This window comes from Colossoma macropomum, unplaced genomic scaffold (genome assembly GCF_904425465.1).
Source record: "Colossoma macropomum unplaced genomic scaffold, Colossoma_macropomum, whole genome shotgun sequence".
Classification (NCBI taxonomy): Eukaryota; Metazoa; Chordata; class Actinopteri; order Characiformes; family Serrasalmidae; genus Colossoma; species Colossoma macropomum.
Window position 1 is genome coordinate 5218411 of NW_023494804.1, and position 144179 is coordinate 5362589.

The 144179-nt window shown below is 41.2% G+C and overlaps 1 protein-coding gene across 2 annotated transcripts; it reads right to left on the reverse strand.

Moving 5' to 3' along the window:
* Positions 1 to 2946: 2946 nt before the first annotated feature.
* On the reverse strand, positions 2947 to 91182 carry LOC118824816 (CXADR-like membrane protein). 2 transcript variants are annotated; one of them, XM_036595237.1, is made up of 7 exons: positions 90801 to 91182; positions 21043 to 21197; positions 16595 to 16793; positions 12078 to 12245; positions 8938 to 9060; positions 6372 to 6513; positions 2947 to 3304 (listed from the first exon to the last, which is right to left on the reverse strand). In XM_036595237.1, exons 1-7 carry the CDS (start codon positions 90859 to 90861, stop codon positions 2947 to 2949), a joined length of 1206 nt encoding a protein of 401 aa, XP_036451130.1. In that variant the 5' UTR covers positions 90862 to 91182. The 2 variants fall into 2 exon arrangements, with proteins under 2 accessions (XP_036451130.1, XP_036451129.1); XM_036595236.1 differs by having other exon boundaries at positions 21043 to 21200.
* Positions 91183 to 144179: the final 52997 nt, after the last annotated feature.

The window sequence follows — 144179 nt, forward strand, 5'->3', positions numbered from 1 at the left end:
GATAAAATCCCAACACATGTAGGTCATGGTTAAAGATCGAATAACTTCATATGAAAGCAGCACAGGCTCCGTCTTCATCTGGCTCCACGCACACACTCTCCTTCCTCCCATTTACAGCATCTCAAGAGCAACCAGGCATGTATATGAAACTACGCTAATACTATCAAAACAGCATTTGACCTGATTCAAACTGTTAGGAAGTCTAAATAACTAGAATAACAGAAAGAACGAGTCTTGAAAAATCATTAAAGGACATCCAACTTACTTATAAGAGCTCTAACTTATTGCTGCTTACAGTAATAACCTTCTTTATGAAAAAGTACAAAGAAATAAACAACTGTAGGCAAACAAATAGACTAAAATGGTTAAAAAAAAAAGGAAAAAAGTGCCAATTTATGTACGCACCATCGTCACATTCATAAGCTTGTTCATTCATTTCAAATTTATCGTTAAAACAGAACATGACGTCTAGATCCATCAGGTGAAATGAGCTACGGCGGCCGCTCACGGGCTCGTCGTCATAACTCAGCGAAATGAATCCACGAACTGAAATCAGTTAAACCCTGAAGATAGACGCATTATTCAGGGCGTGAGACACGGACGTTCATAACTCTCAAAGTCAAAGTTGAGATGACAGATGAAGATACATATGAGAGGATGTTCATGTACACTTCGTCTATATGATCTATCGTAATGTTATTCGATGCAGTATAAACCACTTCTACAGGATTTTCACCACTTATTCAGCATAAATTCACACTGTACACGTCAGGTGTGTGTGGCTTCTTTGATTTCGTGTCCTGGACTTCACGGTCAGGGCTGCTGGGGCACTCTCAGAAATGATGCATTAATAAACAATCACTATTTTAACCCATTTTCTGTCTAAAAGAACACATCAGATCTCTCACATACTGTCTTGTTTGTTGACAGTATTAAATAGGGGTGTGACGATACACAAGGTTCACATACAATATGTATTGTGTTTTTTGTAGCACAATACAATTTGAATACAGACAGGGACGCAGGAAGTGGGGGGTGCTGATGGGGTTGCGGCCTTCCCCGGTTTCAGAACTGCAACTGTTAACTCTCTTGTTATCTTTAAATGTACTAATATCTTTTAGACTTAAAGCTGATTTGACCCCAGCAATTTAAACCTCAGGAAAATTAGTATAATTAAAATTATTACTAAAGTTTGTTGTCAGTCATTTACTTAGAGATGTTAAACACTAAATGGGGTCAAATTGACCCCAGATATGATAGGGGGGGGTTAATAATAGTGATAAAAATAAAGGTGTTCTGAAATTTATAATAACTTGAATGTAGTGAAGAAGACCCACGTGTGGCCATGTTGCTAAAACACATGCAGGTTGGTCAGTTCTGACTCCCAAAGCAGCCTAATAGTACTTTTTAACCTAAAATAAATATTTATCATAATAATTTATATCTCTCACTCTGTGTGTTTCAGTGTTAAATCTCATTGTACACTCTTAAGAAAAAGGGTTATAGTACCAAAACAAGGTTCTTTGGCTTTTTTGGCACTATATAGAACCCTTTTCAAAAAGGCTCTATATAGAACCATCTACATTCTCCATCAATCTGAAGTACACTTTTACAATGCGAAGAACCATTCAATCATGCAAAGGGTTCTTTGAGTGTTCATGGTTCTATACAGAACCATATTCTTTATTAAAGAACCCTTGAACCATCATTGTTTAAGAGTGTACGACTGTCAACGTGACACAATCAGTTACCACACCACATATCAACTATCTGATTGGTCACCACTCAGCTCATTTGCATCTTAAAACAAGAATTATTATAAGAATTTAAAAAAAAAGTTTATTTAATGACTGAAAGTTCTGAAAGTTTGAAAATATTTGTCAAATGTTAGAGTATTTTGCCGTATTGTATGTTATCGCCATTGTATAATGCAATAAGCCACACCCATATAGGGAAAATACATGTAATTTTTATGTTTACATTTTAAATACATTGTTTCATTCCAAAAACACACTACAGTATATTAAGCAAAACAAAAAAGCCACTTTCTTACATTTTCAGATGTATTTGATAAATACAGTTTCATATATTTGTTTTCCAGATGGCAAAGCTGTGTGTTTAAAGTGATTTTACTCTGATTCATGCCTAACAACACCTCTGACCTGTGGTAAAATCACTGTAACACACAGTCTCCCGTGGCTTATTGCTTTAGTAGAATAAATGAGTCATTTTCTTAGAAGATAAATGCTTTTAATATATACACAACTCCAATTCCAATTAATGTCAGTCTGATATCACAGAACTTTGTGATTATTATGTCATCATAACCAGCCGTACTAAAATAAAATCAATAGAAATATGCGTGTATCGTCACACCCCTAGTTAAAAGTAACACGAATCATGATGAGTTAAAACAGCGCCTGTTTTTTTAACCCTTCAGTTTTGAGAGTGAGGGCTGTAGGGTGGATCGGCAGGAGAGCAGCAGGTGTTTAGAACAAGTCCTTCACTTTTTCCATTTACTTATTTATTTATTTCCGCTTCCGGAAGCTGTCCGCTCTAAGGTGGCATAGCGTGGACAGCCCGTCTCTCCGGCTAAAGGTGGGAGGGTGAAAAAAATAAAGTAAGTGGAGTGGACAGGGGGCACCATTCCGCCTGGCTGTGCTGCCCTCGACGTCCCAAGAGAAGAAAAGAAAAGCAGAAAATGGAGTGCGGAAGGAGGAGACATCGCGTCCCTTTATTGTCCACATCGGGGGGCCGATCACTTCTTATTTCCCACTTGTAGTGTTTCCAGCGACACGGCAATTAGGGAGGCTTCAAGTAAACTGGGCTTTTATTTCTCTTGATGGCGCGTGGCGGTCCGAGTCTGTTTGGATTGGGGGTGGGGGGGCCGGGGGATGGGGGGGTGGTAGGCTCACTGCAGCGTGTATATGCATGTTTGTAGTAACTCTAGACAGTCTGGAAGGCCTTGGTTTGGGCCGGGATCATCACCGGGGTGGCCCCCATTCTGGCCAGGTTGGCTGGGCTGAGTTTGGATGGGCTCGGTTTGGGGCTGTTTTGGGTCGGGTTGGGTTTGGGGGGATTTACCTGGGTGTAAGCAGGAGGGGCTTGGGGGAAAGTGGCCGGCTGCCCGTTCTCCTTCAGGGTGGCTGAGATGGGGGGCGGGGGACGAGGCTTGGGCCCCCGGGGGACGCTGCTGTGCACCATAGACTGAGTAGAGGAGGCTCCGGAGCGGGAGCTGCCCGAGCGAGATGAGGAGAGAGAGTTGGGCTTCACCAGCTTTGCTTTAGGAGCCTCTGCGTCCTCCCTGGAACACAGACAGAGGATTATTATCATTGTTATTATAATTATTATTATTATTATGAACTATATAGAGAGAAGAGGGGTAGAGACAGTTAAATAAAGACATTAAATAGTTTGGACAGTTGAGATTAAAGAAATGCTGTGGCTGTTTCAATCATTTTCATTAGCATCATTATTAGCATTATCTTTATAGCCTTATCTTTACAGCCCTGCGCTCAACTGATTTAAGCACACTGAAGACTGAGAGAGAGAGAGAGAGAGAGAGAGAGGAGAGAGAGAGAGAGAGAGAGAGAGAGAGAGAGAGAAGGAGGGGGAGGAGAAGAAGAGAGGGGGAGAAAAGGAGGGGAGAAAAGGAGAAAGAATGGCAAGGAGAGAGAGAGAAGGAGAGAAAGAGAAAGGGAAAGGGGATGGAAAGGGAAAGGCAGAAGGGGAGAAAAAAATTGAGAACCAAAAAAATGTGGAGAAAGAAAGAAAGAAAGAAAAAAAAGAAAGAAAGAAAGAAAGAAAGAAAGTGGGTCAAAAGAGAGTGAAACAGAAAGAAAGAGAGTAGTGAATGAGAGAGAGAGAGAGGGAGTAAGTGAATGAGAAAGAGAGAGAGAGAGTGAGTAAGTGAATGAGAAAGAGAGAGAGAGAGTGAGTAAGTGAATGAGAGAGAGAGAGAGAGTAAGTGAATGAGAGAGAGAAAGGGAGAGATCGAGAGAGAGAAAGAGGGAGAGAGAGAGAGAGAGAGAGAAAGAGGGAGAGAGAGAAAGAGGGAGAGAGAGAGAGAGAGAGAGAGAGAGAGAGAGAGAGAGAGAGAGAGAGAATGGTGAGGGCTGCCAGTTCGCTACCAAACTCCTGCACTGAGGAACCGTCTCGTGGTCGAGTGGCTGTCTGGACATTGCACGGTCAGCACTTCTCTGTATTGCTATAAATCACCCAATATCTGTAAAGCCCTGCGGTCCAGAGCTCTGGTGGGACACCGGCTCCTCCAGCACATGCAGGAGTAAATCCCCCTTGGCCCTGCTGCGCTCCATCATCGTTTCAGTGGCCTCGTGTGTGAACAGGGCGGACTGGGCGTTCTGCTCTCTCTCTCTCTCTCTCTCTTCTCTCTCTCTCTCTCTCTCTCTCTCCGCCTGCATTTTTGATGCTCGGACATCCTCAGAAGCTGCATAATTCATCCAGACACTTGCAAATAAACCCAGACGGAGACGCTTCACCAGAGAAAAACTGAATCGCCAGCCAGAGCATCAACAGTGCATCAGCGGCAAAAAAGGTCATAATTTGGCTTGGAGACTGAGGTCATCATGTTACAGAGACCTGCTGTACACTGACCAGTACAGCAATACAGTATGGTTTACTTAAACATTCTACACTGTTAGAAATAAAGGTTCTCTGCAGGTACTATTTATTTATCAAGGTACAAACAATGTAAATGTTCCCTCAAAGGTACAACAGTGGTTTTAAGGTCTGATTGTGAACCTTAAATAAGTTTTCCCAGGTGAAAAGTTCGTATTTGTACTTTTTCCGAATGTTTTAAAACAGAACAGTAAAATAAAAGCCTGGAGACGAGACGGGGTGTGTGGAGTCAGTACAGCTTAGAACATATCATTTCAATGGATTATGGTTCAGTTATGTTCCCTGACTAAAGGTACTGAGATGTACCCTTGAGGGTTCCAGTGACAAGAGTTAAGTACATTCTGAGAGTGTAAAAATGTACATAATGCAACAAGCAGTTATTGATGTAAGCAAATGTCTATGGTAAAACTGGTGACTACTATAAGTTACATTTAGAAAAAAAAAAAAATATCTGCTAGACCTGAGCAATAGGGCAGTTGATTAGCTAGTAACCCAATGACGATGCTTTAAAGACAAAAACGAGAATTGATAAAGATCTATAGAGGACTCATTTCAAATTTAAACAGCTTGTTAAATAACATTAAATAATATGTGTTATTTCCTTACATTACAGCCGTGGATTATTAGGGAGCATTAATAAGCCTGTCTCTGCTGTAGGTTCCTCAGAGTGTGACATACCATCTGAGGAAATTTCTAAGCATTTTCTGGTCAGCTTAGTCCCAGTGGCACGGATCTGGAGTTGTAAAATTATGAAAGTTGATGATACTTTTTGGTTTCCCACTGACATCTTCAAGTGCGCCACCACTATAATGATGGAAAACATCTGTTTTGTTGACCTTCTAGGTGAAAATAAGTTAATACATCCTTTACCAAGAACATACCCAAATATGACATTTGTCTGCCAATTTTAGTGAAGAATATCTGCTTATTTGCTGAATTTAACATGACAAAAACCACAAAAATTTGCCATAACTGAATGTTAAATTTAGCAAATAAACAGTAATTGTCTCTCAGGTCGACAACGTAGTATGAAACATTGGATGTAAAAGAAAAAACATCCTGGGTACACTGAATGCTACAGACTTACTTTTATTTTTTCCCAGAAGGGTAGCGTTTGCCATTTCAACGAGGGCTCCGGTTCAATCGTATCCTTTTCAGAAGCTTTGTAATCCAGCCTTGAACTGCACAGTCTCTTTAGATATTTTATACAATGAATCCATAATGGCAAATACAACGCTGAATGTCTTCTGTGATTATTTATCCTTTTCTCTGTGTTGAAAAGAGCTATTGTTGTTATTAACATGGCTGTCAACTGTCCACTGATGCCTTAGGTCAAGTCTGGTGACCAGTCAGAGGCTGTATTCCTGACCGGAGCAATGCTACCCTTTTAGGCAAAATGAAAGTACATCTCTAGCATGCAGCGTTCACGAAATATTTATTCTCTTATCTACGATGTCCTTTGATGTTGCCTACGACATCACCTAAAAAAGTGCTTATTTTCACTTAGCAAATCAACAAAATGTTTATTTGATCAGGACGCCCAAACACAAAGACGTAGTGTTGGAACTCACTCACTCGTGCATGTTTAGCAGTCTGAAGTTTCTCCATAAGGAGACACAAGCACTATTAATCAGAATGCCATGAGCTCACGAATGCAAATGTTTGCAATCACGATTTTAAAAATAACAGCTGAAGTTGTTTGTTACTCAGCTATTCAGAACTACATTGTTTACCGGATTTCGTTGGGCGTCTCCTCCTCTTCGTACTTCTTCTTCTCCTTCTTGCGGAAGACCAGCCACACTATGAGGATGATGAGCAGGACTCCAAAGGACACGCCCACCACAGCACCGGCCACCACACCCATCCCCCGCACATCTGGAGAGGAAGAAGGAGCATGGTGACATCGTCTCTCTCTCTATTAGCCATTCCAATACCTCCCACACATACAGTCAAATTTGCTTCTTTAGCCTTACACTGGAGCTACAAGGCTAATGTAGCTAACAAGCACTGTAAGTTTGTGTCCACCAGTTAGCATTGTATAAACTGCGATTGTTCAGCAATTTACACCATTTTTCCACTTATCCCAGAAGTAGATAATCAGTCGAGACTTGTTTGGTGTCCAAATTTTGCTTCGTTAGTTTAGAACTGGAGCTACGAGGCTAATGTAGCAACATTAGACTCAGGAAAACGTCCTTCACATGTTCTTATTAAAGAAGGCTGAGAGGAAGACGTCGTGTTCTGAGACACATAAGCTGGACGTCCGTCCCACCGCCGTCTTTTAAAGCTCAGAGCATAAACTTCGTCTCATCCTCAGACCAGTCTCTATGGCTATGACCTGACGAACATGCAGAACGTACTTAAACGTTCCGATAGGGAATGAAATCAGATACAGGAGTTTGCATGGATATTAGTCTTGTATTTAACGGATTATTTACAGAATTACCCACCAAACTGTATTCCGAATGGCCTCAATCAGACTAATCTATTCCGATTGAGGTGTATACATGGATGTATTCTATTCCGATTGAGCTATTAGTCTGATTATTAATGGATTATCAGGCTGTATGTAAACGTGGCTAACTGACTACACTTGCACTAAGGGAGAAAACTCTAAACTGTACCTTTAATACACATAACAGACACAAACAGCATCCTCCAGTCACACAGAACACACATGAACATACAGTTAAAACCATCCAGAGAGGGATAAAGTACAGTGGGAGCAAGAAGCAGTAATTTATGCTCAAATATCCGAACGAGCCCCCATGCACTGCATTGCAGATACTGTACCTAAAGCAATACATCTCCCAGCACCAGGAGAATTCTTCAGCAAACACAACAAGCCATTAATCACGCCACTGTTGCCACGATTTTCTTTGAACAAAGTGCCGTATTTCTTTGCATGAGTAAGTTTCTTTCTCGTTCCCCCCAATTAATGTTTTCTCGTTAATTCCATCTCCCATAAGTGTAATTATGCAGGGAAAAAGCTTTGGACTTCACTGGTGGATAAACATGAATCAACGAACAAAACAAGAAAACAAGCCGATTAATTTTTTCTTTGGATTTTAAAAGTATGCTGATGAATCATCCTGCTTAACAGAGCACACATACGCGGAAACTTGCTCCCAGAAGGACGAGCGCTTCACAAACGTGTTCAAACCAAAACCTTGCTCTTAATGCGGCACCACGTTGGCCTTCTTTTGTCTCGCTGTAATGAGGCGGTGCGAAGAACTCAAAACAGACGCATGTGGAGAAAAATCCAGCACCGAGTTCTTTTAATCAGTTTGTGATCATCAATCAGTTTGTGATCATCAATCAGTTTGTGATCATCAAATCACAGAAGGCATTTGTTTGTGATCAGAGGAAGGAAAACCACGTACAGGTTTGTGTCTCCTTGTATATGAACACCTTTGTGGGCGATATTAGGGACGCACAATGATATCGGATTCATATTGGTATCAGCAGATAAATGTTCAAAAAAATTAAATAATAGACTTTGAGAATAAAGTCGTAATATTTCAAGAATAAAGTTGTATTTTTTAGAATAAAATCGTAATATTTTGAGGACAAAGTTGTAACATTTTAAGAATAAAGTCATATTTTTTACAATTCAATTGTAATTTTTTGAGAAAGAAGCCGTAATATTTTAAGAATAAAGTCATATTTTGTAGAAGAAAATCTGAATATTTTGAGAGTAAAGTCATATTTTTTAGAATAAAATTGTAATACTTTGAGAAAAAAAGTTGTATTATTTTGAGAATAAAGTCATAATATTTTGATAATAAAGAGAAGCTGGTAAATATCTGACTCAGTTTCATACCACTGAAGAATTAGGGGTGGGTGATAATAAATAATTGCCCCCCCTCCTCTTTGACAGCATATGATTCCCTAAATGTAACTAAAGCCCAGCAGTGAGGAGCTGAACTTTACCCTCCTCTGCTGTCACTGCAGACTGGCAGGGTCGCCTACAGAGCAGCGCTAGTAGCTGTTAATGAAGTGATGCTCTTTTTATTTGAGGGTCCCATTTCATAGGGAAGATTTCAACCACTACCCCTTGTAACTCAGTTCCAAGATGACGCTTGAAAACAAGGGATAGGGGTAGAAATAAGAAATCGGATTGGGCCTTTGACCCCAGCAACCAAAAGCTAATCTTTTTGAAATAAGAGCTTCATTTTTGAAAAAAAATACATTTTTCTGTAGGGCACTGGGTCTCCAGAAAACCAAAATATTTATATTTTCATCATCCTGGGGACATTCAACCCCCAAAAGAGCTAAATACATGGTCAAAGATACACTCACAGTGGATTTTGACCTCCACGGTGCAGCTCTCCTCCCCCACGTCGTTGCTTGCTGTGCATTTGTAGACTCCGGCACTTTCTCTGGTGAGGTTCCTCAGCGTCACAATTTCCGGATTCTTCAGATCTAAACAGCAACACAATTAATGTTTACTCAGAACATAGAAGCATCATCTGTTACAAGAGCTGCTGAAGTGCCAGTTATCACAGGCAATAATAAAACCAAAAACTCCAGATTCTAAATGGATTTCAATCCACACCACTTTATTGGTTGAATACTGTTTACATTTGATGGTTATTATTGTGTGTACTGTTTTGTTTTGAGAAAAGAAAGGCAGATTTTTGGCATATTTTGGATATTAAAACTGAAAAAAGTGAGATTCAAAACCGTTAACATCATACAGAATGCAAATCAAATGTAAAATCAACTCATTATGTAATAACTATGTAATTAATCATGTAATAATTAAGTAATAAGTATTGTAAGATGGATTTCTATAGGTTAGACTCTAGTGAAATATGTAAGTAATTACACCACTCAGGCAAATGTAATTATGCAATGACATTTAAGTAGTATTTGCAAAATAACGAAAGCTCTAGATTCACTGTTGAAGTGTATTCCCTCCTGAGTGCTGTATGGAAGTTGCACATTAGTTCCACATACGGAGCAACTCACACCGGAGCTACTAAAAGAGGCTAATTGAGGAGCGGCAGAGCATGGGGCGGTGGGGGACGGGAAGGGGGGCTAATGCAGCTGATGTAAATTAAATTTGAGGCCGCTTGTTGTGCTAAATAGACCCCGTGGAATCATCATCCACAATCTTCGTCCTCCAGAGACGAGTTGCGTAGCTGGATTGCAGCGAGTTGTTGGGAGATTTCCCTTTACGCATTTGAGTCTGACCCGAGTGGAAGCAGGAGCAGGATTAAGGTTTTAGATGCGATTGCATCATGTTGCCGCCAAAACGTCAGCATAAATTTATGAAATTAGACTTTTCAATTTGAGAAGAGGAGGAAATGTGGGCTAACATCTCAGTGCATTCAGTGGCAATTTAAAGTGATGGTTCAGCCAAACATGCACAGTTTCCTGCTTAGCTCACACACAGTGGACTAACCAAGACATCAAGATGTACGAAGTTTGTTTCTTTAGCGTTCCACTGGAACTACAAGGCTAAAAAGTCATGGGAGCTTGTAACTCTCCATTAATGCTAACGTTTTATTTGAGGTCTACCAGAATGGGCACTTCATAATAAATGCATAAGCATCGAACAATATATTTAAAAAGCAATATTTAAGCATACAGCTGATGTCAGTAGACGCAAGAAGATCTAATGTTACATGGAGTAAATAAGATTGTATTGACACAAGGACCCTTACCCTGCATTCACACCGGCAGCGATGCGACATGACAAGGCGGCCGGAGGTTATTCATTTTCAATGGGGCTGGCAATTTCTGGTGACAGAAGGTGGTGTGAATATTGCCAATTACCAATAGGAATTGAGCATTGAGCAGCGTAGTATGCGCTTTATCTCCGCCACTGTGAAACGATATGCTCCTTTTTTGGTTCCTACTACAGGTGGAATAACGGTGGTGCTGCCGATACCATTTTCCACACAAACTGACTGCACAGACACAGGGATTTCTAGCGGGAACACATCTGATTTGTGTTTGGCATCAGTGAAACCATGGCAACCACCAGTCCGCTCGAGTTCAGAAATGCCCACAGGCAATGAGTGACCGGCGATTTGGGCGACAAGAGGCGAAAAGTCGCTGCCGGTGTGAACGCAGGGTTAATGTAAAGTGACAGACATTTCATTTATAACACTGTTATGAAGCATCATTCTCAGGTGATGGAACCAGATGCCTCGTTAAGGGCATCATGTTTTAGATCTTTTCCGATCCTCTTGAATTTGAGTGACAGTTTTCATACATATTTTCTCATACGCATGAATATCGTCACTGTCCAAAGAAAAACATCTCCAAGATAGTAACTTTACAAGAGAAGACAGAAATGTTGGTAACTTTAATGCAAGTCATTGGATAGAGACTTTATTCAAAGTCATTCTGGTGCGTTTCTATTGGTCCAATCGTCATGAAATTTTTATACAATGAAAAGAACACATGCCGTGTTGAAATAGTGTGGAAAAATACAAAACGACAAACTTGGAGATACATGTTTTTCTTTGGACAGGGATGATATACATGTTCCTGTACTTGAGTAAAGGTAGAAATGCCTTTGGTAAAATATTACTTCGCTCAAAGTTCCATCTTTGAGTACAAAAGTAGAAAATTAAGCTTTTTAATATACTTAAATATCAAAATTACAAGCACTGTGACAGTTATTATACTTGTAATTATATATATATGTTATATTATTTTGATGAACAGTTTCTATTAAGGTGGCCTGTGTGGCTGCAGGCTTGAGTCTCCTTTAAAGGAATTGTTCTGTTATACTTTAACTCAAGCATATCATCGCCTTTGGGTTTTTACCTTTTTTACATAATTTAAAAATGTCAGTTGGCCTTCATGTTAAAATTTCATGATGAACAGATAAAAACGACTCAAAATTACTTGGAAAAAGTTTTATTCCATCGACCTCAAAAGAAAGTTTTTGTCTTTCCAATGTAAAGTTATGATTTTTGAGGTTTTATCGTGATCGTGACTGACATATAGCATGATAACTTGAAATGTACCTTTATGACATTGTTATAAACTGAACAAATGTCCTAATTTACAGCTTCTTATATCAATATAGTATCAGTTCACTTCATAAAGCATGTCCTTTTGCGATTACTGACACAAGCTTTTTCTAAATATTCAAGTATTGCTTTATAAATATGTTATTAAATGTCTATGCATGTGTTATAAAGTCTCTATGTAAGTAATGAAGTCTATTTAAGATTACTAAAGAACTCAACATGGTTTGAGTAAAGTCTGTGATGATTCACGCATGCCGTTTACACAATGCTAATTGGTGTATATGAGCTTCCATTAGTTGTTAGCTACATTAGCTTTGGCGCTCCACTGCTAAGCAGACACTGAACATGTCTTGGCTGATTGACTTCATTTGGGGTTATGCGGGGGGAGTTGGGGTAAAAGATTGCCTTAAAATGTCCACTGAACTACTGGAGGCTGGAAGAGCTTACCCAGGAGAGCGAGAGGGGGCAGTTTCCCCACGTATTTGCCCTTGTCCAGCACCCTCTCCCATTTGTAGTGAATGGGATCAGAACCGTCTGCAGATTTACAGCTCATCTTCACATCACTGCCTTCCAACAGCCGGCCCTCCATCCAACAGCGAGGCTTCGACGGTTTTACTGTGCAGAAAAAAACGAAAGAAGGCCTATTCAGCAAAGTCATGCTGTACATCAGTGGTCACCAGGCCTCCTCCTACAGAGTTTAGTTCTGCATCTAACACGCTTAACCAGCACTAAGACATCTGATCCAGCCAATTAAGGACTTCTGGCAGACTGAGGCTGCAACTAGACTCCGCTGGAAGGATCTCTAGGAGCAGGAATGGTGACCACTGGAGGACATAATCATGTTTAAAACAGTAAACAGAGAATGAAAACAACTTAACACACACATCATGTAATCTCTTTCTGCAGGCCTACAGTGGCCATATGGAGCCCTGCTGGTGACATCCCCTATAAATAAAAATGACGCGTGGCCACAAGTTAGTAAGGTGTGGGAACAAAATAAAGAACTTGTGGCCGAGACTTAGTAAGGTGTGGGAGGAGTCATGGCCACCACTTAGCAAGGGGCCATGGGAACAAAATAATGAAGTCATGGTCACGACTTAGTAAGATGTGGGGATGGGATTCTAACGCGTGGCCATGACTTAGTAAGGAATGGCAACTATATAATAAAGCCATGGTCACGACTTAGTAAGGCATGGGAACTAAATAATGAAGTTGTGACCACGACTTAGTTAGCAGTGGGAACTAAATAATGAAGCCAAGGCCACGACTTAGTAAGATGTGGGGATGGGATTCTAACATGTGGCAATGACTTGAAATGAGATCTTAATGCATGGCCACGACTTAGTAAGGCATGGGAACTAAATAATGAAGTCGTGGCCATGACTTAGGAAGGTGTGGGAACGAAGTACTGCAGTCATAGCCATGACTTAGTAAGGCGCGGGGATGAGATCCTAATGTGTGGTCACGGCTTAGTAAGGTGTGGGAACTAAATAATTAAGTCATGGCCACGACTTAGTAAGTGTGGGAACTAAATAATGAAGTTGTGGCAATGACCTAGTAAGATGTGGGGATGGGATCCTAACATGTGGCCATGACATAGGAAGACATGGGAACGAAGTAATGAAGTTGTGTCCATGACCCTAGGAAGGTGTGGGAACTAAATAATGAAGCCGTGGCCACAACTTGGTAAGGCGCAGGGATGAGATCCTAATGCGTGGCCACGACTTAGTAAGGCGTGGGAACTAAATAATGAAGTCAAAGATCAAAGAATCTTGTGCGATTAACACAACAAAAATTAGCATTTAAACACATTAAAATATCTGTTATTAATGTCTTCTTTTTCATTCCCTGTACCCTTTCTAACTTCTAGACATGATGGTAGTCCTGGAGGGCCTGCAGGTGTGGCCTCCAGACCACCTGGACACCTCTACCTTGAGTTTTAGGTTCTAACAGCACATAATTCACTCAAAACATGCACACAGTCAGCTAGAGCAGACTCCCTTCAGCCACGTCCTGTCTGCTCCGGGAACACCTGTGTGTCCAGGACTGCTTTCCTCAGAGGCGCCATTTAATGCTTGCCTGGTTCCGCAGTGGCCATTCGATATGAACGTAAAAGGACCCCCACTTCGCCATTAGCCCGTGCTGCATCACCAATCACCTCCCACCCCACCGCCCCACCCTCCACCACCTACCCGCAAAGCCCTTCCACCACAGCCATCAACATCTGCTCCGGCTGCCGTTTTCTGCTGAGTGCGGAGAACGGAGCGTGGCGCTTCCAGGCGCTCACTGCAGGATGCAATTAAAGGAATGGAGCAGGCCTGGGGGGGTGGGGGGTGGGGGTGCCTTTACATCTCGTCCCGCTGTCAGGATCACTTACGGCGCTCGGAGGAGGCGCCCGGGCCGGGGCCTCCGCCAAAGCCATTATCTCTGTGTTGAACAAGACAAATGCTAATGTTTGTCCCGCCGAATCGAAAGTGTCGTCGCGAAGCTGCGGGCAATTTGTACAAATGCATGCGTAAATTTGCAGCGCGCTCTTTTAAAACGTCTTTATAGAGAGCGCAGGGGAGCCAGCGTCCTGCAGCGGCAGCATCTAAAGACGTCCTGCTGAAGTTTATTTGGTCCACAAATCGGTGCTGCCATAAGAAAACCTCAGATCGCTGAAACGGTAACTTTATACAACTTAAAAAAAAGTGGTTCTGTGAGGTTTTCAAGTACAAGCAATGGTTATATATAGAGCCATGACAACTTAAAGAACCATTTGAATGCACAAATAGTTCTTTTTGTGGTTATACGGTTCTCCCTGATGGTAAGCCAGATGCATATGGTTCTTAACAGGGCCCTTATCCTACATAACGTAATAGTCATAATTCATTCTTACAGTATATGATCATTTTCCAACCTCTCTTTATCCCATAGAATTAAACAGGCTCTTTTTGTTACTATGCCTTTAAGACTGATATACTTAAATGGCCTGTTCTGATTGGCTGGCCTGTATTGTGCCTCATTCAAAAAGCTGTCTGAGCTGAGACACTCCTTATAACTTCAGTGTGCATGGGCGGGGCTAAACTGCTGTAGGCAGTAAAGGTAGGTATATTCAAATGTACTGATTCTTCAAGACATTACAAAAACAATTCAAAACAGGCTGTTTCTGTAAGCTGTTTGTCTGGACTGAGGTGTGAATGGTACGTTCTGAAACTTATATCATATAGTATCATATCATATTTTTAAAAACTTGTTCTATACACCATAAAAAAATAACGTTTAAGAAAACTAAAGTAGATTTTTTGTTGTGTTAATTTATTATTAGAGGTTCCATTAACTCAAAACTTTAAAGCAGCCTGGTTACTTATGTTAAGTTCTTTTTTACAGAACCATAAAATGATCACACTGGTAAGCGTTTAGAAAAAGGAACTTTGTTCTACCATCTGCTAAGGTAGCCTGGAAAAAAAAAAAAGATTTTTAATTTGTTTTATTTGTCAAAAGATTAAAAAACCCAAATATTAATGAGGTTTTCTTATCTTTAGATGAGAGAACCTAAAATGATGTGCACACTGCAAAAAATATGGCAGGTGAAAATATCTTAAATCTAGTCAATATATTAATATTTCTCAAATAGGATTGTTGTAAGATTATTATTATTTTTATTCTAGACATTTTACTTGTTTTAAGTCATTTTATCTATTAGAAGTATTTTTACAATTGGCATTTTTTTTAGAAATAATAATTTTCCTTAACTCAAGAAATAATACTTGAAACAGGCATCATTATCTATTAATACACAACAGAGACAATTTCTTAATAAAATTACTTGCCTCAGATAAAAATGTCTAGAATTAGACTTTTTAATAAAATTGTAATCAACTCTTATTAATTATTAAACAGTCTCATAATGAGAAATATAAGACTGACTGGATTTAAAGTGGCACTGCAGCCAAACTGTAGTATTTAACCATTACTACTTTCGTTGCAAACATGCCTATTTGCCCCCTACAGCAGTGCCACTTTAGCCTCTAGAGTGAGATTTTACAGGTTAAAGACTAAAATAACCCCTTCTGATGATGCAGCGTGAAGGTAAGAGGAACTCCTGAAAAACTACAAGAACTTTGGGGTGGATCCATGAGGGCAGGAGGTTTTTTTCTCCTAACTAGTGTTACGACTAATGTAGAGGAAGGTTAATGTTGCTAAAGTTACTGCTAGGAAGCTAAACATCAAGTCTGTATCTATTAGCCTCTGTGCTAGCAGTGAAAATTTCTTTATTACAGCAAGGGGGGTTCCCAGAGATTATATATGTAAGCATAGTGCATGCTGGGTATTGTAGTGAGATAAAATATGGACACAATATAGGCTAGTTTTAGCCAAGATTGCCCATTTGCAATGTTTTGACTTGTGAAGATATCATTTTTTACATTGCCAGTCAAAAGTTTGGACACACTGAAATGGTTTGTCATCTTCAGTCTTGAACGGTTGAGCTTTGTTTGAACTTTAACAAAAATTTGTTTGTTTTAAATGCCGTCCTTACAAGTAGTTTTCCAACAAGAACAAATCTGTATCGTCTTCAAGCCTGTTGGAAAAGCACCCGAGAAGGCTCCTCCTTGAGAGAAAATGCTTTGTTGGTCACCACATAATATCACGTTTCACTGTTTTGATTGACATCTTCGGTAATGTGGAAAATTGTAAAAATAAGAAAAAGCCATTCTGAGTAATTGTGTCCAAACTTTTGCCTGGTGCGACTCTAATGCTGTTACATCAAAGCACGAGTATCATTAAAACCTCTCTCTTTTTGCTAGCCATAAGCTGAGTGACATTCCACTGCACAACAGCTTCATGATGCCAAGGGACAATATCCCTGTGCTATTTTTGGCCCCACGACTGGGTGACACAGGCATCTGTCACGTCCTTCTCCGTCCACGGGGCCTGGAAGAGGACTTCATTAGAGGCGGAGTGCGATGGGCCTGCGGACTCACCGAGCACGATGAGGTTGACCGTGTTCCAGTGGTACTTTCCCCCATTCTTGACCTTGCAGCTGTATTCTCCTGAGTCGCTGAGCGAGAGGTCGCTGATCATCAGTGAGGCGTCCCCTTTGAGATAGTCGCCCGCCAGCGACAGCCGGCCCGAGTCGCCCTCGTTGGGGTCGTAGGTGCGGCCCGCAAAGTACGTGATCACCTGGTGGGAGAGAGGAGGATGTTTGGTCTTTCCAGACACCAGCGCTCTGTCTCAAAACAAGTACTTGCATAATGTATAGGGATATGCAATGGATACAGTTCTTGACTTGACATAGCTTGAATTAAGTCTGAATATTTATAATGCAGAAATTTTTTAAAAACATAATGTACACAAAGTTTGTGAATAATTGCTGTAAGTTTCACTTTAGAACCTGAGTTTCTTTTTTTGTTGCTGTTAGCTGTATAACCTTTAGTTTACTAACTATCAAGCAAGCTTTTCTTTTTGGATTTTTTCCAATGTTCTCCCCAATTTAGTGCCACCGCATCTTTTTGAGCTGCCGCTAATGCAACATCATTGGACAGCTGAACGCACTTGGAGAAAAGCGTCAACTGCCATTTCTGTTATGTCAGCTAATAGTGCCGCCTGCACTGGCTAGTATCATGCTGAGTCATGGGGGATATGGAGGGCCATCCAACCCACCCAGAGAGAGCAAGGCCAATTTGGACCCCCAGCCACTGCTGTAGCATCACCGGTCACCGGGGATCAAACTTGTGATCTCCTGATGATGGGGCCAACGCTTAGACGGTTGTGCCACTCTGGAGCCCCCAAAACAAGTTGTGCCACCATGGATAACAGATGCCAGCTTAGGTAGGTAGAAATTTAAAATTTAAACATTCAAAGCAGTTTAGAAATAAAAAGTTTATGGTGAACATTGATTTTTTAAAGTACTTTCTTTGTATGGAGGATATTTGGGCATGATTCAGTAATGTGAGGTACTGCATGGTAGACAGTGGGTTAAGCTAGTGAGTCATAGTAGAGGTCTACTACCTGACCCATAACTAAATTTTGCGCACTCTCACATATTTTCTGTCTTCCTCTCACTCTCTGGCAACATCACAGTCTATAGCTGATTTCAGAATAACTCCGGAGTTTGAGAAGTGGGTGAACATTCTTCTGAATGAAACTATCTCACTCACACTTAGGTTTCCCCAAAGTACTTTTACAGTAGCAGCAGTAGCGTGAGGAACTTTAGCCCAGTGGGCCTAACAGTTGATCAGATGAGAGTGGATGCTGTTCTTTGTTGGTATGATCAACAATTCCACACAAATACACTGATAATAAATACTGTTAGTGTATTACAGATGTTTGTCCCGGCATGATATATTTTGTCGTTCAACACAAGAGCTTAGTAACAAAGCAAAGCTATGTAAATTGTGTCTGGGATAATTCGTCTTGGTTGGTGCATGCGAGCAGGTTCGGAGTGGGTTTCAATTTAGCAGCACCAGTCGGTCCTGGTTGGGTCACGGGTACAGGTCAGGTTTGGGCTTCAATTTCATACCCTTACAGTATTCTAGTTCATAATTTGGAGCTGACAAACAGGTTAAAACCCACAAAATCTCAACTGCAGGGTCCAGGATCTACTACTTGAACATTTTCAGCTATTCCCTGCACCAGTACATCTGATCCTGGTCAACAGATAATTATCAAACCCTTCAAGAGCTGGATCAAATGTGTTGGGGTAAGCAATACTCAAACCAGTGCAAGTGTTGAACCAACTGCCCAGAGCAACTCTTGAGTACCCTCCACATTTTAGTATTTTCCTGCTATAATGGGGATTTCCCACCAGGCAGTGCAATATGGAATAGTATGGTTACTCAGAACTATCCGTATACCTGTTTGCGGTGTTCTGGTTTCCATCGCATAACAGTACTGCAAAAGCAGGTTCTCTTTAGCTTGTGTGGTCACATTGTTTCTTTTCAAATGGTGGTCATCTGACTTCAGCAACGACTGCGTTTGAACAATCGTGGCTTGCACCATTTCTAGCTCCACTTACACTTTCCAGTTTGGCATGCTTTGTACCCTTCGAACAAGAAGGCTAACCAAATTCAGCACAGGTACTCAGGTACGATATGGATCATTTGGCAGTGGAAATGATGACAAAATGCCTGACCACAGATTTGTAGCTGTGCTACACCGTGTTGGATTCCCGGTGGAAAAATGCCATAAGACACCCACTCAGAAAGGCCTTGCCAATCATCGATTAGTTGGATCAGGTGCATTTGAGCAGGAAAAACAGGGCTAGGTTTGAGAACCATAGGCCTAGAAGATGTCAGAGTGCACTGGAAGAGGCAGTGAGTGTGACGCTCCTAGTGGACAGACAGGGGGCATGTGCGAGTCACACGGAAGGCCTGCAGTGGGTGTGCATTAAGTGCTGATGCCACGGTGAATCATCGTTCCCCGCGCCGGGTTATGTTTGACTTTTGGTGTCCCTGGCACGCGCTACCTACAGTTCAAGCGCCGAAAATACTGCAGCACAGCTATTCCGCACATGCTGACCTTTTCACTGATAAGCACTTTGGATTTTTTAGCCCTTTATCACCCCAAAAACCACAGCTCCTAACTGCGAGGGAATGGGCGCTCATTGTGAATCTGCTTGCGAATGCAAGGCACAGGATCCTAAAATATGTCAAAAATTCACAGCCCTACTACATAAGATGTGAGATATAGCTTCCAGAAACATGGCTTTGACTGTCTGGAAAAAATTACACTCTGCCATGCAGAGCAGAGCACGACAGGGGCTTCGCTTGAGCTAAAGGCGGAGGCTGGACTTTTCCTGCCTGCTGCAGTGTGTCAGATTGGCCCTGGGGGAATGACTTGGACACGGGCCAGATTCAAATGAAAAACTTGGTACCTCTGCCAATCCTACATCGTAAAATCAGAAAAGTAATGCGAGGAAAAAGCAGCACTGGGCTAAAAATGAACAAAGCTGCTAGTGGTGGGCGGATTTCACAGTTCCGCAATATGACATGTGGACCTGAATCAGTTTAGGCAGAGATTGTCTGTCATTAGGGACGTCCTGAGTCGGAATATTTTAAATTATTCCAATCATTTGTTAAGGCTGTTTTAACCCATTGTCCTCTATTTATACCACTGTTGTAGAAGTGACAGCAGCAGTGAGGTATGTTTTCAGAAATTAAGAGCATCCGAAATAGCCAGAGCATTCAAATGGTCATGATCTGATTACAGCCATTATCAGATTTCAAGAAAACAGCATTTTTCAAGAAATCCAATAAACACACCTGGATTTTAGATGTGAACTCAGGTTATTCAGCGAATGTATATCGTAAACAGAGCCAGATAGAGAACAATCGAAAAAATTGAACACCTCGACTTAAAGGAATTAAGCAGAATAATCACTGTATGCAAATGAGAACAGTGTTTTGCATGGTGGTGGCCAATCAGAAAGTTGAAGTGTATCTCTTGATAAAGAACAAAGTTTGCTCCCAGCAATTTCTTTGTTTAGAACCAAAGTATGTTGAGTCTGGAGTATCAATTACAAGCAAAACACACTGCAACACTGGAGGATGATAAATCAATGAGCAGCAAACTAACAGAAGCAACAGCAAAGTGGAGCTCCAGTTCCCCTCGACACAAGACATAACGAAGCGAGAGGCTACAATTACGGAGGAGTTGGAACCTGCGGTGAGAGTTTCTTTCTAGACCTCAGGGATGGAAATTAGAAACGTTCACCCTATTTTCATGTTCAGGTTCATGTAGAATTATTAAAGGTAATAAATACACTATGCTGAAGCTTGTTTAGCTGTAACAAAATACACTGCTTTTAAAATGACAATCTTTAGGGTTAAATTTGAGCAAAAAGGACAACTGTTTAACAATTAATCATAATTAACTATGCAAACTGAATGCAATTAATCACTTTTTGTGTTTTTTAGATTTAGATAGCTATTAAGTTTGTATACTGCAAGTTTTTCAAAAAAAATATAGTACACAAATTGGTCAGCCTGCTACCACCACCATGTTTCGGCGCTGCTTATATTCGAGTACAGGCTAAAGGCTAATGCTATACATATTATATAAACACTTATGTCAGCTAATGCTTTGATTAATATTTTACAGAATTTAAAAATATCAGCTGCCTTTTACAACGTTTTTACAGTTTACAGGGAATTCAGGAATAGAAATTCAATTCATTCAAAATTAAGAAAGTTTTTTCCTTCTCCAGCAAAGTTGGAGATGCAAGGTTGTGTCATGACAATGTTGACACAAGTAGGCTAATGAATGTTTTTCAGGTGGTGCTACTGGAGGTTCTGAACATTTTTCTGGGGGTGCCAGGACCCCCCCATCACCACCTGTGATCTGCATTATTGGCAAAATAAGATTTTTTATTGCTTTTATCAGGTTTAGACATGTGAACATACTCAGTGTTTCACATGCAAAGTGTTCTCACCACTTTCTGCTTGGCGTTGGGCTTGACCAGAAGCCACTCGATGTCCAGCAGTGAGGTGTCGCCCTGCCATAGCTGATGGTGGCAGGGCAGCGTGGCGTTGTCACCCACCACTCGCTTCATCTCCGTCTGCCCACTCACATGTAGCACACCCAACACTGCTGAGAGAGAGATATAGAGAGAGAGAAAACAAAAAGAGGTTGAGTGCATTGGTGCAGAGTCAGGCCTCAGAGAGCAGGGACAATAACTGCTGGTCTGAGCAGGACAGGAACACTAAAGGGCTTTGGCTGGTTTTAGTGCCGGATGGTGGGCAATGCTGCTGGATTGGCCGCATTAGAGAGAGGCGTCTGAGGGATTTGCAGTGGCGGGGTCTCGGCGGAGGGCTGATACCGTACCGCAGGCCTGAGCTCAAAGGCCCGGGCACAGCATCATTTTAATGCTCTGATCTTCTAGAATTGGAAGCAGATGATTGCGGCTGAGGGACCAGGCTGGGTTCAGAAGTCCAACAGCAGCCACGCAAAACTATCCATCTATTCCTCTGCCATAAACTCCTACAGGAAAAAGCATTTTTACAAATGGCTGTAATCATTCCGCACTGAAGAGTAAATCACCCCAAAACCACAAGCAATAAATACGCTATCAGAGAGTTTGAGAGTCATGGAGTTCATTGTGGCTGCTGATGTTTTTCCTTCGCCCTTAAAGCCCAAGAGAACCTTCATTTGCAGCTACTTTCTATTTAGGTTAACGATGGTGATGATGTGAGCATTCCAAGTTTGATTAATTTTCCCCAAAGTCATTCCCACTTGAACAGTATTACTCTCTTTACGTCTGATCAATTAATTAAACCAAGGTTACAGACAAATACAAACTAGCAAGCAAAAAGGAAACTAGAGAGCAAAAGCAAATTAGCAAGTGAAATCAAACTAGCAAACTAGTGACGCTACTAGAAAAACAGGCATTGTTGTGCGCTGGATGCTGGTATCCAGGTTAGCAGCAATGGAAGTTGTTATGCTGAACACCAAAACTAGCATAACCATGCTGGATAACCAGCTAAACCAGCACCAGACCAGCACCTGTTCAGCATAAACAAGTATAAACCATTCTAGACCAGCAAGGAATTTTTCAGCAGGGGAGTGAAAACAAATTAGCAAGTTAGCAAGTTAACTAGCAAGTGAAGGCAAACTAGCAAGCAAAAGCTAAGTGAAAGCTAAAAAGTAAGTAAAAGCTAATTAGCAAGCAAAAGTTAACTAGTGAGTGAAAGTAAACTAGCAAGTAAATACAAACTAAAGGGTAAAAGCTAACTAGCAAACAAAGGCAAACTAGCAAGCAAAAGCTAAGTGAAAGCTAATTAGGGAGTGAAAAGTGAGTAAAAGCTAATTAGCAGGCAAAAGTTAACTAGTGAATGAAAGCAAACTAGCAAGTAAATGCAAACTAGAAGGTGAAAGCTAAGTGAAAGCTAATTAGGGAGTGAAAAAGACTAACTAGAAAGCAAAAACGAACTAGCGAGCGAAAGCTAATTCACAAGCCACAGAAATAGCTTAGCAGCGTAGCTTGTTTCTTCAGTCAAACTTTAACTCCCCCAGTCACATGATACCACAAGCATTAGGAGGGCGAAAGCAAACACTCCTTCGAGTGCAGCGCCACCTCATGGACCTGGATTTCCTGCTGAAAAAAAAAAAATCGAAAAACCATTAAAAGTTTCTGGTGGTGTCCAATAGCCACTAACGGTATTTTGAATGTTCCTGATGGGTTGATATCACAATCTAAAGGACTGTAATGGTTAACAGGTGTTCTGAGACTGGTTCTAGAGCAGGAAACTACTGGTAACCACTAAGCCAATTCCCATTAAAAGGCTTTCATCCTTATTGTTTCCAATGGTCTTTTTTCAACAGGGTTGTAACTCACTCACTCACTCACTCACATTGAGCAGGTTCAAGATCCTCCACAAGGTGGAGCTCAAGCAGCTTTTAGTGCTTAATTAGAGTGGTGTGTTGCATCCGTGACACTGTGTTCCCATGTTAGCTTTGACAAATCTGGTTTTTACTCTTTCTTACTCGCACTCCAGTTATGATAATGATCGTGCTACATATAAATTCCTTGCGACCCTCTGAACCTCAAGCAGTACCATGAGTGTAACCCACGATCCTGATTGAGGTGACCCAGTGCCTCAGTGCCATGAGATAGAGCCCTTTCAGCTCTGAGCCATTACCTGCTTTAATTCCGCTGCCGTGATATACCTCAGCCCCAATGGCTATACGTAATTAGAGCGACCTGGCGTGAAGAGAGTGGGATAATTGCTAACGATTGCTCAATCAAGGCCTAATTACATTAGCGTGAGTGGCGTTCAGGAGCTGTAAAGTGACAGGCAGGTGAAATTAGGTCTCTTTGGTAAAATAATGGCTCTGCATGGCAGCTATGTGTGCGTGTTTGGCCGGGCGGTCTCCAGTGCCGTAAAGGTGGTGAGTAAAAGTCATTGCTCAGCATGGGGCGCTAGCAGGCCAACACTTTCTCCCTTAGATCCCTAGTGGCACTAGTGAGCGAAGTCTTTTTCAAGCCTTTCCTGACACACTGCACAGTTAGCAATGTAAGTCTGGACTTTCAGAGGCTCAGTGAACTCAAAAATGTAGAGTTAAAGGGTAATTCCAATTCTAAAGTGATTCTTTTTCAAACTTACTGTGTAATTTAATCAGAGTGGTTTGATGTGAAACGGTTCATTGTAGAGACTCGTATCTCTTTACAGTGGTGGTGACAGGAACCAGGGGTCACTATCACTACAACACAAATATAGCCATTTTATTTACTGCCTAAAACCACCAGTGAACCTACACGAGTCTTCTGAGTTTTAATATGCAATATTATTAATGGTAAAATAGGGCTAAATTTGAAAAATTTGAAAAATTGTTTTTCTTTGGGGCTATTTTGCCTCACAACACCCTGCAAGTATTCCTCCACCATGAATGGGTTTAAAAAATATAAGTCCAAAATAAAGGCCAAAATCTATGCAAAGGCCGATAAAGGCCAAAAAATATAAAGGCCAAAATCTACGCAAAACTATCACAAAACAATGTCTCAGACATCAGACAGTGAATTCATAACCATTTCATGTAATAACTTTCTGTGAGGGAGCTTTTAGAGGTGGACGTCTGGTTCCTATCACCACCACTGTGAACAATTCTAAGTTTCTCTAGAACGAAGCGTTTCACACCAAACCACTCTGAATGACTCTGTTCACATCTTAAGCATTTAATTCTGCAGAAGTTTTGAAAAGTGTATTTAGAGTCAAGGGGAATTCCAACAAATTCCAAAAAATTTATACAAGCTCATTCAGAGTCTGAGGTCCCTCACAGAAAGTTACTACACGACATGGTTATGAATAATGCCTGAGATGTTGTAGTATTAAAGTTTTGACAAGGTTTCGGCCTGAAGCATTTTTTTTTGAAGGCCATTCATGGTGGAGAGGTGCACGCAGGGTGTTGTAAGCCAAAATAGTTCCCAAAGAAAATAGGTTTATTTAGATTAACCCCTATTTTACCATCATTAGCGTTACATTTAAAACTCATGCAGACATGCAGTATCACTGGTGGTTTGGGATAGTGCTGCGTTAGAACAGAGCACATCACTTTAAACCACCCTGAATGACTTTGTTTACATTTTAATGATTTAATTGTCCAGAAAATCTGAAAAGTTTGTGGAATTCTCCTTTTATTCCAGAGGTTTCTAATCTCAATCTGCTGCATCTGGAGCTCATGTTTAATTGCCTTGGCCAGTTTGGTAATTTGTTTGCTTGTACTGATGTCTCAATGTGCTTATAATAGAAATCAGTGGGCTTTTCATTGGCTTCAGTTGTAAGTGTATTTGGAGTTAGGGCAATTCCACCAATTTTTTAAAATTCTGCATAATTAAGATTGAGATGTAACCAAATGTACTAAATGAAATGCATGTAAAAGAGAACCTTACCAATCCATACTGGTGATGGGAACCAGACATCTGAAAAGGTTAATACCTCTAAATCCTCCCTCACAGAAAGTTGTTACATGAAATGGTTTTGAATACACTGTCTGATGACTGAGTCATTGATTTATGATAAAGACAGATGGTGGAGAATAGTCCCTAAAGAAAAGTAAATTTTTAATATTTTCCACTATTTTAGCATAATCAATATAAAATTTAAAATTTAGAAACTGTAGCTTCACTGGTGTTTTTTATTAATTTTAATTAATTAATTTTACTTAAGTACATTAGTTTTCACTACAAGGAAACATTTCACATCAAACCACTCTGAATGAGTTCGTGTACATCTCAACCATTGAAGTACAAAGAAATTTGGACATTTTTGGTGGAATTCTCCTTTGGAAACTGGGAAAAGTGCTAAAAATATAAAAAGGAACAACATACTCAACTAATAAAGGCTCCAGATCTTAAAAAGTGTAAGTGGTGGGAGAATTAGCAAGATTTAGCAATTAGCAAGCTTATTATTGGCTCAACAAAATAAAGTCAAGGCTGAAACTGAAGCGAGTTTCTTTCAGTGAGAAGTAAACATGCAAATGTTCCACAGCACTAGATATCAAACGCATATTAAGTGCTTATCTAGGCGGTAGAAGTGTTAAATATAGGTTGGCTAATCTGGAATGAGATCAAGCCTATCCAGGTGGAGTCTGCAGGGGGGACTGATGATATAGGACACATTAGAAATAATTAGAGTGAGGAGTCATTCTTCAAAGGCTGAAGATAAGATCGAATCTATCCGCGTCTTCATTGCCTCGCAGCGCAGATTCCATGCATATCCGCTCTTGACACACATAAGAGAGACGGAGATGCGGAAGTTTGTTGCTCGGAGTGGAGATTAGAGTGTACCGGATTGGGAAAAGTCAAGGAGGATTTAACATAGACGCTCCCCTTCCAACTTTACATTGCAACTTATTTTTAAAGTTAAAATTGTTTGTGAGAACTGAGGAGCAGCAGAGATGATGATGATGATGATGATGATGATGATGATAAAGAAGAAGATGATGATGATGATGATAAAGATGATGATGATGATGATGAAGATGATGATGATAAAGAAGAAGATGATGATGATGATGATAGAGAAGATGATGATGATGATGATGGTGGTGATGATGAAGATGAAGATCAGGAAGATGATGACAATGATGAGGAAGATGATGAGGATGATGAGGAAGATGATGAGGATGATGAGGAAGATGATGACAATGATGATGAAGATGAGGATGAGGAAGATAATGATGAAGATGATGACGATGAAGATGATGATGATAATGATGAAGATTATGATGATGACGATGAAGATGATAATGATGAAGATGATGATGACAATAAAGATTATGAATAAGAAGATGAAGATGATGATAAGGAAGATGATGAAGATGATGATGATGAGGAAGATGATGACATAGATGATGATGATGATGAATGAGATGATGAAGATGACGCTGCTGCTGATGATGATGATGATAAATGAGATGATGAAGATGAAGATGATGATGATGATGAAAATAATGAATGAGATGATGAAGATGATGACGATGATGATAAATGAGATGATGAAGATGAAGAAGATGATGATAAATGAGATGATGATGATGATGATGATGAAGATGATGAATGAGATGATGATGATGATAACGATGATGATGATGAATGAGATGAAGATGATGATGATGATGATGATGACGATGATGATAAATGAGATGATGATGATGAAGATCTCTCTCCCCCTTTTATTCATCTCTCTTTCTCTCTTTATTCCAATTCCTTTATTCCTCTCTTTCCTTCTTTATTCCTGTATTCCTCACACTCACTCTGTGCCTATTTCTCTCTCTATTCTTTCTCTTTCTATCCTTCTATCTTTCTCTGTATTCCTCCTTTTCCGTATCCATTTATTCCTCTTATTTCTCTCTCCATTTTCCCTCCATTTCATCCTTTCTTTCTCTGTTTCTCTGTTTCTTTATCTGTTGGTCTCTACACCTGTATTCTTTTCTCTTTCTCTATCCTGTGGTTCCTTACGCTCACTCTATCTCTCTTTCTCTCTCTACACTTCTAAACTTCTGTTTATTCTTCTATTCCTCTTTTTTCACCTTATCCATCTCTATTTCTATCCCTTTTCTATCCCCCTGTTCCTTACACCCTTTCTAAATATCTCTCCCTCTACACATTGTTCTCTATGTATCTTCTATTCCCCTCTTTCTATCTATCTTTTTCTATCCCTCTATCCCCCTTTCTCGATCACTTCCCTAAACTCCCTCTCTCTGCACTTGTGTTTTTCTTTATTCATCTATTCCTCTCTCTCTATCCCTCTATCTCTATTCCTATCCCTTTATTACTCACACCTTCTCTCTATCCCTATCTCCATCTCTCTCTCTCTACACTTGTATTCTTCCCTTCTTTGATTTTTCTATTCCTTCTTTTTTCCATCCCTCTATCTCTATTACTTTTCTCTATCCTCCTTCTCTATCCCTCTATTCTTTACACTCTTACTCTCTATCACTGTACATCTACATTTCTTCCTCTCTGTCTTTCTCTATCCCTCTATCTTTATTTCTGTCCTTCTTTCCCCCTGTTCTGTCTCTCTATCTCGCCTCTCTATGTCTACGGTTCTTCTCTCTTTATTTTTCTATTACTCTATCTTTCTCTACCCCTCTATCTTTGTTCTCTATCTCCATTTCTTTCTCTCTCTACTCCTGCATTCTTTTCTCCCCTTATTTTTCTGCTTCTTTTTCTTCATCCCTCTATCTCTATTACTATTCATCCCTTCTCTACCCCTCTATTCCTTACACTCTCATTCTATCTGTCTATATCTCCACTTTTTCTCTCTCTTTATTCTTCTATTCCTCTTTTTCTCTATTCCTCTATCTCTATTCATATCCCTTTATTACTCACACCCACTCTCTATCCCTATCTCCATCTCTCTCTACACTTGTATTCTCTCCCTCGATTCTTCCATTTTTGTCTTTCTCTATCCCTCCATCTCTGTTGCTATCCCTCTATTTATCCCTCTGTTTCTTACACTCTTCATCTCTGTATAACTATATTTCTCTCTCTCCTCCCCCTTGATTCTTCTATCCCTCTCTTATTCTCTATCCCTCTATCTCTATTTCTATCATTCTATCCCCCTTCTCTATCCTTCTATCCCTCTTCTTTATCCCTCTATTCCTTATACTCTCTTTTTATCACTGTATAACTACATTTCTCCCCCCCCGCCCCCTCTCTCTCTCTCTCTGTGAGACAGTGATCAACTACAGGCTGCATTTCTTTGGCCCCATTCAGTGTGAGTTGGTCCAGCGTGCAGCAGGAGGAAAAAGCAGGATGAGTGTATGTGTGTGTGTGTGTGTGTGTGTGTGTGTGTGTGTGTGTGTTTGCGTGTGTGTGTGTGTGTGTGCGTGCTCATTAACAATAGGAAGCGTGCGGCGATGTGGCTGAAAGCTGCTGAAAGCTGGTGGAGGAGCGGGTCTGTATGAGGAAGCCCTGGGGGGAGTTGTGCTCTAGTAAATTCTCCTCCCCGCAGACCCGCGCGTCTTATTATAGAGCGGCCAACGGGACCCATCAGGTCCGTACCCTTCAAACCGTCCAAAGTCACAGGACACATCCCTGTCAGCGTTATTGTGCTGGCTCGGAGATGTTTGCCACCGGAGAGCGCTCTGATCTCAAGCCCAACAGCCCCCCACATCCACATCAAACAGCGAGCAGAGAGACGGAGAAAGGCATTGCTTTTAAGAGAGGACAGCATAAACACAGTCATCACGGGGATGACAGACGCATATGAATTATGTTTAATATAAAAAATAACACGTTTGAAGTGAGAATAAGTTAACACATACTCTACAGAGAACATAATTAAATATAGCACATTTTTAATGCACAATTTCTTTTTTATTTACTGAGTGTAACATACTAGAAAAAAATAAAACATCACTGAATTTTGGTACTAAAACTCAGAGGAAGCTGCTTTATGAGAAGCTCAGCTCTTTAGCTTCATACACCAAGGCCCAATCCCATTATACCCCTCGCCCCTACCACTTAGCCCTTAGCCCTCTGTTTTGCATGTTCACATTTAGGGGTAGGGTGTCGTGATTCTTGTTGAGATAGAGGGGTAGGGCGAAGTGTTAGGGTTACATGACCCTCCAAATGGAGGTTTTTCAGAGAAAAAAAAGAAAAAACGGCAAGATTGCTGCAGAAGCGACCAAAGCAACCCGCAAATGTGAGTATTTTCTCCATTAAAAATTACAATAACCATTGTATTGTCTTAGTTTAATGACATTTCAATGTATTATGGTCCTTTTCTTCACAACTAGAATAAAAAATCACTAATAGTGTACTAACGTCTCGGTAGCTAGGTAGCTAAATATCCCATTTCACCTTAAATGGTGCAGCAGTTCTGACGCCTGAAGTGCCAGAATGTAACTGCTGCTCCATTTAAGGTGGAACGGGAAAATTCAGACAAGAAGCTGGAGAATATCTGACTTCAGCTTCATATCACTGAAGAATTAGGGGTGGGAGACTGGCAGGGTCGCCTACAGAGCAGCGCTAGTAGCTGTTAATGAAGTAATGTTCATAGGGAAGATTTCAACCACTACCCCTTGTAACTCAGTTTCAAGGGGCAAGGGGACACTCGAAAACAATGGGTAAAGGTAGAAATAAGAAATGGGATATCCCTGTAAGATATCTTAGCAACCCACCTGGAAATACCTAGCAACACCCTAATAACCATCTAGGATACCATAGCAACTGCCTACCAACTGCCTAACAACACCCTAGTAACCATCTGGGATTCCTTAGCAACTGCCTAACAACATCCTAGCAACCACTTGGGATACCACAGCAACCACCTAGCAACATTTTAGCAAAATTGAGGTGTGCAATCGCTGTTCTGATTAAAGATCTTAGTAAAATATAAAATGTGCCATAACGTTTTACATTTTATTTTTTTCATTTTTTCATTTTAGGCATAACTGTAATTGTAACGTTGGCCACGTGATGGAGGTGTGTTGTGATAAATAAGCAAAGGCAACTGTAACCATGAGCCTCTATACAAAATGCTGAGTATTATATATATATATATATATATATATATATATATATATATATATATTGCAACAGGGTGTTTGTCCATAAAACATTGAAAAAAACCTACTATATCCTAATGTGAATTTCCCCCCATATCGTTCAGCCCTTCTTTCAGCTGTGATCTAATTAGTCCACTGGTCTCCTATGATCCTCTGCAAAGCTCCTGATTCCCTCTCAAATAAGCAAAGTGGGTCAAGAGGTGAGCAGAGCTGAGCAAGAGGCACTTTGCTTTCCTTTGTTTAGATTCTCTGTTGGTGCAGCCACTTAGGGGCTCCACTGGAACTTGTACACCGTAGACATGTGTGTGTGTGTCTCTGTTTGTTTGTTTACATCCAACACAAATATATTCTGACTTTGTAGTAAAACTAGAGGAAACAGTTCTAACCTACAGAAACATCCTGACGTTCTGTTTTATGACTTTATGTGTGTATATATATATATATATATATATATATATATATACACTGGGTATTATATATAGTATTTAAGTATTTAAATATAGTATTTAAATACAGTATATATATATATATACATGCAACTGTGTATGAAAACATTTGTGTGTGCTATGGGGGAGGCTTGGCTTGAATATGTGATAGCATGGTGATGCTATGATGTGCTATGGGCTATATCTGCACAGCACAGCCACATGGCCGTCTTAAGAACATTTAAATCACATACATGCCCCAGTGTGACCACTGCCTGTGAAATACTGCCCTCATTACACTTTAAAGGCCTCATATCACAAATAAATGACATAGAGCTCTCACGGTCATTCAATGGCAGACAATGCATCCAGCTTCAGTGCATCAGAAGCCCTGCATGACCACTCCACTTCATATCTCAGTGGCTCTGACAGGTTCATCACGCACCAGGAAAAAAAAGAATAGATTGGTGTCGCTTTACGGTGAGCTTCCGGGACCTGCGGCTGCAGCGTTATGGCAGCAGAACTGAGGTTCATGCGCTTTCTCTCGAGCTGCGTTGCGGTGGATTGGAAAAACTCATCGCCGCTGCCAGAACAGAGTCTTAAAGCACATTTTATTTGATGCTGTTACACACTGCAGGCATGCCAAATGAAGGATTAGCTGCTGGAAAAAAATAATGTGAAGGATTCTGACTAGGAGTGGCAGCAGAGGAAATAACTTAAAAGGCAATCAAGGCGAAAGAAGAGGTTCAATGAATTTGTGGCCCTTCATTTTAGCCATAACTGAAGTTGAATTCGAGAGTTCTTAACTCTGTTTTGCCGTACTTTTCGAATGTAACTGCTCTATTTAATTACATGGTAGGTTATGCATTGAAATATATTTACATTCTGTATGGAACTGACCTCAAATCTGCGCTTCAGACATTTTCTTCAAAGTCAAATAATAACTTTTTTTTTAGCAAAGACAGAAACACCAATAACTTCATCAAATTCAAGTTATAATGAAATATTTCTTCCCCTGTTTAAAAACACTGATGTGGTTTAGATTGAAGGTTCCACCCTTCTGACGGTTCTCCACTTGCATTTGAAAAAATCTTTATAAATCCCTTCGTGCAGGCCTCCTAGTGGCCATTGCACCATGCTGTAAATAAAAATTTAGTTATTCGAACTTCAAATGACAAGTTGTATCCCAGGTGGTTGCTACAGTGTGGCTATGCTATCCCAGGTAGTTGCTTAGATGTTGCTAGTCCTTTGCTAGGTTATCCATGCTGGTTACATACATGTTGCTAGGCTGTTGCTTTGGTATCCCAGGTAGTTGCTCAGGTGTTGCGAGGCCATTGCTACGGAACTCCCAGTAGTTGTTAAAATGTTGCTAGGCTTTAACTTTGGAATCCCAGGTGGTTGCTAAGGTGTTGCTAGGCTGTTACTGTGGAATTCCAGGTGGTTGCTAAGGTGTTGCTAGGCCATTGCTACAGAACTCCAGGTAGTTGCTAAAGTGCTGCTAGGCTGTAGCTATGGAATCCCAGGTGGTTGCTATGGTGATGTTAGGCCATTGCTACGGAATTCCAAGTAGTTGCTAAAGTGTTGCCAGGCTGTTTCTATGGAATCCCAGTTGGCTGCTAAGGTGTTTCAAGGACACTGCTATGGTATCCCAGGTGGTTGCTAAGGTGTTACTGTGCTGTTGCTATGATATCCTAGGTGGTTGCTAAGGTGTTGCTAGGCCATTGCTACAGAACTCCAGGTAGTTGCTAAAGTGTTGCTAGGCTGTTTCAATGGAATCCCAGGTGGTTGCTAAGGTGTTGCTAGGCCATTGTTAGTGAACTCCAGGCAGTTGTTAAAGTGTTGCTAGGCTGTTGCTATTGACTCCCAGGTGGTTGCTAAGGTGTTGCTAGGTTGTAGCTATGGAATTCTAGGTGGTTGCTAAGGTGTTACTGTGCTGTTGCTATGGAATCCTAAGTGATTGTTAATATATGTGTACGTGCTAATATGTATGTATGTTTGTAACAGTAAGATTTGAATTTATTCAACATTCCACCATTCATTTCATATTGGAAAAAGATGTGTTTGAACAAATGCTGTGCAAAAACCACACATGTGATGGTTCCCGAAAGCACAAGCACAATATTCCTCTAAAGGCTCTATGATCTTGCGAAGTTTTGTGGTTCTAGCACTGCAATCTGTGAAAATGGTATAAAAATGAATTAAAAGTACAGTTTAAGGCTCAAATATAACACTTTTGCTTTGAAAATACATCCATACATACATCACCCTCCCTCTGCTGATTATTTGTCAAATCCCAAACATGATTTTGTCAGAACATTGAGTTACGTGTGCAACTAAAGCTAGCTTGGCTAGTTTTTATTAGCCAATAGATCAGGGGCCAGCAGTCAAGATTGGTTGACACCACAAGAATTCCCAATGGATTCCTAATAGCCTTAATGAAAACCTGAAGCTGAGGGATTTGATGCTGCACTACAGAATACTGTATAACACGACAAACAACGATGAATGCCTCTTTAAGCATAAGGCTTTATATGAAAATATCAATAAGATCATGAAAAATCATTAATTCAATTAGGTATATCTAAACCTTTGCCTGGCCCTGTGTATCGTCTTCTGTGGGAATCAATGAATTAAAACAAGCAAAAGAGTTTAAAAATCCCAGGCTTATTACATACTTAGGCTTATTATTCAGTAACTACAGGGACTTCAGTGCAAACTAACTGAGCTATTCTTAGGTTATTAGAAGCGTGCAATAACACTTTGGGCCAGCCGGTGGGCCCTGGCCATTTAAAGGGTTAAACAATAGTTTTCACATTAAACGAGACCTTGACAGAGAGGAGCCAGGCTGTTTTTGTTTTTTTGGTCAAGTCATCTGCTGTGCAAAAGCGAGGACAATTACTTGCTGTTTTCCGATCAAATATTCCGCATGAGCCCTCGTTTGCTTCAGGCCTGCTGGGCCGAGGTTATGAATATTTCCCTCTATTAAAATCAAAGCCTTTTCCTTCAGTGTCTGCGGGCGCCACTTTGAAGGAAGGACGGGTCCCCTAATCCTTCGTCCTCTCCCCTGCACCGCGGAGATGACAACCTCCAGCATGGACGATACCTGATTGACCCGCTCTTTGGGAAGGCCACTGATCAACTGCCTCAATAAAGATGGGAAAATAATAGTATAAAAAGCTCTCAGAACTTGTTAACTTCATCACTGCCTCTTTTGCTGTCCTTCTGTGATCCATCTACAGGTCACACATGGAGTATACAGACTAAAAGACATCTCCTTACATTCTGTCTAATTGTTTCTGAATCGTGGCTCGCTGAAAAAAAGCAGAGAATTGTGTGGAAAGTCCAGATTCTACACTTTCAATCCATATCTTTGCAGTAGAAGAGGAGACATTCTATTATATTTTGAATTTGATGAAAATGTACTGTGTGTACAGAGTTTGTTTTGCAGAAAGAAATGCCACCCTTGCAGTTTTGACATGTTTTTGGACATTTCTTTACATTATTATACCACATACAGCGATCAGGCATAACATTATGACCACCTTCTTATATTGTGTTGGTCCCCCTTTTGCTGCCAAAACAGCCCTGACCTGTCTCCACTAGACCGCTGAAGGTGTGCTGTGGTATCTGGCACCAAGATGTTAGCAGCAGATCCTTTAACATTGCCCAAAGCATCACACTGCCTCCGCCGGCTTGCCTTCTTCCCATAGTGCATCCTGGTGCCATGTGTTCCCCAGGTAAGCAACGCACACACAGCCGGCCATCCACGTGATGTAAAAGAAAACGTGAATTATCAGACCAGGCCACCTTCTTTCATTGCGCCGTGGTCCAGTTCTGATGCTCATGTGCCCATTGATGGCACTTTCGGCGGTGGACAGGGGTCAGCCCTGACAGGGGTCACCCTGACTGGTCTCTGGCTATGCAGCCCCATATGCAACAAACTGCGATGCACTGTGTATCCTGACGTCTTTCTAACAGAATCAGCATTAACTTCTTGAGCAATTTGAGCTACAGTACAGCCTTCGCTTCCCACGGGCATCAATGAGCTTTGGCCACCCATGGCCCTGTCACCGGTTTACTACTGTTCCTTTCTTGGTCCACTTTTGATAGATACTGACCACTGCAGACCGGGAACACCCTACAAGAGCTGCAGTTTTGGAGATGCCCTGACCCAGTCGTCTAGCTATCACAATTTGGCCCTTGTCAAACTCGCTCAAATCCTTGCGCTTGCCCTTTTTTCCTGCTTCTAACACATCAACTTTCACCCACCCACTAACAGGTGCCATGATGAAGAGATAATCAGTGTTATTGACTTCACCTGTCAGTGGTCATAATGTTATGCCTGATCGGTGTAAGTGAACCTATCAGTACACACTGAAAGAAGTGCACTGACTTCACTTGATTCAAATTTGTACACTGGTTCCACATTAATGAAATATGTTACATCAACACACTTTTTACAAATTATTTTACTTAAGGTAAAAATTGATGTCATATACTTCATGTGGAACAGATGTACACATTTGAATCAAGTAGTCAGTGGACTTTTTCCAGTGCAGTATAATTATACAGTTATGTAGTTGGGTCATTCTACAGAAACGTCCATTTCTGTGTCCCTCGAGTTTATAGATACATTACACTTGAAAAACATGTTAGGGTTACAATTTATTTGTATTTTAAAACAAAGTTATTAAGTTATTTTAACAATTGAGCCTTCTTGAGCCCTCAGTTTAGCATTATTGGTTTTTAAATCTATTATATAGAATTCCAAGCACCACAGAAGAGCTCGTCCCCACAGTCACGTGTGAAGGGCGAGAGCCATATACTGAGGTAGAAAAATGTTTTTCCGCAATTTTAACTGCAAAAATCTGTACATGACTATGAAATATACTTGAAATGACATAAAGAAAACAAATGCCAAATAAATATTATAAAATATACAATGAAAGTTGTGGTCCCTAGCAGTCATGTCACTTGCGTAACAAAAAATGTCTTATTTTGAGATAAAAGTCACACTGATGACATCACTTGACTTCCTTTTACCTGTTTTCTGAGGATCTATGAAGAAAAGCACATGGTGAGTCCACTGTGTCTTTCAGTTATCAGAGATTTTCTCATTTAGCTCATGATTTCATATGAAGCTTTCAGCTGAAGTCACTGGTGTGACCGACTTTATTTTGAGGTAATTGTGAAAAAGTAGAACACAAATGGATCAAATTACATATTTTAGTGGATATTCCATGATTGACAACATGTGGTTTGATGCTCTGTAGCAGCCATTTTGTAAAATGCATTGTTCATTAAAAATGTCTCTGGTGTCACCTTTCTTATATGTAACACCAATGACTCCTATGGAAAGATAGAAAAGTGGACGTTTCTGTAGAATGACCCAGTTATGTAGAAATCATTATGTAATGTAAATCAAATATGGAACAAAACAAAAATAACTCTAGCCTCCGAAGAGTTAATCCTCCCAAAGAGTTCAGACCCGAACTGGCCTTCAGATCCACACAGTGTGAGCTTCAGATAAAAAAAAGTTGGCAAAAAAATCAAACATCAAGCAATTTGACTATAAAGAAATCAGAATCAGCCAAAAAAGTCCCTAGCTGGGTCATTCTTAGCTAAAACTGTCTCCGCCAAGACTTGATGAACTTTAAAACGCACCAGTTTTGAACTCCAGGAGGTCGAGCCCATCATTTTACCTCAGGAGAAACCCAAACATGTCGATAGCTCCCTCTGCTAGGTAGCAAATGCTGAGGACCACAAAACTGTGGAAACAACAAGATCTACGGTATCACAGAATTCGCAACCACTGGTGATTTGAACTCAGTTTGAAAAGACAGAATGTCTCTGTCAAGACAGAGAGGAATGTGCTGTTTTTGTAACAACGTGAGGTTTTGAGAAGTGGGAAAAAAATTACTTTTCACAATTTTGGTCTTATCCAAAATGTAGTTGATCAACCAAGACACGTTTGGTGTAGGAAGTTTGCTTTAGTTTTGTATTAGAGCTATGAGGCTAATGTAGCTAATGAGTGAAGAAAGCTTATACCCCACCAAACATACCTAGTAGCAGCCATATTGAAGTATGAATTTCGTCTCTACTTTTGCCCACTGTTGTAGATAACTGTAAGCCATACAGTGTCAGAAACACAAAAGCAGGTTGATTCGAGATTGCTTGACAACTCTGGTAGTCCGTATGATGCTAATTGCTTCTGTTACTTGATAGTTATATTAGCCTTGTAACTCCAGCAGAAAACTAAAGAAGAAAACTTGGTATATTGGACGTTTCAACTACATTTGGGGTACGAGGGAAATTGCAAATCAGATTTTTGCCAAACTATTCTTATAAAACATCGACCGATCTGTAAGAGTGGGGAGCTAAGCGCTTGCAGCTGTGTTGTGCTGGCTGAATGCACAGCTCCCTTCGCCGCCATTCATGGACTTTCTCCAAAAAGAGTCAGCCTTGCATCCCTGCACCCCACCACCACCGCAGGCCTTACCCACAGTTCTGGCAAGCGCATCCAAGAGAGACCCATCCAACTGTGAGACTCTGAATGGTACAGCCCAGATCTCATCACTGGGTGCCACTGGCTTGGGATCCCAGCTATCCCCCAAGAGTGAACACACAGCCTGCGGCATATGCACACACACACAACCATACATGTACACTTGCACTGTGTGCTTGTCTTAGCTTTATCTTTTTAATGAGATAGAGAATCTTGCAGAGGGAACCACTGCAGTCCCCTTAGAGCAAAGCCCAATGGAGCTCCAGTCTCGCACACAAACCAGGCTCAATGCCAGGAAAACAACCATCGAGTGGTGCAACACTGACACAAACCGCGCAAAATTTCATACCGCCTCCAAGGTTTGCTCAAGACGAAGCTTGTAAAGGAGCTGTGCAAATATGTGCCTTAACTTGCTGGATCGATAGATCTGTGCGGTACATCTCCAGTAACAAGTCAGGAGGCTTTTGAATCATTTTGGTGAGATATGAAAGAGAAAGGTTCATCACAGAAGGTTTGTACAGTTGGCCAATGCACCTTGGCAACCTGTTCTGAACCTGCCAAAGGATCAAAGCAGGGAAGAGGAGCTGATTTCCTTAAGGAAGTGGATCACATCGCTTCAAACCAGCACCTTCAAGTTCAGGTCAATAAATTGTAGCACTGCTAGGAGTTTCAAGTCAGCATCCATATCATATCACCTCTCCTTGTCCATTTTGCAGAAAATCAGAAGTGGGGATTTATCTCCCGGCAGCTGAACGGCATAAAGTTGGTAATATCTCACACCCAAAGCATGTTAAAAAAAAAAATGTCTGAATTCCGATAAAATTTATCTCTGGGAGTTTTTCACTCCCCACTATTACAGGCAACACAAACACTTCAAAGTCAATAACAGTGCTCTTTTTCGCCACCACTGCAATCAATGGCGAAACATTTCTATCAATCGTTGGCATAAACATTAACACGGACCGTAAAAAAGCAAACCGAATCCATGCAGGTCCTTCGCCTGCAGCCTCGCTCTGTTTGTCTTCAGTCCCTTCAGCCCTCAGGCCTGTACTTCAGCATTGACCCGTGCAAATCAATACGTAATACACTTTTTCTACGGCCAAGTCCATTTTGCTGCAATTTGCAACTTTTATGCCCATTAGGTGGAAAATATAGCTGACTAGAGTGGAGAGCGGAAGAGGCAAAATGCATCTTTGTCTTCCAGAAGCTGATGCTGACTGCTCCACAATAGGGCTTGGCTCATGCAAAACCTAAATTGCTGTATCGCTCATAGCCTCATTTGGTTTCCTTTCATTAAATGTAATTGAATAGCCTGAAGGGTAGACAACATGCCCCCTCTGCTTTTTTACCACTTGCATGTTGTAAGAGGGGGTAATAAAAATATGTATAAATGCCAAAAGACACTGGTGCATAAAACATGACTAATTGGAAAAGCAGCCTTAAAGTCTACACTGGTTTGAGCTATAAACTCTAAATGGTACACGTTATTAAAACTGTGGTTTGGATTCTTCGCAACTTGCAGTGCAGAAAGGACGGGACACTGTTGAATGGCTGAACACAAGCTTACCACTTCAATGACAAAAGCAATTTGTCATGTGCTTTTCACTAGCGGACAGCGAGCCTGGTGCCAGAGTCTTGGGGTTGGAAGAGGGTCTGAAGTGTGGAAACAACTCCGCAGCTGGATGTTAGGCATTCCACGTGTTAATTAAAAACAGACGTTCACTGGTCTTACTCTGTTTGGAGAAAGTGTACAGAAATGTGCTGCTATTGCACAGATATGTGTTGTTTGTCAACTCTGAAAAATACATAGTGAATCATATGTCTGCCCACAGTTTTGGTCACACGACATGTCTGGTGAAATGCAGTTGTTTACGAACAACACCAGGGTTAGGTTTAGGGTTAGAATTAGGTTTAGGTTTGGGGAGGAGGTTAAGGTTAGGGTTAAGTTTTATGTTTTGGGTTGAGGTGAAGGTTTGGTTTATAGTATTAGGGTTAGGTTTTGGGTTTTCGTTTTAGGTTGATGAGAAGGTTTGGGTCAGAGAATTAAGTTTAGGTCTAAATTTTGGGTTGTGAAGGCTTGGGTTAAAGTATTAGGTTTAAGTGTAGGTTTTGGGTTGACGTGAAGGTCAGGGTTAGAGTATTAGGGTTAAGTTTAGGTTTTGGGTTGATGTGAAGGTTTGGGTGCAGGAATTAAGTTTAGGTTTAAGTTTTGGGTTGAGGTGAAGGTTTGGGTTAGAGTATTAGGTTTAGGTTTTTTGGGTTGAGGTGAAGGTTTGGGTTAGAGTATTAGGGTTAAGTGTAAGTTTTGAGTTGAGGTGAAGGTTAGAGTATTAACTTTAGGTTTATGTTTTGGTTGAGGTGAAGGTCTAAGTTGGAATATTAGGGTTAAGTTTAGGTTTTGGGTTGACATGAAGGTCATGGTTAGACTCTTAGGGTTAAGTTTAGGTTTTGTGTTGAGGTGAAGGTTTGGGTGAGAGAATTAAGTTTAGGTTTAGGGTTGAGGTGAAGGTTTGGGTTAAAGTATTAGGGTTAAGTGTAGGGTTTGGGTTTAGGTGAAAATTTGGGTCAGAGGTTTAGGTTTTGGGTTGAGGTGAAGGTTTGGGTGAGAGAATTAAATTTAGGTTTAGGTTTTGGGTTGAGGTGAAGGTCTGGGTTAGAGTATTAGGGTTAAATATAGGTTTTGGGTTGAGGTGAAGGTTAGGGTTAGAGTACTAGGGTTAGGTTCTAGGTTGAGGTGAAGGTTAGGGTTAGAGTATTAGCTTTAGCAGGATTTAGAAGGATTTTTTTAGATGATTTAAACTCTTTGCACATCTGTTTCCTATCACTACCACTGTGAATGATTCGGACCTGGTAAGTTTCTCTAAAACTGATCATTTCACACCAAACCATTCTGAATTAGTTTTGTTAAATCGTAATCATTTAATTACGCAAAAATGTTGGAAAATCAGTAAAAGTCTCTTTACGGTCAATAGATATAATAGATAGATTGAATAGATATTTAGCTGGATGTTAGTTAAAAACAAGTAAAGCATGAAACAGTTACAGCAGACCATCAGAATGTTATTGCCCCGTGAACAAAGATACAAAAACACTAAGATACACTGACCTTCTTTTTATATAAGAGAATCCAAGGCCTTTAACTGCATTTCACATAAACCTCCTGAGCAATTTAGTAAAGCTCAATGATGTAAGACAGCGTAAAATGTTCTGCTTATGCCCAGGCACTTTTATTGCATTTCTGCTATCCAGGCAGGGGGGCAGCTCTCACACAGTACCTAATCACAGAGAAAACATCAGATGCTTTCTGCTACAACAGTTCAACTTTATTTTTTTTTTAATGTAATCAAGACTCTCTTGGAGTAAGCATAGCAGAAAGCTACTGAGATAGGAGCTTCCGAGGCAGATGGTGCATATCCTTAAAACCTGCTCCTCTCTCAGCATCAGCACAGCCTTCCAGGTTCTTAGGGTGGAAAGAAGCACACGGCAATGCATGTTTTTGCATGCGCTAATCGTGTTCCTCATGAGGAAATACCAAAGGAAATTAACCACCCGCAAGAAGTGGAAGGTGAAGGTAAATTGACACCAGACTCTAAACATCAGGTTACTGCAATACCTCTACATCAATTCAGCCAAGGACTTTTAACTCAATACAAAGCTGAGCTGTTGCCTGGTGATTCATCCTAGTAATCACATCACCATAGTGATTTTCTTTCCTGGACCCAGATTCCCACTAAAACTGCCCCTATGTGAGGATAAGAGAATACTTCAGCAGGGCTGTTTATTGCTATAAGTGGTGTAAGCAGTCACTTGGGGCCCCTAAGCCACCGGGGGGGGGGGCAACAAATATTTACTACTATATATAATAGTAGTAAATTTTCAATGTGTTTACTATGGCCCAGTCCCATTTCATCCCTCACCCCTACCACTTAGCCCTTAACCCTCCATTTTCTGCGTTCACACCTAGGGGTGTTGTGTCCAGACTTTTGTTGAGATAGAGGGGTAGGGTGAAGGGTTAGGGCTACATGGCCCTCGAAATGGAGTTTTCAGTGGCACACTCCAAACAGAGTGTTATGAGGGAAAAAAAAAAGAAAAACTGGCAAGATGACTGTGCAAGCGACCAAAGAAACCCATAAATGTGAGAATTTTCTCCATGATAACCATTATATTATCTTAGCTTAATGTCGTTTCAATGTATTATGGTCCTTTTCTTCACAACAAGCATAAAAAATCACTAATAGTATGCTAATGTCTCGGTAGCTAAATTTCCCGTTCCACCTTAAATAGTCCAGCAGTACCGACGCCTGAAGCACCAGAATGTAAATGCTGCTCCATTTAAGGTGGATCAGGAAAATTCAAACAAGAAGCTGGCTTCAGCTTTAGGGGTGAGTGACAATAAATAATTGCCCCCCTCTTTGAAGGCGTATGATGCCCTAAATGTAACTAAAGCCCAGCAGTGAGGAGCTGAACTTTACCCTCCTCTGCTGTCACTGCAGACTGGCAGCATCGCCTACAGAGCAGCGCTAGTAGCTGTTAATGAAGTGATGCTCTTTTTATTTGAGGGTCCCATTTCATAGGAGAAGATTTCATCCACTACCCCTTGTAATAAGGGCAAATATGACACTCGAAAACAAGGGGTAGGGGTAAAAATAAGAAATGGGATTAGGCCTTTGTACTAGGGAGGCACGATGATATCGGAATCACATCGGTATCGGCAGATATTTCCTTAAAAAATATTGGCTTCAGACAGATGTTCAGATTTCAGCGATATTTCTATATATACTTAGGTATATGAGAAATAAAACATTAAACAGTGTTTATGTATCAGCATTGGGAGTTATGTACATGAAAAAGACCAATTGGCATCGACCCACAATTCCCATATTGGTGCATCCCTACTATTTATTCTACTATTAAAAAGCATTGCTGAGTCAGGACATAAAAAAGGCTAAAATATGGTGAGTGTGCATTGCTGTAAGTTGCTCTGTGATGCCTGCAATAATAATTACAGTCAGAGGCACCGGACTGGATTTTGCAGAAGTTTTCCAGACAATTCATATGTCTTTACATATTAACATCACACACAGAGGCTCAAAAATAAGGTCTGGCTCGATATTTAGGTCTCAAATGCAAAATGAACAATATACTGATGAAGACATGCTAACAATAGTAAATAATTCACTCATATCCCTGGAGGGCACGTCCTTCACCAAGTTTTAACTGAATTCTCTTTGAATTCTCTTACTTGGTTTTGGGTTTCATTTTAGGTTGATGTGAAGGTTTGGGTCAGAGAATTAAGTTTAGGTCTAAATTTTGGGCTGTGAAGGCTTGGGTTAAAGTATTAGGTTTAAGTGTAGGTTTTGGGTTGACGTGAAGGTCAGGGTTAGAGTAGTAGGGTTAAGTTTAGGTTTTGGGTTGATGTGAAGGTTTGGGTTAAAGTATTAGGGTTAAGTGTAGGTTTTGGGTTGATGTGAAGGTTTGGGTTAAAGTATTAGGGTTAAGTGTAGGTTTTGAGTTGATGTGAAGGTTTGGGTTAGAGTATTAGGTTTAGGTTTTGGGTTGAGGTGAAGGTTTGGGTTAGAGTATTAGGGTTAAATGTAAGTTTTGGGTTGAGGTGAAGGTTAGAGTATTAACTTTAGGCTTAGGTTTTGGGTTGAGGTGAAGGTTTGATTTGGAATATTAGGGTTAAGTACAGGTTTTGGGTTGACATGAAGGTCAGGGTTAGAGTATTAGTGTTAAGTTTAGGTTTTGGGTTGAGGTGAAGGTTTGGGTGAGAGAATTAAATTTAGGTTTAGGTTTTGGGTTGAGGTGAAAGTTTGGGTCAGAAATTTAGGTTTTTTGTTGAGGTGAAGGTTTGGGTGAGAGAATTAAATTTAGGTTTAGGTTTTGGGTTGAGGTGAAGGTTAGGGTTAGAGTATTAGGGTTAAGTATAGGTTTTGGGTTGAGGTGAAGGTCAGGGTTAGAGTATTAGGGTTAAGTATAGGTTTTGGGTTGAGGTGAAGGTTAGGGTTAGACTACTAGGGTTAGGTTCTAGGTTGAGGTGCTTGACCAAGTTTTGACTGAATTCTCTTTGAATTCTCTTTCAATGCTTTTGAAATTATCAGACTCATCTGCTTGGGAAAAGGGGTCAGAAGCAAAACCCACATTACAAAATTTCCACCAAAAGCGTCCCCAAATCCCCAAATCATAGCTTTAAATTATGTTTCTACATATAGTAACAGACTATTAAGGCCCATGCCTGAAGTTCCTATTCAACCTCCTACAAATTATTAAGTTTTTTTTTTTTTTAAGTCACACCCCAGCACCTCCCTGACCCTCTACCAGTCTTACCTCTGAAGCTACTCAGAAGTCCAGCTCTGGTTCTCCGAGTTGTCTCCCCTCCTTCAGACATATTGTCTTCTCTCATAGTGCTACCAAATGCTGAGGGGATCCAAACTTGCAACAATTAACTGGATTTGCAATGATTAAGTAACACATGCCTTTATGATGGCCCTGAGAGCCTGAAGACTGAAGTTTTTTACCTTTAGTTAAATCATAGTTAGTTACAGTAACCATAACTGATAGTTAGTAAAAGTTTTTGCGCTGTTACTTTTTCCTTGGCATCTCTTAACTCTCTACTGCACATTGTTGCCTCAGGGCAACAAACCCATTTCCTCACTTTATAATGACTTGATAAATATTTAATGACAATGGAAGGTTTAATAATGAAGGGAAGAGCTTGAACAAACCAATAAAGTGCTTGTACTTGGTCACAATATTGCTTTTAAATTAGTATTTATTTTTTTAGCCTTTTCTTTCAATTTTATTTTTATTTAACTTTAATTTTTATTCTAAGAACACTTAAGCACTTTGTCTTTTCAGTAGATTTTTAGTCTGCTTTTATGTTTGTAAAGCACTTTGAATTGTGCTTGTGTATAAAATGCAAAAAAAAAATATAAAATGTAATAAAATAAACTTGCCTAAATGGGAATTTGGGAATTTGAGAAATGGATTTTTTCAGAGCTTATGGATGATACACATTTCTGCAACAGAATGATTTCCTTAGAAAAGTTATTTTTTATTCATTCTCATTTATCTACAAATATGATTAATATATATCAGAGTACAAACATCTTTTTTAACATTCAGTATCATATAAATTATTTTTATGTTTTCAGAAATTACATGAAAATGCATGTTGCCTATAAGCAACACTGACCAGTAGCAAATGTGCTGCCACTTGTGTAGCCACTTAAAAGAACACTGTAGCTACCATCATTTTTAGTATAGTTTTTACCGTTATTTGTGGTTTTAAATGATTGTTTGGAGTGAGAAATCTAAACATTACTTGACAATGTTGCATTATGGTAACATGATTTCTATGAAAATAAAGGGAACTAAATTGTCCTTTCTTAGTATTTAAAGATAAACAAAATGTGTAGTTATTGGGTTTCCTCCTGTTGCCTCAAGGCAACGTTCCCCAAACGAACCCACCCACCCATAAAAATACTTTTGATTTTAATAATCAGGCAAGAAAAGTGAATCAGATTTTTTTTAGACATTGCTTTCATAATATCTTCATGGTGTAGACTTAGCATTAGTGACGTATGCTCATGAAAACATTATGTTCCATGACCCTGTCTGAAAACACTTGGCAAATACTAATAGATTATAAGCCATGAAGGATAATATTTATTTAATGACAAAAGTCCTTGGACTGCCAGACGAGGACAAGGTTGAGCTTGTGCCTGCTGTAAAAAAAATCAGACCACTGCTCTTGCGAAGCACGCAGAGGCTAATGTCTGAAAAACAGGCCATAGATCTGATACTCAGACACTGTCCTGCTATAAAAGATTCCCATGTTCAACTAGATTCCACCCCAGGGCGAACGGCCTTTTGTTTCCAGACTCAACCGCATCAGTCTGGACCCCAAGACGGCTGGAATGGAGCCCAGTAAGACCATCATAGTATCCCCGTGACCCCTGCTATCAAGGCCGGCCAGGCAGCCGATGGTTCCCCCTGCTCTGCGATGCCGAGTTTGAGGTAAGGGGCTGATTGGAAGCAGATGAATGAGGCCGTCCCGTTAAGCCCTCGCTGAGCTAGCGCTGCGGCTCCTACAGCTAGATTAAAACAATGTGGGGAGAAAACCGGAGCCAAAGCCTCTCCTCCCATCAGGGTGGGAGCCACAATAAAGGCCTACAGAGCCCAAAGGAGTAGCCTTTTACCTTTAGCTCAGAACAACACTGCTGAGAACATTTCCACACTATCGCATCAGCTTTGCTTAGCAATGCACCATTAGGCCCTTAAACCTTAATGTAGGCCCATGTGTAGATCCACAGAGGGCCTAATTTATGCCCGAACAAGATCCAGATCCCTCCAGGAGTGGATCCAGCACCGATTTCCTGCACCTTGTTCACATGTGAAACTTCATCAATTTTGAAATAAACTTTAAAAAAGCTACAGAAATGCTATTTCTCCACCATCGATCTGATTGTGCTTAGTTATGCTATGTAGAACTACTCATTCTTTAGCATTGTTTGCAAAGAAGCTGTTCCTCTGAACAGTCCATCTAACATCTGAGAGAATGTTTCTTAAGAACCTCGTTAACACAAGATCAAACAAGATCTGAAAAGAATTAGCACAAAATTTTCTTGCTAAAAATAGGTAAAATAAGCAGCAGATTAGACCGTCTTTCTATGGTATCTTTGAGTTTATATGCTTTTTTAGCACAAATCAATTGAATAAAAAAAAATGAAATTTTCTATTAAGCAATACACACTGAGCAACTCAACACCTTTGAGTTACCCACCCTTCTGTTCTCGTTTTGAAGGTTGTGACGGCCAATAAGTGTATCTGTGAGCTCCTGCTGGTGTCAGTTCATGGTCTTTTCTTCCTGCTAAACATGTATGAGTGAAGGAGTTTCGAAGTCGTGTCCACATGGTTTACATCTACAAAAATGTGTTTACGCTCGCCATAGCGCAGTGGGAAACTTTACGTATTATAGTATATAATCATATTTTTTCCCCAATTATTTTTTTCAATATTTTTTTCATGTCTTTTTCCCAATAGGTTAAATTCAGCAAATAAACAGTTATTATGCACTGAAACGTCCAGAAAAGTGTTTTCTGTAGAGGATGGAAGTTATTTTCACTTAGAAAATTAACAAAACATCATTTGGGTTGCCCAATCTTTTGCTTATGACTGTATTCATTCTTATTCTGTGACCTCCATCAACCTGCCGAGTCTGATGTTTCTCACTGTCCTGCAGCTGCATCATTTACACATTAAGCACTGGGTCCTCACTTCAGCTCCCTACTCTTATAACTACATAACTTACATATTCAAACAATGTATAATTGTACAATTAGTGGCTCACAGTCCGTGTTCAGGACATAGACGCCCCGGCCGACCAGTAAACTCAAAGGAAAACCTCTGCCGCTGTAGGCTGCTGTTTTGGAGCTGTGAATATAATGAGGTTTATGAAAGTGTCACTCAGAAGGGTGATTTTGATGCTTGCGACGCCATCGCTTTCCCCCCGTCCTGTGATGAAAACACATATAGCTTCTGCTTTCATCTCATTTTTGGCTCGGAAGCGGCAGTGGAGCACTCAAGGCATTACGGCGCTTCAAATGTAATCAATGCGCAGCCCCTTTTAGCGCGGAGAGCCCCTGAGTCCTAAATAAATGGATTTTCTTCTCGCACCAGGGTGTAAAATCTCATTTCTGCCCAAGCATGTTGAGTGTTTTGGCCACTATCTGCTCCTCTTAACTAAATGCAGAAGAGTGTAGAAAGTGAAGGAAGACAGCGAGGGCACTAGACGGCTTCTGGAGGTGATGACTTGAAGATATGTGACATTTGTTCGATGCAGACGTTATGATTTGAGCAAGACAATGAAGACACTGCCGCGTAAACATGTCTTTCGTTTTCTAACATTGGAGTTAGTTGTGATCTCATCTCTATGGATGTCATGATCATGGAATTTTAGCTGACTAATAAATGAGAATAAATAATTACAAATAAATCAAATGCAAAACTATTTAATTGTCTTTTCTTGTGTATTGTTTGCAACTGTTACAACATAAGTCTGAAGTGCCCAAATTGGGAGGCACCTGACTTGCTAGCTATGTTTACTGTAGCTAACATTGGTTGTATTGTTGAATCAATAGTGTTGTGTAAGCACACAATTATCTACAGTTACACATTTGGAGTAGAGTTAAAGTGGAATCCACATATTCTTCAAAATGCAACTATATATATATATTTTTTATTGCAGAGTTATTCAGTGTGATTTGATGTAAAATGGTTCATTGTAGAGACTCAGATCTCTTTACAGTGGTGGTGATAGGAACCAGGGGTCGCCATAGCATAAACATAGCCATTTTATTTACTATCCAAAACCACCAGTGAACCTACATGTGTCTTTTGAGTTTTTAATATGCAATTATAATGGTAAAACGGTGGAAAATGAATTGATTAAAATGGATTAACAAAATGTTTTAGGCCCACACTTTATCACAAAACTACTGTCAAACAATGTCTCAGGCATCAGGGCAGCATATTCAAAATCACTTTGTGTAGTAACTTTCTGTGAGGGAGCTTTTAGAGGTGGACGTCTGGTTCCTATCACCACCACTGTGAACAATTCAGACTCAGTAAGTTTCTCTAGAACAGAGCATTTCACACCAAGCCACTCTGAATGTATGTATTTGTTAACATCTGAACCATTTATGTAGAAATTTTGAAAAATTGGTGGACTTCCCCTCTCAGAAAAGCTACTTGTTTTTCAAAAACATTATTTTAGTTTCATGGCCCCATAAAGTCTCAATGAATGCATTCACTGCTTTCATTTGCATTTATTCACCCACCTCAACCCACCACACCATAATGACTGTGAAATATAATTTTTGTGGAAAATGACTGCAGTTGGCTTAAATAGCTATAATCATCTCAAATAACTGCAATTATGCTATTATAATAACTGTGACAGGCCTTCTTATCTCCATCAAAATCTGCTGATTAATATTTAGGAGCTATTTCAGGTGATAAGAAAAGCATAATGTGATTTTAATACAGCATGTTGTACAATCAAAACAAGTAACCATTATTAATCACATTATTTTGTGTAGTTAATCGCAATGAGTCATGTTTGTCTTCATTTTTAAATTTTGAAAAACTTCTTTCTAGAGCTTTCAAATATTTTTAATAATACTTGTTAATATTATTTTTTAGCCAAGGCAGTCAAATTATTCAAATAACGAATTGGAAATAATTGCATCACTGATTTATTTTTCGTGTAAAAAGCTTTACTTTGTACTTCTTACATTTTCATTAAGGCTGTTGAATGCAAGAAAAAAGTAATGAATAGCAATCAATGTCATTATATAGTTAACCAATATTAATCACATTCATTTGCTCAAATTTGACTTTAAATACATATTTTTTCCATTTTTTCCCTTTCGTTTCCAAGCAGTGCATAACGTTATTGGACAAAATAAGCTTCGTCAGAATGCATTTATTTCTTTAATAACTCAATAACGTTTTTATAGAGTGAGCGCAGTTTCCAATTCTCATCAGCGATGTCCAGTGAGAGCAACAGTGGCTGCATGTTCCGACAAATTAGTGCATATATCATAGATACAGTCAATAACAGTATATATCATATGTATCATATACACAGTCAATGAGTGTATACATCATACACATCATATATATTGTCAATGGTTCATCTCCTTAATTGTATCCTGTTGCTCTTGTTCATACAGCTTGTGAATTCTTGATGTAGTGGAGCCTCTTGAGGGAAACCAGAGCTCCACTTTGGTGTTGCTTTTGTTAGTTTGCTGCTCATTGATTTATCTATAGTTTTTTTATAAGAGCACTGTCCAGTGTAGTCATTTGAATGAGGTTACAGTTACAGATTCTATCATAGAAACATATAACGTGCTGCAGCTGGGCTTCAGCCTGAACTACTACAGTTGTTCAAAACAGGAACATATATAAAAACATTAAGAAATGAGTTGTAGTAATTTGTGTTCATGCTAAATTTGAATTATTTCTGACTGTTAGCAAATTGAAACAAGGGGGAAAACTGTGTGGAAATTGCAGAACTTTCAATCCACACCACATTTGCATTTTCAAGTAGAAATATATTCTTATCAGATGAATTTGATGAAAAGTGATTGTTTGTAGAGTCTTGTAACTTTTTGCTTTTGTCATGTTTTGACACCAAGACAAAAAGGAAAAGCAGAGCCCATTAAGAATATAAATTGAATGTAAATCTAATTAACCAGGTAAATAAGTATGTAATTATATAACATTAGCAAAACAAAACAATATTTAAAACTCTAAGATGTTTTATGTCTTGTCAAAACAGAGAGCCTTTGATGCAATCTGGTCACATTTGTTGAAACGGTGGAATAAACTGGATATTTGAACAGAGATTCAAAGCGTACCAACACTGGTGTGCTTTGGTTTATGATCCATGTCGAGCAGTGCAGGATTATTGCATATTAGAGCCTCGGGGACATAAATCGAGCCTCGTGACTTCTCTTTAAAACGTTTCATCAAGCTTTCGGCCCACAAATCGCACATTATGAGAATATGCGTACACTGACCTTTAGTGCGAAGTTAAATGGGCCAGTCCAGCATGTTGATTCATTTACTAACAAACTCAATCACACAGCTTTAAAGCCACTGAACTAAGCAGCATCTCGTCTGTCGTTTCCCAGAAGCTCGTTTTTGCTGAGCCTGTGCACTTCCATACGAACACACATGCGGCAGTTGGGGAAACACTGCGGTGATGTGATCGAGAAATAAGCAGAAATGACAAGTAAAAAGGTGATTACACTGTTAAAAAAATCCTGTAAAAAAAGGCAAAACATCTGGCAGCAAAGTGTCCAGTAGAAAACTGTTACATTTACAGCTCTTATTCAGAGCAACTAACAGTCTGATCATTTTTACAGAGGTAGACGAAAGGTAGTGTTAGGAGCTTTGCCCAAGGATTTCTATTGGTATAGCACAGGGTGGTTCCCCGGGAGGGGCATTGAACCCCACTCTGCAGCGTAGTTGGATATTTTCCATCCAATTTAGTCATAACCAATTACAATCTGCTAGTTCAGACTTCCTCCATCACATAACACTGCTAAAATGAGCTTCATTTGACTCCTGACAATAGACTGCATTACCGGGATTGGAACTCACAACCTACTGATAATGAGGTGAACTGTAATGCACTTCCACCACTTATGAGCATGAAAGCTGTTATTTTAATGACAGAGACTGTTATTTTACCAGATGTATCTGTGAATTTTCATTAAAATAGGCATTTATTAATTGAATTATCAGTCATCATGGTTTGTAACTGAATAGCTGTAAATAAAGCACATGAAAATACAGGTATTTATAAATATAGCTGTCATTCGCTGTAATACAAGTTCACTGACAGCTATGCTTCCATGTGATTTATCCAATAAAAGTGCTGGAGCTTTTGAATAAGGAGCACGCAAAATGTACAGCAGCACATTAGCATCACTTTTCCAAAAACGTTTACCGCAAAACAGATTGTGTTTAACAGGTTAGCTCTCTGCTAATTTTTGGGCAATAAACAGGTGTCTTACGTGGGCTTCATAAGTAACATAGGAAAGGAACCATAATTACACTTGAATACTGTTAATTAACGGAAAATAATTGTTTTTTAACATTTACATTTTACTGCTGTTCATTCATATTTTGAGCAGTCGTTTTCTATATTTTCACCTAAACAGGTGAACAAAAAAACAGAAAAGCCACATAACATTTGGCTTTTCTTAAAAAAAGCATGAAAGCCACATAACATTTGCAGCACTTTGGCTGTAAAAATATCTTCTTTTAAAGTGTAGTCCTGCACAATATGGGACAAAATACCAGTATTGCGATGCACCTTACAATATACCAACTTTCATGAATCAACAATATGACATGGTTGAAGATTAGCCTGCATTATTTTGACCAAAATAATTTACATTTGTTAAATTACGTGAATATTTTCATTCATCAAAACAACTGTCTGGAGCTGTGATTGGTCAGGATGCTCACTTCACACATTGTGGTTGGTTGCTTACATCCTATTTGCATAATGCAGCCTTCCACAGTTTGCACAGTGCTAATGGGTGTACATTAGCTTCCATTACTTGTTAGCTATGTTAGCTGTGTAGCTTTAGTGCAAAACTAAAGAATCTTCAGTACAACTGCTTTGGGGTGGATTTTTAGGGACGTACCATTTTTTGATAACTATTCTTATTATCTGGCTAATGCAGAAGGAACAAATATCGCATTACAGCCACATAACTGCAGGTGAGGAGGACAACAATCTAAAATCTAAATCTAAAAGCTAAAGTTAGTTAAGTATCTAGATATCTTGGCTCGGTTTGACTCACTGTTTCCATGACTGAGTTATATTGGTGCTAGTTTTGTTGTATTTATTAACCTATAGATCATTGGCTAGCAGTGGAGACTGGTTGACACCACAGGGATTCCCAATAGTCCTGTGATGTATTTACCTAATGCATGTTGGGTATTGTAGTAAGACAACACTGGTGAATGCAAACATTAAATATAACAAAACTGTGAATTCTGTCAAGCTAATGAGGCTAAAGGTTACAAGGCTGTGCTACAAAATACTGCATTACATCAAAAATAACATTAAACTCTAGTTTTAAGTCAACTAGGGCTGCTTTCAGTTAATGAGGCTGGAGCAGAGCTGGAGGAGGAGACGCAGATTGGGTGGTAAATCTTGTTCACTGGCCATGTGGTCAGGGCCGTCCCTGCAGCTGGACGGCTGACAGACACCAGGGACGAGACCTGGTCAGCCTGCATTGGGTAAGGCCCCTTTGACAAACGGCCCGGGGGCGGTGTTGGTTTGTGCTTTTGGGTGGGGGGAAGCGGGGGGGATCACTGTGCTGCATCGCTGAGTTCACTGAGGGTCAGTGGCTGCACGAGCCACACCAGTCGAGAGCGAGTACACTGCAACAAATGATATCTCAGCAAGGGAAAACATCTCGCTATGTAATGTGATTGAGCTGGTTAGATGAACACAGATACGATTATCTTCTGTTTGATGAAGCCACTGCATGCTCAACTCCAACAGCAGCACACCTGATTTCATTTAATGAAGGACTGATTAGGTAAATTAGGTATTGGATGGTAACTGTAAATACCTTATTAAGCTGCCCTAAGACTTTTGCACTCTATGGCCCAATCCCATTTCTTATTTTTACCCCTACCCCTTGTTTTCGAGTGCCACCTCAGTAACTCAGTTCCAAGGGGTAGTGGTTGAACTCTTCCCTACAAAATGGGACCCTTAAATAAAAAGAGCATCACTTCATTAACAGCTACTAGCGCTGCTCTGTAGGCGACCCTGCCAGTCTGCAGTGACAGCAGAGGAGGGTAAAGTTCAGCTCCTCACTGCTGGGCTTTAGTTACATTTAGGGCATCATATGCTTTCAAAGAGGGGGGCAATTATTTATTATCACCCACCCCTAATTCTTCAGTGATATGAAGCTGAAGTCAGATATTCGCCAGCTTCTCTTTCGAATTTTCCTGTTCCACCTTAAATGGAGCAGCAGTTACATTCTGGTGCTTCAAGCATCAGAACTGCTGCACCATTTAAGGTGGAATGGGAAATTTAGCTAGCTAGCTACCGAGACATCAGCATACTCTTAACGGATTTTTATGCTTGTTATGAAGAAAATGACCATAATACACTGAAACGACACTAAACTAAGATAATATAGTGGATATTGTCATTTTTTAACTGAGAAAATTCTCACATTTGTGGGTTTCTTTGGTCACTTACGCAGCCATCTTGATGGTTTTTCTCACTCTGTTTGGAGTGTGTCTATGAAAAACCTCTGTTTGGAGGGCCGTGTAGTCCTATCTCAGCAAAAAATGGGACAACCTACCTCTGTAGGTTGTAAAAGTAAAGTATCTTACAATATAATAATAATCTTTCAACTTTCATCACTAGATATGCCTACATTCATTATTTTGCCGTCATTAGAAACTGGACATAACCAGGCCTCAGAAGTCTTTACAAAAACAAAGCAGGGGCTGTTCTATACACCTACAATAAGAAGAGAAGAAAGCACAAAGAATTCCTCCCCCAGCTGTGCATGTGAGCTCTTTAACGGCTGGGCTTTTTATAAAGGGTTTTTTGTGTCTATTTGAGCAGATGCGTCACTCGGACGAACGGCCGGCCTCTGACCTAGTCCGTGACCCGTGAAATTCAGACTTTGCGCTGGAAGATTTGCTGCCCACATCATGTGGACAACACGAAGTATACGAGGCACGTGGGCGAGGAGAGGCCTTCACAGACAGGGCCGGGTCTCCAACTCTGCGTAGAGGAGGGTGTATAAATCATGTCAGGGCTGCCGGAAGGGGCTGTAATGGACTCCAGAGCAGCGGTATGGACCACCTGCTGGTTCATTTCTGACCGCCACTGCTGCGTGAAGATGATTTGGCCATTTGTGGTAATTGAATCGAGGGAGAAATGCTGTCACGGTGCTGGTATTAGGCTGACCATTACAGCGCTTGCATCATACTCTTCAACTCCCCTGCCTTCAGACTGAGGAACCAACTAGGGCTGCACGATATAGGCTAAGCACTGGCACTGCGACTCTGTCGCTACAAAAAAAAAAAAAAATGAATTCACCTAGAAAAGGAAAGTTTGTGAACTAACTTTCAGTTGCCTTGAAAAAGTCAGCTAATTCATTTAAAATGTTAAAATGGTGGAAGACTCCTATGGACTGTAGGTTCCTATGCTGTTAAATGCACTGGAATCTTAAATGCACCCCTTAATTGAATTCACTACCACCATAAATTTTTTTATACTTTAAATCCCCTGCCACCTTAAATTCAGTGCTACCTTACATGCCACTTTTTACGATTGTGATACTTGTAGCAGTGCAACAATATTGGCAAAAGTGTGCAGGGAGCAAACTGAAACACAAACTTGTACAACTTGATCTGAAGGAATGAAAAGTACAAAATGTAGGCAAAATACAAGTTTGCACATGTAAAAATGGAACTGAATGCACTAAATTACTCATATAACTCACTTTTTATATTTGCACTTTAATATATTTACATTCAAAAGCTGATGTACGCCTTCAAGTCACAATTGTGAATATGATATGTTTTGGCTTAAATCTTAAAGTCCATTAAAAACAGATAAAAAAAAACTCTGACCAAAATTGTAAGAATCAGTCTCCTTATTGCCCTCTGAACATTTCATAGTTCTTAAATATGAGAGCGTACAACATTAGAGCAAAGCTAAATGGCTCTAATTTACTATTTGAATTTTTAAAACTTAATTTTAAAGCATTCAGTCCGGGTCAAATGTGTGATGTTTTTTATTTGCAGCCTGTTAGCTACATTAGCTTCAGAGCTACATTAGCCTCCAGAGCAAAACTTCGAAAGCCAAACATGTCTTGGCTAATTTGCTATGTTTTGAGGTGAGGTTGAATGTGTAAAGTTGAACTATTCCTTTCACTAAAAGCTTCTGTAGATGACTTAAGAAAGCGCCACTGTTGTGTAAGGCACTAGGAGAGAGTTTGGACTCGAGGGCCCTGAGTTCAAGTTGGGCTTGTTGCTGTCTCCAGAGTAAACGGGCGTATCCACCTACACGGCGAGATCAAGCGTCGGAACGTCAATGGATTTTACAAGAAATTAATCTGACTGCCTTCTTGTCTCCGAGCTTGAATGTCAGTGCGTTTTAATAGCACTGAGTAAATGGCAGTGTAATTTGTGACTGACAACGGCAGAGTCCACTAAGCCTGAACAAGCTTCCGAACTTTTCCTGACACATCATGTTTAGATGAGTTAAGACAGCCTCTGGTAACAGCTTGTTTGGGTTTCCTTGTGCTGGTTGAGCAGTGGGAGCCAATTTTGGAGCCTGCATGATGCATGTAGGGAGCAGAGTTCTTCTCTGACAGTAAACACTAACTGGGTTGCAGTCGGTGACATGGCAGACAAATAAGGTAGCTGATAAAAATAAATTAGAAGGGTGAAACTCTTAGACAACAAAAAAGTTTTGGAGGAAAGTGCTCATCACTATTTGTGTTTGAGAGAGAGTAACCCTGAAAATATTTAAAAAGGCAATTTTTCCACTTTCAAATCTGAATCATTAAGCTTCATTCAACCTGAATGACTTATTTACGTCCCAATGACTGACAAATTGGTGGAATTCCACTTTGAGTGTACAGCAAGCTAACTGCCCAACATTAAGCAGTTGCTCTGTTCCTCTGAGTCCATAGAGATCTGCCATACACAACATGTCCAACTCCTGATAGCTTAAATCTTGTTGCCTCACTGCCTCGACAAGACAGTAAGCATTCCAGTGGTGTGTTTGGATTTGCTGAAGAGGGTCATGACCGTATGGGACGTCTCAGAGTGGTGCAGGACCAACACGACCCTAACAGAGCTTCAGTCTGCTGCCTTATACAGGCATTATTGAGAAATGTTTCTTTAATGGCAGAAGAATAGTTAGCTCTTCTACATGAAAGCATCTCAACTTGGACTAAAGACCAGAACAACAGAGGAAAGCAAGACAGTGGAGACGAAAGACTTGGGGTGGAAATGGACAGCGCATTTACAAAGGACTGCATTTCTAACCACGCAGAGTAGAACTGCTACATATAGATATAACAGACACGCAGGTGAACCTCCTGCCAGTTGTTCCAGCTGTTACAGAATATGTTTATATTTTAGATTTGTGTATCATCGCGGTCGAATCATGTAACTCCATTTGTTTTTGTTTATTGGTTTAATTGCTTATTTGTTTTTAATAAATGTTAGATGGCTTTTGCATTGTGAGATCATTTCATTAGGAATGGACTAATAGAAGTGGAACAGGCATATATATATATATTTATGCCCTGCGATGGACTGGCGACCTGTCCAGGGTGTATCCTGCCTTCCGCCCAATGACAGCTGGGATAGGCTCCAGCACCCCACCACGACCCAGAAGGATAAGCGGTTTAGATGATGTATGTATATTTCATTTATTATTTATTGCATTTTGCATGTTTTCTTATATATTCTGTCATTGTGGGAGCATTTACTGCATCAAATTCAGGCCAGGTGTTGGGGTCATTTAATGGGGCAATGCCCCACCATAGTTTGTTTCCATAGTGACAAACAAAAAAAAAAAGGGGGAAACTACACACTAAACGACACTGCTGCTACTGCTAGCCATCCTCTAGCCCTTCATAAGTGGTCTGCTTCTGAGAATAGTCCACCACCCAAATAATATGGTCAGTGGTGGTCCTATTATGGACCACCATGTCATGTTTTGTTGATTTTCTAAGTGAAAATAAGTTCTACGCCTTGAACGGCAGCCGATTTTACACCACAGCCGCACTCTGATGTACATCGAATGTATATTATTAGACTAGGGAACACACTCCTCCACATTTAAAGCAAAATTACTGTTCATTTGCTGAGTTTAACATGTTGTAACATGCTGATGTCATTAGGGGAAAGAGGCTGGATAGCGAGAATGAACATGAAAAACTTATGTGATCTGCATGCTTGTAGGTCCTGCAATGCGTTGGCTGATGCAGTAAGATAACTATAGTTAAGTCAATGTTTATTTATATAGCGCTTTTACAACAGTCACAAAGCAGCGTAACAGAAAAATCCGGGTCCGAGCCCCCATGAGCGTCGCCAGTGGTGACAGCAGTGAATGAGATTTGACCATCAGTATAAGATACGGAAAAGGGGGAAAGAAGCAATGTCTATGATTTAAAATGCGGCAGCATCATCAGGAGGGTCAGTGGCATGCAGGTGAGGTTTGCACAGCATTGTACAGCAGGAGGCATATGTGCATATCGATTTTGTACAGGTCAACACCTCCAATCAAACAGATTTTTCTTCATATCTTGATTTGGAAGTCAGAGCCAGCACTGACTGCTCACACACATTAAGCTGACTCAATGACAGCGATACGGCTGAGGAACGCGAATACTGTCTATGTCTAACACACATTAAGATACACACAACTGCATTAGCTCTAATGATGATAAGCTCCAGTATATGTTGAACACCACACTTCCCTGCTCGCTCCCTCAGGAGCACCAGCCTTCAGCTTCGGAATTGACAGCTTCTCCTGTGTCTGTGCCTGTCCTCCGTTTGGGTGAATTATTGGGTAATGGATCCCCTGGCTTTCTAAGCCTCAGCACTTCTGCCCACCCCACTGCCCTGCATTTATTAGACGTGGCCCCTGTAAATTTCCTCAGCCGAATCCCCTCTGCTAATGTTTGATTCATACCGCAAGCAAAGGTCAACTTATCCATTCTCAATAATTCAATATCTGGACTCTCTGAAGTCTGGGACGTATTAGTTGCGGGGGAAGAAAAGTGTGGGGGGGATATCCAGCGAGTCTTAGCGCCATAAATAGTGTTTTCTGTCTTTAGCGAAACTTTCAATGAAATGAAATCCCCCGCTCGCGATGTGTACTGCATTGCAGTCTGGAGTCAGGAAACTGCAGGGAGGTATCAGAGTGGTACGAGTAAAAAAGAGCATGTCCAAACAGGAGGTGTAAGTCATCTGAATGCACGATGCACAGAGGCACAAAGACGCTCATGACAGCACACAGCCGTAGCTCAAAACGCCTTGAACGGCAGCCAATTTTACGCCACAGCCGCACTCAGATGTATTTCGAATGTACATTAACGGACTATATATATTAGAAGCCATTTTTTATCAGACTGACACTGATGACTGATACTGCTTTCTTCCTTTCGCCTTGTTTTTCCTTGGATTTGTTCGGGTTGTTTCTGAGATTGCTGCACAATTCCCTGTACTAAATTAATATGAAGTGGTGCTCTAACTGTATTAGCTCATAATATAGAAAAAACAAATAATTATGATTATGGATCCCCAACTTTCTGGCAGATATTTCCAAAGATCTAGAGAGGTAGGCCCAATCCCATTTCACCTCTTGCCCTCTGTTTTGCGCGTTCACGTCTAGAGGTAAGGTGTCCTGATTTTTATTGAAATAGAGGGGTAGGGCGAAGTGTTAGTGCTACATGACCCTCAAAACTGAGGTTTTTCAGAGGCACACTAAAAAATTACAATAACCATTGTATTATCTTAGCTTAATCACAGCCCTTAACAATAATAGCATTGGGAGTCGTGACTAATATTAAACTATTGTTGTGCTCCCATAAGCCTGTGATTTAGCCACTCTGCTATAGAGCCAGTTACAAAGTACATACATGTGCATAGCTCAAAAACTATTGTTTTTAACTAAATAACCTGCAAAAATACTTTACACTTGATGATTCTCACATCCAGTGTCTGAAGCAGTAAAGGCTGCTGTCACAACAAACCTGCATCACCATAAGGAGCATTTTAAGGAGTTAAATATATAGTTATTTATTTGTGTAGGCCTGTTCAGAGGACACTGTTTAGTATTTTAAACACATGGGCAATACTTGGACACCCCCAAACTCCGCTGTCAGAACTGTGATGTCAGAACTAGTAACTTTACAGGAGAAGGAATAACTTAACTTAAATAATCTTAACTTAAAGGAAAGGAATTTCTTACCAAGTAATTTTTTATGACATTGTTATATATTGACAGTGTATTTAAAAAATTTAATAGAATATATAATACAATATTTTCAATATATTACTTTTTTTTTAGCTATGCTGTCTGTCACTGTCTGACACGGAGTGTGTTTACATGCATTCAATAATCCAATCAATCAAATTTCTGCAGTTATCTGATTATTAAAATGGTCATGTAAACAGCACACTCCGATTTCTTAGATCGGAGTAAGGTCTAGAAAAAAATCCAGTAAAGAGAGCTGGATTTTAGCTCAGTAATCAGATTTCTCAGTGCATATAAACTTTTACTCTGATTTCTTTCGGCTTTCTCAGTCTGAGCATGCTCAAAAACAGACGGCGGTACTGGAAATAAGCAAGCAGCTTCGCCGCGAGACGCAGCAAAACACTGAAACCAAATACATGTTTGACGTAATGAAGGATTTAAATGTTCTTCATTTTCTAGATGATATATGTTCATATTTTCAGGTAAAGTGGCTCAATGTTTGAAAAAAAGCTGCGGTATGAAGTTTGAGTTTTACATTGCATTTACGTCTCGTCTTCTTCTGTGAGTTTATTGGCTGGTTGCAAAGCAGAAATCCGATTACTGCCTGACGCATGTAGACCTGGAGTTTCCCCATTATCTGATTAATTAAGTGTATGTAAATGCGTTGATCAGATTACCAACAAAATCAGAATTTTGAAGTGCATGTAAACACACCCACTGTTCATTTTTTAATTAAGTGTACATGCATTTTGCACCAGTAAGAATATTTTTGCTATTGTGGTTTAATGATATTAAATCTGAATTAAACTGAACTGAATTAATCATCACTGCAGGAGATCGTGTAGGACCCCTCATGTCGCCCTCCCCCTCCATATGGAATAGAACACTGTAGGTTTCCACCCCACTCTATAGGGCATGCTGTTGCCTCCACAGGGCTCCAGCAAGCTTACCCAAGGCCCGGTGTCCTTGCTCCCATGTAGTAAATACCATTCGTCACCTTGTATTTTAATCAGGGTGCTCGAGATTGATAGGCGGACTTGTCATGTTAACTGTGATCATCCGTCAAATCCCCAGGCGTTTCCCCTCTGTCAGCAAGGGCCATGGAGACACTCTGCCACCCTCTTGAGTTAGGAGGTCCAAACTCAAGCATTATGCTCTCCTGGACGCTACCGGCGTGCACATAGATCAGTGTGCCGGGCCACACTGACAGCTGATCCACAGCGGCTGGATATAGAAATTGATTTTAGTTCTGTTTTGGTCAGTGGACAGCATCGGCCTTAGCAGTGGAAACCTGAGAATGAGCTAAACTTAGCAATGCATCAAAATGAAAATCTCTGGAAGTTAAATTAAGGACATACTGGGCCCTGAATGAACATATATATATATATGTACACATGTCAAATAACGGAGTGTTTAAACTCCACAGCACTGTTCCACTCGTACCAGCACAACACATGCTAATTCACCACCAGCGTCACTGCAGTGCTGAGAATGACCCACCACCCACAAAATACCTGCTCTGTGGTGGTCCTGTGGGGGTCCTGACCATTTGAAGAACAGGCTAACAGAGTGTGCAGAGAAACAGATGGACTACAGTCTGTAATTGTAGAACTATAAAGTGCACCTATATGGTCAGTGGAGCTGATTAGGTGGACAATGGGTGTAGAAACAAGGAGGTGGTTCTAATGTTGGCTGGACGGTGTAAGGTGTTATGTGAGGTAGTGAGACAACGAGAGAGAGAAAGAGAACAGACAGATACTTCCTCTTCCCTTTACCCAATAGGATGTCCTCAGGGGGGACAGAGCATGCAGCAAAAAAGCCAGACAGCACTGGAAGACTGAGAAAGTAGAGAAGAAAACGTCCAGATTAAGTGAGTCAACAAAAGCGCAAGGAGGGAGGAAAAGAAGACGAAAAAAGTTCCCTAATGTAATCAATGTCTGGACTCTCCCTGCTCTTCCGCAACTGTTGAAGCTGAAGGAATTGCCATGTGCCAGAGAGGAGCAGCTACAGCTGTGTGCCAAGAATCTCTCTCTCTTCCTGTCTCTCTCTTTCTCTCGCTCTCTCTCACTGATTGCTGACAGCATCTGCTCTTTGCGCTCGTGAAGCGCGGAGTGCCTCAGGGCTCTCCGTTAGGCCCATTCATTAAGAGGAACTCGTCGGGTTGTTTAATAAACCTACGCACATCATCTCGCCCTGAAAACACTCCACCAGGGAGCACGGCCAGCGCAGCGAAAAGTTAAATCCACTTGTCAAACGGAGCTTGCAGGATGCACTTGTCGATGTCAAAAAGCATTACACGAAGTGAAGGTCACATCTTGGTTTAGCGAAACGGATCTACAGTGAAGCAAAAGGCCTGACGACTGTGAAACAAGTTAACTCTTGCTAAATTAAGGAAATCATACCTGAAGCTGTGTGAATGCAGCCATGGGTGACACTGCATGTTTAATAAAGCCTAAATCTGATCAATTTTGAGTGCTGAAATATGTATATTTTAATGATATTACCTATCCATGTAGGTGCTTTTTCCTATTACTCTGTAATGTAGCCCAATATTCAGGCTCATTCTGATTGCCTCCATGTTCCAATTAAACTGCACAAGCTCATTAAAGTGTTATGGTACATGAGACACGGTGGATTATTGTGTTTAAAAGCATTTTTTCTATAGTCAAAGTGCTCTTTGCTCTGAGGACACTGAAGGGAGTCTTTAAAATGAGGTGTTTACTGATATCATGTTTTTAAAATGCTTATGTAAGTGCTGCGCAGGCTAGGATTCAAGATGATGATCTCATCTAATTAGCGAAAAGGAGGAAAAATCATTGCCTCGGACCATTGAGAGCAAGCCAAAGGAATGTTTAGCCTTTTTTGTGGTCCTTGTCCTCATGCTCTGAAATTCAGGCTGCGTACTTTGCATGCCGTAATCAATTGACCTAAGCATGTGCTGGACATCAGAGTGCATGTTAATGTGTTTGCAAATTTTCAGGGCCACTTTTCTGGCATATTCTTTTTTGTAATGTTAGTGCTGAGTCACCATTAAAAATCCTTTTTAGTCTAGGTTTAGGTCTGGGGAACTGGTCCCCAGCATACTAGCCTACCATAGTTTCTGCTGTAGGTGGTCTGCATGCAAGGGAACATGACTCATACATCAGTATCATCTCTGGTTTGTGGACAGATTTCAGCAGAACTTCCTACTCTTTTATTCCGAGGCCATACCACCAGAACACTGGGGCTGGGGCCAGTCAACGAGGGATCCTGGATGTTTGATCTGTGAGCATATGCGGTTTGTTCAAGGCATTTGCCATGGAACCCACTTCCACGATGGCTGCCAGCCCTGGCCGAGCTGGAGCACAATGCACGGGCAAACCCGAGGGCCAGGGAATGGAGAACAGACTGGAGGAGATTCATCTCCACTGCCAATGGCACCAGCAGCATCTCCAGGGGCTTGCTGGAGACATCCTGCTGCCCGCTGAGAACAGCTTGACTCATCACCAATTTCTGCGCCCGGCTGGGTGGAATGGCTAATGTTTTCACACAAGCTCCTTTGCAGAGCCATGGCAAGTACAACAGAACGGAGACGCTCCATATGGAGGCTCCACCAAAGCTGGTCCAAAGCAGCACTGATCTGTGGACTAGGCCTGGGCCATAAAATGATAACGATAAAAATGAAAGTCACTGCGGCTCACAATTGACTCACTCACATTTAGCAGGCTGGAGACTCTCCACAAGTAGGATGGGCATGTCAGTCAAATTTGACATCTTAATATGTAAGGCATTATTTGAAAATTATTTGAAAAAAAAAAATCTCTCTGAGCTCAAATGCATGAAAGTAAAAAGCCATAAAAAGAAATAGATGAAGTGGCTTGAAATTTACACAGTCAATACTATTCTAAATATGAACAAACGCTAATCATCTGTCACTTTAGCTAAAATTGCTAGCCTATAGATATTATAACTAATATTTCTTTTCATATTTATTAGAAGAAATATTTTTAGCATGAAAACAGTGGAGTTAGCTAATGCCAAACATAACACATTCACTAAATGGTATTAAAAATTTTATCTTATTACTTCTATGTGAGTAGAGTAAACTTGAGTTTGATGGCTCATCCGAATCCTAGTTGCTACACTAGGTGGCGCTATGTTCCTTTTACTTGCTAGACGTATTGGGAAAGAGGTAGAAAGGAGTCTAGCCATTCACTCGCAACATTGAATATTAGTTGCTATCTAGTTGCTACACTAGGTGGCGCTGTGTTCCTTTTACTTGCTAGATGTATTGGGAAGGAGGTAGGAAGAAGTCTAGCCATTTACTCACAACATCCAGTATTAGTTGCTACCTAAATGCCACACTAGGTGGCACTGTGCTCCTTATACTTGCTAGACATGTTGGGAAAGAGGTAGGAAGAAGTCTAGCCATTAACTCGCAATATCAAGTATTAGTTGCTACCTAGTTGCTACACTAGGTGGCACTGTGTTCCTTTTACTTGCTAGATGTGTTGGGAAGGAGGTAGGAAGAAGTCTAGCCATTCACTCGCAACATCCAGTATTAGTTGCTACCTAGTTGCTACACTAGGTAGCACTGTGCTCCTTTTACTTGGTAGATGTGTTGGGAAAGAGGTAGGAAGAAGTCTAGCCATTCACACACAACATCCAGTATTAGTTGCTACCCAGTTGCTACAATAGGTGGTGCTGTGTTCCTTTTACTTACTAGACATATTGGGAAGGAGGTAGTAAGAAGTCTAGCCATTCACTCACAACATCCAGTATTAGTTGCTACCTAGTTGCTACACTAGGTGGCACTGTGTTCCTTTTACTTGCTAGAAGTGTTTGGAAGGAGGTAGGAAGAAGCCTACCATTTACTCACAACACCCAGTATTAGTTGCTCCCTAGTTGCTACATTAGGTGGCACTATGCTCCTTTTACTTGCAAGACATGTTGCGAAAGAGGTAGGAAGAAGTCTAGCCCTTCACTCACAACATCTAGTATTAGCTGCTACCTAGTTGCTACACTAGGTGGCACTGTGTTCCTTTTACTTGCTAGATGTATTGGGAAGGAAGTAGTAAAAAGTCTAGCCATTCACTCACAACATCCAGTATTAGTTGCTACCTAAATGCCACACTATGTGGCTCCTTTTACTTGCTAGATGTGTTTGGAAGGAGGTAGGAAGAAGTCTAGCCCTTCACTCACAACATCTAGTATTAGCTGCTACCTAGTTGCTACACTAGGTGGCACTGTGCTCCTTTTTTTGCTAAATATGTTAGTGAGAAGGTAGGAAGAAGTCTAGACGTTCACTCACAACAGTAAAAACCAGCAGAACAGTTAGCAGAGTTAGCTAGCATTAGCTATTTTCATTTATGGAAATTATGGAGCATGAAAGGCAAAAACACTGTACAACAAAATACTATTCAGGCCTAAAATTAAGCATTGAGAATACTGCTAATTCTCAACCAGGACTGATACGGAAAAATATATCATGATAACATATGAGAATATATCATGCTTATATTTACATCATCCATCCCTACTGTGGACCAGTATGTACAAACTACAGAACTCAACTGGCAAAATGGCGCAAAACAACGGCATGTTAATCAGTGGGTTGAAACTGTCCGCCATTCCGATTATCTCTTTACGCTACGACTTCAATTAAAACTTGAGCGCAGAAGTATGAAAGAGTCACTTTGGAAGGCTGAAAAGGACGGGCGGAAGATTTGGAAGCTCAATTTTTCATCAGGAAAAAGACAAAAAAAAGGCCCTGTCCTCCAATAAAGTGCTTTCATACTAGAGAGGTACAAAGGACAGTGATTAATGCAGCTGTAGCATTTCATTAAGATCAGAGAGAAAATGAATTAAGTGGGGAACTTGAAATACTGAAGAGACACACATCATCTAATTCAGCTGTAGAAGAGAGGGAGAGAGAAGGAAAGAGAGGGAATTGAGTTCAGAAATGAGTTATCTCCCCCTAACTAGTCTCACAAAGTCAGGCTTTTTGCAGACACAAAGCCCAAAAGAGTGTGTTTTGTTTTTTAATATAGAACTGCTTACGATGCTGGAACGGCTGCTGTGCAATTGGATTTCAAAAGAGCCATTGGCAGCTGGCTTTCATTAAAATTCAAACCACTGTGAGCGAGCTTATTTAGCTAAGGATTTTGATATGATGTAGCAATACCAGCCACTGACGCAAAGACTAGCCAATGGGGAATGGGCTTATTGAAGTATGCGAGTGAAGTTGTGGGAAAGGGTGAGAGAATTCAGGCTGCTTGGTGGAGGACAGAATGAAGTCCAAATGGACTTTCATGGACATCAGAAGCACAGTTTTTTTGGTAAATGACTACGTATACTGTAAAGAAATGTAGCAAAGGAGAGGTCGATTTGAAGAAGAGCCTTATTGATATATCAGTTAGCCAGTAATGTCAGCCAGAGGGCCTTCTAGGCTTTCAGATAAGGGGAACTAAAATATATATGTCTGCAAATTTTAGTTGATGTCTTTTTCAGTAGAATCATGCTTGTATTTAAACTCCAGTACGACTTTTGTTTCAGTTCTGTTGAGTTCTGGATGGAAACCAGAGGGGTGAAATTTGGAAACAAAAGGGTTACATTTTTGAAACAATTTTTGAAAAATTGGCCAATCAGGAATTGTTTTCCTCTGTGTATCTAGGTAGATATGGCTAAGCAAGTTCTCCTATTGGTTAGGACTTCAAGAGCTGAACAGAGGTCCTAACACCTTAAATAAACCACCATAATTACAAAGTGACAGAGGAATCAACCAATCATGGTTTGAATTTCCAGTCGGCAGGATCAATTTCATGACAATCACTCTGGGCCTTCTGGAAGTTCTAGATACGTCACTGAGAAGCAGCCTAATCAGTGAGTCGTTAGAAGCAGAAAACAGCAGCAGCTCAATACCAGAGCTCACTCCTGAAAGAGTCACTGTGAAACTGCTACAAGGTAAACTATGCTAACGTGTCTGTTATATATAGCGTAGGCCACGATTTTAGCCCAGAACTATCATAAAACAATGTATCAGGCATCAGGCAGCATATTTTGAACCATTTTTGTGTAATCCAACAGCCCTTAAACTCATCAGACGTTTGGTTCCTATCACCACCATTACATCATAACAAATGGCATTATGTAGAAATTTGGAAAAAGCCCCCTATTTAGGCTGAACAAATTTTTTCCAAGGTAGTTATACAGTTTAAGCTAAGTTTAAGAGAAAACAGGGAGCGTGAAAGCTGATTTTTCCCTTGAGAAAAACTAAAGCCCTAGAACGTGTCTGTTTTGAAGCCAGTTGCATCACAAATCACTTGATTGGCCTAATCTGGGAATAAAGGAAGCTCCAGGAAGAAAGCAAAGCAGCACAGGTTGAGTTTACCTACATGTTTCTGTTTAGTATGCAGGGGCCTGTTAATGCAGAGCAGCAGAGGGGCTTCTAAAAATGGCAAACCATAAGCTCACAAAATCAATGCTGATGTAGAGTACTGCACGCATGTTTCTACCTCTTCCCACCTGCTTTCCGCTCCATAATGAGCTCCTAAGCTAATTGGAGCTCACGCGTACCTCCAGTACAGTTCTCTGGAAAGGAGAGAAGGGGGGGAGCAAAATTAAACAAATCACACAAGTCAACGTCGTAACACAGAGCGAGGGAACTTCAAAGGCCTGCGCCGCCGGCCACTGGGGACGGAGAGCTTGCAGTGTGTTCTAATAAGCAGAAGCAATTGTGCCACCTCATTTCAGCAGCATTACACCACTGCCAAATCCTTCCCATCTTTAAACAGCATCATTACGGCCCAGAAAAGCAGGCAGAGCGGACGGCCTTTACACCGCAGACCAGCCGAGGACAATGGATCACGAAGACAGATCAGATCTATCTGACCGTAACATAAAGGGCATGAGACCTGCATGTCTGGGGGCAGCTCTGAACATGTGGCCCCAGGCAGAGGGTGGGCCTGCAGCATCTGGTGCCAGTCTCACTTAGGCCTAATACATATTTATCCTGATCGCTGTTATTTGAGCTGATCGTAATTATTTTCCACAGTTAGCTTACACGTGGCCAGTGAGCGGAAGTACAAGGAAGGTGTTTCTAATAAAGTGGCCAGTGAGCAGAAGCACAAGGATGGTGTTTCTAATACAGTGGCCAGTGAGTGGAAGTACAAAGATGGTGTTTCTAATAAAGTGGCCAATGAGTGAAAGTACAGGGTAGGTGTTTCTAATTGAGTGGCCAGTGAGCGGAATACAAAATACCTGTTTCTAATAAAGTGGCCAGTGAGCAGAAGCACAAGGATGGTGTTTCTAATACAGTGGCCAGTGAGCAGGAGCACAAGTTTGGTGTTTCTAATAAAGTGGCTAGTAAGTGGAAGTACAAGGTAGCTGTTTCGAATAAAGTGGCCAGTGAGCAGAAGTACAAGGTAGGTGTTTCTAATAAAGTGGCCAGTGAGTGAAGCTACAAGGTAGCTGTTTCTAATAAAGTGGCCAACGAGTGAAAGTACAAAGTAGGTGTTTCTAATAAAGTGGCCAATGAGTGAAAGTACAGGGTAGGTGTTTCTAATAAAGTGGCCAATGAGTGAAAGTACAGGGTAGGTGTTTCTAATAAAGTGGCCAGTGAGTAGAAGTACAAGGTGGGTGTTTCCAATAAAGTGGCCAATGAGTGAAAGTACAGGGTAGGTGTTTCTAATTAAGTGGCAAGTGAGTGGAAGTACAAGGTAGCTGTTTCTAATAAAGTGGCCAGTGAGTGGAAGTACAAAGTAGGTGTTTCTAATAAAGTGGCCAATGAGTGAAAGTACAGGGTAGGTGTTTCTAATTAAGTGGCCAACGAGTGAAAGTACAGGGTAGGTGTTTCTAATTAAGTGGCCAGTGAGCGGAAGCACAAGGTAGGTGTTTCTAATAAAGTGGCCAGTGAGTAGAAGTACAAGGTAGGTGTTTCCAATAAAGTGGCCAATGAGTGAAAGTACAGGGTAGGTGTTTCTAATTAAGTGGCGAGTGAGTGGAAGTACAAGGTAGCTGTTTCTAATAAAGTGGCCAGTGAGCAGGAGCACAAGGTTGGTGTTTCTAATAAAGTGGCCAGTGAGTGGAAGTACAAAGATGGTGTTTCTAATAAAGTGGCCAATGAGTGAAAGTACAGGGTAGGTGTTTCTAATTGAGTGGCCAGTGAGCGGAATACAAAATACCTGTTTCTAATAAAGTGGCCAGTGAGTGGAAGTACAAGGTAGCTGTTTCTAATAAAGCGGCCAGTGAGTGGAGGTACAGAGGAGGTGTTTCTAATAAAGTGGCCAGCTAATTTAGCTTATTAAGCTGGTTTGGCTCTCACAACAGGGTAATTAGACAGTCACATCAGCAGCAGAAAAAAATCAATGAATTTAAGACACAGTTGAAAAGAAACCACTAAATTACCAAAATTGGACCGACTAAAACATCTTTCACAAATGTATTAAACTCACTAAACAGAATTAGTCTTTATTAGTCTTTAGTCTTCTTAGTCTTCATAAATGCATGTGCTAGTATTGACTGACTGGTTCAAAACCTAATTTACCCAGGCTTTAGAGCTGAAACACAGATGTGCTCAGTCACTGAAAGCCATCCTGGTGGGATGCAGTATCTACTGTATTGTCTTTCAGATAGGAAAAGACAGCTCTTGTTGAAATGATCAAATCTGGCATTATTTGGCAACCCTGTGTTTCAGTAGCCGCAGTCCGGTTGTGAGGGAAATAATTAAATCAGCCCACCAGTTTCGCATTGATTCCGTAAGGACACTTAAACAATCAATAGAGTTGTGCAAGCACATCTCTTCTTGGTGGGGTGAGGGGTAAGAGAGAGAGATTAATTAAAAAAGCTGCTGACTTAAGGAGGAGAGATGGATGGATTCTGGAAGGTGGCGGACCCCCAAACACTGTCATACTGCTCACTGTCTTTTTACAGTAACCAGAGTTCATGTGCACTGAGTTGCCAGTTTATTAGGTATATTAGGTACATTATATCTGCATTCAGTGGCTATTTTAACAGAAACGCCTGCCATATGGTTCAGGCATCTGATCAGGATGTCCCCTGTCTACCAAGCACGGCCTACTGGGACAAGGCCCCGAGGTCGTCCTAGGACCCGCTGGAGGGAGTATATCTCCAAGTTGGCTTGGGAGCAGCTTGGGGTCCCCCAGAATGAGCTGGAGCAAGTCGCGGGGGACAGGGTCATCAGGAACCAGGCATGGCCTACCGGAACGAGGCCCCGAGGTCGTCCTAGGACCCGCTGGAGGGAGTATATCTCCAAGTAGGCTTGGGAGCAGCCTGGGGTCCTATGGAATGGGCTGGAGGAAGTTATGGGGGACAGGGATAGTTGTGGGATTCTCTGGTCTCCCAACTGCTACCGCGACCCTATCTGGATCAAACAGTTTGAGATGAAAATGAGGCTCCTAACAACCACCTGGGAAACCCGGTAGACACCAAAACTGCCCCCATCAGATAAACAGCACTTACAGCTTTCATCTTTGAGAGAGAGGAGAAAATCAAGCTGCTTCAGATCTGAAAACATCCACAGGTGTTTCTGTCCATCCTTCCACTGTGAGAAGACGACTCAGCGCTGTGGGTCTGAAAGGATGTGTAGCTGTTCAAGAAGAACCTCACTGAGAAAAGGAGACGGACACATCAAACAAAGAAGCTGAACAACGGACTGACCACCCCAGAGTCCAGACCTCAACATCACTGAATGTGTTTGATTACTTCAGAAAATGATCAACCAGCTTCTGAGACTGAACTTTGGAGGTGTGGATCATTGTTTACAGTATTGTAGGATCACTTTGTGTAATTATATAATATATATAATTGTTGTTAGCCCACTCTACCCCCTCCATCAATAGAAAGGGACCACCATAGGACCACCAGCCACCACTTCGGTGGTGTATCGTTTTTAACACAGTAGTGACATTGACGTGGTACTGTCCGCTAGTACGAGTGTATCTGACACAGCGGTGCAACGGAGTCAGTAGTAACTGATAGGTGTTTCTGATAAAATGGCCAATGAATGTAGGTACAGGGTAGATGTTTAAATGGGGGGCTATGAAACACACACTGGGCAGTGAAACTGGCCAAATGTAAGTATATCTCCTCTCTGCCGTCCATATAAATGTCAAAGTTAGCAGATGGGATTATGCAGAAGTGGTGGGGTCTTTATGTCCAGTAGCCTTTTAAACAGCCGGAGCGTCACTGCAAGAAGCTGGGTGAGCCTGTGCAGTCAGCATGTAGCGAGAGAGAGTGGGAGGAGAGAGAGAGAGAGAGAGAGAGAGAGAGAGGCAGGATGTCCTGCAGTAGAGAGAGAGAGAGAGAGAGTGAAAGGTGCTGTTAGGCTCTCTGGGCGTGACGACAGTGCAGTAGCAGTGTTGGAGCAGGTTGAGCTGTGGACGAGTTGTGCCAGCACTGCAGAGGAAGCTAGAGTAAGAGAAGGGAGGGAGAGAGGGAGAGAGGCAGAACGGCAGCTAGAGAGGCAGCAGGAAGGCAGTAGGGAGGGAATAAAGATGCAAGCAGAGAGGCAGTGGAGAGACAGGTAGAGAGGAAAGGGGCAGTCGAGAGGCAGAGAGACATAGATGTAGTAGAAAAGTTCAGAGGCAGTAGAAAAGGAGAAGAGAGGCAGGTAAAGAGGCAGTAGTGAGACAGTAGAGAGGGAACAAGGCGATCAGAGAGGTAGCAAGAGGCAGAAGATAAAGAGCGGAGAGAGAGGTAGAGATGCACTAGAGAGGCAGACAGAGAGGCAGTTAAGAAACAGTAGGACGGTAGTAGGGAGGCAGTAAAGAAATAGTAGGAAGGCAGGAGAGAGACAGAAGAGAGGCAGTAGAGAGGCTGAGAGACAGAATGAAGGCAGTATAAATAGAGATAAAGAGGAGAGAAACAGAATACAGAGGCAGTAGAGGTTAGACAGGCAGTAGAAAGACAACACAGAAAGAACAGAGAGGCAGTAGAAAAACAAGTGGAGAGCGAGCAAGGCAGGAGAGAGAGGCAGTAGAAAGGAAGCAAAGAGGTAGGCAGTGAGGCAGTAAAATGGCAGAAGAGAGGAAGTAGAGACAGAAGAGAGAGTAGAAAGGCAGCAGAGAGGCAAAGGAGAGACAGTAGAGAGGGAGGAAAGGCAGTAATGAAGTGGTAGAGAGAAAGTAGAAAGACAGCAGAGAGGAGGTAGAGAAGCAGTAGAGAGAGTAGACAGACAGTAGAGAGGCAGGAGGAGAGGCAGGTAGAGGCAGCAGAGAGGCAGTTTGCAAGGCAATATAGTGGCAATAGAGAGGGAAGAGAGAGAGCACAGAAAAATGGAAGAAACAGGTAGTAAAGGAGAAAGATAGTACAGAGGCAGCTAGAGGCAGTAGAAAGGGAGCAGAGAGGTATGTAGTGAGGCAGTATAGTGGCAGTAGAGGGGGAGAAAAGAAACAGTAGAGAAAGTGTAGAGAAGTAGAGAAGCCATAGAGAGAGTAGAGAGGGAGTAAAGAGGCAGTAGAAAGGAAGTAGAGAGGAGATAGAGAGGCAGTAGAGATGGAGTAGAGAGGCAGTAGAGATGAGTAGAAAGGCAGTAGAGATAGAGTTGAAAGGCAGTAGAGATGGGGAAGAGAGGCAGTAGAGAGGCAGTAGAGATGGAGTAGAAAGGCAGCAGAGATACAGTAGAGAGGCAGTAGAGATGGAATAAAAAGGCACAGAGATAGAGTAGAGAGGCAGTAGAGATGGAGTAGAGATGCAGTAGAGATAGAGCAGAGAGGCAGTAGAGATGGAGTAAAGACGCAGTAGAGATAGAGTAGAGAGGCAGTAGAGATAGAGCAGAGAGGCAGTAGAGATGGAGTAGAGACGCAGTAGAGATAGAGTAGAGAGGCAGTAGAGATGGAGTAGAAAGGCAGCAGAGATAGAGTAGAGAGGCAGTAGAGATGGAATAAAAAGGCATAGAGATAGAGTAGAGAGGCAGTAGAGATGGAGTAGAGAGGCAGTAGAGATAGAGCAGAGAGGCAGTAGAGACTGAGTAAAGACGCAGTAGAGATAGAGTAGAAAGACATAGAGATACAGTAGAGAGGCAGCAGAGATGGAGTAGAGAGGCAGTAAAGAGGCAGCAGTGAGGCAGTAGAGAGGGAGTAGAGAGGCAGTAGAGATGGAGTAGAAAGGCAGTAGAGACTGAGTAAAGACGCAGTAGAGATGGAGTAGAAAGACATAGAGATACAGTAGAGAGGCAGCAGAGATGGAGTAGAGAGGCAGTAAAGAGGCAGCAGTGAGGCAGTAGAGAGGGAGTAGAGAGGCAGTAGAGATGGAGTAGAAAGGCAGTAGAGACAGAGTACAGAGGCAGTGCAGAGGGCAGCAGAGAGGGAGAGGGAGTAGAGAGGCACTAGAGACACCCCTCACCCTGTGTAAACACTACATTGTACATTGATGAGCTGGCGTGCTTCCTAACCTTGACACTTCTCCATCACTCTCTCACGGATTCTCTCCTGTCCTCTCTCTCTCTCTCTCTCTCTCTCTCCCTCACTCACTCTGCCAGGCCAGCTTTGTGCTCAGTGAGCGATGTGAGAAGCTCGACTGTGGGCCGTATGCTGAGTCATGCCTCTCGTTAGCAGAGAGGTGCCGTGTTCATCAAAAGCTCACGCAGGCCGTCCCACATGATCTCCTATGGGACACGTCCCGTGCAGCAGCGCGTACTGTAAGGTGATGTGAAGGTTATATTAGCAGCACTGACACCACAGCAAAGTACAGGCAGCTCCTGCAAGCGGTCAGCAGTCAATACAAGCAAAATCCAATATGCTGGAGATAATACAACAAAAAGAGAGAGAGTGTGAGAGAGGGAGGGAGGGAGGGACGAAGGGACAGGGTGAGGGAGGGATTGTCTTAGTGCCACAGAAAACCCTCAGTAGGGAAGTGACTGCGGCAACACGACTCTGTCTATTTGTCTTGGCTGAATGAGCTCAATGTCACAGAGACAGCTCAGCGCTCCTGTGAGGCCGGCGTCGGGCCAGGCGTCGGGCCAGCGTTAAGCCAGCATTGGGCCAGCAGAAGTGATAGATACACTGGACACTCTCTGATTTTCATGTAAGCTCTTAGCATGCTGACCAGGAGGCCAAAGGTTCTTAACTTGGGGGTCAAAACATGCCAGTAGTTTTGAGGGGTCATGGGATGGTCACAGAAGGCCTGTTTTTGTCAATATATACCAACCTACCACACATCTGAACCCTCCACACACACAAACCCACCACACACATCAAACCTGCCCAACCCCAACCCACTGCACACACATGAACCCACCAAACATCAACCCTGACCAACTACAACCCACCACACTTATCAACCCTGCACAACCTCAACCCATCAAACTCACCAAACTCCAACCCACCACTAACCCTGCCCTACCCCAACCCACCACACACACCACACCTGCCCAACTTCAACGCACCCCACACATCAATCCTGCCCAACCCTAACCTTCCACATGCATCATTCCACCTCACATATCAACCAACCACACTTCAACTCACCACATACACCAACCCTGGCCAACCCACCACACACTTCAACTCACCACATACACCAACCCTGGCCAAGCCCGACCCACCACACACAACTTTACTACACATCAACCAATCACACACTTTAACCCACCATACACATCAACCATGCCCAACCCCAACCCGCCACACAAACCAACCGCGCTCGACCCTTAATACACCGCATATCACCACCCCTCACACACCAACTCCAACCCACCACACACATCAAGTCTGCCAAACCCCAACCCACCACACACACCAATTGTGTCTAACTCTAACCAACCAACCACACACACCGAATCTGTCCAACCCCAACCCACTACACACATCAACCCTGACTAACCCACCACACAATTCAACCCACCATCCACAATCTTGCCAAACCCCAACTCACCACACACATCGACCACCACACACACCAACCCTGACTAACCCACCACACACAACAACCTTGCCAAACCCCAACTCACCACATACACCAACCCTGGCCAAGCCCGACCCACCACACACAAGTTTACTACACATCAACCCATCACACATTTTAACCCACCATACACATCAACCATGCCCAACCCCAACCCGCCACACAAACCAACCATGCTCGACCCCAATACACCGCGTATCACCACCCCTCACACACCAACTCCAACCCACCACACACATCAAGTCTGCCAAACCCCAACCCACCACACACACCAAATCTGTCCAACCCCAACCCACTACACACATCAACCCTGACTAACCCACCACACACTTCAACCCACCATACACAACCTTGCCAAACCCCAACTCACCACACACATCGACCACCACACACACCAACCCTAACTAACCCACCACACACAACAACCTTGCCAAACCCCAACTCACCACACACACCAATCCACCCCACACACCAGCCCTGCCTAACTCTAACCCACCACACACATCAAATCTGTCCAACCCCAACCCACCACATACACCAACCCTGACCAACCCACCACACACAACAACCCTGCCAAACCCCGACCCACCACACACACCAGTCCACCATGCACACCAACCCTGCCCAACCCACCACACACATGAACCCACCACATACACATACCCTGCGCAAACCACCACACACTTCAACCCACCAGCCCCAACCCACCACACATATGTCAACCACTCCAACCCACCACGATCACACCCTGCCTCACCCCACCCCCTTCCTTTCCTCTCTGACCCTGCTGAGCGCCTCAGGAAAACAGCAGCACAGGCCTCTGCAGCTATGCAATATTCACAGCCCCTGTGCAAACGCGAGCGAGCGTGCTGCATTTAGAGTGAAATACGGCCTTTGCATGAGCCGGCTGCAGCGTACGGGACAGACATACATCAGAAACGCGAGTGCTTTCATTGTCCTACCAGCGCCGTGAACAGGCAAACAATAGCGAGTTATTATGGACAGGAGCAAGCCTGCTGCCCTCTGTGAAGCACAAATGAAATGCTGCACTCCAGCTGTGTGCGAGTGGACGTGTGTGTGCGCTCTCGCAGAGGGGTGTCTTGTTTCTCCAAGTGAGTGTATGGAGAAAGGAGGGGGGTGGATGGAAGCTGTCCTATAATGATGACCTGGATAACGGCAGAGAGGAAGCAGGAGACAATACAATACAACATACTCTCCAGTACATTCCGAGGGCATCGCTCTTGCTTATTGCTCTTGTTAAGACCTAAATATACCAAGCTTACAAGGCAGCTTAGAAATCTTGTGACAGAAAATGGCAACCAGCTTCATTAGGTATTTCTAAAGAAGGATGATGGCTGTTTTTCTAGACACTGGAAAATAATGGAATCCGGCCAGGTTTCAGACTGATACACAGACGTGCAGAACCCTCAAGATCTTCTAGGCCGTCCGAGAAGGCCTAATGGTTTCTGAACACTGTGAAAATACATGTCACACATTTCTATTCAAATATATTCCATCAACATTCCTGAAGAACACAAATTCCTTGTGGTTCAACTCCAAAACAGGCAGAAATTTAAGGAAGTGTTGTGCAGCCTGGTAATGATGTTGTTGTCCTCTGTTGGGCGAATCAGAAGTGAAGTAAGTCTTGTAAAGTAGAGCAGACCCCCAGCTGTTCCTGTCTCTGCGCAGCCTTCCCCTTTCCCCAGCCTCACCTTTGGGCTCTTTCATGTCATCAAAGAGAACAGAAGTCTAATCACCGTGCGCCTGGTGCTCCTCCGACCTGTCACTCATGCCTCCATGAGTCAGGCGAGATCAGATGACGCTGTCTGAATCGGTTAAGATCCGCCGCGCTGTGCCGTGTCGATTCGCACACTTTTTTAATGAGCAGAGAACCCGAACTTATGTAGAGGACATGTCTTTTATAACAGCAGTTTATATCGTGATTCTGAGATTAGTATGTATAAACAATGATACACGGATGATTCACTGAACTGGCTCAGAGTTCAGACCACATTTCGGACTTTTAACCAACTTGGACTTTAAAATCTTTTGCTCTTTTGAGTGACCCTATACCTCAAATATGTTTATTAATCAGTTTCCTATTGATTTTTTCAGAATCCTGGCACAGAGCTGCTGCTGCTGTTTTCCATTCATACCCACGGACTGAAATATATTAGTGAAGTCCGTGACGTATCTAGAACTTCCATTTTTTCTCAAAAATTGGTCCAACTCATTGTAAAACGTGTCAGTTCTTAATTATGTTATTGGTTAATCTGAGGTGTAAGGCCATCAGTTCAGCTCCTGTTCAAGTCCTAACCAACAGGAGAGCTAGCTTGGCTGTATCTACCTAGAAACCACAGAGAAAAAAATCCTGATTGAATCATTCTCCGTTGGGCATTTCAAGAACTTGAACAATTACGATGATTCTCTCAACCAAAAACAAACAAAACATTACAGATATTTCACAATCTGACCGGACAACAGTACTACTTGTGGAACAGTATGGAGAAACGTAAACTCTCCCCGTCCTCATAGACTCTCTTCTAAATCTGAAGCCAAACAACATTAGCTGGTTAGCGGCTGTCTACTACATAAAACGCTCCACAAAAGCTGCTGCTGTTATTAAGCAGCTAAACACACAGCCAGCCGAGCGCGGGCAATTATCGTCCTCCCAACGCATGATCCCATAAGCGGCCTGTCCCACAAGCCCTGTTACAGCACAAAAGCGCTTAATAAGATTTCCCCTCCTAGATCATACCTAACAAAGGAGCCGGCGGTAAAGAGTAAAGCCGCTCCGGAGAGAGAGGCGGACGTTCGGATACGGCCCTTTGTGCGAGCGGCACGAGGGCTACGGGCGGCCGCTGCGCTGAGTCAGCAGCCAGTCTCCAGGCCTGAGCCGGGTAGACTTTAATTGGCTTGTTAACAAGCAGCTACAGGACGGAGGAAGAGGAGGATTTTAGCATGGCTCAGCATCCGGGAGGTTAATTGACTGAATGGCATTCAGACACTGTTGACCTGGTTAACCCTGCTAGTTCCTGCTAGTGAAACACTCTTCTTACATTGCGCACGATTTCTCACTCGTAACTCACTGAAACAAGCAAAATCGCGTGGACAGTGCAAACGATATCACACTCATGTTTATAAGTGGAAGAGGAGTGTGAATTTGGTCAAAAGTTATTGTTCTTTGCATTTTTCCCAGCATTACTGATGTAAAACCAATGTAAATGTTACTCATGTAACTAAACCATATAACTGAAGAGAAATTTCACTGACTTTTCTAAATTACTGCAAAATTAAAGGGGAACTCCACTGATTTTGCAAAATGAATTAATTGTTTAATAGTTTAGATGTAAACAAACTCATTCAGAGCAGTTTGGTGTAAAATACGCCTTTCTAGGGAAATTTACCGAGTCAGAATTGTTCACCTTTATAGCACTAGGAACCGGACGTCATTATGTCCACACTACGCGTCATCATTTTATCTGCTGTCCAAAATGACCAGTGAACTCACGTGTGCCTTGTAAGTTTTTATATGTCACGCTAATAATGGTGAAAAATACCATTTATTTGGGTACTTTTTTTTTCTTACAATGCCCTGCATGTACCTCTCCGCCCTGAATGCGTTTTGCAGAGCGGTCTGACTGCAGAGCTGCAGATTTACACACCAGCAGTTTCACTCCAGCACAATTCAGCGTGGGTTGCTCTGTATCTGCGTTTTCACTCTCTCTCTTCCTTTTGGCTCTGTCTTCTTTAAACCGCCACAACTCTTTTGTGTTTTCTGGTTCAAATCGATTTGGCTCTATGACGTTTTGGAAACAGACCTCCTCAAAGTCCTCCACATAGTCGGCCATCTTCCAAAATAGGTAAGAAAACTGTGAAAATAAACTGTAAACAGAAGCTGCTGCTGGCGTTAGCCGTGTTGAATGGCTGTAGCTACAGGCTAATAACAACAACGGCACCTTAGCTTGCGCAGTCAAGAATGCGGTTTTGAGAGGAAACACGGAAATAATCCTGGAGTAAAAGTTTATACTAGAAATACGTTTTAGGCCGAAACTTTATGTCTCAGGTATCAAGCAATGCATTTATAACCATTTTGTGTAATAACAGGATGTAGCTTTTAGAGCCATTAAACACATCAGACGTCTGGTTCCAAGTGCTATAATGGTGAACAATTCACACTCTATACATTTCTCTGGAAAGGTGCATTGGTGGTGATAGGAACCAGACGTCCACCTCTAAAAGCTCCCTCACAGAAAAATATTACATGAAATGGTCAAGTTTTACAGGGCTTAAAACATCCATTCAGGGTGGGGAGGTACATGCAATGTGTTGTGAGGCAAAATAGTTCCCAAAGTAAACTTATTTTTACAGATTTTACCATCATCAACCTCAACATCAACTCAGAAGACACATGTAGGTTCACTAGTAATTCTGGACAGTCAATAAAATGGCTATATTTGTAATGTAGATGCCTGGTTCCTATCACCACCACTGTGAAGAAATCTGAGTCTGTAAATTTTGAATTTGGAGAGAAATTTGTGGCACTTTATGCTGGTAACACGTTATTCTGGACGTCCACTGTAATGTCATACGAATACAATTACATTCACCTGCACTTTCCTCTAATCCTAAACCTAATACCCACTCTAACCCTGTACTAAACCCTAATCCTCAGCAGACTTTCACCAGATTTGACTATCACAGCATAGCTAACTATTTGAGCATACACTTGTTTAATCAGTTGGTCTCAATGTTTAACAACAGATCATGTGACCTCCTGCTTGGTTGGAACAAAAGGGCCACACCGGCCCTAAGACTGGACACCCCTGATGTAAATAAAACGTGATCTTTATGGGGCTAATTATTATAAGCACCTTAATAAAGCTTAATTATATCCACTCAATGGCTTTTTATACACATTTTATAAGTACACAGAGCAACATAACCTTTATCTGACATCGCATTTCACTCAGATGGCTCTTCCTGTGTCCAGCGCTCTAAATGGCACGTCTGTTTCTAAATGCCGCATTTCGACACACACAGAGCCGGCGCGGGCATCTCCCAGAGACCTTAGGCTTTTGTCTTTTTTCCAGCAGTGATGTACACTGCAGTTATGCTGTCAAACCGCATGAGCGGCAAAGGTAAAGGAGCCGGGAATAGACGCAGGGGATCGGACGGCTGAGCGAGCAGAGGTGGAGGAAACGCCACGGCACCTGCATTAACCAGCCCTGCACTGTATTTGACATAATACCAGTCTGTCCCCTAAAATAAAGGCTTTCAGAAAGCAGCCAGCAAGCCCACTGCTAGCTATTCCAGGCAGGGAGCATGCTGCTGAAAGATAGGCCAGCCAAGCTTGTGTTTCTTTTCTAAGAAAAAGGGAATTACATCTTCTCCACTGTCGCTGGAAACCTGCCCCGTGTCTGGCTACAGCAAGGTATGAATGGAATATCTGGTCTCGCTGTTTCTGGAGATTCAGAGGCAGGGATGTCGGAGCAGAGGAAAAAAAAAAAACATGTGCATGTGCGATACAGTGGAAGGGCTCGATTTCATTAAGGAGTTTTGTCTAACGACTTGGAAAAAAACAGAAATAGTGGCACCATCTGTTCACTCGCAAGTGAGCGGAGGGAGAGAAGACAAGAGCAAGAGAGATGGAGAGAGAGAGAGAACCTCCTCAGCAACATTCCCTACATGTCAGCTTTCTCAGCTTAATAAGGAACTTAATATAATAGCAATATCACAAATGAATCTATCACTGATTGCATCTGCATGAAAGGTTTTGGGATGTTTATCTTGAGTGCAGCATAATAATAATCATCATTACTTACATTACAGAAACACGTTGGCAGAGATGATCGCTCTTTGTCACAGAGGCGAAGCAAACATTAGGGCCCACAAGGCCCAGCTACACATTTTATCCCAACAAATATCCATCATTTAGGAATGCATTCATTTGAATCATGCGCCCATTGTATAACTACACTATATGGCCAAAAGTTTGTGGACATAGCCATGCAAAGACAAACAGTGGCAGTAGAACTGGTCTTCCAGAAAAGCTCAGTGACTTTGAATGTGGAAATTTGTGAAATATCTGCTCCACTAGATCTGCCCTAGTCAACTGTAAGTGCTACTGTTGTGAAATGGAAGCGTAAAGAAGCAACAACAGCTGAGCCACAATGCGGTTAGCCATGCAAAGGCAGACAGCATGGCTGCTAAGGATGGACTATCGCCTATCCTCTGTTCCATCACTCACTAGAGTTTCAAACCCACCTCTGGAAGCCACATCAGCACAACAACAGTGCAGGGAGCTTCATGGAATGGGTTTCCATGGCCGAGCAGCTGCACGCAAGCCTAACATCACTATGCGCAATGCCAAGCGTCGGCTGGCGTGGTGTAAAGCACACCACCAGCACACTGCCACTGGACTCTGGAGCAGTGGAAATGTGTACTCTTGAGTGATGAATCATGGTTCACTATCTGGCAATAAAGTTTGGTGGAGGAGGGATAATGGGCTGGGGCTGTTTTTCAGATTTTGGGCCCCTTAGTTCCAGTGAAGGGTGATGTTAATGCTGCAGCATACAAAGATATTTTAGAGAATTATATCCTTAAAACTTTGTGGGAACAGTTTGGGGAAAACCCTTTCCTGTTCCAGCATGACTGTGCTCCTGTACACAAAGCTCCATAAAGACATGAGTTTGGTGTGGAGGAACTCCAGTGACCTTCACAGAGCCTAGACCGCAACCCCCCTGAACACCTTTGGGATGAACTGGAATGCAGATTGTGAGTCAGGCCTTCTTGTCCAACATAAATGCCTGTCCTCACAAATGCTCTTTTGACTGAACAGGCACAACTTCCCACAGACACACTACAAAATCTTGAGGACTGCCTTCCCAAAAGAGTGGAGGAGCTGGGAGGATGGTATAGCTGGAAAAGTGGGCCTAACTCCATATTAAAGCCCATGGTTTTGGAATGGGATGTCCAAGAAGCTCATATAGATGTAATGCTTAGGTGTCTACATACTTTTGGCCATATAGTGCATCTTTAGTTTTGTACTACTTTATTGTTTATGGTCATCTCCAGTGTTCTCACAGTCTCACATTCAGTACTGTTAGCCCCAGGTAAAATGCTAAGGAACTGCTAAATTGCTAACTGCTGCAAAACAGAAGAACCTTCTTTGTCACCAGTCTTTCAGTCCCACTTTGGTCACAAAGAGATTCAAACTGCAAATTTGTAGTCTTACTGCAGCTTAATGCATTCCTTTCCTCACCCTTGAGATCCTGACAATAACAAGGTCCTGATCCAGATTTAATAATGTCCCGCGGCAGGCCGCACATTCTGACCTTGGTCTTTTCTTCCAGAAACACAACACTACCAGAAACCCACTCCAAATCATGCACTGTAGCAGAAGTCAGGGTGGGCAAAAACAAACAGGCCATCACGCACACTTTAATAACTCTCTGGAGTGTTTTCTTTGCAAACAATCCCCTCTCTGACCCGCAGGTAGCCGCCAAAAGCCCTGAGGTAACGCTCTCCCCAGACGCAAGCAGGCCAGCTGAGCCAGCCTATAAATTCCAGAGAGCGACTCCGAAAAAAGACAAATATTTTGTAAAGGAATATTTGCCTTTTCTTACAATGAGCGCATAAAGGTGAACGCAGGTGGTTTGAATTATGGGAAATGGAAACCATTCGAAAGCATCTCGAGCCCTTCCTGTCTTCTCCCCCTGCAGTCTGCTAGTAATTTAGGCGCTCATCTCTCATCGGGCCCTGGGATTTGCAGGTCGCAAAGCAGCCAAAGCTGGTCATGGCCGAGGGTGGACTTCAAAGCGGCAGTGACCAAGTTACTAAAAAGTGCGCCTGCATGTGCGGAGGTGAAGGCGAAGTGGGACTTTGAGCAGCTGGTGCTGAAACGTTCATCATAACAAGCTCCCCCGCTTCCTCCTCCAAACATTCATTTATGCAAATGAAGGTCCAGGAGCAGCTGAGGTACCAAACTTGGTGATCATAGAGCTGCACTATGTACATATAAGAAGTGGTGTTACTGAGTCAGGAGGGGGAAAAGGGCTAGAATATGGTGTAAATAAATACCTGTAAAACCTGCCTCAATGTTTAAGTCTCATACACAAACTCAACATTATACTTATGAAGATATGATGACAACAGTAGATAATTTACTCAAATTCTCAGAAGACATGTCCTTCACCAAGTTTTGACCGAGTTCTCTTTGAATTCTTTTCAACGCTCTCACAATCATCAGATTCATCCACTCGGGGAAGGGGTCCAAAGCACAACCAACGAAAATCCATCCATGCATGCAATTACACATTTCCACCAGAGAGGGCTCCAAATCCCCCAATCTTGCATAGTGTAGCGTTAATGCGTGCCAGAATAAGCCGAATCCAGCACCTCCCAGATTGTGTCCAGCACCTATTTTGACAGATCCTGTATCTTGTTCATATATGACATACCCTGCGATAATCCATAAATACATTTAGTGAAAAATCTGAATATTTTCCATAAACAACTTGCTACATATCCATACAAATGTGTTGCAAATTTGACTAAAAAGCTAGATATTTGGGCTCAGCCTCACACAATCCCCCCACTAAAGTATGGACTGACATACACCACGCACTTAAATAGCCACAACTATCCAGTTTTGGTCAGTTGTATTCTTATAATCCTAAAATCTGACATTACTGGGAAACTTACCATTGAGCTGCTTGTCTAATGCAGCTTTTTTAACGTTGCACACTTTTTTTATGCATCTTATTCATCTACTTACCAATCACCAAATCAGGCTCCTGGATCTGTCACAGGTTCTGGAACCTCAACATTTACTAATTAAGCACTGAAACTAAGGCTTGATTTTTCATTGAATGCTGCTGCCTGATTGCTGAAGTGGTTTTAATGTGAGTTTATCTAGATTACTTTATGTATTATCACTGCCATATCATATGTGTGTGCAATCCGTAAAGATCCTGTCAGGGCAGATTCAGACGGGACTAAAATTACTAACAAATGCTGGTAATTATTACTTTATCCCACCTCCCCATGTCCTGTCCTAACAGTACTTTAGACCACGTATTAGCGTTGTGTGGTATAACGGTCATAAGTTATAACATGATAGAGCAACATTAGCCTGAAAATAGTCGTAGCCCAATGAAAACACATCCAACATAACAATCTGAAAATGAAGCACCCTCTAATTTCACAGGTACTGTCAACCTGCACTGTTGAGCTAAACAGTTCTTATGATCATATTGTGCTGGTTTTGGTGTCATGTGCTGCTAGCATCAGGAAACACCCCAGAAAAACTATGCACAACAGTGGCTCTACAACACCATAGATTGTGGCCAGTCAACATCGTGCTGTCAGGTATGAGGGTAAACTTGTGTAATTTGAACATCAGTTAGCTGGAACTGCACCTGTTCTGTGGTGAGCAGAGCTGTTATCATGCTAGCTTGAGCTTTTTTTATTTTATTTTTTTTATTTGAAATGCAGGATGAGATGGAACAGACGAAACATAAATGGCACTTTTATGCCTTTTTTCTGCACTGATATTACTGTATGCCTCTGTGATATTTGAAGGTATGAAAAATGTAGCACTGATATAACCTAATATAATCTAATGTAAAACATAACATCACATGTTGTTTCTTGTTAAGTTGAGAACCTTTCCTTGCATACAACGCTGGGAGGTTTAAGCAGCTGTCAGAAATCTCTCTCTCTCTCTCTCTCTCTCTCTCTCTCTCTCTCCGTGCTCTGCATCAAAGTGCTCAGCCACGTCTCCTGAGTGTACTGTGTGTGTTCCGCTCAGGTGGAATGAGACATATGATAATGACATACGTGTGTGTGAGTGCTGAGCCCTGTGCTCTGTAACAGGTGAGAGTATGTCAGCCTGTGGGGGAGCCGAGCGGCAGAATGTTTATGGGGAGTGTTGAGGAGTGTTTTTGAGTGTTGAGGAGTGTTGGGGGTTTTGGAGAGTGTTGGGAAGTGTTGAGGAGTGTTGGGGGTTTTGGAGAGTGTTGGGAAGTGTTGAGGAGTGTTGGTGAGTGGTCAGGAGTGTTCAGGGTTTTGGAGAGTGCTGGGGAGTGCTACGGAGTGTTTGAGAGTGTTGGGGAGTGTTTGTGAGTGTTGGAGAACATTGGGGAGTGCTGAGGAGTGTTGGGAGTGTTGGACAGTGTTGGAGAGTGTTAGGGACTGTTAGAGAGCACTGCAGAGTGTTAGGGTTGTTGGGAAATGTTCGTGAGTGTTGGAGAGCATTGGGAAGTGTTGAAGGGTGTTTGTGAGTGTTGGGGAGTATTTGTAAGTGTTGAGGAGTGTTTTTGAGTGTTAGGGAGTGTTGGAGTGCATCTGAGAGTGTTGAGAAACATTAAGGAGCTTTGGGGAGCATTGGGGAGCATTGGGGAGTGGGTCTCTGGTGTGAGTGAGTGTTGAGGATTGTTTTAGAGTGTTGGGGAGTGTTGGGGCGCGTCTCAGAGTGTTGAGGAACATTTAGGAGCTTTGAGGAGCATTGGGGAGCATTGGGGAGTGTTGGGGAGTGGGTCTCTGGTGTGAGTGAGTGTTGAGGAGTGTTTTTGAGTGTTGGGGCGCATCAGAGAATGTTGAGGAACATTTATGGAGCTTTGAGGAGCTTTGAGGAGCGTTGGGGAGTGTTGGGGAGTGGGTCTCTGGTGTGACTGAGTGTTGAGTGTGTCCGTGCTGCGTGTGCTGTGTGTGTAGATGTCACTCTGATTTGGGAGAGAGGGCTGACGCGGCTCTCGGTGAGGGGTGTCCCCTGCTGTGATGTGCTCTGCTAATTAAAGACAGCAGTGTGTCCCTCTGGGGACAGGTCCACACACACACACACACACAGAGTTTGTATTCCTGTCTTATGAGAGTATTTAATGAACTCCATTATCTTTTGTATAACTGGAGCTGAACACTGCTGTATAAACATATCGCTACTGTCGGAATAAAACTTCGTATCTCCATATTTTTTTCTGTTTTTGACATAATTTAAAAATGCCTGTTGTCCTTTTCATTGTGTGTAAATTTCATGATGAATGGACCAAAAGAAACGGCCCAAAATTACTTGGACAAAAAGTCTGGTTCCATTTACTTTAAAAGTAGTGTATGTTTTTTCCTTCTCCTGTAAAGTTACCATTTTGGAGATATGAAGTTTTCTTCCAACAACAGCGAATATATAGAACCAGGTAACTTTAAATGGGAAGGAAAATGGTCTTAATTTTAACTCATTATAGAAGACATTTTGACGTGATATATCTGGTTTGGAGCCGGCTTTACATATAAAAGAAATATACAATGCTATATTAGAGTTGATACCAACTTCATTACAGAAATAAAAATGTGTTTAACATGAAACAATGAAACAAGATCACTTGCTTCAGATCTGAAAACATCCACAGGTGTTTCTGTCCATCCTTCCACTGTGAGAAGATGACTCAGCGCTGTGGGTCTGAAAGGATGTGTAGCTGTCAAGAAGAACCTCACTGAGAAAAGGAGACGGACACATCAAACAAAGAAGCTGAACAATGGACTGACCACCCCAGAGTCCAGACCTCAACACCACTGAATGTGTTTGATTACTTCAGGAAATTATCAACCAGCTTCTAAGACTGAACTTTGGAGGTGTGTCTGTAGATTTCTTAGAGAAACTGAAAGTGAGTCTCCTGAGAAGAATGGAAGCTGTAATAAAGGTAAAGAGTGGACAAACTAAATATTAAAAACTTAAAAAGAATAAAAGAAAAATTAAAAAAATTTAGTTGTTGAGGCTTCTGTGTTGTTGTCAAACATGTTTTCTGCTTTTTTCTGATGCTGACAAATAAAAAACTTGTACTTAATGGCTGTTTAAGCTGGAAATTAAATAACTCTAACTTTTGTTCTGTATATATGCATAACCTCACAGGTGCCAACCAAGGACACAATGCTCGTGCGCTCATCATCTTGGAGACACTATTTGGTCCCGATAAAAAGCTAAATACACGATCGCAGAGACACAAACCCGCGCACACGTTCACAGGCTGCAATGAGAAGTGAGTGGTGTGGACGAGTTGTTTATAAATAGTCCTGAGTGACCTCTTTTATTAGAAATCCTCTCTGCGCCCTGTCTTTGCATGACGCGTGGGATGTGTTACTATAACTGCTACTACGTTCTCCTCTCAGACGCGAAGTTCTCTGCCACTTTTTTGGAAAGTGTTCCGATCTCACACTGAGAAACTTATCTGACTTCAGTCGCTCTTAGCTTCCCGTTTGATGTGCTCAAGCTAATATTGTCCTTGGGGATGATCCTCCGAACTGTGTTCGCATAAACCATCTCCAGCACTCGGAGGCAAATAGCTACTTTGTGGAGGCAGCTGCCTCTCTCAGCGTGCGGTGTTGTATTATTGATTCGGTAAACACGAAATTGACGAGACCGGTTTTTTGAATATGGTTCATTTTGGTGCTGAAGAATGATTTGCACAAAAGGAATGAACGGCAAAGCTTTAACTGAGTCGTAAGAAAATCCACACAAAACAATTTCAAAGAGCTAAAGATGTGAAGCAGAGGTTCAGATCTGCTCGTTGAAGGCCGTGGATCTGAACGAATTCAACATTACAAGACAAAACCAGCTCCATCCAGGCAAAGGAATGAAACTAATTGCTTCCCAAATAAAAAAAAAAAAACTGAAAGACTACTTTATGAGGTCAAATGCCAGGCCGTTCGGCAGGCCAAGTAGGCGGCGAGTCCGCGGTAAATGCTAATTAGCTTCGAAAGGTTGTGCCGTGAACATGTGGGGTCAGATAAGCCAATAGATTCTTCCACTGCTAGCCTGCTGGTCCATGTTGTTGTTATTCAAGTCATCTTGACAGGAGCATTCACAGAGAGAGAGAGAGAGAGAGAGAGAGGAGAGAGTGAGAGAGAGAGAGAGAGAGAGAAGAGAGAGAGAGAGAAAGAGAGAGAGAGAGAGAGAGAGAGAGAGAGAGAAAGAGAGAGCGGGGCTAGTGCACAGCGAGATGTCACTTCCTAACCTCTGGTTCTGGGGGCTTGTGTCATCTCCACACTTGACAGATACTTTGCCTGGCCCTGGAGATCCAGTCTAAATATAGACAGGGCACAGATCTTCGCTTTAACTTACTGTTTACATTTATACAGCGCTTCAAGCAAGGCCACAAATATGTAGACACACTCACATCACGATACCAATTAACAATAAGCAATACAAAATACATAGGCTGCACAATTTAGGGGTCCATTTTCTACATATAGTCATATTTAATTTTTTCCACTGAGGTCCACTTATGACATCTGTGTTGCTTTCTGTCCCAAAACCATAATCATAATCATAACTGACCATTTCCCAACCTTGCTCGATCCCTTATATATATAAAAAATGTCATAATTGATTCTGTTCCCAACCTCTTTTTATACCTTACAGTTTAACAGGCTGTTCTTGTTGATATGTATATATGTACACATGGTATATGTATGTGTATGATAAATGTAAATGGGCTCTGTTCTGATTGGCTGCCCTGTATTGTACCACAGTCCAGGCTGAAACACTCCTTATAACTTCAGCATGAATGGGCGGGGCTAAAGTGCAGTAATGAAATGGTGGATATGTGTGCTGGTATTTACATGTTGCTTTATATGGGATATTTACATTTATGCAGGTTCAAGCTCACAAATATTCACGCATATTCATACGATAATGACTAGCAAGAAAACTAACAAGAAAATACAAATAAAAAATTTGCATCATTAACATATATATATGCCTGCCACCCAATGACAGCTGGGATAGGCTCCAGCACCCCACCGCGACCCAGAAGGATTAGCGGTTTAGATGTTGGATGGATGGATAATATATATATATATATATATATATATATATATATATATATATATATATATATATATATATGTGTGTGTGTGTGTGTGTGTGTGTGTGATGGTGTGTATGTGTGTTTATATATGCATATGAATATATTAAAGACGCAGAATATATCGCAGAATATTTCTTTTCATTTTAAGTCCGCACAATGTTGTTGTCCAGGTTGTACATTTTTCTCATATTTTATTTCTTCCTGAGGTTCACTTATGACATTTATTGGAGTTTATATACCAAAAATATAATTATTGATACTTTTTCCAACCTCTTTATATCCCTTACAATTAAAAAGGCTATATATATACATATATATATATATATATATATACATATATATATATTAATGAGCTGTGTTGTAATCGGCGGTCCTATATTTGGCTAAAACACTCCTTATACCTTCAGCATGAATGGGTGGAGCCAAAGTGCTGTAATTTGGACAGGTGAACTTGGTTTTGTGACATCACAAAAACAATGAATTCCAAATGGGCTGTTTTTGCAGTTGTTTTGCTGTTGTATGTACTGCAGGCACTGGGGAGTGAATATGTTTTGAAACCTTAACATTGTTTACACACTAATAGTAATATCGGCCTCCACAATACTCATATAGACGGCTCCAATGACCAAATACGCCTCAGACTAATCACCGCGTCTTTCAGTGTGTGCTGTGAGGATCCTGACCAATCACAAATGTTTCTGGGACTTTGGATGAATCAGGTATGAATTTGATCCTTCATACATATATTATCTATTTAAAATGTATATTATTTCTCTTTCAGCTTCTGGACAGCTCAGTTTCGAACTGGTTTACAGCGCCATCCAACATCTCTGACAGATCGAAACATCAAAAAAGAACAGAAACATATTTTGATCAGACACTCAGTGACATTCACCAGCACTGTGGCAATCTGGTGCAGAATTTTAAGAACCTCAGCATCAAAGACTGGCAGTGAAAGCACACACCACGCGCCGTTCATCCAAGACATCTGCTCCGATGAGCATCTCGGAGCGCGCGTCTAGTGGGCCGAGATTTATAAGGTTTGCCGTAATGAAAAAATAGAAAACAGGCTAATTATTTCATTAAATATGCACTGAAGACAAACTCAGTCAAACAAGCAGTCCTGTAATTAAAGCAGAGCTAAAAAAGGCAGTCCGGGCTACTCAAGCGAAGCCCCCCTAGTTTTCCGCCCACTTGTTTTGCTTTGTTTATACGGCCGTGGGGGCGGATGATTGCCACGAGGAGCGCGTGCTGTCCGGCCTGCACGGCCTGTCTAGCATACAGCTTTAATGCAACTAATGAAAATGCTCTCCCCGGCATGGACTAGGCAGGCTAGCTGACCTGTCCATGCGGCAACGTGTTTTGGTAGCAACTGTTGCTAGGTAGGACAAGCTTTACTGAGCCATTCAACTAACAGCAGTTTAGTGCTGCTACTACGGATGTCTCTATTCATTTATTTATTTATTTATTTATTTATTTATTTGCCTGCTAATTCGATCCAGGTACTTTAGTACTGAGTATCGGTCGATACCAATCCGATCCAATATTTGTGTTTATTAGATAATACAGCCTTACAGGCAAAGTCTCTGCAATAGTTTTGTTTTTCGCCCACTCGCGAGTGAAAAAGATGGCAGGAAAAATAGCTTCACATTTCAGACATTTAGATCTCTTATCTTCTGAAAACTTGCTTGTATTGTGTCATATTGTTGTGTTGTAACTAGCATGTTAGCTTTGGCTTGTCTATTAGCTTTGGGCTAACACAAGCTTGTAGATAGTGTTAAATCAGGACACTACAAAGCATGACTTTTGTTTAAAATATAGTGTTTTTATCATTTTTAATGTGTTAATAATCTGAAAACAGCTTCATCAAAATTAACGTTCACTACTGAAATTTGTGTAAAATTACAAAAATGACCATTTACATTATTCCTATGACAGTAGGAAAAAAAAAGAAAAGAAACAAAAGATTGGAACTGGCTTAATATAGCATCAAAATAAGCCTGGATCAGCTCCAATTCTGATCTCGTATCATTTCAAATGAATAATTTTCAAAATTTATGAATTTACCAGCATTTTGTAAAGCTTGCAAAAAAAAAAAAAAAAGGCCTTTATGAGCAGAGCACTAATGAATGCCATGCTCTTACACTGCGAAACATGCGTCCAGAACACACAGGGGTTCGTAAAGAGCTGAGCAGATGTCCAGGTGGTGGACTTTCGCATAGGGCAGAACAATTTCGAGCGCTCCAGGGTATATGCTGTGGACGACTGAGTGTTTTCCAGCCTTTACTCCAGACTCAAACGTTGATGCAGTTATTGGTTTAGTCCTAATGGATCCTGGTCCCTGTTGAAATTCCCCAGGCTGCTGACTCTGGGCAACTCCGGGCAGATCATGTTTCAGCGCTGAAGGCTCTTATTGGTCACTAAGACTCTATAAGACAGGGTCTGAACCACTAAATCACTGAAGCACACAATGGAGGGCATTTTTAACACTACATCAGATACAATTAAACAACAGAAACTCCAAGCTCATCAAAAGTGAATCTGAGCTGGTGGACAAGGAAACATCTGCGTCTGCAGCACCTCAGCTGAGCACGACGAAAGAGCTCCAGCTAACTTTCAGAAACGGAGCCCTTACACAGATATCAGACATCTCAGAGAGATAAACATTAACATTAGCTGAATGTAGAAACAGCAGCACATAAGAGCTGATATGAGTGGCAAAGTGATAAATCATTAATCTGAACATCTGCTGGGAAACACTTCTGAACTCCGGCCAGAAAGATGGATGGATGGATAGATAGATAGATAGATAGATAGATAGATAGATAGATAGATAGAAGGACAGATAGACAGATAGATAGAGAGATAGATAGATGGACAGACAGACAGAGATGGACAGACAGACAGATAGACAGACAAATAGGTAGACAGACGGACAGAAAGGAAGGAAAAAGAAAGAAAGAAAGAAAAAGAAAGAAAGAAAGAAATGGCAGCTACTTATGCACAATAGTCATTAAAAGAAAGAAAAAAGGAAAAAAGAAAGAAAGAAACCATGAAAGAAAGAAAGAAAGAAAGAAAAACAGAGAAAGAAAGAAAGAAAGAAAGAAAGAAAGAAAGAAAGGACGTGTAAAGTATGTATGCTATAATATTTGGTAATAACATAATTCATACCCAATAAAGTGATGCTATAATAATGTGACCGCAGCTCTTCCCAGATTATTCCAGCTAATCAGAATTCCTGAACTACACGCTCGTGTCAGGAATTCCGCGCATTAGATCAATCACACTCTGCCATCTCCAGCTCGCGCTGTCACGCACCAGCCTGCTCCCACTGTAAACTCAGCTGCCACCGCTAACTGGACCCTGAGACCACCGCGAGATCCCCCCTCACCTCCCCACGCGCTGTGGACAGAAACTCACCTAGCAGCAGAGAGGCGAAGGTGGCAGACATCGCGCGCGCTGTGTGGAGCGGCGATCCCATCGAACTCGACTCGCGGCGCCTCAGCAGCAGCTCGACTCATTGAAAACTGAGTCTCAGTCCCGCAGACTTGGGGCGCTGAGCGCTGTGTGTGTCCAGCATGGCTCCATCATTCACTGACCCGTCCAGAACACAGCGTTAAACTTCCCCTCCACTTCGCCAGGGATGCGAGATCCAGCCTCCAGCCTGCTTCACCCGTTAAAGAACACACTCGCACACTCACGCTCTCTCACACACACGCACAGCCGGCGTGCTGGAGGTGTGTGTAGAGGAGTGGGGACCTCTGCAGTTTTGCAGGCGCACACTTTCTTCACTGAGCGTAGGACCTGATTGGTCAGCCTAAACCGACAACGGGTGTGTTTTGGTTTTATTTCCCACATCTTTTCCAACAAACCCTGCCTCCTGCGCTGGGATTGGCTGGTAGCGTCCGCTTCGGCCTGAGCTCGGATTGGCCAATAGTTACTACTCGATCCGCCCAAACGTGTCATTAACCAGTCGTAGCGAATGAGGTCGAGTTTGGCTGAAAACGGGTGGAAAATAAAATGCGAAGTTCGAATCTTTTTATTGAATCGTTGTATTCGAACTGCTCGTTTCAGAGAATCGAATGTTCGATTCGTTTCCGCTCAGGATGACGAATGATTAGCATGAGCAGCTTGTGGTAAAGGCTAATGGGTCAGTTGAACCAGTAGGCTTATGGTGATGGCCAGGACATACCTGTAACACACCTTCCCCCAGTCAGGCTGAGACTGTGACTGTGACATTAAAAGAAATGTTCATTAAAAAGGAGAAAGAAAGAAACAAACAAACAAACAATCAAACAAACAAAAAAGTAGGGAAGAAAAAACGAAGGAAAGAAAGAAAGAAACAAACAAACAAACAAACAAAAAAGTAGGGAAGAAAAAACGAAGGAAAGAAAGAAAGAAACAACCAAACAAACAAAAAAGTAGGGAAGAAAAAATGAAGAAAAGAAAGAAAGAAAGAAAGAAAGAAAGAAAGAAAGAAGGAAGGAAGGAAGGAAAGAAAGAAAGAAAGAAAGAAAGAAAGAAAGAAAGAAAGAAGAAAGAAAGAAGGAAGGAAGGAATGAAGGATGGAAAGAAAGAAAGAAAGAAACAAAGAAAGATAGAAAGAAAGAAAGAAAGAAAGAAAGAAGGAAGGAATGAAGGATGGAAAGAAAGAAAGAAAAAGGAAAGAAAGAAGAAAGGAAGTAAGGAAGGAAAGAAAGAAAGAAAGAAAGAAAGAAAGAAAGAAAGAAAGAAAGAAAGAAAGAAAGAAGGAAGGAAGGAAGGAAGGAATGAAGGACAGAAAGAAAGAAAGAAAAAGGAAAGAAAGAAGAAAGGAAGTAAGGAAGGAAAGAAAGAAAGAAAGAAGGAAGGACGTAAGGAAGGAAAGAAAGAAAGAAAGAAAAAGAAAGAAAGCATTAAAAATGTTTCATTAAAAAGAGGAAGGAAGGAAGGAAGGAAGGAAGGAAAGAAAGAAAGAAAAAAGGAAAGCTATACATGCCATAATACAGAGAGTCATGATTACAGTGAGTCAGACTGGTTCGCTGTACATTCGCCTGCTAAATAAAACACTAACAGCACACAAGGAAAACACTACATCTCAGGAGCTTCAGACTCAGAGGACGTGGTTATTATCTGAGAAATGATATCAGATGATGGTCATTTTGGGGAGGTTTAGATGATATACATATCATAAACAGCATGAACTCCATATCATAAAAAGTTCAGTACTTTATCAGGAATTCACTTCATATAGACAAAACATAGGCTTACAGCCAAACAGGCAGAGAAATGTAGATAACAGTGGAAATCCTTCAACATACACAAGGCAGAAGTCCAGAAGCACAAATGCTCTCAGGAGAAAGGATGAACAGGTAGCGACGTAAAGAACACACGGCTATTTTTAATGACACTGACTGAGGAGATGAGAGTGAAATCTTCAGAACAGAACACATGGAAATGATTCATGTAGGAACTCCTTTGGGGGGATGGAGACACGAAGCCTGCATAACTGATGGTGTTTGTTTTTCTTTGCTTTTAAATAAGAAAAAGTAACAGTTTTAGATGAGGTGTAATGTCTATGGTTCAAAATCTGTCACTGTCAAATCCTGCCTGATCATTCAATAATTGGGTCTAAAACACATTACAAATTCACTAAAGTAGACTGTAGAAGAAAAACAAACAATAATAAAAATATGACTAATGATGATGATGATGATGAGAACAATGAGAGCAACACCACCAACACGACTGTTCCTACTAATCATTATCATAGTAGTAGTAAAAATAACACAATTAATTGATAATTACCAAGTATTTTTATTATTATTATTATTCATTTAAAAAAAATAAAATTGATGATGTAATGATAAAAATGACAATAGCAGCAACACCGCCACCACCACCAACAACACCACCACCATAACATAACTACCAACAGCACCAACACCAACAATAACACTGACGACACCAACAACACCACAAACAATAACAATAACATCAACAACAGCACCAACAACAACAACACCACCAACACCACAACATAACCACCAACATAACTTACCAACAACACCACCACCACCAACAACATAACTTACCAACAACACCACCACCACCAAAAATAAAAACGTCAACATCAACACCACCAACGAGAATACCAACAATACAACCACCTCTACCAACAACAACATTGACAACATCAACATCAACAACACCAACAATGCCAACAACAACAGCAACAATAGAGTCAACAGCACCACCACCAACATCAACACCACCAACAATAACACCATCACCACCACCGCCAATAACATTACCACCAACACCAGCACCAACAACAATAACATTGACAACACAATACAAGCATGAACAACAACACCACAAGCAACAACAATAACATTAACAACAATAAAATTACCACCACCAACAATAATAACGTCAACACCAGCAATGCCACCACCAACAACATGTCAACATCAACAACACCAACGAGAACACCAACAATACAACCACCTCTACCAACAACAACATTGACAACACCAACATCAACAACACTAACAACACCAACAATACTGACAACAGCAACAATAGTCAACAGCACCACCACCAACACCACCAACAATGTCAAAAACACCACCACCACCACTACAACAATAATAACACTGAGAATGAGAATCATGATGCCAATGATATCGCCACCAACACCACCACTACCAAAAATAATGTCAACACCTACAATACAACCACCACCACCACCAACGTCAACATCAACAACACCACCAACGAGAACACCAACAATACAACCACCACCACCACCAACAACGTCAACATCAACAACACCACCAACGAGAACACCAACAATACAACCACCACCACCACCAACAACGTCAACATCAACAACACCACCAACGAGAACACCGACCATACAACCACCACTACCAACAACAACGTCAACATCAACAACACCACCAACGAGAACACCAACAATACAACCACCACTACCAACAACAACGTCAACATCAACAACACCACCAACGAGAACACCAACAATACAACCACCACTACCAACAACAACGTCAACATCAACAACACCACCAACGAGAACACCAACAATACAACCACCACTACCAACAACAACACTGACAACATCAACAACACCACCAACGAGAACACCAACGATACAACCACCACTACCAACAACAACGTCAACATCAACAACACCACCAACGAGAACACCAACAATACAACCACCACTACCAACAACAACACTGACAACATCAACAACACCACCAACGAGAACACCAACGATACAACCACCACCACCAACAACAACACTGACAACATCAACAACACCACCAACGAGAACACCAACGATACAACCACCACTACCAACAACAACGTCAACATCAACAACACCACCAACAAGAACACTAACAATACAAGCACCACTACCAACAACAACACTGACAACATCAACACTAACAACATCAACAAAAACAATGATCATAATGAGAATCATAATGCCAATGATATCTTCACCAACAGCGTCATCAAGAACACCAACAATGTCAACAATGTCAACAACACCAACACACCACCACCACCACCACAACAACAACAACAACAACAACAACAACAACAACAACAACAATATGTGTATGAATATTCATTCATTTACATAAAGTATTACAAAACAAAGCTCCTCTGATGGTATCAGTACACAGCCATTCATTCTTTTGCCCCGTGTGATTATTTTTAGTCACGGCACAAGAAACATCAAAAGCTTACACTGGCCTGTTTTTTCTTCCTCCAATTATTCATGAAGGTCTTGAGAAGAAAAGCACTGTGGCAGGATGGAACATATTATTATGATCTGGTTTGAATAAGGCAGATATGACAACTAGCAGAAATTCAATCAATGTCAGACATCACAGCCTGGAGGAACACATCATTATAGTGTAGAGAAACATCTAGGCCAGGTTTCCTTGTGGCTTTTAAAGGGGGCGGCTGGGTTCACTTCAGTGTGCGTTGTCTATTCTGCTGTGCTGACACCGGGGAGCAGATCTGCTTTGTGCTGTGTGTCTCAGTTCGTGAGCTCTTTTTTTATGCATTCAAGGAAATACATCAGGTACAACTTCCTTCCCTCGCAGTCAAATTAGCCGACTGTTCCGGGCAGGACAAAGTTCTCCCTGCCATGATTAATTCAGTGTGGGCTAGGTTAGCTTAGCATCCTGATTTGGGTCAGACACAGAGCGGCGTGTTCGCGAAAACAAAACATCTGCATAACTCTCTGGAGCACATAAAAGCTGACGTTTTAATAGAGATCTTTTACGGTCTATTGATATTATATCAGCATCTTATTAGCCAGGCTCTTTAAAACTTCCAAAGCAATTCCATCTTTCAAGTGGATTTCAATAGTTCAAACACATTGATAGTGCAGTCACGCTGCAGATTTGAACAGAAATAGAGGCTGTTGTGTCAAATTGATTTTTAAGCCTGATGGCAATAGGACTGCTGGTGACACTGCGGGAGTTTGGTGGTGGGGAGAGTTTAGACCACAAGCCCATTTCATCCACAATTAGACACATCTCGCACTGTGCGTGGTGGTCTTCCCCCGTGCGTGTAAACACCGCTGTGCTCCACCTCTTACACTGTGTTGGTGTGTATGTAAATAAAAGTATTTACAGTATTACATAAGCAACAATACACAAACACGTGTGTGCAATAATACACAATTAAATGTAATAATAACATAATATAATATATTATATATCGCTGTTGTGAGAAAAAAACCTCATATCTCCAAAATGGTTACTTTACAGGAGAAGAAAAAAACATACTTTACTTTTAATGTAAGTCAACCGAGCCATTTCTTTTAGTCCATTCATCATGAAATTTACACACAATGTAAAGGGCAACAGACATTTTCAAATTATGGCAAAAGCTGAAAAATGGCAAAAATGATACATGAGATACGAGGTTTTCTTCCAACAGCAGTGATATATGTAAGCATTGATTTGTGGCAATTTTATATAGATATAATTATCAGAATGGGGGAAAAATGTGAGCTCAGTGATTTTGACCGTGGCATGATTGTTGGTGCCAGATGGGCTGGTTTGATTGTTTCTATAACTGCTGACCATCTGGGATTTTCACACAAAACAGTCTCTAGAGTTGACTGGTGAAATTAAGAAAAACACCAAGTGAGCGGCAGTTCTGCGGATGGAAACACCTTGTTGATGAAAGGTCAACAGAGAATGGCCAGACTGGTTCAAGCTGACAGAAAGGCTTTTGCTAACTCAGATGACCACACTGTGCAATTGTGCACAGTGTGGTCATCGGGCAGTATACATATACAATGGATATACAACCCCAATTCCAAAAAAGGTGGAATTTGTTGCATCAGAGATGGAGGCTTTTGAACTGTGCACTGACAACAAGCTGGATGGTCCCTCTCCTCCTGAGTCCGCAGAGCACGGCATCCGTGGTTTCCAAAAAGAATGTCAAATTTTGATTCATCTGACCATAGAACAGTTTTCCATTTCGCCTCAGTCAATTTTAAATGAGCTTTAGCCCAGAGAAGACGGAGGCGTTTCTGGATTGTGCTGACACATAGCTTCTTCCTTGCATGATACAGCTTTAATCTTTGCTTGATACAGCTTTAACAGTTAAGTATTATGGATATAACAATGTATTGTATTGAATTACATAGCAATATTGTATTGTTTTGTATTGTATCATCATTTCATGACCAGCCTATTAGATTGTGCTAGCTAAAGCATTAGATCAGGACACTGTAAAGCACAGATTCTGTTTCCAATATTGTACTTTCATGACACTAGATGCTCTGATAAACTGAAAATGGGAACATTAACATATTAACACAGGACACATTTCCAGCCGCTCCTTATTTTTGTTGTATCAAAAAAATGTATCAAATTGAGTCACCACCATATTGTATTAAATTAAATTCCGAATTTTAATCATTACATCTTCATTAAGTATCTATATGTAATAATAGGCTCTTATGTATAACATATTTCACCATCTATATACAAGAATACTTTTCTCAGCCTAATCCTGATCTACCAGAAAGAAATAATAGCTTTTATTAAAAGCACTTCATACAGTTAGGAGCATTTTGTTGCTCAAATAGGTTGATTTTCCAAAAAAACCTATAATATACAGCGTGAAACAATCACAAACCCTCACATCCTCCCACATATACATGCAGACACACCCACACAGACCTCCACCCACCCACGCACGCTCCGCACACTTGTTTACAGCGTGCTGTGTGTTAAATGAAAGATGTGGAGCGCGTGGCGCAGCTGCAGTGGGGCTGCTGTAAATCTGCAGCTCCTCTCCGTCCCGCCGACGAGGGGGAGCCACAACTCTCCCCTAAGTGTTCATTCATCAAACGGCTCAATTAATAACCCTCCCACAGAGCAATGCCGAGAGATTCCCGAGGATACGCCTCCGATAAATTCTCAAACCCCCTCTCCACCCCTCCCCCCTCCACACTCAGTACAGGACAGCACGAGGCTAAAGTTAAAATGCCTTTTATCTTCGTATTTTGCTGCCTTTAATGGAACTGTTGACCGGTTTTGTGGCCTGCTTTTTCCTGGTAGGATTCATGAGGATAAAAGATCGGAGGGGGTGACCCCTCTCTGGGCCGGAGCGCACAGCCCCCCCGGTGGTGCAGGGGCAGCTTTGTGTTTTCTCTTGATGCGTTCTGAAAGGACAATCAGAAGGCAATCACAGAACGGGGGTCCGGGTGACCACACTGAACCTAAAGCTCTGGCTCAAGCTAACCCACCTTGCATTGGAGGCACGCAGAAAACAGTGTATGAGGACAATATGACCCCAATAGGCTTCTGAATCACCAAATAAATGAAAGAACAGCTGGAAAATCGCTGGCCTTCGCACTGGGTTGGAGTCAGAGAGCCTATTTCCACTGGTCATTTCATGCACGTCATATCCAGATAGTGTCCAAATATGATTTATTACCATTCTACGTACACCCGATCCTTTAAACGTGGGTCTGCTAGAATGACTGAAACTTGATTTGCATCTGTGCTGCACTGAAAATTGCTTTGGATTTACTTGGTTTAAATATGTACGGTCGTGTGCAGAAGTTTAGGCGCCCCTGGTCAAATGACATTGAAAATAAGTGAACACGTCCTCTATAGAGAACACACTTTTGCACATTTTAATGCCCAGTTACTGCGTAGTTGCTGGATTTAATATATTGGGGGGAAAATATTTCACATAAAATGAGGCCTGTGCAATTTTTTTGGTCAAACTTAGCTGAAAAATAGAAGTTGTGCACTAAAATTAGCAGAAAACACCATATTTATATTCCCTGTAGAGGATGTATTACCTTATTTTCACTTTGAAAAACAACAAACTATGTACTTTGACCTGGGGTGTTCACACTTTTGCACATAACTGTACTTAATTTCCTCAAGGATGAAATATATATATATATATATATTTGTCTTTTGATTATATACATTTGGGAGTAATCCTGGTCATATGTTTTGATTATTTGAAAATGACATACATGTTTGAATCAAATTCAGTATATTACATTTTCTGATTGCATCCCTGAGGGATTTCTAATAGCATCATAGCGCCGACACTGGTGCATATTAACATGCTTTCCAGATTAAACACAAACATTTGAAGACATTCCATTTCAATGGTTTCTTTGAGGCTTATAAAAGACAATAGCACATATTTGACCATGTGATTTTTTCCGTAAAAGAGTCCTGGCATAGAGGGACCACCGCTGTTTTCATTCCTAACAATTGCCTTAACCCTCTTTAGACTACGGCTTATATTCACAGTCACTGAGTGTGTTTACATGCACTTAATAATCTGATCATAATCGGATTTCTGCAGTTATCTGATTATTTAAATGGTCACGTAAACAGCTCACTCCGATTTCTTAGATCAGTGTGAGGTCTAGAAATCTGATAAAGAGAGCTGGATTTTAGCTCAGTAATCAGATTTCTCAATGCATGTAAACTCTTACTCTGATTTCTTTCGGATTTCTCAGTTTGTGCATGTATGAAAACAGATGGTGGTACCAGAAATAAGCAAGCAGCGTTGCTGCGAGACGCAGCAAAACACTTTTGGAACCCAACTACATGCTTGACGAAATGAAGGATTTAAATAATCTTCATCTTGTAGATGATGTATCTTCATATTTTCAGGTAAAGTGACTCGATGTTTAAAAAAAAAGCCTAAAGTTTAAGGTTTACACTACGTTTATGTCACGTCTTCTGTTGTGAGTTTATTGGCTGGTTTTAAAGCAGAAATCTGATTACAGTCTGATTCATGTAGACCTGGAGTTTCACATTATCTGATTACATGTAAACACGAACAGATTACCGATAAAATCTGATTTTCTGCACTTATTGGATTATTAGGTGCATGTAAACGCACTTACTGACATATCTAGATCTTCCAGATGGACTAGACTGATGTTTTTCTTACAGAACTGGTCCCACCCATTGTAAATCAGAACATAACTGGCTCGGATTCCAGTCACTTCCTAATCAAGTTAGTAGCTATTCCTGATTGGACAATTGTCTGTTTCAAGATTTTAACCCTACAGTACTTGCCAAGCTTAAACACAGCAAGCAAGATTCTATTAACTAAACATTACCGACACATTTTTAGCTCCCGAAAATCATTAAGCCTCTAAAGGGCTAGAAGGCCCTGAGGGTTCCCCACTGGGTGTTTTATAAGAACAAAAGGGAGAAACTGGCTCCAGGATTATAATGCTTACAGCGTAAAAGGCAAACAAGGAGCTTTTTTCCATTCATGATTAATTTCACTAATGGCACAGCTCCATTTGGGAGGAATAAAGATTACACATGTGGTTTGTAGAAACAGATCCATTTACTCTTGGCTCAGCTGCGTCTCCAGTGCATCTAAAACCGCCTCCTGAAGGGTCTGAGTAACAGAAACCAATCTGTCTCCTGTGTGTTTACACTTTTTCGTGATCAGATCAGCTCTCATATCAGTAAAAGATGCTTGAGGTGGACTTGTACATGCAGCAGGGCAAATGAGAGAGACAGACAGACAGACAGACAGACAGATAGATAGATAGATAGATAGATAGATAGATAGATAGATAGATAGATAGAAGTTTGGACACATCTGGTCAAGTTGTAATTTGTTTATCTGTCTAATTTAACATACTGGGGGAATAAAAAAACATAAAATGTGTTTTTCAGAAGTGTTTCTGAGCCCATGCAGTGATTTCCACTACAGAATCATGTCTGTTTTTAATGCAGTGCTGCCTGAGGGCCCAAAGATCACGGCCTGCTTATGCTGGTTTTTGGCCTTTGCATACAGAGATTTCTCTGGATTCTCTGAATCTTTTAATGTTATTATGTACTGTAGATGATGAAAATCAAAAGTTCTTTGCTATTTTATGTTGAGAAACGTTATTCTTGAATTGTTGCAGTCTTTCACAGAGTGGTGAACCCTCCTCATCTTTACTTCTGAAAGACGTTTTTATACCCATTCATATTACTGACCTGTCGCCAATTAACCTAATTAATTGTGAGATGTTCCATCAGATTTTTTTTTTGCATTACACAACTTTGCTAGTCTTTTGTTGGCCCCGTCTGTTTATATGTCGTCTTTGTACTATTTTCAATTAAATATATGGTTTAAATTATTTGCACATCATTGCCTTCTGTTTTTATTCACAATTTGCACAGCACCCCAATTGTTTTTGGGAAAAAGGTTGTAGATTGATAGACAGACATGATACCCATAAAAATTTTATTTTAATATTTACATACATACAGCGCAAAACCCTTTGTATATATATATATATATATATATATATATATATATATATATATATGTATAATGTTGTTTTTAGGCCTAATATAAAGTTATTTACATGATTTAATATCTGTTTTTTCTTGACATGCATTATTTCTAGATAGACACAGTTTTACAGGAGGCCTAATACATGGACAAATAGACAGTCACAGGCTTGGACTGGACAGTGTAGTTAAGAATAATGCAAAGACTTTCAAATATATACTTGATTTCTTTTATACTTAAGATTTTACATTTTTATATGCAAGAATTAAAATAATCAATACTGACAGTGGGATACAATATACTATATCTATCTTTCTATCTATCTATCTATCTACATATATATATATATATATACACATATATACACACATACACACTGTGTACATACTAGATCAAAAGTAAATTCTGTGATATGGTCTATTCCTAACATCACTCTCTGAAAGACTGATCATGGTGGACAATTTGTTTGACAAGCTCTACAGAAGAGGAATGACTGTGTGTGAGAGACGGAGCACTGATAAACGAAGCCCCCTACACTGTAACTCTCCAGCATCAGGGTGGGTGTCGGCTGTACAAAACACATGACCATTCCAAACACGTAAGCGGACAGTCCATTTAACCCTTTAAGGCGAGACACTGGAAGCAGAAATTACATTTTGGTTCCTGTCAGACGTCTTTCTCACTTTTGGTGAAACTGCCCCCATGGTCTCTTCTATCCCATCAAAAGTCTTAGTTTGTAAATGAGCTGCATTCATTTACTTTCACAAATAACGCTGGTATGAAGGATATTACTGAAGGATTTATTTACAACAAATATGTTTAATAACAAGTGTTTCCTTGCATAAACAATCAAATAAATGAGATTCCAATAAACCGTTCTGTGAAAGCTTTTCTCTGGAGTGTCTTGCACTAAAGCGTCATAATTCAAACATTCAAAGCTCGATTTTTTTTTTAAAAGTATGCAAATGCACGCATATTTAACCCCTTAAACCCTAAGGACCCTCATGCTGGTGCACTTGAATTCCTCACTCTCATTAACTACATTCAAAGTGGTTACTGAAAAATGTATGATAGTTGCTGAATAATAAGCCTAGTGTTCGAGGGGTTAATTAGATGCTGTCTCATTTGCATATTCAAATGTAATTTCTTGGAAAACTTCAAATGCTGAAAAAAATACTGAAGAAGAATATCAGCAATAGCATCAGTTGGCAAGGATTCATCATGATATTCGTGTATAAAAAATAATCATAATGATGTTAACGGCTAGTTTAACCCTTTAAACTGTATTTGCGTTTGTCCACTGAGCATTCCAAAGAAGGAACTGACCGGGGAACAGGGACCTATAACACTTACAGTTCCAATTCTAGTTCATGCTGTTGAGAACCATCATAATAACCCTGATCAATGGTTTTAATGGACTTTTTTGGTCATTTTATGCCACTTTAAAGCATCTAATCTGCCTAATTAGCTACGTTGCTTGCTAATTAGTATTAGCAAAACCTGGAATAAGCCTCCAGCAGTATTGTTGACATTCTGTTAGTGTAATGTGTGTGAGCAGTCAGTGCCAGCTATGGCTTCCAAATCAAGATATCATCAGCTTAATCAATGGTACTGATTCATACCAAATCAATAAGCTATCTTTGGTTCCCGATTATGGGTTATTGCCCACGCAAACATATTCAGACGTCTATAATTACCTTGTAAATACTGCAGCAGTCAATCACAGTGGCTAAAAGACAGATACAAATCAGCATACAAATCAATAGAACTGCATAATTATTTAAACTGTGTTGATCAGCGATCAGGCTATCGTACCATCAACTACACCATGATCACAAAATCAGTAAATGCTACGTATCTATATTTAATGGGGTTATTTAGTGTTAGCTTGACGTTAGCTGAAGTAACATGGGGCATGCTAATATTCTGCCATTAACTGCATTAATTGTCGAGCTAAATCAGGAGATCTCAACGTACATAGTTAGATTGCACGATTCAATCCTCAATCAGTGTCAGTTGTCAGTCGTCAACAATTCTCACTGTCTAAACTGACTAAATGATGAAAGTCAACTTTGTTGGGAGATTAAAAAAGTTCAACTATCTCAGCTCTCCAGCTTCTTTGCCCTCACAATGTTGGGCATTCAGGACGCTATAAAAGCTTAAACCTTATTGTTTCTTGTTGTTTTGTTTTGTTGCATGAACTTCACAGCACACCATGGCCCTATGTTATCTGTCATAACGCTTTATTAACCACCCAGTGTACAAACGGTGGACCCATAAGTGATGCTGTCACTGTCATCACTGTCATGTCAACCAGTGGCATGTCAACAATATGGCAGCGGCGACATCAATCAAGTATTATCTATAGGCCCTTTTCACATTCCTGCATATTTTCTGCCGGAAGTAGACGTTGTAGGGTAAGTCTGCTTCTGCTAAAGCGACAATGATGATGAGCAGAGTGTGCACAGCTCACTCAAGCGTTCAAGCTTGAAGCACAAACCATATTATCTCAGTTTCAGTGGTTTGTCAGCTGACGATGAGCAGAGGAAATCAAATCTGTGCAGTTAACAAAGGAATAAACTTTGTCATACGGAGTAAAAGAACCTCTGTGTCAGCATTTTACAGCTGCTGATTAATGTTAACCTGCGGTACTTTCTTTGGAGTTGCAGCTTCAGCCGCTTTCAGAGACACAGTTTTCATTTTCTCCCTCAATAGCTGTCAGTATCTGAGAGAGCGAGTGCTCAGTGGGAAGTAGATGTTCGGGAAAACGTCTACGGTGGCATTACGGACCATGAACGCCTGTATTTCTGAGGTTAGTAACTGTCCGTAAGGCAATACCGGAACTTGTTTCACCCAGCGTTCATGCACTTCTTGTGAAAAGGGTATTGCCATACTATTGGCAGAAATTAAACAATATACTGCACTGTTCTACACTCACACTCTCAAAACATGTCTAGCTGCACAGAATTGTGTAGATTCAAGCACAGCTTCCTGTCTAAACTTCACACTGTCTACACTTTTTCAAAATAAAAGTGCTAAAAACGGTTCTTCGTACAACGCCACAGAGAGATTCCCTTGTGAACATTTCAATGGATGGTTCTTCAGAGAACTGTTTTTTGCAAATGAGACATGAATGTCAAGAATCTCTTTAAAGTTTAAAGAACCTCCACATAATGTAACTTATGGCTCATTTTATAATTGATATTTATTTTTTCCAATATTCTAAAATAAATAGAAATTTTGTATTAAATTTAGCAGAAAAGTGTTCCCTGTAGAGGACGTGTGCACCTATATTCACCTAGACAACCAACAAAACCTCAGTTGACCAGGGGTGTTCAAACTTTTGCACAGGACTCTATAAGTTCTAGAAAGAACCGTTATATTGGTGGAGAACCTTTACATTATATGAAGGTTCTTCACATGCACAATTCTCTATTTATCAAACATTGTTCTGTGGCCTCAGAGCCTAGCATAAATGCTAATAATGTTAGTACTAGCTCCTAAATTAGCTTATGTCACTTTAGCGAACTCTTAACAAAGTAATAATTCCCAAAAATAGCAATCGACATATCAGCATACGCTCTTTAAAAAAAGGTTCTTTAGTAAAGAAAAAGGTTCTATAGAGAAGCATGAACATGCCAAGAACCCTTTGCATGAATAAAGGGTTCTTCGTCTCATAAACGTTCTTCAGATTAATGGAAAGCGTGTGGTAGATTTATGAAAAGGGTTCTTCTATTGTTACGATGTCAAGCTTGTTACAATAGAAGAACCCTTTTGGGTACTATACAAAACCCTTTTCATAAAGGTTCTATACAGAACCATCTATAGCACATTCTCCATCAATCTGAAGAACGCTGTCATGATGCAAAGAACCCTTTAATCATGCAAAGGGTTCTTGGAGTGTTCATGGTTCTATTTATAGCCATTTTCGTAACTAAAGAGCCCTTGAAGAACCATTATTTTTAAGAGTGAACCACTGTTGTTCTCACCCAGATGAGTAAAGAATTCATTACTTGTTGTTAGATTCACCTGCAAGTGTTGCCAAACACAGAGAAGAACAAAATGGTAGTGTACAATCACTCACTCACTCACTCACTCACTCACTCATGTTTAGCAGACTGAAAATTCTCCACAAGGGGGCTATTACCTTGCAAGGCCCTGTTTGTACTCATCCTTAGAAGGTAGCAAAAACCATAAAACTGGAACCTTCCATACTGGACCGATGGCCGATGCAAAAAACACAGTTCCAGTTTCCTGGCACCGAAGGTCCTGGCACTTTGTGCCCAGTAGGTGGTGAAACACTTCACTTCCTCACTCTCATAACTATATAACTTGCATCTTAGTTTCTTAGTAGTTACTATATAATAATTTATCATAGTTACTGGATGATAATCCTGCAGTTTATGTTAACTGGGAGCTTTCAGTTTCCTGAGCTGCAGCTTTAATTAAAGAGATTGCTGTGTTGAAAATCAGGAACAGCTGAAGTGCATTAAATCAGAATTGTTTACTGGTCGCCCCACGCCGGGGCTAATCAGCCTGAGTGAAGTGAAAAGCTCCGACATGAGAGCAGGCATTAAGAAATCCAATCAATCATTTCAATTCCGGAGTGGCCACCTCAAACAGCTCCCCACTGACCACCATAACGAAACACACAGCAGAGAGAGTTTTAAAAAATACTGTTATGCAAGATATAGGCATGCGATTTCTGCTTGGGGGAGATAAATGTTGGAACTGTTGAACAATAGGAGTATTTGTAGCATAATCAAGGATAATATTTACATACTCTCATTGAGATACTCTCATTCAAACTACGGGTTTCCAGTCCTGACCCTGAAGTCATCCTGCCTGCACATTTTGTGTTTTTCTTTTTTTTTTTTAACACATTTCATTCAGCTTTCAGCTAATTAAAGCGACAAAAAATAAAAATACACATTTTCCCCTTAGCCCAGTTGTAGTCAGCCAAGACATGTTTGGTATCTGAAGTTCACGTCTTTAGTTTTGCATAATCATAATAGTCATTTGACATTGGTTAATCTCCATGTCTAAATCATCACACCTATAAAAGACTTCATTATGTGGTTTCTGACGCTGTATGACATGCTGTTTGTCTGACATGGGCAAAAATACATTACATAGATATCTTGTAGTGTGAATTTTATAAGTACATTTGTCCATTTTTAATGCAACTGGCTGAAACTGCAAACTGTTACTTTTCAAAAGCACTGTATCTTGACTGTCGATGAAAAACCCTACAATGAACTGTTTTTAACCAGTATGGAAAACATACATTACTCAAAGTCAATTAAAATCCTCACAAACATACTCATTTATCCAGCTATAGGTCTTAACATTTCAGCTGTGGAATAATGGACTTAAACGTCCTTTCTAATAACAGCACAAGTACATCTTTTCTTGTGAAAAACTGTGATAGAGCCTACTATCACTGTCTTCTTTGTCAGCGATCATACATCCTGTAAACCACCTTTGACATCATAGCAACCACCTGGCACTACACTGGCAAGCAACACCCTAGCAACTGCATTGATTAACATAGTAGCCACCTAGCAGCACCCAACCAATGGCCTAGAATACTCTAGCAACCACCTGCAACTTCATAGCAATCACCCAGCAACACTCTAGCAATCATCTAGGATACCATTCAACTGCTTAGCAACCCTATAGCAACCACCTGGTATAATTTAGCAACCACCTAGCAACACCCTACTGACCAACTGGACACCATAGCAACCACCTAGGAACACCCTTATAACCACCTGGGATATGACGACAACCACCTGGCAACACCTGTCAAACATCTGGGATACCAAATGAGCCACTTATCAACACCTTAGCAACTAACTGGGATACCAAAGCAATCACCGAGCAACACTCTAGCAATCATCTAGGATACCATAGCAACCACTTTACAACTCCTAGTAACCACCTGTGATACCATAACAACCACCTAACAACACCTTTGTAACCACCTGGAAAACCATTGAAACCACCTGGCAACACTTTGGCAACCACCTAGCAACACATTTGCAACCACCTGGAAAACCACTGCAACCACCTAGCAACACCTTTGGAACCACTAGGGATACCATAACAACCACCAAGCAACACCAGTCAACCATCTGCAATACCATAGAAACCATCTAGCAACACCCTAGTGACCACCTGGAACACCACAGCAACCACCTAGGAACACCCTGGGAACCACCAGGAAAATTAATGCAGCCACCTGGCAACACCCTAGGAACCACCAGGGCCACCATAGCAACCACTTAGCAACACCTTAATAACCACCTGGGATACCGTAACAATCATCCTTGGAATTTTCCTAATGCCCCCCTTCCCCCCACCACTTACAGCACCCGTGATGGCAAATGATGAAGGGGAAACTTTAACGTGTGCAGAGCCAGAGTATTCCAGCCCCTCTCCAGCCACAGAATCAGGAAAGAAGCTGGAAAGGCATCAGCAGAAGCTCCGCTTCGTTACAAGCTCTGCAGTGTGGATGATTTCGCTTTACTGCCCCCATCAGGGGAGCCGTAACCCCCCTCAGCAGGATCCTCCGTCAGGGAGGCACTTTCAGTAAGCATCACCATAAAAACAAGAGCGTGTGAAGACGCTCTCACAGCCTCCTCGGTGGCAGTATTGTCTCTAAATCTGGAAAATGGAACAATCAGGAAAGTTCAGCAACGTAAAAATTGATCAGCAGTTTAAAGCAACACTTTGTTTAAATTAACACCATTCATTCACCTGCTTTTAGAAAAGACTTTGGTGGCATGTATTTACACAGTGGCCTAAATAGGACTTCATGGGCACCAATGCAAAAAAAAAAATAGGCCGCCCATATGAAAATGACCTTTAATTAAAAAAATGACAATGTGATTTACTTGTTTACTCGCTATTATTATCTCTCAAACAAGCTATATGTTCTCACAGCATGCCATTCCACCCATCAGCATTTACAAGTATTCATGTTAGACTATATATTGAAGATTTTAGAGTTGTAAATAAAGAAAATACAGTTGTATACAAAAGTCTGAACACCCTGAGTAAGAATACATTTTGCTTTGAAGTGAAAAATTTACCACATAACTTAAATATGGCATTTCTCTGCAACTTTTTGTGCACAACCTCTATTTATTTGCTGAGTTTAGCTTATGGTAAAAATAAAGCACACAAAATAAAATGTTACCTATTTTTCCCAATATGTTAAATTAGTAATTGTGTATTAAAATGTGCATGTTCATATTCTCTTTGTAGGATGTGTTATTTTCACTTCAGATTTTAGCTCAAATTTGTGCATACAACATCTATAAGGGGCGCAATAATGAAGGGATTTGGTCACTGCGAGCCCCCCTGTGCCACCATGGGCCCCAGTGGAATTGCCTAAACATCCCCCCATCACCACACACACCCACACCTACCCCTCCACCACAGCTGAACCTTATATTGCAGCACTTTTATGGCTCCAGCTGTAATACAAACAAGTGCCACTTTCATGATAGAAGAAATTGCCAATGTTAACCTTTTCACAGTAGCCATAATATGAAATATCCGCCTGTTTCAGGTGAGGCTCCTCAGTTGAACTATCCAGTTTTTTCTTCAATAATGTCAAGAGAGCAGATTTCAGTGGAACTTAATGGAACTCAATCGAATTGTGTATGATGTACAAAACTAGAAGTCTGGATGCAAGCTGGCTTTTCATAGTTGTAGGTGAGCAAGCAACTTAGCATTTGTAGAAAGTCTTTTTTTTAACATGTTTAAATGCTTTTTTGAAGGTTTTATTGTGTCAGTTGTACTGGAGATGGGTGTTTGATATGAGAAAAGCAGTTGTGCTGTCCGCTTGATCTCAGCACGGCTGTCTTTGAGGGGAGCTGTGTGTAGGTTTCACAACAGGGGGTTACTCCCTACCTTTCAACCCTCATTGCTCACTAGCAGCTCAACACAGAGTCACAACTAGACCCGTATCATCCTGTTTTATGGGTGAATGCTCAAGTGTCTTTTAAATGTACTCCAGAAATTCAAAAGATGTGCCTTTAGACGTAGAGCCCATTTCCAAAGTCACATCTAAAATGTCAGTCACCCAAGTTAAAAATTGCATTGTCTTTGTCGCCTGTGATCTGTCATTAGAGGTAAGATATAAATGGGAAAAAAAATTCACAGTATGCTTTAGCTAGAATGTTTGACGGTTTGTGTTTTTGCTGCGTTCTTCTGTCTTCATGCACATCTCAGCTGTCTGATTTAATTTAATCATTGTAACGTAGGGGCTGCCGAGGCAGACGGGGAGATGGGGTACAGGCACGAGCATCCAGAGGACAAACAGGAACATAAATGGTGTGGGAATCCATGAATAATAAAGAAAACATCATGATACAGAGGCCTAAACGGACTACGGAAACCAGTGAACATTAACTCTAGATAAGTACAAAGAAAGCACAAGCAGTGGAAAACAAACACTGTGAACACAAAATCAAACATGAAACTGAACATGAGTATAAACACGGAAATTAACTTAAACACGAACTGGAAACGGAGAACTAGAGACATGTGGTACATATACAAACACTCAAGACAAGAGACAGCTGAGCACACTTAACGAGGGCGGAGCCAGAAACAAGAAACAGGTGAGGGCTGAAGACAGAGCAGGACAGGGGGAGGAGCTACAACAACAACACATGGATAAGAAAGCAATTGCACATGGCAGATGTAAACAAAGGCACATGGCACAGGAACACAAAGACACAAAGGCAGAAGAGTCATTCTATGGACATGTCTATTTTTGTGCCCCTAGCATTTACATGAAAAACATGTTAGGGTTACAATTTATTTATATTTTAAAATAAAACAATATGCCATTTTAAGAATTTTACCTTCTTGAGCCGTCAGTTTAGCAATGTTGGTTTTTGAATCTATTATATAGAATTCCAAGCACCACAGAAGAGCTCATCCCCACAGTCATGTGTGAAGGCTGAGGCCATATTTTGAGGTAAAAAAACATGTTTTCTGCAATTTTAACTGCAATATACATGAAATACATTATTTAAATGACATAAAGAAAACAAATGCAAAATAAATATCATGACATATATAATGAAAGTTGTGGTCCCCAGGAGTCGTGTCACTGGTGTTACCAGGTAACAAAAAATCTCTTATTTTAAAATAAAAGTCACACTGATGACATCACTCGACTTCCTTTTACCTGTTTTCTGAGGATCTATGAAGAAAAGCACATGGTGAGTCCGCTGTGTCTTTCAGTTGTCAGAGATTTTCTCATTTAGCTCATGATTTCATATGAAGCTTTTAACTGAAGTCACTGGTGTGACCGACTTTATTCTGAGGTAATTGTGAAAAAAACAATATAAATGGATTAAATTACATATTTTGGTGGATTTTCCATGATTGACAACATGTGGTTTGATGCTCTGTAGCAGCCATTTTGTAAAATGCATTGTTCATTAAAATGTCTCTGGTGTTTCCTTTCTTATGTGTAACACCGATGACGATCAGTAACACCAGTGACTCCTATGGAGAGATAAAAAAAGTGGACGTTTCTGCAGAATGACCCAGAAACAAAGAAAGACATGGACAAGGCATGACAGGACGTTATGGTCATCTTCACTGGAGTAATGTTTTGCTTGTGAAGAGTGGACGCATGTTTTATAAGGACGTGTTGCATTGGCTGTTGGGTTTATGTTGGTGTGTATGTTGATGTGTTCTCGTTAACGTGTAAGTAATCTTGCTACTGTTTTGTCTCAATTGGAAAAAAATATGCATTTACAGTGCTGACGTGCCCGACATACGGTCACTATGTTGCCATTGTGGTGTTGCGTAGGCCTCACGTAACCTGCTGTAATATCACAAAAAATTCAATGACCACCCAAAAAGAGGTAGCTAGTTAGGGGTCCATAACATTTCCCAAACAGAAAGACAACAGTGTTGATCTGATAACAGAGTTATGCATATTAAAGTGCACATATTAAAGTATATACCGAAACAAATGTACCAACAGCTTTGAGAAATCACATGAGAGGAGTAGAAAGAAAAGAAACTGTGTCTTGTTCGCTCAGGATTAGAGTTCTGCTACACTCATGTTTATTTTCGCTGCCTGATGATGATATTTGGCATGTTGTATCACAAATCTGTTCCATAACTGTGCACATAAACACACGTGGGTGTTCACACGGCTCAGTAAACTAATCCACATCTCCACATCAGCATGTTTTAAATGTAGCAGAATATGAGAAGGCAGTGGGTTTGAAAAACGGATAATCAAATTAAGGCTGATGAATATTAATGCATCAGTGTCTGGATGGCACTTGCTTAGGCTAATGAGGATCTTAATGAGCAAACGCTAAATAAAAAGATTTTTATTCCAAAAGTAAGTGTCAAAGTGGGCTGGACGAGCGAGGACTCTGCCCAGTGTTAGCTGTGACTTTGCACTAATTAACTTTGAGAGTCGATTGACCTTAATGGAAATGTGCATATTAGACTTTCCGCTCTTGTAAATGTTTTCTTTTTTCATTATGATAAAGGGGTGATGAAGGAAAGGGTGCTTAAACATCTTCTATCCCACTGTCCCTCCTCTGCCTACAGGCCTGTCCCGCTAGAGCAATCCGAGCCCAGTGGACGATATCGCTATCGGCGGCGGCTGCATCAATCTTTCAGCACATACATGTCATAATTTTAAGTGGGTTATTTAAATTCATTAAACGCCGCCAAGCCAAGAGCAGCAGAGATCATTAGACTTGCAAATAGCGTTTCTGTGGAAGTGTCTAGTCCTAATAGCAGCGTATTTTACATATCCGCAGGCGGAGAGGGAATATCCCACCACACGCAGTTTGTATTTTCTGCCTTAATGAGTGACGACATACCAGCGTGGTGGGGGGGGGGTGTTACTGGAATGTACTACGCATTCATATCAGTGGAGCACTAAACTGCTCATCTCCTGACCAGTTTTAGTTCCTTAAATCCCTCTCAGTGGAGAACCATTTTGAAAATGATATGTGTGAATGGAAAGAGCTTTTAATGTTTTGTATAATATAAGTAAACATAAATATAAATTTGAATATTTCTTGTATTGGACTTTAACCAAAACATTACATATGGATATGGAAAGGGGACATTATCTAATTGAATATACGGAAATATTTATATTTTTAAAAATTACAAATGTAATTTTCAGGTTATGTTAGAATTGACAGTCCCACATCATCAGGAAACCAAATTTTCCCTACTTTTCTAAAAAGAGTTTAGTATACATATATGGAAATTTGCTAACTGCTATGTTAGCTTTTTGGCTAACTGCAGCTGCACACCACTGCCAACAAGCACACCAGTTATCAGTGCTCTACTACCATGAGAAACTGAGACAAGTGAGAAACTTCAAATCGAAATGATGTCACAAAGGACATCTGTCACACTGTCCCTTATAGACATTACATACATAGTCACATACATACTAGCACACATGTCAACAAATATTAGCAACCACCTGGGATACAATAGCAATGTCCTAGCAACACCTTAGCAACCACCTGGGATACCACAGAAATGCCCTATTAACACGTTTATGACAACCTGGCATACCATAGCAAGAGCCTAGCCACAGTTTAGCAACAACCTTGGATAATATAATAAAGGCATAGCAACACCTTGGGATAAGCATGCTACAGCCTAGCAACACCATATAAAAAACCTGGGATACCATTGCAATGGCCACCAATACCTTAGCAACCACCTGGAACACCATATCAACACCTTAGCAGCACCTTAGCAACCACTTAGCATAATATAGCAATGGTCAATCAACACCTTTGCGACCAACCACCTGAGATAACATAGCAACTGCCTAGCAATACTTTAGCAACCACCCGGAATATCATTGCAATGGCCACCAATACCTTAGCAACCACCTGGGACACCATACCAATACCTTAGCAGCACCTTAGCAACCACTTAGGATAATATAGCAATGGTCTATCAACACCTTTGCAACCACGTGAGTTAACATAGCAACTGCCTAGCAATACTTTAGCAACTACCTGGGATACCATAATAATGGCCTACCAACACCATAGCAACCCACTGGGATAGCATAGCCATAACCTAAAGCTGGCTGTATAACATCAATAAATTACTATCCAGAATGGCTCATATTTGAAAAGCAGTGACCAAATCTCACTGATCAAATAGACGTTCATAGTAATTTAATGAAAATGAACTATGAATACAACAAAACTATAAATAGGTCATTACAGTTTATTATTTATTAACCTTTGCTACTTTTTTGCTATGTCAACCGGTTCTCAAAATACTTTTGCAGGCCCAAGGTTTATTACACACTTTCATAACCTAAGAATAGCTCAGTCAGTTTGCACTGAAGTCCCTGTAGTTGCTGAATAATAAGCCTTAGCGTGTAATAAGCCTGGGATTTTAAGGGGTTATGAAAGTTATGAATAAACCATCAGTTTGCACTTTGATGTCTTGTTTATAAAACTTCATAACCAGCCCCTCCTTACCCCCTCCAAAATAAAATTCCATGTATTCCCCAGGGGTGAACTGTAAATGCGAAAAAAAAAAAAATACCTGAAAACAAAACTAACCTGAATTATGCTCATATTAAAGGGCACAGTGATTACTGTATATTGCACATGTACCCTGAATATGAGTCACAGCTTGAAAACAACATATGAAATATGATCTTTAATTATGTACAAAACAAGACCTCTTAAATAGGGCATTTACCGCACGTATATATAGTGGTAAATACGCATGGGGGCACAGATGGGAGGGTAAAATGTCAATGTTTATTTCTATGCAAGGGATGAAAGTACAAAACCAAACTGAATTATGCTCTTAATTGAAGTGTGCAGTAATTATGTTAATGTATATAGTTCTTAATATCACAAGCAGAGCTTGAAAACAATATTTTGATTAATATTGAAATATGTTTTAATTTAAACTAATAACTTTTAACATAACACAACTTTAAACTGAGCACTCAGCACATGCATATGAGGCCTTATTCTGCAAGGTTAGTTTATTAGCTATATTAAAAAGGTGATTGTTTCAGAGCTTGTAACAGTCTGTATTCACTTTATTAGAAACCTCTGCCTTGTACATCCACTTTATGAGCTCAATCTAGCTGGTAGATCACTATATAGGTGAACAATTACAGAATGTAGCCCCCTCTGTTGCTTCACAGTTTAGCAGCCCCTCTCTATACCATTCATCATACGTCATTTTCTGACCACAGGACTACTGTTGTCCTGACATTTTTGGATAATGGACCATTCTCAGCACAGCAATGACATTGACATGGTAGTGGCATGGTTGATATAACCGACTGACCACCTATGCATCATTCCTACCATTCATTACAAAATACAGGATGGGAAACTGGATTCAAGGTCTGTGTTTGAAGACCTTAATGCTGCTGTATATTGTCCTAAATGTAACAGCTTAAGTCACTTCAATATAGCCTTATATAAAGGCAGGGGTTTCTAATAAAGAGGCCAGTGAGTGTGTGTTATTATACAGTACTGGGCAAAATTAAGAGACCACCTTAGTTATTGATTTCCAAACAAAATGGCCCTTAAGCACAAGCACACTTTAGCAACCACTTGGAATACCATAGCAATGGCCTTGCAACGCCTTGGTTTCCTCCCACAGTCCAAAAACATGCAGTCAGGCCAACTGGACATGCTAAATTGCCCCTAGGTGTGAGTGTGTGAATGTCTATGTCTGTCTGTCTGCCCTGCGATGAACTGGAGACCTGTCCAGGGTGTATCCTGCCTTCCGCCCAATGACAGCTGGGATAGGCTCCAGCACACCACCGCAACCCAGAAGGATAAGCGGTTTAGAGGATGGATGGATGGATGGCCGTGCAACACCTTGGCAACCATCTGGTATTCCATAGAAAAAGCCTTGCAACACTTAAGCAACTTCTTGGAATACCATAGCAATGGCCTTGCAACACCTTGGCAACTACCTTGAGCACCACAGCAATGGCCTTGCAATACCTTTGCAACCACTGGAATGCCAAAGTAATGGCCTTGCAACATCTTAGCAACTACCTCAAATACCACAGAAATAGCCTTGCAAACTTTAGCAACCACTTGGAATACCATAGTAATGGCCATGCAACACCTTGGCAACCATCTGGTATTCCATAGCAAAAGCCTTGCAACACTTCAGCAACTTCTTGCAATACCATAGCAATGGCCTTGGAACACTTTAGCAACCACTTGGAATACCATATGGTAATAGTTATGTAAGGTAACATAACCTCGATTGAGTAGGTTAAGATTTCCTAACTTGCTGTAAGAATATTTGCACCTCACACTGCACTGCTGCTGTGAGAATATTACTGTTTACATCTGTTACTTGCAACATGCACTTTATGAACCGCTGCTCTACATACTTGCACATATGCACATGTAACTTTCAACTTTGCACATAAAACTGTACTTTTTACTATTGTTTTTAGTGTTATTCTTATATTTTCTATTATTTTCTTTTTTTTCTAAGATTATATTAAGATTATATTTGGTGAATGGAGGAACAGCAAAGTAAGAATTTCATTGTATAGTTTAACTGCCTGTTTCTGCTGTGCATAAGACAATAAAACTCTCTTGCATCTTGAATAAGATAAAATTACTAAATTAAGATCAGATTTGCTTCTGTAATGCATATTTGTGAATCTTCTCTTGACCTTGACAAATCTTAACTTAGGATAAAAGATTCTGTAATATGGCACCGAAAGTTCTAACCTAGTCAGGGAGCTTAATTTGCTGCATCTACTGAGATACAAGGGAGAAAAAATCCTGAACGGACCATTTTCTGTTGGGCCGTTCAAGATTTTAACCCTTTCTCAACCACAACATACCAATAAAATAAGAGTGTTACTGTAATACCTGCAGAGTTTACAAACGACAAGCAAGATGATTCTATTAAATAAAAATTGGGGCAGTCATGGGTTGGAGGTTAGGGAACCAGCCCTGTGACCGGAAGGTCACTGGTTTGATCCTCTGAGCTGACAGTACATGACTGAGGTGCCCTTGAGCAAGGCACCTAACCCCCAACTGCTCCCCGGGCGCCGTGGATAGGACTGCCTACCACTTCGGGCAAGTGTGCTCACTGCCCCCAAGTGTGTGTGTTCACTAGTGTGTATGTGGTGTTTCACTGCACAGATGGGTTAAACGCGGAGGTGAAATTTCCCTGTTGTGGGACTAATAAGGGTCACTTAATCTCAATCTTAATCTTAGTCTTAATCTAAAATTACAGATATATTTACAAGTTGGATCCCTGGTGATGATCTGTGGTCAAGAGTCCAAGTCCTCACTCTCTGGGTGGTTAGGATGGCCCCCCTTCTCCCACCATCATCCAGCGCAATGCTAGTCAGCGCAGGCGTCTACTAGCTGATGTAACAGAACTGGTGGAACTGGCAGTTGGCACTTTCCTCTGAGGGTGTTCGGCTGTCCAGTGATGCTGTGTGAAAAGATGTGGTGGTGGTTCACAGGTCTCAGAGGAAGCCTGTGTTAGCCTTTGCCCTCCTAGTGCTGGTGACATCGTGTGATCGGGGTAGTCCTAATTAGTAGGTGGAACTGGATACGACTAAATTGGGGAGCCTGTCATTTCCACTTAAATCAGTGATTTATTTTCTTCTTTCTTGGCCTTCATTTTTTCACTCACTCATCATTTAAGCTGCTTATCCTCCTGGGTCACAGATGGGTCGCAATTCTGTTTGTTGCCTGCCTTCTGCCCTGCCTGCTGGGATAGGCTCCAGCACATATTGGGCAGAAGGCAGGCAACAAACAGAATTAAGAATGACTTGCTAATATTCAGTGTATTTCATTTATTACTGTGCTGTAGCAAGTCTGATCTCAGGTCATTTGATCTAAAAAACAACATTTTCTACTTCTTTCAAACCTTCAAACACTTATTAGAGCTACTTATTTTTGGCTGGAACTAAGATTTCCTGTCAAGTAACATTATATTGCTGCATGGATAGATAATTTGACTAGCATTAGGTCATTTTCTCCTCACATTCAGCATTTTATATATATATATATATATATATATATATGTATACACACACATCGATCCAATCACACATCGATCCGATCATCATGTAATATTGACGTGGTGGTGGTGTTTTAGTGTGTGTTGTGCTGGTACGAGTGGATCAGACACGGCAGTGCTGCTGGAGTTTCCCCTCACTGTCCACTCTATGAGACACTCCTATCTTGTCAGTCCACCTTGTAGATGTAAAGTCAGAGACGATAGCTCATCTGCTGCTGCACAGTTTGTGTTGGTCATCCTCTAGTCCTTCATCAGTGGTCACAGGACGCTGCCCACAGGACGCTGTTGGCTGGATATTTTTGGTTGTTGGACTATTCTCAGTCCGGCAGTGACACTGAGGTGTTTAAAAACTCCAGCAGCACTGCTGTGTCTGATCCACTCAGACCAGCACAACACACACTAACACACCACCACCACATCAGTGTTACTGCAGTGCTGAGAATGATCCACCACCCAAATAGTACCTGGTCTGTGAGGGTCCACGGGGGGTCTTGACCACTGAAGAATAGGGTAAAAGGGGTCTACAGTCTGTAACTGTAGAACTACAAAGTGCACCTATATAATAAGTGGAGCTGATAAAATGGACAATGAGAGTAGAAACAAGGAGGTCATAATATTATGCCTGACCGCTGTATGTATATATATATATAATATATATATATATATATATATATATATATACATATGGTTCTTCTATTTAAATCAGTCAGAAAATAGTTTTAAAAAAAAAACAGTGGCTAATGATATTGAGGAAAATGGTATCTGCTTCAAGACGTTTTTTTGTCACACATTCCTACAGAGCACAAACACTGTCCGAAAAGGACAATAACCCATCATGGACGAATGACCCAAATCTACAACAAAAATAACCCAAAATCCACTGCGATGCCACGCATGGGACCCCAGAGCGAATTAGAATTTGAGACGTCCTTATTTCAGCTAAAGTGAGCCTGTTAAGCTTTTAGGATCAGCCTGTTTGAGTGCAGTTCATGTATAATGATTTGCCTTTCTGCCGGGCGATAAATGGAGTGAGGGAGGGAAAAAAAATAGAAAAGGGAAATCTTTAAAGGCCTCAGCGGACTGCTGCTCTTTAGCACTCTGATAGTATTTGCACAACTCGCCGTAAAGGTTACAAATACATATTTGATGATTTGTCCACCCATAGACTGCAGAGAGAAAGGGCATTTAAAGTAGATTTACATGGAAAATCAGCTTGTAGTAAGTCTTTAAAAAAGTCTTTAATTTGATCATTAATTCATTAATAATTCTGTGGTAATACTGGCAGCGTAGCAATTCATAAAAGGAATATCGACAGTTTAGATACTTTACAAAGGAATCAAGAGATATTTATCAACATATAAGGTACAGTATAAATCCTGCACTCTCAGAAATAAAGGTACTAAACTGTCACTGGGGCTGCACCCCTTTTGTCACTGGGCTGGTACCCATAAGGGTACATCTCAGTACCTTTAGTCAGGGAACATAACTGAACCATAATTTATTATATATTTTCTAAGCTGTACTGACTCCACACACCCCGTCTCGTCTCCAGGCTTTTATTTTACTGTTCTGTTTTAAAATCATTCGGTTATGAAAAGGTCCAAATACGAACTTTTCACCTGGAAAAACTTATTTAAGGTTCACAATCGGACCCTAAAACCACTGTTGTACCTTTGAGGGAACATTTACATTGTTTGTACCTTGATGAACAAAAAATGTACCTGCACAGAACCTTTATTTCCAACAGTATGTAGGGAGAAAAGACTGCTTCTCTTTTCTTTTGATTAAATATGAAGAACCCAAGCACAGATCGGTCACGCTCAGAGTCCCTCATGACCCTTTCACCCTCCAGTAACAGGAGACATCAGTGCTAAGCTCCAGCTAACCCCCCTCAAGAAATGTTCCTATTTTCTTCAACATTGCTAGCAACACCTTTCATTTCCACTTCATTGCCACTGATTTGCCTTTCACACCGCTCTCCACGCCAGCTGAGCGACGCCCCGCTCTCAGCAGCAGAACGCACTGTAACACCATCCTCCTCGTCCTCCTGTTCGAGAAACAGCAGAGATTGATTTTTGGGATAAGCACCCTGCATCTCTGTGAACGCTGTCTGTTTCAGGAGCACATGTTTCTAATGGCATGGGGAAAATTGCCAAAGTCCTATAGGAGGAAGAGGAGACTCTTTCTACTGGGCCTTTAACAGCAGCTGTTATGTTTCACCAAAGCTGATCCATGTTATCCAGCAAAGTGTGCTGTTTGAGAGGTGATACAGCTCCCTGTCTGCGGTAATGTTACATAAATGGCCTAAGAATGGAAGAAAAGGTCGGTGTGCGCTTGTTGGCTAGTCCTGTAGTCAGCTAATATATTTGATACTTGGCTTATGTATCCACAAGATGCTTCTTCAAGGGTTCTTTAGAAAAGACAATGGTTGTATATACAACTCACCAATTTCATGCTTTAATGGTTCTTTGCATGGTGAAACAGTGCTTCAGATTGATGTAGGAATATGCTGTATATGGTTCTATCTACAACCTCTTTGAAAATGGTTCTACGTAGCACTAAAAAGGCTTCTGCTGTTGTTGCAATGCCGAGCTTGTAAAAGTAGAAGAACACTGTATATATAGAACCATATACAATACATTGTCCATCAATCTGAAGAACCATTTCACCTTGCAAAAAACATATAAGCATGAAACAGCTCATGGTTCTAAAAAGAACCATTTCCTTTACTAAAGGACCCTCTTTTTTTTTTAAGAGCACACTTCTTGTAGCAGAAATCATGGCATCCTGTGTCTCCTTCCTCACCAAGATGCTACATTTGGTGTCAGAAGTATAGAAGTATAGATTCTATATAGAACCTTTTTGAAAATCGTTCTAGATAGCACTAAAAAGGGTTCTGCTACTGGTGCGAAGTCAAGTTTGTAACAGTACAACACTTTTGTGCTATTGGGGACCATATACAACACATTCACCTTCAATCTGAAGAAACATTTCACCCTGCAAAGAACTGTTTAAGCATGAAATGGTTCTAGAAAGAGCTCATGGTTCCAAATAGAAATAGATCCTTAAAGAACCATCTTTTTTAAGAGTGCACTTCTTGTAGCAGAAATCATGACCTCTCCTGTGTCTCCCCTCCTAGCCAAGATGCTGCACTTGGTGTCAGAAGTTGGATACCACCAAAGCTGATCCGTGTTATACAGCTAAGGGTGCTATTTGAGAGGTGATACAGCTCACTGTCTGCAGTAATATCACATAAATGGCCTACGAATGGAAGAAAGATCAGTGTGTGCTTGTTGGCTCGTCCAATAGTCGGCTAATATATCTGTTAGTTGGATATTATATCCACTACATAGTTAATATATCCAAAATTCTGCTAATTTATCTGTTATTCTGCTACTTAGCTAATATATCCACAATCTTAAAAAAAGATGCTTCTTCATGAGTTCTTTAGCAAAAGTAATGGTTCTATTTAGAGTTCTAAATAGAACCATTTCATGCTTAAATTGTTCTTTGCATGGTGAAATAGTTCTTCAGATTGATGGAGAACGTGTTGTATGTGGTTCTATATAGAACCTTTTTGAAAATGGCTCTGTATGGCACTGATTTTACAACGGCTTCGAACACAGCTCAGCCAATCAGATTTTAGGACCGGAACTATACGCTTTGAAAATATCCTTTAGAAGCACTTTGTTTGAACGGTCACTTCAGCTGATTATCATGTAAACTCTTGTCCACTTTTCCAAAATCTTCAAATAGTTAATGTGTATGAAATGAACCAAAATCAAATATGCAAGTTTATTTTCTCTTTTACACACAATCTTCTTCCTGACTGCTTTGAAAACTTTTTCAAAGTTTTCACAACTTTAAAGTTCATCATCACTCCACAAGATCTTCTAATGACCTTCATACAGCTTTCTTTAGGAGGTCATGAGGTCGGTTTACACTTTCTCATAGAGGGCCTTTCTTTTGGAACTGACTACCACCTCATCTAAAACACTGGACCCTCTGATCAGCTTCAAAAGACAGATTAAAACTCATCTACTCACTCTAACCATGTGTTTGTGTTCTTTGTGCTTTAATCTATTTGTTTTTTATTTAATTAAATTTAATAATCTTTTGTAAGCTCATACTTTGTACAAGGCCTTTCTGGGACTTTTTTTACTTTCCCTGCACATTGTCTTTTTGTTGTTGTTTTTGTTTGTATTTATTACTTCTTCAGTAAATAATAAATGTAAAAAATAATAATGTATAAGTCATGGAAGCTCTTGTGTAGACTTTGCTAAGATGACACTGTGTGTGTGTGTGTTTATGGTTGTGTGTGTTCCTCGGCGAGACAGTGGGCACCACTCCTACTGAAACTGATCCGTCTCCAAGACATGCAGAGGCTCAGCTGGAGGCGGCCTGGGACGGGTCACCTTGAAGCGGCGTCACTTCACAACCGTGAAACCTGGGGGAGAAACGAGAGAACCACTGTTCATCCATCTGCACTGAATGAGAACACTATCGCTCGCTCACATGCCCCCATTACCCCCCTTTACAGTGGAGCTCTGAATGGGGACGCAGATTTGAAGGAAGCTCCTTACAGTGATAATGCGGATTGTGTGCGACTTTATGTCCACTAAGCAAAAATACCCTACTGTATAACACAAAAGCACAATAATAGTTACAACAGCTGCAATTCGAGCCCAAATAATAGCATGAATATTGTTATATTTTAGCATTCAGTGCTTAAATACTGAATAAACATTAAGCTAGATATATAGATCACTTTATTAATCCCAGAGGGAAAGTCATCTATTACAGCAGCACAAAGGTACAGTAAAGAGCAAAATAAGAGCAGAAGTATTGCCATACGCTGTTATTCAGATGCATAAATAGAAGAAGTAAAGATATATAATGAAATATACTACAACAACCATAAAATATAATGTGCAGTATGACAATAAGTAAATAAAATCACATAAATATTATGGAGGTGACAATGCAGTGGTGCATGTCACGTCCAGTGAATGAACCAAATGACTAAACACTGTAAACAATAACATATGTTAATAGTTGTGTAATATATATGGATGTATAACCAAAGTGGCAGTGCAATATGCAATATGTATGGACGTATAACCAAAGTGGCAGTGCAATATGCAATATGTTTAAACGTATAACCAAAGTGGCAGTGCAATATGCGATATGTATGGACGTATAACCAAAGTGGCAGCGCAGTGTGCAATATGTGTGGACGTATAACCAAAGTGGCAGCGCAATATGCAATATGTATGGACGTATAAACAAAGTGGCAGCACAATATGTAATATGTATGGATGTATAAACAAAGTGGCAGTGCAATATGTATGCAATATATCGTTGCTGTCCAAAAAAAAACATGTCCAAAATAGTAACTTTACAGGAGAATGCAAAATGCTCTTAACTCTTAATGTAAGTTTATGTAAAGAGGTTTTCATTCCAAGTAATTTTGAAGCATTTCCATTGGTCCATTCATCATGAAATCTTCACACAATTCAAAGCAGAGCTGCCAAAGAAAAATCAACAAAAATGGAGATACATGTTGGACAGCAACGAAATGTTTTTTCCTGATAGTGAAACATGAATAATTTGTATGTAGTGGCTATTCTGACTGGACATTAAAAAATAAACTAAAAAACTAAATGTAAGGTGGTCTTTGATTTTGATTTGGTACCATTAGCTAGACCAAATACTGTATTTATAGAGTTGTAAAATATGAACAGCAAGAGCAAATAATTATACCTGATATGATCTACAATAACAGTATCAGCAGTGTCATACTATTTGTGCGCAATGCTGCATTTATAAATGTAAATGCTGAAAGAAAATACAGGAGGATACAGTAAAGATGCTGCAGCGAGAGGAGATTTGTTGGCAGGAACAGACTCCGGCTTAAATCTGTACCCGAAGGACACACTCAGTAAAACAGATGGTCAGCAAAAACACACACACACACACACAGACACACATACACACACATACAAACAGGCTACTGGTGAAGCCAATGCAGCACACACACCTGCACAAACACATAGACCAGTCACAGCTGGACAGAAAGACAGAGAGAGAGAGAGAGAGAGAGAGAGAGAGAGAGAGAGACAGAGAGAACAAGAAAGGGGAGGGAGAGAAAGAAAGAAAGAAAGAAAGAAAGAAAGAAAGAAAGAAAGAAAGAAAGAGGAGAAGAAGAAAAAAGAGAGAGAATGGAAAGAGAAAGAGAAAAGAAGAGAGAGAACAAGTGAAAGAGTAGGAAAAAGGGAGGGAGAAAGAGAGCAAGAAAGAAGGGAAGAGGAAAGAAAAGAAAGAAAGAATGCAAAAAGAAATTGAAAGAAAGAAAGAAAAAGACAGAAACAGAGGGAAAGGAAAAAGAGGGAGAGACAGTGTGTGTGAGAGAGAGAGACAGAGAGAGAAAGAGACAAAGAGAGAGAGAGAGAGAGAGAGAGAGAGAGAGAGAGAGGGAGAGAGAAAGAGGGAGAAAGAGTGAGAGAGTGTGTGTGTGTGAGAGAGAGAGAGGGAGAGAGAGAGAGAGAGAGAGAAAGAGGGAGAGAGAGAGAGAGAGAGAGAGAGTGAGAGAGTGTGAGAGAGAGAAAGAGAGAGAGAGAGAGAGAGAGAGGTCTGTATGTGCTGTAACTCGTTTACTGAAGCTGATATGTTGTATGATGAGAATAACTCTCTCTCTCTCTCAGATCTCATGTTAATAAACTGCGCATTGATCCTTTCAGAACTGGAAGTAAAGCTGCAGTAACAGTGATGTAGAGAGTCGAGTGGAGGTGCAGTTCACAAATCCAATATTGATAGGTGTTTACTGCAGCCCAGGGCGATCCTCCACCCCCGAGCCCCGGCACAGAGCAGCCAGCTCAGCCGCATCCTCACCAGCACCACCAACGCACAGACCTCTATAAATAACCAACCCTTCATTCATTCAGGGGGAAACTAAGTTAAAGCAGTAGTTTGGTTACAAATCAAACTTTCACTGTTCTCCCCTTTAGCCCAACCGCAGTGGATCAGCCAAGACGTGTTTGGTGTCTGAAGTTTGCTTCTGTAGTTTTATAGTGGCTAACAAACAATGAGAGCTTACAGCTCACCAATTAGCATTGTGCTAACTACACCTCACACTTACCTCCAACCATGTAGAGATGATCAGTGAGCTCTAATAGACCTGCTTATACAGTTTCTGCCACACTGTTATCTATAAACATGAACAAAAGGACAGACAAACACTGTTTTTGTTCATATTTTGCCATATTTTATTGATAAAAGTGTGTCAGAATCACTATCAGGAGATCAGCTTTGGTCCGTGGTGATGCTACAGCCATCCGTGACTGGGAGTCCAAGACAGCACAACTGGCCTCACTCCCTCTGGGTGGGCAGAATGGCCCCCATCTCCTCCCATCACCCAGCACGATGCTAGCCAGTGCAGGCGTCTGTTGGCTGACGTAACACAACTGGAGGTTAGGGTTCTCCTCCAAGCGTGTTCAGCTGTCACGGTTAGCATTATGAGCTAGCCCATTCATTTTTAAACTCCTTTATTGTAAAGTCGCTGTAAATACTTATTAGCTATTTAAGCCTCTAGTGCACAACTAAAGAAACAAATATCAAACCTCTCGGCTGATTGACCACATTTAGACTAAGGCTGAATTAGTGTTATAATTGGTTATTGATTATTCAAATAAATTACTTAGCATACACTTTAAAAAAAGATGGTTCTTTAGTAAACACAGTGGTTCTATATAGAATCAGACCTACGAGGCTAATGTAGCTAACATGTAATGAAAACTTATTGCTAGCCATGCACAAATAGACTGGATAAAGTATGGCATGCTGTTACCTACAACTATGAAAATATAAAACTCCGGCTTGTTTTAGCTTCTTTAGAAAAGGCAGTGGTTCTATAAAGGAGCTTGAACACTCAAAGAACCGTTTGCATGCTTAAATGGTTCTTTGCATGGTGAAATGGTCCTTCAGATTGATGGAGAATGTGTTTGGTTCTATATAGCAACAAAAAAGGGTGGTTCTTCTACTGTTACAAGCTTGACATCACAACAACAGCAGAACCCTTTTTGGTGCTATATAGAACGTTTTTAAAAGTTCTGTATAGAATCATGCACAACACATTCTTTATCAGTTTGAATAACAATTTGACCATTCAAAGGACCATTTTAGCACGGAAATGGTTCTTTGAGTGTTCAAGGTCCTATATAGAACCATTGTCTTTCCTAAAGAACCCTTGAAGAACCATCTTTTTTTGAATGTAGCTAAATCTAATACTACTTGTGCTACTTGCTATTAGCACAATGTGCATGGCTAGCAATACTACATTAGCCTCATAGGTCCAATATAACACTGTAGACGCCAATTTTAGTCACCAAACATGCCTTGGCTGATCAGCTATGTTTGGTGATGGGGTACAGTTGTGTAAATTTAATTTTTTTGGCCAAACTACCACTGAGTAAATGCGATAAAATGACCGCAGCCCTCTTTGCTGGTGCAGAGTAATCTCTGGCTGGTGACTTATCGATCAGTAATGGCCCGAGGCCAGCATGAGCCGGCTGCACTTGGACATTTTAACTATTTACGAGGGACTTTCCTCTGGCTCTCTCTGCTGAGAGGCCTCTCTTCGCCATGAGCACGAACGAAGCCTGATGCGATCATGCAATCGGCACAGAGGTAAACATGATAAACACGTATTCTGCTGATTTATTCTGCATCAGGCAGGAAAGAGCCCGTAAGCGCTTTGAATTGAAATGCGAGATGTGAATAAGGGGCAGGAGCGCTTTCAGACAGTGGCGGCTCTCTTTGGGGAGAGGACGGAGGCCGAAAATAGAAGTAATGATTGCACCGGAATAATAAAGACCAGTGGGAACAGAGGGGAAAAAGGAGTGCGGGCGAGCTGAGTCTGTTCATCAAAGCTTCAGAGCAGCCTGGCTGAACAACAGCACAGGACTGAAGGTTTAAAAGTTCAGCCAACACCTCAGCGCTCAGGTTCCCTCAGATGATTACAGAACGGCCCCCGAGTCCCAGCATTAGGCAACAGTGAAGCTGTGGCTTACTGTGCCAGGAGGATACCCAACCAAAGAGGGTCTCAGTCAGAGGTATGAAGGGTCACTAAATGGACAAAAAGAGCTTGGTCTACTCAACTGGGTCAATCTGAGGCAGGCCAGTCTTGCTTCTTTTTTTTTTTTGATGCCGTATTTGCCATTTAGCTGCACAGTGTGTTGGTATTGTTTGGAGGTGTGGTGCATGCTGACGTAAACATCCATGCAATGATGTTTCTTTCCAGGCTATTTGGGGTAATTTGATAAAATTACACAGATTCTTTATCCCATGTAAATCTGCAAGTCAAATTACCCACAAATTACACGACACGACTAATCCAGCTCCAATAGGGCTTATAATTTGCCAAACTCTGAGCTCCCTCAGTAATATTAGTCTTGTTTAAATCAACATCACATTAACGTAATAAAAAAATGAGTAATAGAAAACGACGCTTCCATTGTTTTGCAACATGAAGATCCTCAAGTTCATGACAAAACTGAAATCCACATTTTTGGTGATGGCTGAATTACAAGGAGAAGGAAACTGAAATATTTAGAAAGTACTTCTCCAGGACAGTGCATTCTGTCCTGTTGGGCAGTATTTGGTAAGTTGAATGAACCCACTTTAGTAGCCCTTTGCTAATCTATATGCCATTTAGATGCACAACTTGTGGTTTATATCCCTAAGGGTGGCACCTGTGGCATAAAGCTGATGTGAATATTCATGCAATGCTTCTCTCTGGGATATGTGGGGTATTTGGGGGAAATTACACAGATCCTTTGTCCTGTACTAATCAGTACACTACTGGACCTCGACTGGTAAAACTAATCCACTTCAAATAGTCTCTGCATCCAGAAATGCAAGACTGTACTGTGCACAGTGGAAGCTATATATCAACAACGTCTAGAAACGCTGCCGACTTCTCTGGGCTTAAACTCATCGGAAATGGACTGATGCACAGTGGAAACGTGTGTTGTGGTCTGACAAGTCAGTGTTTCACATTGTTCATGGAATCGACCGATGTCAAAAGGCCAAAGTAGAAAGTGGCCATCCAGATTGTTACTAGCGTAGAGTTGAAAAGCCAGCATCCATCGTAGTGTGGGGGTGTGTTAAAGTGCAAATGGCAAGGAGAACTAGCACATTTCCCTGCTGAAAAAACTAAGCTGATCTATGCGGCTTTATGCTGGTCTGGGGCTGGTTTAGTGGGTCGGCCAGCATGCCAGTGCTGGGTGACCTGCACACCAGCATCCAAAACACAACATATGATGGTTTTGCAGGTGACCAGCCATGCTGTTCTAAGCAGTTTTTCTAGCAGGGTTGTAAAAGCACCATTAATGCTTAATGAAGCACAAAATATGACAACGAAGGCCTCGAATGGTTGGGCAGTGAAGACTTGTGTAACAGAAGTACGACAAAAAATACCAGTTTAATACAGGCCAAACAGAATTTATGTATCCCTGCTTTCTGTGTTAGCGTTACACATACTGCTGCAACATTTTTTGGAATTGAGGATTGTATATAAAGACAAGTGATTATTAATTTTAAAAATACATCTTTAAGTGGACACAAAGCAAACTTCTGAATGAAGTAAGTTCATCATATATTATATTATTTGTCATTTAATAAATCCTCCTTGCTGTTCCCAAAAGTCTTGAAATATTACTTGCAATCTAACAACCACATTTAACTTGGTTTGAAGCTCATTTTGCTTTCGCAGATTGTTTCAGTCGACACTGCGATCATTATAGTTGAGCAAAAGCATTTCCTTTATCCCCATACGGAAAAAATGTATGTGGACATATATTTTTATATATTTGAAATACATGTCAAATACATTGCAGTCCATGTCAAAATACACCAATCAGACATAACATTATGACCACTTCCTTGTTTCTACGCTCATTGTCCATTTTATCAGCTCCACTTACTATATAGGTGCACTTTGTAGTTCTACAGTTACAGACTGTAGTCCATCTGTTTCTCTGATACTTTGTTAGCCCCCTTTTACCCTGTTCTTCAGTGGTCAGGACCCTCACAGAGCAGGTACTATTTGGGTAGTGGATCATTCTCAGCACTGCAGTAACACTGACGTGGTGGTGAGGTGTTAAGGTGCGTTGCACTGGTACGAGTGGATCAGACACAGCAGTGCTGCTGGAGTTTTTAAACACCTCAGTGTCACTGCTGGACTGAGAATAGTCCACCAACCAAAAATATCCAGCCAACAGCGTCCTGTGGGCAGCGTCCTGTGACCACTGATGAAGGACTAGAGGATGACCAACACAAACTGTGCAGCAGCAGATGAGCTATCGTCTCTGACTTTACATCTACAAGGTGGATTGACAAGGTAGGAGTGTCTAATAGAGTGGACAGTGAGTGGACACAGTGTTTAAAAACTCCAGCAGCACTGCTGTGTCTGATCCACTCGTACCAGCACAACACACACTAACACACCACCACCACGTCAGTGTTACTGCAGTGCTGAGAATGACCCACCACCCAAACAGTACCTGCTCTGTGAGGGTCCATGGGGGTCCTGACCACTGAAGAACAGGGTGAAAGGGAGCTAACAAAGTATCAGAGAAACAGATGGACTACAGTCTGTAACTGTAGAACTACAAAGTGCACCTATATAGTAAGTGGAGCTGATAAAATAGACAATGAGCGTAGAAACAAGGTCATAATGTTATGCCTGATCGATGTATATTCCAAACACTAATATGTATTTCAGAATATATTGCTATATTAACCAAATATATTTTAAAATACATTTATTTTAAAACGTATGGGAAAATATTACACATAGAAATTACAAAAATAAATGGATGTAAATGTATTTATCAAATACATTAGAAAATATATATGAAAGTAGCCAAAATGCTGTCTAAGGCACTTTACTGTTAGGATACCTTCTGAAACAAATCTGTATTCCAGTATTTTAATTTTTTGCATTAGCAAATGAAACTTTAATATGACAAGAGTAAGTGTCGGACATATTGATTCACTGTGAAAATGCAGTTATGATTTAATATCTTGTTTATTTGAAATGCATTTTGTAAAAATACAAAGGCTTATTTTTAACATTACATCGTTCTTCCATATAATATTTCCAAACGCTTCACAAAACATGTTGTGACATTTATTTGCAATACCACTTTTCCAGAGAGAGTTGGGTCTCTTCCCTTAACCAGTGCTCTTGAAGTGATTACCCAAAGGTCTCCTCCAATTAATTCTGTCGTAAGTTGAAAGTAATGTGTTCTAACCAGAAACGGCATGCAATTAGCGTCTCGCTATCTTAAAGCTGCGAATAGGTCTGATATGTAACGTGCACCAGCATATGCTGGCTTTAATTAGAATTCCAATTAATCTGCTGCTTTCTCTAAAGTAAACAGCTCAAATTAAGCTGCCTGTGTAAGATTACTGAGCACTCAAGCTGTTGTGTAAACGGCAACAAGCAAACTAGCCGTACCAGCAGTGCTAGCTGAGGTAGAGGGCTGAGCTGAGAGAGCTTATTTTTGACAGCTGACTCGGTTTTTAGGTGGCACTGGGTGTCAAAGTTGCTGGAAGAAACGACCCCTCCCTCCACCCCACGGCCGCCAAAGCCAAGAGTGTTCCGACGTTCCATCTCACGGAAAGAAAATCCGCGGAGTGACAACCTGCCTCTGTCTGGCCGCCGCTCCATTATTTAGAGCCTCCCACTGTCCCCGGTGAGGGTCACTGCAGACATGGCAGGGCCTTTTTTGTCCCAGCCCCCCCAGCTGAGACCTGAAATGCACTATCGTAAGATGCATGTACAAAATGATTCTATTATGACTTCATTAAGTCCACCTCCTTGTTTTACACTCATTGTCCATTTTTTTAGCTCTACTGACCATATAGGAGCACTTTGTAGTTCTACAGTTACAGACTGTAGTCCATCTGTTTCTCTGCATACTTTGTTACCCTGTTCTTCAATGGTCAGGACCCCCACAGGACCACCAGTCTGTAACTGTAGAACTACAAAATGCTCCTATATAGTAAGTGGAGCTGATAAAATGGACAATGAGTGTAGATACAAGGAGGTGGACTGAATGAAGCAGCTGGTCCATGTATTTCCAAATGAGATGTTATCTAATCAAATATGCATAAATCTGCTAATTTATTTCATTGTAAAGATTGGCTTCAGACAGCGGATAGATGGAAAATCATTATTTTATTGTTTAATCAAGACATCACTCTGCACTAGCATTCAATGCTATAGATGATTCCATGACTGAGAAAGCTGCAGAACGCTGAGAATGAAGTTCTAATGAAAATCTCAGGTAGAAAACATATTAAGGAATTACTGTAAACAGATAATAACAGTACATTATTTGGTGATTGGGGCGGCACGGTGGCGTGGTGGGTAGCGCTGTCACCTCACAGCAAGAAGGGCCTGGGTTTGATTCCCGGCTGGGTGACCAGGGTCGTTTCTGTGTGGAGTTTGCGTGTTCTCCCCGTGTCTGTGTGGGTTTCCTCCGGGTACTCCGGTTTCCTCCCACGGTCCAAAGAGATGCAGTCAGGCTGATTGGACATGCTGAATTGCCCCTAGGTGTGAATGTGTGTGTGATTGTATATGTATGTCTGTCTGTCTGCCCTGTGAAGGACTGGCGACCTGTCCAGGGTGTATCCTGCCTTCCTCCCAATGACAGCTGGGATAGGCTCCAGCACCCCACTGCGACCCAGAAGGATAAGCGGTTTAGATGATGTATGTATGTATGTATTTGTTGATTGATAAACCCTCCTTGCTGTTCCCAAAAAAACTTGAAATATTACTTGTGATTTTCACAGTATAAAGTGTTACTGAATCAAATAAGACCAATTATTAATATGACTAGCGATTCTCAGTTCTCAACTGTAGAGCATCTTCGTTCTTCAAAAATATTAACCCTAATAAGGACCAAAGTCTTTTTGGTATGACGGTATTTTAGGGCTACTGTTAAAAAAACAAAAACAGTAGAGTTTGAGAATAAAGTAATAATACTTTGAGAATAATGTCGTAATTATGTGACTTTAAGTGGGATATTACCGGGAAAAGTCGCAACGTTCTGGACAAAGCGTTTGCAAAATGAAGGTAGCAACCTCCTTGTATTAAAACGAGGGGTGTTGAGGAGTTGGCAGAGTTTTATTTCCTATCAGTTTCACCAATAAAGAAATACTCAGTCTCCTCAGTTATTAGTATAAGAAACAGCTGAAACAGCTGTGCAAGAAACCATGTTTATTTAGAATAAAGAACCAGACGGACTCGGAGGAAACTGTTTCGTTGAAGGGGAACTCGCAGGCAGCGGCCGCCATGCCATTCGAAGAGGGCATGTAGTATCACAGCAGACAATGAGAATGATAATGAAAATTATCGATCCCAAAGGATCGTCATCATTATGGCAACCGAGACCCCTACACGTTATGGCAGACCCCCCCTACAATTAGGCTACTTTATCCTCCAAATATCGCAAGTTTATTCTTGTAACTTTCCGACTTTTTTCTCAAAATATTATGACTTTATTCTTACAATGTCATACCGTATGACTTTTTATCTCAAAATATTACAGCTTTATTCTCAAAGTCTATTATTTTGATTTTGTTTTTTTTTACCGTGGCCCTAAAACAAGATCATATTTTGGCTTTGTTGGCATTTTCCTGACTGAAATTTGAAAACTGCCTTTCAAAAAAAAATTACTTTTATTTTGCACTTAATCTAAGCTAAAATTTACAAGACTAGCTCTTTTTCACTCTTTATTACACTTTTGAACCATCTTTAAAATGAAATGAAACATGCATTTTGGTTCCCATTGGTTAGTAAATCATACCAAAAAGTCTTTTTTTTGCTGTGATTCTGCTGTGAAAAGAAATGTTCATGCTATTTTAATACTAAAGATATAACGCCATAATGTTTTGATCAGTGAAGTCACTCACTCTTACCACCCAAACCAGCACAAGCTAACAGTAATGTTTTGATTCCCCTTCTGATTATGTGGAGTGCCAGTTTGACAAGAGTAAACTTATTTTGTTGAGATCTAAAAAATAAAAAAGAGAAATGCTCTAAACACAGTAGAAGCACATCAGCGGTCACTTTTTGCACTGAAACATATAAAGTTTTGCAGAACATTCACAGTCGAGCCCTTTCTGAGTTAAAGTGTAGGTATATTAGAGAAGGAAAACACTAAAATGTGCAGAACAGGACGTTCTCCAACAACAGGGATGGGTACCTGTGGTGTAAATATTCAGATTAGAGGTGTTTCGCAGTCAGCACCAGATCCATCTGTCCCACTTTACCACCTGCATTCTTCAAAGACAATTGTCACGTTTTGCCCTTGCCATCATTTTACTGGCCAAACGTGGGAGTCAATATTAGTACTGTATGACCAAACACGTCTTGGCTGATTGACCAGATCTGGGGTAAGTGGAAAACTGTAAATTGCTGCAGTTGAGGCCTGAACCACCTTGGTGCCTCAAAACATGAAGGCAGGGGCTTCCAAGTGGTACAACCGTCTGTGTTGGCGCTACTGTCAGACTGGGAGTGCAAGGCTGCACAATTGGCCTAACTCTCTGGGTGGGTTGGATGTTTCTCCCTTTCCCCCACATCACTCAGCACAATGCTAGTAATAAAACAGAGCTGAATGGCAGTTAGCGTGGTGTTCCAATAGTTGTCTAATTGCAGTGTGTCTGGAGGAAGCATGTGCTAGCCTTCACCCTCCTAGCACTGGTAGTACTGTGTGACATAGGGGACACCCTGGAATTGGATGCTACTATTTAGGGGAGATAATTTGGGGAAAAATGCCAAAAAATAAATGTAGCTAACCCAAGGCATGATGTGATTTCAAATTCTGTCACTTTTTGCCCTTGCTGGCATTTTGCTGGCCATGAGGGCATGCCAAAAACTTCTGTCCATTCCGACCACACATGTCTTGCCTGACTGATTTCATTTGGGGTAAGGGGAAAATTGTGTAAGTCCCTAGCTGACCCCTGCAGCCCAGATTGTCCTTAAAACTGTGGCAAACCCAAAGCAAGGCGACTTCAAATTCTGTCACTTTTTGCCCTTGCCATCTTGTTTCACCGGCCGAAAGCGTGTCAATATCCAATCCATAACGTTGCTTACAAGATGAGACAATCCCATATAACGGAAAAAGGCATCAGCACTTTCTCCCTGCAGCTGGCTCGTTGGTATGCAGCCCACCGAGAGCCTGTGCCCATTACTCAGTCCCGAACTTCCCTCTGCAAGAGCTTGCGTGCAAAATCAATGGGATGTAATTTTTCTGATGCTCCGGAGAGAGAGAGAGAGAGGGAGAGTGAGTAAGGCACCTCCTGCTCACGTTCCAATGAGCGACTGCTAACAGAAAGGAATCCCAGGCTTAAAAAAGAAACAGACTTGGTCCAGGTCTGTTTGTTTGAATCGTGAGGGGAAGGCGTGCAGTATATCTGCCGGAAAGCAGCCGCTTCTCCTCTTCTAATTGAAAAGGTAGTGATAAACTATGCATTGGGTCAATGCCCTTCAAAGCCCATTACCTCACTCACAACGGAGCGCTCAATTGATTACAGCCAGGAACTGCTGAATCTCTCCTCTCGTGCACTTGCACATCCTCTCTCCCAGATTCCCTCAGATCCAACGGCACGTGAGCTTTAAGTGTGCAAAAGAAAAATCAAGAGACGTCTGAAGCTCCTGTCTTGTACCATCAATGATATCAACAAATGCTTGTCTGACTCATCAAAGCAAACCTTCAAACGTTCCTGCTTCTCTCAGATAGTTTTTTGAAAGGTGTCATGTAACTGAGAGACAAGTTTCTGCTAGTTGTGCCGAGTTTTGCCAAAATCCAGCTAATTATTCCCAGACGCTTGATCGTTTTTTGCGGCTAGTGAGTAAAGAGCTGTCTTCACGGAGTAAAATGTTCAGGTAGATACAAAAGTAACAACTGTATCCATCACTAAAAAAGAATTCTAAGAAGAGATTAAAAAGACTTCAGATTGATTGCTGCTCAGTGGTTGACAGGGAACTGATTCCACAGGCATAAAGCAGCAAAGGCAAAACTTCCCACAGAACAAAGCCTGGCCTTGGGTACAACTAGCAGTCCAGAGATAGGTAGTGAGGTGGACAGGAAGGAGGTGACATTGCTAATATGTAATCATGAGCAATGTCAGACAGGGCCTTGTAAGCAGAAAGTAATACCTTGTAAGTACGAAGTAGAACCTAGTAAGTAATCTCATGAGACCCAGTAACTGGTGCAAACATTTAAAGAAAGATGCAATATGGTGCTGTGTAGATGTTCATGGAAATATCTGAGTAGTAGCACAAGTTGAGGTTTATTTAGGATGTGAGATGGAAGACCAACAAGGAGAGTACTACAGTAATTAAAACGTAAAGAGAGATATTGTGGCATCCGCAGAGAATAGGAAGCAGGAAACATTGTGCTTTAAAAGTGAATGCTCTTTTACTGAACAGGAGGCAAGGGAGCCAAGACTTTCACCTGAGTGTAGAAGTAGGCACTAAGACTGCAACAACTACCTCACAGTCCAGCACAGAGTGACAAAACAACTCAAATGCACAGCTTTAGGCTAGTAACAACTTATTTACAATAAATGTCTCTTCTATAGTGAACGCAGCACCTCCCAAGAGCCCTCAACACGAGCCAGTAGCAGGACACTACCTATAGGTGAGCCCTCAACACAAGCCAGTAGCAGGACACCCCATCTAGGTGGCCCGTCCAGGTGACCTAAGCCATCCACACCCCCAGTCCTCTCTCAGGACTGTGTCCTCTCTCTCGGGGCACTGCAGCAGAGAGACTGAACCCTTGATCCTCCTCCCCATGTGCAGTTCACAGCATTAAGTCCTGCATTACTGGGGGTGGTGACAACAGCAACTCTCTCTGCCACTCTTTGCTTTCTCTGCCATCGATGCTGGCGAAGGTGCTGCTGATGTGTGCTGGAGACCTGACTCTCAGCCTCGTTAACATCAGCAGGCCACCACACTGCTCTACTGGCAGTTCTCCGCTGCTCAGCCTCCTCACACTGCTTCCTCTTCTGCAGTGTTCGCTGCCCATCCTCACCATGCTGCCTCTTCCTCCACAGTCCTGAGCCAGGCTCAGTCTTCTCCATTGTCCGCCTTGAGTTTGTGGAAGCACTGTTTCTCTCCAGTCCTCTGGGGGTGCTATCCCACTTCTGACGCCAGTGTGGCATCAGCATAGAATAAGAAACATTGCTCTTTAAAGGCAAATACTTTTTTATTGGACAAGCAGCAAGGGAGAACAGCTGTCCCTGCTAGCTGATACATCCGGGAAGCAGGCAGGTCACTTCTAACCATACACTTTCACCTGGCTGTAGGCACTAATGCTGTACCAACTACCCCATAGCCAAGCACAATTACAATTAATGTCTCTCCTACCATGAACACAGCACTACCCAAGAGCCTCCTTGCATGGCCACTCTCTGAAGTTCACCTGGCCAATAATGTTAAAAAAAAAACTCACGTGTTGTGGTGTAAGCTCATGTTAGCCTTCACCCACCTGGGTTGGTAGCATCAAAAGTTGATGAGGGGGAGGATCAAGCTAGTGGGTGGGGAAAAAGTAAAGCCCTCCGAGCAGGGCTGGTGGAACGATGGGAGCAAGTGAGCACACTCACTATTTGACCCACTATTTTTCAAAGTACTAGGGCAAGACCCACCACTTTCTGACCTCTGACCCACAGATACAAAAAGAAAGAGAGTCAAACTCATTAGCAGAACCAATCAAAATCTCCATTTCAGAGGTGGGACATTTCCAAACTGTAAAGCCATCATGAGTTTGTGTTCAGTGAGTGGAGCTGCAGCTCACTAGTCTGGTAAAAATGTTTTTACTGCGATACATGAACTAATGAACTTGGCCACAGTTTGAATTTACTAAATGTCAGTTTTAATATTTCTTCCTGCTACTTTGCTATAAAGTCGCTGCTTGTTGATGCGGACCTACAAAACCTTCTTTATTTCAGTCCGTTTTGACGTGTGAAAACACCCATATGCAGGTCCACAATTAAACAACTGAACCGTGGACCAGTGACCCTGCTTCAGTTCTCTGCTGGTGCGAACACATTTTTACAGTGGTGCACACCAAACAAGAGAATTCAGCACTAAAGGCTACTTTTCTTAGTGCACAACAGCGCTGGGCTGTCCACATAATCTGCCTTTAACATGTTTACTATTTGCAGACTGTCTTATTGTCCCTGCAGCATGAGTTGCTGCTAATAACAGCAGAAAATAATAATAATATCAAAAATGCACTTTTAATTTTGGCACATGGATCACATCCACTGTACAGACAAAAGTATTGGGACACCTACACATTACACCCACAGGAGCTTTTATGACATCCATTCTAAATCCATAGGCATTAATATGGAGTTGGTCCTTCATTGCAGCTATAACAGCTTCCACTCTTTTGGGAAGCTTTCTACAAGATTTTGGAGTGTCTGTGGGAATTTTTCATTGAGAAGAGCATTTGTGAGGTCAGACACTGATGTTGGATGAGAAGGCCTGGCTCGCAATCTCTATTCTAGTTCATCCCAAAGGTGTTTGATGGGGTTGAGGTCAGGGCTCTGTGAGGGTCAGTCAAGTTCTTCCACACCAAATTCACCCAGTCAGGCCTTTATGGAGCTGCTTTGTGCACTGGGGCTCAGTCATGCTGGAACAGGAAAGGTTCTTCCCCAAACTGTTCAAAGTTGGAAGCGTACAATTGTCCAAAATGTCTTGTTCTGCTGAAGCATTAAGATTTCCCTTCACTGGAACTAAGGGTTCTAGACCAACCCCTGAAAAACAACCCCATATCATCATCCCTCCTCCACCAAACTTTACAGCTGGCACAGTGCAGTCAGGCAGGTAACGTTCTCCTGGCATTCGCCAAACCCAGACTCGTCCATCAGACTGACAGATAGAGAAGTGTTATTCGTCACTCCACAGAATACGTTTCCACTGCTTCAGAGGTCAGTGGCGGCGTGCTTTTATTAAGAAGTGTGTCCCAATACTTCTATCTATATAGTGTATTTTTGGCCAAGAGTCAGCGACATGATGTATTAGAAATGTATTATTACTGTCTTGTTTTGTGATACACACAGATGTTAAGCACATAGGCATGATTGCCTCCCTGCAAAATTTCAGACCAATAAATGAACAACCCCACGTGTAATTTGGTCCACTTTAGCCGCTGCCATGTGAAACCAACCGAAGCTAATGAAAAAGAAAAAAAAAATCTCAAGTAGGTTTAGAGGCACGTGTTATTAGCCTGACATGAAAGGTAGTTTTAGTTACTCAGTCAATGTTTTTGCCCACCACTTTTGGAGATGTGCCGCCACCCCTGCCTCCAAGGGACTTACACGGACAAGACCGCAGTACATCATAGACACTCAGATTTGAATTCTGCACAGCAAAGCACGGAGAAACTGTGCTTTCAGCTGTTAAAAATGACCTTCAAAAGCCGCACTCTCGTTAAATGGACTTCTTTCAGGTGTTCCTGACACAGCACTGCCCCGGCATTAAAACTGAATCATCCTCAGAATTTTTACGCCTGATCCAGAATGGCACTTGTCTCTGCTAATTGTAATGCCATTACGCTAAGCCTTTTCAACTGTGACTTAATGGTTTTCCACATGAGCGTGCCGTCCCTCTTAATTCATTCTTTTGCGACGTCCGAGGGCCTGGACAGTCCTCTATTCATAGCTGGCACAGATTCATACACTGTAAGGACAATATGTACTGCATACACCAATAAACGACATAATGGACAGAAGTAAGACCCCAGGTCTGTCCGAAAGACGGTGCAGAATGTCAGATGTGTCCTTCGTTCTTTTGTCTCTTTGAACGGCTTGGTCAGATTCTTTCAGGACACGGCTTTACAAGCAGTACGGCCATCTAACTAAATGCGTGACCCGCTCTCTTCAGGTTCATCTGCTCCCCATACAACTAATCCCCCTCTCTCTTAGTAACTTGGCCTATTTTCACGTTCATTAAAGGAAAGTCCCTCAAGGCCTCCAGGATTTAGATTTTTCCCGTTCTTGCCTTTTTTTCCCTGTGCCTATTTTTACCTAGGTCTTTTGAGACACCTTAAATCAACTAGAACTCAAGATGAAGCTAAAACGGTTCTTACAACTGATGGGCTTTATTAGAAACAGAAAAGTAGGAACTGATTCAGGCTTTCGTTGTAGAAAACATGAACCCCTGAAATGAAGCAGACGTGGGTGGGAGTTGTACGTGATCTGGGCATAATATAGCCAAGAAAAAACACACCACACTTTCTGAATGCGCTAAATGAAGCAAGCTTCTGATGTTAAATCACCATTAGCGTCAATTAACTCACCCGAGGCTGTTGAGAACAGCCGTACGCTATTTTGAAAAGAATAAACACGCAATTACAATCAAGGGTGGTCTTACGCACGCGCTTAGCAATCACTGGGATCAAAATTTCCACACGGTTCGAAACGCCAAGTATAGAACGTCGCTGTCAGCCAACGATATGAAGGGTCCTGGAAGAGGTTGAGCTCCGCTGACATCCTGAACGACCTCGGACAGGTGAGTGACGGGTGTCGCTCTGCCCTCCTCAGCCATCGTGACTGATACAATCTCTTCTGAAGTGAGCATGACAAGGGCTTCGCTTCAACACGTACTGACAGCACAGCGAGGCTTAACGCGCCCCTGCTTTGCCTGGATACAGTACAGCAGATTTAGGGTCTTTACAGTAATAAGTAGAACTTAAAAACAACCCTCTACCCTCATCCTATCTGCCGTGAGCCAGAAGCGTTATCCAAACACATGTTTAACCCCAGGCATTGTCTCCTACATGCCTCAAATGCCTCCTGGGGGAACTTTATATTCCCCCTTTGATCCATTATGCTCTGGCTTCAAATCATATGAAAGGAATTCAGGCGAGTGTTATTTTCCACTGTATAAACAGTGCGTAAAGAACAATGTGACAGGTGTCCTGCTGAACATAATGAAAAGCGATGAATGCTAAACATACACTATGTTCCATCGTATATTTATAGATGCAGCAGTTTCTCACTAGGCGTCAGCTTTGAACTTATCTGGCGTAGAATAATTATAGCGCCATAGCTCACTTCAACTCTTCTCTCTTCAAAAACAAACTCTTTTCAAACAAGTATTTAGCTTCATACTGACCTTGGATTCGCTTGGATCTCTTCAGGTTTCTATAAAACAGAACAGCAATATAATATATACTTGTAATGAGCATATAAGCAGCAGGCGACCCATAGGACTGGAGTTTATTAGGTTACTACACTAAGGCCCAATCCCATTTCTTATTTTCACCCCTATCCCTTGTTTTCGAGGGTCACTTTGCCCCTTGGAACCGAGTTATAACCGCCAGCTTCTTATTCGAATTTTCCCGTTCCACCTTAAATGGTGCGGAAGTTCTGATACTGCTAGTGTTTTAATGTCGAGCTTGTAACAATGTAACAATTTCAAAATAGGTTCTATATAGAACCATCTACAACACATTCTCATCAGTCTAAAGAACGCTTTAATCATGCAAAGGGTTCTCTGCTCATGGTTCTAAATAGAACCATTGTCTTTACTAAAGAACCCTTGAAAAACCATCTTTTGTGTGTATATAGCACCAACATGGGTTCTTTAGTAAAGAAAATGGTTCTCTGCCTGAAGTCATTCTTCAGATTAATGAAGAATGTGCTGTGTATGGTTCTATATAAAACCTTTTTGAAGAAACCTTTTACCATGCAGAGAACCCTTTAATTATGCAAAGGTTCTCTGACTGTTCATGGTTCTATATAGAATCATTATTTTTACAAAAGAACCCTTAAAGAACCATCTTTTTAAGTGTGTATATAGCACCAAAAAGCGTTCTGCTAGTGTTTCAATGTCAAGCTTGTAATAATAGAAGATCGTTTTTTGGTGCTACACAGAACCCTTTTCAAAAAGGTTCTATATAGAGTTCTTTAGTAAAGAAAAGGGTTTTCTGCATGGTGCAGTGGTTCTTCAGACTGATGAAGAATGTGCTGTGTATGGTTCTGTATAGCACCATAAAGCGATCTTCTATTGTTACAAGCTTGACATCAAAACACTAGCAGAACTCTTTTTGGTGCTATACAAAAAGCACCATCTACAGCACATTCCCAAACAATCTGAAGAACCTTTCACCATGCAAAGAACCACTGAGGCATGCAAAGGGTTCTTTGAGAGTTCATGGCTCTATATAGAGCCATTGTCTTTACTAAAGAACCCTTAAAGAACCATTTTTTAAGAGTGTATACTCAGAATGGAGTATTATGACATTTAATTATTATAATAATGGTATCAAAACATCATCTCTCCCACCCCTCACACTGTATGATCTGAACCATTAATAGAACCCTTTACAACAAGAACATTTGAGATTCATTCTTTATTCAGACGTTATACAGAACCATTTTCAAAAAGGTTCTGTATGGAACCATCTACAGCACATTCTCAATCAATCTGAAGAACGCTTCACGATGCAAAGAACCATTTAAGCATGCAAAGGGTTCTTTTGGTGTTCATGGTTCTATATAGAACCATTTTCTTTACAAAAGAAGCCTTGAAGAACCATCTTTTTTAAGTGTGCATATAGCACCAAAACGGGTTCTTCAAGGGTTCTTCTTTAGTGAAGAAATGGATTCTCTGCATCGTAAAGTGGTTCTTCAGACTATTAAGAATGTGCTGTGCATTGTTCTATATAGAACCTTTTTGAAGAACTTCACCATGCAGAAAACCCTTTAATCATGCAAAGGGTTCTTTGAGTGCTCATGGTTCTGTACAGAACCACTGTCTTTACTAAAGAACCCTTGAAGAACCATGGTTTTTAAGAGTATAGACCAGATCTGTAATATAGTGTTTCTAGAAAGAACCCTTCAATTTTGCATTGAAACTCTGCATTAATGGTGTATTAAAGGTTCTTTAAACCTGAAAAAGGCTCCACACTCAGAATTCTATTTTTAAACATGGTTCTTCAGGTAACCAGAAGCGGTTCTTCTATTCTCTCTTTTAAATATATTATGTATTAAGAGGTTTAATATAATAATAGCAACAAACACATCATATCTCCCCCCCCACACTGTATGATTTGAAACATTAATAGAACCCTTTACAACAAGAACATCTGAGATGAATTCTTTATTCAGACGCTTCTACAGTAATTGTTCGATAATTAGATGAGATGTCAGCAATTTTTCAAAGCAGCCATTTAATTAAGCCGTGATGAGTTTAAGGATCCTGACAATAAAAATGATGAACTGCAGCTCAAGCCTTGTCACTTATTATCTCCACCGCTATTTGTTGAGCCTACAGATTTATGATGGAGCGATCCAGCCGTCATCAGCAGGTTCCTCGGCTTCATTTCTCAACAGAAGCGGCAGCAGAAAGAACGCGGACCCATTCCCGAGTCGTTATGTTAGCGTTTAAAACGAGCGCGGAGAAAATATAGGTGAAGTCAATGGGCCATTTATGTGAGCGGCAATGAATAAAACAGCAACAACAAAAGCCGCAAAGCTAACACGCTATGAGGGAAAGGCAATTCCGCTCCCATAAACCCAGCACGGGGTCCCGCAGTATGGACGGTTCCTCTCTCAGCAGGACCGTGCTGCTCTGTGAGCAAGGCTTCGCTGAGCATGGAAAATGTGCTGATGCTTCCCTCCTCGGGCCCCGCATATGGGACGCTGATTCATTGTGTTGCTCCATAAGCTCCTTTCCATGGCCTTAATTATCTCGCTTAATTTGAGCGATCCAACACCTTCGGGGAACGTCCCTTCACAGTAAACCAATCAGGTACCATTCCAATGCACCATTTCACTGTATTCCGGTAAGCATTTGTGAATAATTCATTAGGAAAACTGCAGCCTGTATGGGCTCTTTGGAACTAGTTATATGAGAATTCCACTTATTTTACATCATAAAGTCATTCAGAGTGGTTTGGCATGAAACGCTTCGTTCTAAAGTAACGTCAGAAATGTTCACGTAGGTGATAGGAACCAGAAGCTGGATTCACGAAGACTTTAAAAAAACTTGTGAAGGTTCTTAAGACAAACACTAGATTTTCATAAGAATGGGCCTCATTCTCCAATATTTTCCAAGTTTTTTCCAAGTTCTCCAAGTTTTTTCCTAAATTTGTTCTCGAGGAAGGTTCTAAGAAAAAGTCTACGACCAGATTCATGATGTGTCCTTAAACTGCAAAACTGTTCTCACCTTTGTGGTCGTGAGTGTAGATTCTTACCTAAGAACAAATCCCAAATAGGAAAATACTGCTGAATGTCAGAATCTTCGAAAACTGCGCAAGTGGGTTTTAAGAAGAAATTTCTTTGTAAGAACCGTTGGTGAATGAGGCCTAATGTTCTTAAATGAAGACGGTCTCGTGGCATGCACCCGTACCCCAGGCCCCGATGACGAGCGCGGGAGCCGGCAGGAAGGCTGGGCCCGAATCCCAAACACTGCAGAGGGACGCAAGTGATGGTGGAAGCAGGACATCAGCTGCCGGAGAGGAGATGACGGCGACGACGGCCGCGAGAGGCACCAAGGTGGGAAGCAAATCCGGTTCCCTCACCTCCCCGTCGCCCCACTCCGTATCTGTCGCCGGGGTCAAACATGAGGCAAATTAAAGTGGCCTTGCAGTGGGACTGGAGCTGGTACCCAAGAAGCGGGGCTTGGGACTTGCATGCCGTCCCCCACTTCCCCACTTTGTGGATTTCATCCCTCCCCTGCTGTCGTCGCGGGGTTTCGTCTGGGCTTGGCATTCCAGCCCCGCCTTCCTGCCAGCTCTCATCAGGGCTCAGGGGATAGGCGCGTGCCACAGTTCTCAAATATTCTCTTATTTCCGTTATTTAGTTAAACCCACTCAGAGGAGCAAAATGGGTGAAAAACAGCAAACCAATTTTTAGCAAATAAGACCAACTCATTCAGCCTAAGACAACCTAAGAAAACATTTAAGAACATATTAAGAATTTTACCACTTGTTCTTAGAACTATTCTTAAGAAAATAGTTAAAAGAAGAAAAGCTAATTATTATGAGGTTATTTAAAGAAAAATGTTCTGCAACTTTAAGATTGAAGTTAAGAAAAAACACATTTTGCAAGAGTTGCAGCATGTTAGGTGCAACTCTGCAGAACGTAGATCTCAATGACGAGGGCTCTAGCCCTTCAGCAATGGTCAGTTGACCTCAGAGCCACTCTTGCCTGGATATTTTTGGGTGGTGAAGTTCCCCTTAAACCAGCAGTGACACTGCTGTGTCTGATACACTTATACCAGCATCACACTTACAACAGACCACCATATAACTTTGTCTTGGGTAGTCCCTTTTCATTGATGGACAGGTTGGGGGCGGATAAATTGTACAGTAACTGTAAACCTCCAGTACCGCGCAAGAGTCATTTATTAACTAACCAGTCAAACAGGCCATCAAATAGGTTGTCCAGTTTTCAGTATTCAGTTTGTCCATTCTTTTCAGGAGACTCACTTTCAGTTTCTCAACGAAATATGCAGCCACACCTCCAAAGTTCAGTCGTAGAAGTTGGTTGTATTTTCAATTTCTCATGATCCGTCCATTCATCATCTACGCCGCTTATCCTCCTGGGTTGCTGAGTGCTGGAGCCTATCCCTGTGCTCAGTGCTCATTGGGAAGAATGCAGGAAACACTCTCATAAGCCAATTCAACCCAAAGACTTGCAGTGAAGTTGAGGTCTGGACTCTGGGGTGGGCAGGCTTGGGGGTTTTAAGGGCTTCTTGACAGCTACACATCCTTTCAGACCCATAGTGCCGAGTTGTCTTCTCACAGTGGAAGGATGGCTGTGGTTTAGATCTGAATCTAG

Coding starts and splice junctions, on each gene's coding strand:
- LOC118824816 (XM_036595236.1), bottom strand. CDS start 90,861: ATGGGATCGCCGCTCCACACAGCGCGCGCGATGTCTGCCACCTTCGCC. Junction 9,061..12,077: donor GCCCCCTCTCGCTCTCCTGG/GTAAGCTCTTCC, acceptor GTTGCTGTTTAG/ATCTGAAGAATCCGGAAATT. Junction 3,305..6,371: donor GAGACGCCCAACGAAATCCG/GTAAACAATGTA, acceptor TCTGTGTTCCAG/GGAGGACGCAGAGGCTCCTA.